The following is a 137,007-nucleotide window of genomic DNA, read 5'->3' as shown; positions in this document are numbered from 1 at the left end:
TTGCAAAATTAGGATCTAGAGAGAGAAAGACTAAATCTAGAGAGAGAGAAACTAAAAGCTTACACTTTCGGAGGTACCTCCACTTTGTGTAGAGACCCAAAAGGTCCCCCCACTTTGTGTAGAGACCCACCCCCCAATTTGTGTAGAGAACCAAAAGGTCCCCCCACTTTGTGTAGAGACCCAAAAGGTCCCCCCCAAAAGTGGAGGGACTCCTGTCCAAAAGGTCTCCTTTAAAAGAGGTCCCACCACGGAGGTACCTACAGATTGTGTAGAGACCAGCATTCTCAATGTAATGAAGCTCCCACTCTTTGGGGTTCAGTGTTCAAGCTTACTATTGTGTTCATGCGATTGATCTCCATTGTGTCCATGCTCTCTTACACTATCATGTTCTAGCATGCCCTTACCCTTGCACTCTCTACCCTTGTACTCCCTCCTCCTCCTCCTTCCTCCTCCTTCCTCCCTCCTCCTCCTCCTCCTCCCTCCTCCTCCTCCTCCATCTCCTCCTCCTCCTCCTCCTCCCTCCTCCTCCTCCTCCCTCACCCTTGTACTCCCTCCTCCTCCTCCTACCCTCCTCCTCCTCCTCCCTCCTCCTCCCTCCTCCTCTCTCCTCCTCCTCTCTCTCCTCCTCCTCCTCCTCCCTCCTCCTCTTTCTCCCTCACCCTTCTTCTCCATCTCCTCCTCCTCCCTCCTTCTACTCCTCCCTCCTTCTCCTCCTCCCATCTCTTTCTCCCTTCTCCTCCTCCTCCCTCCTTCTCCTCCTCCTCCCTTCTCCTCCCTTCTCTTCCTCCTCCTTCCTTGTCCCTCCTCCTCAACCCTTACCCCTCAAATCCATGAAGGAGACTAGCTCTCCACTCCTCAACCTTGGACTCCTCCTAAACCTTGCAACCCCCTTTGAACCCTGGAACTCCTAGTTAACTCTCTCAACCCTATCCCCCTTTCTAACCCTGAAATCCCCCTCTAAACCCTTGAACTCCCATGGAGGCAAGAGCCTCCATCAATCATTATAATCAAGCCGCCCTCTTTCTCATTCATGCGTGCGTGAGATCTACTTTCCATGCTTTAGCCTAAATGTTCATCTTCATTGTCAACACTTTTATCCAATATCGCTAGCCATTTCTAGCTATGTTTGACTTTTAGTTCTCTATAACTAGAGTCATTTGATGTTAAAGCGTATTACTTCATAAGAATTATTTTTATAATGAATCTTACATTCTTGAGGCACCTTGATTATGAAATGAGAGATAGATCAAGCGATATGTGTGTGTGTGTGTGTGTGTGTGTGTGTGTGCATATACATACATACATACATACATACATACATACATACATACATACATACATACATACATACATATATATATATATATATATATATACATATGTGTGTGTGTGTGTGTGAATGTGTGTGTGTGTGTATGGTAAGGTGGACAAAAATCCTATGTTCCAGACAATGGTAGGGCAAGCAGTTTGGGTGAGAAACAAACAAACATTTTGAATTGAAATTTCACGTAGTAATATGCCACTAACTGGCACTCAATGTACGACGTGGGAAAGAAACGGTTGCACAGGTGCCTCTCTCTCTCTCTCTCAATAGACTCCCGCTCACTCCTATGCTCTCACACTCTCTCAATAGACCACTGCTCACTCCTATGTGCTTGTGCTCTCTCTTGTTCAGATTGTCATGCTAGCATTAGAAAATAGTTATGCTTTAGAATAATGGTGGAAATGTTGCAAGCACTCTCATCGAGATGTTTCATGCACCATACATACATACATACATACCTACACACACACACACACACACACACACACACACGTGCGCACGTGCACGCACACACACACACACACACATACACACATGCACACACACACACACACACACACACACACACACACACACACACACACACACACACACACATCTATCTATCTCTCTCTCCCCTTCAAAAAGATACTAATTGTGATAGATTGAAATAGATCATAGCTAAATGTACCTAGCATTATCATGCATATGACTTAGGAGCTCTCACATTTTGGAACCTAAGAATCTGTAGGGAATAGATGGTCGTGTGAATCGATATGTGGTGTACGTCAACAGTCCAGAGACTGTGTGGTGTGCGGTGAGGTCAATACATAGCAGTGAGCGTCGAGCAAGGTGCGGGGGGTTAGCAAGGGAATCACAACTAGCCTAGTACTAGAGAGTATAGGCTACACTGTTGCAATAAGGCTTGGGACTCCGGGAGGCTTAGAGGCAAAGAGACAACATTTGGCATCACTCTGCCGGGGAGGTTAGCGCCTGAAGCGAAAGCGGAGCACGTGCTTGCATGTGTGAAAAATAACCCCCTTTGAAAAACCATTCAAGATACATCCCTTAAGGCAAAGGAGTGAAAAAATGCTTCCAAATGATGCAAAAGGATAATGTTGACTTATAAAATCACATTAATACACTAAACACCCAAAATTAACCCTTAATCCCCCCACATCCTATAAAAGCAACACCAACCCCCCTGATTTCTTTCCCCACACTTTTGCTAGCCACCTTTCTCCAAATTTCGTTAAGCCTCCATATTTTCCGTCAATCTCTATTTCCCATCCTCCAAATTCTGTCCACCATTTCCACTACCACCACCACCACTTTTTTCGTCAAACCCCCCTCCACCACCACTTTTTCGTCACTCCCCCTTCCATCTCCATCTCCACCTCCCATCATCTTCCTCCAAACCACCTCTACTTTTTTCATCCATCCCCCATCTCCCCCACTCAAGGTAACCATCCTTTTCCCCTTCACCATCTCTCTACCTCTCTCTACACCCCATCTCCCCTTTCCCCCCTCCCACCTCCACCCCCCATCTCCTCCACTCATCACCCTCCACTCCACCATCTCTCTACCTCTCTCTACACCCCATCTCCCCTTTTCCCCCTCCACCTCCACCCCGCATCTCCTCCACCCTCCACTCTACCATCTCTTTACCGCTCTCTACACCCCATCTCCCTTTTCCCCCTCCACCTCAACCCCCCATCTCCTCCAACCCCCCCATCTCCTCCACCCTCCCATCTCCATCACCCTCCACTCTACCATCTCTCTACCTCTCTATACACTCCATCTCCCCTTTTCCCCCTCCACCTCCACCCCCCATCTCCACCATCCCCCCCTCCACCCCCCATCCCCATCTCCACCACGTCTAGCCCCCACCTTCCCCCCCATCTCCACCACCCCATCTCCACCACCCCCCTTTCCTCTTCCCCCCCCTCCACCCCCACCTCCCATTCCCTCTCCCCCCCCCCCCCCCCCAAACCCCCCATCTCCACCACCCCCTTCCCTCCGCCCCCCCCCATCTCCACCTCCACCCCCCATTCCCTTCCTCCCCCCCTCTTCTCACTCTCTCTGTCTCTCTCTCTCCTCTTCCCCCCTCCCCTCTCTCTCTATCTCTCTCCCTCTCTCTCTTCCCCCCCTTTTTTCTTCTCTCTTTCCCCTCCCCCCCTTTCTCTCTCTCTCTCTCTCTCTCTCTCTCTCTCTCCCCCCCTTTTTTTCTCTCTCTTTCCTCTCCCCCCTCCTTCTCTCTCTCTCTCTCACCCATCTCTCTCTAACACTCACTACCTATAAGGCAAGGCTCCAAGGGACTTGGCCTTGGCTATGGCAACCAACCCATAGCGCCATGCAACAGCACCTGCCTGCTTGCTTGTGCCAGTGGTGGCGGCGCAAGCCCACTTGCAATAATAGCAACGCTTGGTCTGTGATGCCTGACACAATGTGGGAGAGCTTCAAGGGATGGATCGAATCTTCACAATACTTCCCCCCACCTGAAGAAGAGGAAAGGTAATTTCAGTAAAATTTGGTGCTAGGGATGACATAAAAAATGTAACCATCCCGTTGGAGCATAAAGCCTATGGTCAATACCTGGTAATAGTGGACGGCAGAGCTGGCGTAAACATTTTGGCAAGAGAGCTATATGAAGAATGGGGCCTACCTCCAATGCAGAAGGCCACATTTAACATCCGCCTAGCTGACCACACGAAAATGAAGCCATTGTGTATTGTTGACAATGTGTCAACAAAAATTGCTGGAGTAAGATTCACACTCCAGTTTACGATCTTGGATCTTCCCAAGGGTGCCACAGCATACCAGATATTGTTGGGAAGACCATGGCTTTGGGAAGCATTGGTACTCCATGATTGGGGCACCGATAGGATCATTATCCAAAATAGAGAGACCGCTGTCAAGATAAATCTGGGAACAGGGGAAATCAAACCCACTATTCCTAAAAATGTTGAAGACACTTCTTCCACTACCGCCATCAGCCATGCATCCCTTGTACCTACCAATGCACTAAAGCCCATAGAAGGGGATACACAAAGTGACATCAATAATTTGATACAGACATTGGCTATAATAGATAATTGTAAAACAACACATCTAATGTTGCCAAATGTGGATGCCTAAATGATACAACTAGAAGCACCAATCTGGGATGATGAATCAGAAGTCGTGGAAATGCCAGTCTTCATGACAGGAATTGAATGGGACAGTGACACTGAGTCCATAATATAAGGCTATGGGTGCCGACATAGATTGGGATTTGGAAACAGAAGCTGATAATGCAACCTTGGAAGGCCAAGTTTTAAACAATGACTTGGCAATCCTACAAGCACTCATGGCCATTGAATACCCCAAGATCAACCCTCCAGCAGAATCCAATAGTAATCGGTCCAAGAAAAAAAAGGAGGGTGTACAGCACCAAAAGACCAACATGTATAAATATCTCTCAATGGAATGAAGCTCCCACTCTTTGGGGTTCAGTGTTCAAGCTCACTATTGTGTTCATGCGATTGATCTCCATTGCATCCATGCTCTCTTACACTATCGTGTTCTAGCATGCCCTAACCCTTGCACTCTCTACCCTTGTACTCCCTCCTCCTCCTCCTTCTTCCTCCTTCCTCCCTCCTCCTCCTCCTCCTCCCTCATCCTTCTCCTCCATCTCCTCCTCCTCCCTCCTCCTCCTCCCTCATCCTTGTACTCCCTCCTCCTCCGCTTTCCTCCTCCTTCCTCCCTCCTGCTCCTCCTCTCTCCTCCTCTCTCCTCCCCCTCTCTCTCCTCCTCCTCTCTCTCCTCCTCCTCTTTCTCCCTCACACTTCTCCTCCATCTCCTCCTCTCCACATCCTTGCATTTAAGCTCTCTTGAGACTGTGCTAAAAACTTGATCGATATCCTCATGTGTATGCCCAACATACAAAAATCCACATTCGACCTCATTGAAGATTCGATGAGCAACTAGCATGGAGTAGAATGCAAACATGAGTACATTCTTATTTTCTGACCAGCAATTATCAGCTTGTATTCTCAAAGTCGGCGGTAGGCAACCTTTTTCTGCATGTACATTGCAAATTGCCTTTATAATAGATGTTACAACTTGATTTCTATCATGTAGATCCAAGGAATCAATCCATATATCTGCAAAGAACTTAATTCCATGCACTAACACTCCATATAAATGTGTCTTTAGAAAGTGCTTTCCTTGTAATTTAGGTGGAGTGGCAACAAAAGGAGGCAATGTTGTTGTATTTTGATCCATGCCATCTACAATAAGGCACATGTAGTCATTGGGATGCGAAATAGCTTGCTCCTTCCAAAATGCATATTTTTGTCTGGAATGTCGAATAAGATCCCTCCTACTCTTGCTCCCTCCTCCTCTTCCTCCCATCTCCTTCTCCCTTCTCCTCCTCCTCCCTCCTTCTCCTCCTCCTCCCTCTTCTTCCCTTCTCTTCCTCCTTCTTCCTTGTCCCTCCTCCTCAACCCTTACCCCTCAAATCTGCGAAGGAGACTAGCTCTCCACTCCTCGACCTTGGACTCCTCCTAATAAACCTCGCAACCCCCTCTAAACCCAGGAATTCCTAGTTAACTCTCTCAACCCTGTCCCCCTTTCTAATCTTGAAATCCCCTTCTACACACTTGAACTCCCGTGGAGGCGAGAGCCTCCATCAATCGTTATAATCAAGCTCTCTTTCTCATTCACGTGCGCATGAAATCTGCTTTCCATGATTTAGCCTACACCTCTCACCGAAAACGACCCGAGGACCTATGCTACACTTGTGAACACCTGTGCTACAATGAGCAATGACACGACTGTAGGTGACCAACACCCTCGGAACTTGCACTTGGGTAAAAAAGAGACAACAATGGGTGTTTCTGTTATTGCAATTGTTAGGTTTGGTACCATGAATTCCATGGGCATCACTGCTTCCAACCCAAATGCAAGGCTAAAAGTTGGTGGCAACCTTGTATGCAGTACGAGATACCCATAGTGCCGCCATGAGTTTATATTCCCAATCATTTTGACTAGCTTTCACTATGGGGTCATAGTGTTGCACAAGGTTTTATTCATGATCTCGGCTTAGATATTGGCTCTGGGATAATAGGGTGTGGATTTCCTATGGATGATTAGGAATTTTCTCGTTAGGATCATATTTTTTACATTGATGAAATGAGATCCTTGATCGCTAACAATTTCTAGAGGGAATCCAAACCATGATATGACGTTTTCTACATGAACTTAGTTGTTGTCCTAGCATTGCACTTTCTTGTTGGCTTTAGCTTGATAGCGTCGATAGAATTGATACCTCGATTTTCAAAGCGTTGATTGGTCAGAACACCAGTGAGAGGCATTCTATCCTTTTCCTATGGCATAGCTGCTCTCTGACAAGGATCACAAAGTTTAGTAAGATCAACCACATCTTTGGTAGCAAAGTGGCTATCGGCTATTTTGGAATGTGCTTCTTCAAGGATTTTTAGAAATTCATCTTCTTGCACATACCGTTTTGCATAAGGCTATCTTTTTCCATTCAGTAGAGTTGTTTGGCAATCAGCTAGCATGGCACTGCATCTTGATCAACTTTTGTGCCCCTTTTGTATTAGGTCCATCTCATGGAAATTCATTTGCCAAGAAGTGTCCAATCTCTTGTCCATTCTAATATCAAATCTAATAGAAATGATGGGGCATCTAGAAGATTGTAATCAATGCCATTGTGGCTTGCTGTTGGGAATTTGCAATGTGTGATCATCCAAGACATGGGTTTTATCCTTACCATGATGGTAAAATCAAACTCCAATAGAATTAACATCCAGCGCGCCAGTCGCCTAGTCATGCAAGTATTATTCACTAATAAAGATGTGCCTAATGGTCCACAAAAAACACAAAGTTGTTGGCTAATAAGTACTAATGAAACTTCTTAACGGCATAAACTAGTGCAAGAACTTCTATTTCCATGGACATATAGTTCAATTCTACTTCATTATGTTGGCAACTTGCAAAGTAGATTGGATAGTCCAAATCATGCTTGCCCGGTTGCACCAACTCACACCCTATGGAAAAGTTTGAGGAATGAATGTGAGCAAGGAATATTAGGTCCCAATCTCATGCCTTTAAGACTTTGTAATGCCAGTGCTGGTTTAAGGGTGTTAAAGGAAATTTGGCATTCTTCTATCTAGATGAATGTCACTAAAAGCTTGTATAAAGGGCGAGCAATGTCTGCATAAAAGAGTATAAATCTCCCATAATAGCTCGGATGCCTTGTAAAGTGTTGTAAACCTTTGGGATTCATTGGTGGTGGCAGCTCCAAAATAAGCTTAATTTTATTGTAGCCAATAGAGATTCCATTCTTAGACACAACATGTCCTAGAATCACTCCATGTTTCACCCAAAATTGGCATTTAAGGGGGTTAAAAGATATCCGATATGGTCGACACATCTCAAAAACCAATATGAGGGATCAAAGATGCTCATCCCATTTGGAATGAACACAGATCATCAAGGAAAACTTCCAAGAAGTCCCTTACACACTCCTTAAATGTTGTGCTCATTAAATTATTGGAACATGGTTGGAGCATTGGTAAGGCCAAAGAGCATCACCTGAGATGCAAATATTCTCCATTCAGTTGCAAAAGCTATTTTATGCTAATATTTGATAGCATTGAACACCTGTTGGTATCCAAAACATCCATCAAGGAAACTATATGCCTCCTTTCCAACCACTGTTTCTAAAACATGTTTTGTAAATGGATTGGGTAGAGACTGTGACGAGTGGCAACATTTACATTTTAAAGATCCACATAAACTGTAATCTTGCCATTCTTATTGATTACAATCACTATAGGCAATACCCAATCTATATGTTCGATCTCATATATGAATCCTATATCCATCAACTTTTGGGTTTCTTCTTTTACAACCATGGCATATTTAGGATTCACTAGATAAGGCCTTTGTTGATGGGTTTTGCATGTTCCACAATAGGTAAGGTGTGTTACATGACTTCGATGGCACACCCTTCACATCAGTGTACTTCCATGCAAAATAGTCCTTAAATTCCAAAGAAGTGAAATCAAAGCTCTTTCCTACCCTGGCATGATCTTGTTAGCAATGTAGACCGGTTTAAGGTCTTCACCTTACTATACTATATTTCCTCCCTCAATCTTAGCAAGACCACCAAAGCCCTAATGATTATCTTCCTCAGCCATTCTCTTAGCTATCTTTTGGTATTGGACCATATATGCCTTATAGTGGGGAGGGACGTGGTATAAATTAGCCGTATCATCATCATCACCCCCCAACAAATCTTTAGATGGCTATTTGTTCTTGTTCAAGGCCTCTTTACTCTTAGTCTTAGTAGTTTTAGTCTTTGGGGTTTTTCCTTTTCCACATTGGCAAACCTTACAAGTGTAGTAACTCGACTTAGTCATGAACCCTAATTTGATGAAAATTTGTAATAAGCTATGGTGGCTCAGACATACATAAGATAATACAGATTGGATTTTACCTTGACTTCGCCCTTCCTCACCTTAGAAGCCTTAAGCATGTTGATCATATTGAGTAGTAGAATCACATCTTAGTAATTATTGTGTCCCTCCTCTCTAGTATGTCTATGGTTGCAAGTATATGCATCTAATTGTGAGAGAATTTGGGTTTTGGAAATGAAGCATACCAATGATCATCTTGGTCCTCGCCTTATTTTCACTCGTTACATTGGAACACATTATTTGATGTCATACATTGAGCACTATTAGACTCTATGACTGTGAATAGGTTCCTAGACATAGAGTGAGACTTCCATGTTTGGAGATCCACCCTCAAATGTTGTTGGAGCACCAGTCATGGACTAATCCTACTATACACATGAATGGTCTCCTAATGTAATTTCATAGTAGTTGGGTTGGTTGCAAAAGTCATCAACCAAACCATATTGGATAGGTGAAACCAAATGTTTCAATTGTGGTGAGATTGTGGTTAGGCCTTTGATTTATTAGCCAATTTAACTACCAAGGAAGTACTCTCAAGTTTTGCTTTCCCCATTTCTCCCAACATTGTTTACTAATAATGCTTACACTAGCTCCTCTATCTATGGTTGTGTTAAATTTTTGATCATGCTAGGATATGGTAGCACTACACTCGTATCATTGCTCTTGATGTATTTGTTGATTGGTACCTTTGGAATATCTTGAGAGTCATTTGAAGATTCGGCCATCTCTGGATATAAGGGCTCATGTGCCATTATTTTCCCATTCATACAACCAGAAAGGGTCCCTCCAAAGGGTGGGATTACCTTGGAGAAATGCAGCAATGGGCATGTTCACCTCTATGGATAGAAATGAAGACAATGAAAATGTCTTGAGGCCTTGTGAATGGCTCAAAGCCGACTGATTTTGGCTCTTCAAAACCATAGAAGGACATGTCACTATCCTCTTTTAGTTGTTGTAACATAGGATCCTCATCGAACATCCAATGTATTAGTGTGGATCCCTCTATGGAAGAGCTTGAAGCATCTTCTTCGTCCACCTTTTTGGGCACATGCAAGGACTTAGAGGCTCAGGTGACCACATGGTGCCTTGGGATTGACCATATCGGTCCCCTTGCTTGCCTTGAGCCATTGCTCAAATTCTCTTAGCAGTCATGCACCAAGTTCTATGCTTTGACAAGATGTTATTTTTCTAACATGGGGTTGGGGTATCCACCATGTCCCTTGGGTGTTGTGACCCTACAATGGGTTGGGACTCTCCACATTTCCTCAACATCCTTGTGTGGGTGATTGTTCATGTCACCATTTGGGGAAATACCACCAGATGAGGATGATGTTGACAAGGTGGCCATGTCTTCATTTTAGCCACTCTAGATGATCACTTATTGTGTCCCTTCCCAATATTAGTAACTCCCTTGGTGTTTACTCACACATGTTTAGTTGCCTCTCCAAGTTGTGATACAATAGCCTTGTCCCTTTTGGCCTATTTGTGAACTTCTTTATTAAAGGCTTTAGCGAGAAATTTCTAATTGCATTCAAGGATACTGATAACACCTGGCCTACCTCAATACTTGGAAAATTAAGGCTTGTGGACTTACGATCAATGATAGGCATTGATGGTTTTCACATTGGACAATCCATATAAAAATGGTCAACTCCACACCCAGTGTGCAATGGTGCTACTATCTTAGCAGCTGAAGGCATAGATGGTGTAGGATTGTTGTCCTTGTAATAGTAGTCCTTCAAACAATGAGGTCCTTGACACTTATAAAAAGTGATTTAGTTGCTCCCTTGAATGGACCTGCGATGACCTTGATAGCGTAACATTGAATCAGTGGTTTCTTCTTCTCGCTTGCTTTTTGAGAAATAGGAGCCATGTAGTAGACTAGAATATATTGGTCATCTTGCATGACATAATGTCATAGGAAACCAGATAGGTTCACATTCTCATCATAATGTCAATAGTCATGTCCCACTGAGATCATGCTCATGGTTTTCCTAGTCATTGAGTAGCTCCTACCCCAACATTCATGGGAGTGATTCATGGTGGCAATGGTTGAGGTCCCAATAATAGCAGGGATAGTGAGATATTTTGTGCTCTATATTGCCCTTAATTGGTAGGCATAGTCCCTTGTATTGCTAATTGTTCTTGATTGGTTGGATTGGGTGGTGCTAGCAAGGTTGATTGTAGCCTTGGTTCATACATTGGTTGGGGAATCACCTTAGGATAATGGCAATGCAAAGTCCATGATTTCCCCAACATGTGCAACAAGCACAATAAAGTGCAGGTATTGCCCTAAGACAATGACAATCATTGGTGGGATGATTTTTGGTTTAGACCTTGTACCACGTAAAATGATGTGAGCATTCATGCTGTAGTAGTGGTCTTACTTCAAGGTAAAGTGCTAGTATCCTTTAAAATCAAGAATATTTATCCCCCTCAAAGAAATTGACTAAGACTTGGACACGAGTTGTTCATGATTCATGGTTTATAGTCTTATGTGGATGTTGACCATGATATTTTTGTAAATAATCAGACTTGAATGGCTACCAAGATTGGTGGAAAAAACTCATGTAAGTGTTCCAAATGAAATTTTGGTACCGGAGTGGGAAGGAAAATAAGAATGCTAATGCATTAAATGCACTATGCACAATATGAGTTTCACAGTGTCAGAAAAGTGAATCTCTAATGATTGAGATAGAGGAATCCCAAAAGGAGGATGAATGTGACCAAAACGTTTGGCCCAAGTCCATTGTGATTGAACTTAGGATAGTCAATGTCATGGTATCTAGAAAGGGCTAGAGCATGATATTGTTAAAAGAAATGGCAATGTTGCTATACCCTACTCATAATGATCTCAAAGAGAAGAAGATATTGACAAGCTGATTTTTTAAGGCCAAAGATGAACATGTTCATGAATTGTGGCATATTGTTTTTTTGTCACTTGAGAAAGGTAGTGCAGGTGAAGTTGGTTGGCCTTCTAAAACCATTAAAAGGTAGAGAAAGGTAGAGCAAGTCAAGTTGGTTGGACTTTTGAAACCACAATCAATTGGACAATAATACCATTTATTTCTTTTTTAATGCTTACTTTCGATGGTTTTGGACTCTTGAAAAGAAATATGAACAACATCAATATAAATGTCAAAATAAGGCTGGAACAAAATAACCTACAAACTTTGATGTGATACATTGTGATTTTTCATATTGTATTGCATGGACATTATGTGTAAAACCTAAAGTATACAAGAAGCTAGACTTAAAACACAATATAAGCCATGAATGCATGAACTTTTTTTGAAAGCCAAGTATAGCATAACAAATTTGGGTGCACAGTCAGCTATGTGAACTGTTAGATGAATCTTTTGCATGATTTTCTAGTAACATGTGACACCATTATGTTCAACATTTGTTAAGTCTTTGAAGTCCACATATCAAAGAATAGATCTCCCATATCTAAGTCTAAGTAATCATCCAATGATATTACCAATTTTTTATGGAGGTTGTATAGCCATTGGATCATAAGGTAGGGGTGGGCCATTTGAAGTTCTTGCTTCCATGTCATCTATAGTGACATTTACATCTCTTCCTTGTTGTCCTTATCCTCAAAGATAAGTCACTTCTTTGGATACCATCATTTTGCATCCAATCCATCTGATTGAGAGCAACTTATAGTATAACATGCATCAATAAATTTGCAAAGTCTATAGTCCAAAGCAATTAATTAGAACACTCCAACATAGTTAATAAGAACTAGTGGAAAACCCGTGGCAAGCCACATAGTAAAGATTTCTTATTTATTATTTGACCTTCAATGTAATAGCTATTGACCTTAAAGTATCAAACATAATAAATCTCATATTATTTAATTCATCTAAACTCATAAAATATTAAAGATAGGAATTGATTCCAACACTATTATTAAAAATTTTATTTAATTTTTCCTTAATAAATAGGAGTTAAAGCGTTTCTCTCATGGCACTCAAATAATAAACAAACAATAGAAATTTAAAGTACCTTTGGCTATTGAGTTGCAGTTGTTAGATATCAATGCTCCACTCTAGTGTAACTATGCGGGAACCAGCAAACTCTACTTGTAAGCCCCCCATATGAGGAGAAGGCATTTGCATAGCTCGGTTATCCGCCGATAGGTCCTGGTTTGGACACCAGATGGGGGCCATGTGTGGCCTGATGGTTGGACGGCTTCAGATAGAGTTGGCACACTGCCAACTAGGCTACATGTAAGTGCAAGAAGGCATCCCTTGAATGATCGCACTGAGGGTAGACGAAGCATTTCTCGGGGCAGCCCACTCTCAAGTTACGGGGCCCGTTTGGAGCCTAAGATGATCCCGGATGGCTCTGGGCCAAACGGAGACCGTAGGCTAGTTGCTTTGTTTTGCGCACCGATTCTATCATATGGTCGGTGGCCTATTTCGGGACCAACCCCCAGTCGACCGTTTTGGGCGAACTGGGTCGGTCACCCAATTGAGCCTAACCGACTACGACTGGTGGCTATATAAGAGCAAGCCCGTGAAGCCCATTTCATCACTGGCTACAGCAACCCTGATTCCTTAGCATCCAGCCTCAGTCTTCTACTGTTTCTAGCACACCATCGAAGTTTCTTTCACAGGAGCGCATGGTTGGGAGGCAGCGCCATCTATTGTATCAGTTCTACAGTAATCAAATTTTTGATTCTCCATACTATCTTGTTTTCTCTCTTGCGTATGAGATCTTGTTATTTGTTGAGCACAGACGTATTATTTTCTTACATGGTATCAGAGCCTAGACTCTAGCAAGAAGATTTGGTAGTGTGTTTTCTATTTGCGAGCAGATTGTGAGAGATGGCCCAGCCCGCAAGACTACGAATCCCACCGTTCGGTGAAAGCGGAAAGTTGGACGGCTCTAACTATCCACTCTGGAAGTTCAAGATGAAGACCATCCTAAGCACATACGAGCTTTGGGACACTGCTACTGGGGTGGACGTGAGGTTGCGAGACCGGATCTAGCCAATGCAAGACAACTGATAGTACCAATTGCGGATGAGATTCTCGTGTGGACAAGAAGAAATGCAGATGCGTTGTGTTCTATTGTCTGTAGTGTTAGTGATTCCGTCATGGCATTAATTCAACATGTCACCACAGCGGAGGAGGCATGGACGGTCTTGAAAAATCAGTACGAGACCACGAATCAGACGCGAATTCAGAATCTGGAGACTCAACTCGCGAACGAGAAGTTGTCTGAGTCTGAAGCGATAGAGAAGTTCATCACCAAGGTGAAGAATCTGCACGATTAGATGACTGCGATTGGCATCACCATCACCAGTGAGAATCTAGCACGAAGGTGCATACGGATTCTCCCACCAAAGCACGACGGTCTTGTTACGATGCTGAATACGCAGAACAAAAATCCGCCCCTCAACTTTGAGGATTTCAGCGCGATGCTTCTGGAGGAGGAGATGCATCAAAAGATGAGGATTGGAGAAGATTCGGCTTTCTGGACCCGATCAAAGAAAGGTAAGGGTAAGGACTCTGGTAACCCATCTTCTTCTAATGATAAAAAGAGAAAGAAGGAGATCAAGTGCTTCTATTGCAACAAGGCAGGGCACAAGCAGAATGAGTGCCGAAAGAAGATTGTAGATGAGATTGTAGATGAGAACGGAGTAAAGAAAGAGTCCAGCAACAGCACGCAGGCAGCACCAGTAGAGCTGTTCGTCGCAATTGAGGAGATTTGCATGGAGGCAGTTCATGTACCTACGGATGAACCGTGGATCATTGACAGTGGTGCATCACGCCACATGACCAATCGGAAGGACTGGTATACCTCTCTATAGTCGGTAGGGAATGACATCTTGGTAGCAATCGGCAATGATGCAAAATGTCTAGCAAAAGGAAAAGGTACGATTGCTCTCAAGTCAGATGGAGTTGTAAAATAGTTGTTCGATGTTCTTTATGTGCCAGATATCAAGAGGAACTTGTTGTCCGTTTCCGCGATCACGGATCAGGACCTCAAAGTTCAATTCGATAAGAATGGTGCACAGATTCTGAATCTTCAAGGGAAGGTCATTGGTAAAGGTACATGGTGCAACAACATTTATGAACTCTTAGCTTTCAGTGCTCGAGCGGATGTGAAGAACACTAAGCTATGGCATGAGAGGTTTGGTCATCTAAACCTTAGTTCTTTGAAGGAGATGCATAAAAGTGGAATGATTGCAGACCTACAAGAAATTTCAGATGTGCCCGATGTATGTGAAGCTTGCATGATGGGCAAGCAGCATTGGCAGCCCTTTCCTAAAGAGGCCAGTAGGGCAAAGGCTCCTCTAGAGCTCGTTCACACAGACCTCTGCAGAAAGATGGAGACGGAAGCTTTGGGTGGTTCCTACTTCTTCATGACGCTGATCGATGACTACAGTAGAAGGATATGGATATACTTCCTGAAGACTAAAGACGAGGCTTTTAGTAGGTTCAAGGAATGGCATGTAATGGTCGAGAAAGAAACGGGGAGGAAGGTGAAGAAGTTGAGATCAAACAGAGGTGGAGAGTTCACATCAACTGAATTTGAAAGTTACTGCAAAAGTCATGGAATCAAGAGGCAGAAACCCCTGCCACATACATCACAGCAAAATGGAGTAGAAGAACGCAAGATGCATGTCATCTACGAAATGGGCCGGAGTATGATGAAAGGGAAAGATTTGCCAAAGACTTTCTGGGCTGAAGCATGTAACACTGCAGTTGACATCCTGAATCGTAGCTACACGAAGGCTGTGAACGGGATTACTCCACTGCAAGCCTTTTCTGGTAAGAAACCTTCAGCTGCACATTTCAGAGTTTTTTGTGACTGTTTTGTGCATGTCCCTGATGCTACCAAGACCAAATGGGAACTAAAGAGCCGGAAGTGTATTTTCTTGGGCTACAATGAAGAGGCGAAGGATTACCATCTCTATAACCCTGTTACCAAGAAGGTAATTGTAAGTCGCGATGTGGTCTTCTCAGAATAGCCGCATCAATTGGAGGAGGATGCTTCCTTCCCAGACAACCAGGACCAGGATATCCATCCAATACCGCCACCAATAGCAGACCGAACTCCCCCAATGGTGCTTGAGAGGATTCAAGACAAAGAAGATGAAGAAGAGCCTGCAGAACCACAATGGCAATGGCCATTCCCGAAGTGGGTAAAGTAGCTTTTGGATGGTAGAGAACCTCCAGCCATTGAGGAGGAACCATCCGAACACCGCCGGTCCAAGAGATTAGAGGAGCAAAGAAGGGCACAGGAACACTTGGTCAACTATGCTTTGATGACAGAAGTGATCCGTGCTGATGAACCCAAGTGTCTTGAAGAGGCACAGGGCGATGATAGGTGGATGGAGGCTATGCAGTCGGAGTATGGCTCCATAATGAAGAACAACACTTGGGACCTTGTGGATCGACAACCAAAATGCAAGGTAATCGGAACCAAGTAGGTGTACAAGACCAAGTACAAGTCCGACGGCACGTTGGATAAATACAAGGCTCAGCTCATGGCAAAAGGATTTGCATAGGTGCATCGTTTTGATTATCAAGATACTTTTGCTCCCACAGCTCGACTAACCACAATTCATAGTGTTTTGGCTTTAGCTGCCTAGGGAAGTTGGCCCGTGTTTCAGATGGATGTGAAATCCACCTTTCTGAATGGAGATCTCAAGGAGGAGGTATACATGGAACAACCACCAGGTTTTTAGATCGCTGGTTCAGAAGGTAAAGTTTGCAAACTGAAGAAGGCACTTTATGGGCTGAAACAGGCCCCACGAGTGTGGTACCAGTGAATTGATGCATACTTTCTGCAAAATCGGTTCAAGAGGAGCCCATCTGATGCAAATTTGTATATCTTCAGAGAAGGAGACAGGTGTATGATCGTGGTCCTTTATGTGGACGACCTTGTCATAACAGGGAACCATGAAGAGAAGATCTCGCAGACGAAGCATTTGCTAGGAAGAGAGTTTGAAATGACAGACCTCGGACTGATGCATTTCTGTTTGGGGATTGAAGTTTGGCAGGAGCCGAAATAGATCTTCATTTCACAGCTGAAGTATGCTGGTGAGATACTGAAGGCATTTGGCATGGCTGAGTGCAAGAGAGTTGGTACCCCTATGGAGGTTGACGCGAAGCTCTCAAACGAGGATTCATCACCACTGGTGGATGAAGCGAAGTACAGAAGGCTTGTAGGCAGCTTGATTTACCTGTGCAACACACGGCCGGACACTAGTTTTGCGACTGGTGTACTAAGCAGGTTTTCCAATAAGCCCCGGGAGAATCATTGGAGGGCAGGGATGCGGGTGCTGAAATACATCAAAGGCATACTTGATTATGGCATCACCTATACCAAGGGCAACATCTTGATCGAATTTTGTGACTCAGATTGGGCAGGAGACATGGACAGTAGGAGATCAGTGATAGGGTACTATTTCTCACTTGGATCTGGAGTTGTGTCATGGGTTAGCAAGAAGAAACCCACAGTTGCTCTTTCTTCTACCGAGGCCGAGTACAAATCTGCATGCTTTGCTTCTTACAAGGCAGTGTGGTTGAGGAGGATTTTGGGGGACATGGGTGCAGTGCAGAACAAGCCTATGCAGTTATCATGTGATAATCAGAGTTGCATGGCAATTGCAAAGAACCCGGTGTTCCACGCTCGCACAAAACACATTGAGATTCAATATCACTTTGTACACGAGCTCATCATGGATGGAGAGGTCAACTTGGTGTATTGTCCGACTACAGAGAATGCTGCGGACATCTTCACGAAGGCTCTTGGAAGAGACTTGCTGGAGAGGCATCTTCATCGACTTGGCATTGGGCTGAAAAAGTAAGTTCACTTGCGGGTGGACATTGAGAGAGGGTGTTAGATATCAATGCTCCACTCTCGTGTAACTATGCGGGAACCAGCTAACTCTACTTGTAAGCCCCCCATATGAGGAGAAGGCGTTTAAGTAGCTCAGTTATCCGGTAGGTCCTAGTTTGGACACCAGATGGGGGCCATGTGTGGCCTGATGGCTGGATGGCTTCAGATAGAGTTGGCACACCACCAACTAGGCTACATGCAAGTGCGGGAGGGCGTCCCTTGACTGACCGCGCTAAGGGTAGACAGAGCATTTCCCGGGGCAACCCACTCTCGGGTTGCGAGGCCCGTTTGGAGCCTCAGATGATCCCGGATGGCTCTGAGCCGAACGGGAAACGTAGGTCAGTTGCTCTGTTTTGCACATTGGTTCTATCGTATGGTCGGTGGCCTATTTCGGGACCGACCCCCAGTCGACCGTTTTGGACGGACTGGGTCGGTCACCGAATTGAGCGTAACCGACTACGACTGGTGGCTATATAAGAGCAAGCCCGTGAAGACCATTTCATCACTGGCTACAACAACCCTGATTCCTTAGCATCCAGCCTCCATCTTCTACTGTTTCCAGCACGCCATCGAAGCTTCTTTCACAGGAGTGCACGGTTGGGAGGCAGCGCCATCTATTGTATCAGTTCTACAATAATCAAATTTTTGATTCTCCATACTATCTTGTTTTCTCTCTTGCATACGAGATCCTGTTATCTGTTGAGCACAGACATTGTATTATTTTCTTACAGCAGTATCAGGGCAGTACCCTATTGCCTTGGAGTTTTATGGAAATTCTTTCAATTGTTCTTTACAAAAGAAGTTAAAATTATTTCCTCAACATCAAATAAAAAATTATCGAGGTTCCTCTCGATTGTTCAATTTGATCTTCATTGATAATAATTTTGATATTATATTTGGAGATGATGCACGTGAAAGAGCAATATATAGTTGTCCATGAGAGAAGCCGGGATTCCGTAGATACAATCCTACTTTTTTTATTGTTTTTGATAATGAATCATATGTCCAATCCACAATGTCACAAACAATTGTAGAGTTGAGAATCATCTTAAATTTGAAATATATAGTAAAAATGCTATATTATTCTAATATAAAAGATAATTGAATTTCAAATAATTATATGTATTGGATGCTCTAATGATAAATTTGTACATCTCTTGTCTTTTTGTAGCCATGTATTTGAAAAAAGTACACATCGGTTAATACAATATTTTTAAAGAAACATGTTTGGTTTTCATACAATGTCAAGTATCTGTTTACATCGCACGTTTTACACCTAAGCTCATTTTGACCAGCTAGGTTATGAGGGGAATAGGATGAACATAGACTCAAGCTTGTTGCAATGTCCTCAAGGAGTCTTTGATCATTCTAGAGGTCTCGGAACGATTAATTAAGCACCCTTTGCCAAAAGGCATGCAATATTTTGATGGAAGGTGGTAGGTGCTGGCTGTATAGATAGAAAAATACACAGCTATATCAGGCAATGTTGGCTCCCTTCAAAGACTTTCGCCCGCTGTAGTTCTCAAAGGTATGCCCTTATACGTTGCAACACAATATGTCACGACACAATCTTCTGTAGTTTTCAATGAATTGCATCTTTTCTTTTGAACCTGATTTGTAGTCGCCGCATTTGCTTGAGATTCTTTATCACCATGTTGACCGAGGACGAATGCTACGACAGATTTGGACAACACAAATCAACATTCTCTTTTGCTATGCACTAATGGTTCAAATTGATGGACTTTCAAAAGGTTTGTTGACTTATACTTTTGCATTTGAGTTTTGTCATAATATGGAAAGAGTAAACGGCAAAGAGAAGACATGAAGGATGAATGGAATCCGGTGATCGTAAGGCAAGGAAGAAGACACGAAGGGTGAATGGAAACCGGTGATCGTAAGGCAAGGAAGTTGAGTAATTGCTGTTGCTTTGGACAAGAAGAGTGCAATGATGGCGTATGTGTAGAGTGAAAATGTGGTGAGGCGCATCTTCTTCTTCTTCTTCCCTTCACGGGCCTTCACTTCCTTCTTAGTTTTTGGCTCTGTCTTTTGCTCCCCTCAGCCTCTCCATCGACTTCCGGAGGAGCTCCTTTATCTTCCTCAGTTTTGCTTTCTAAATCAACTTTGCTTTCTTCCTCAGCTTCAACGTCCGGGATGCTGACGAATTCCTTGACGATCGTAAATGTTGTTCTCTGTAAAGCCAATGCAGCCTACTTCTCCTCATCAGTCAACTGCACGTGGAACTCCTTCTCGGTTTCCTATCGGTATTGGTAGCAGCCCCCTTCTCAAATTCTGTCCCTTCTTTGTATGTCCGGCATTCCCACCACGATAGCGCAGTCAGGGAGTGAAGGCCTCAAGTCTGATAGCCATCAAATTGACCCCCGAGTGAAGCATGGCAATCTAAGGGAATTCCAGGGTACGATGGATAAGATGCGACGTCACTGGCAGGCAAGGGAAGCGAGCTCCATCAGTTGAGGATGTAAGAGAGCAGGGGCTCACGGCGGTAGGAGGAGGAGGCGGAGGGGAGGGGGAGAGGGTAGTGAAAGCAGAAACAGAGTGCAGATCAGGTGGACTATGCTTACCTCTGATTTTTCCTTCTTTGACTGAAGAATCCGATGTCTGCCTACGCTCCTTGATCTTTCGAGTTGTAAGTGATTCAAGAAGAAGCCACTACACTCTCTGATCTTTGAGATCCAAAATTCAAGAATACAAGATTGAAGAAGTCCATGTGCGCCCCCAATCTAACTGAATCTAAGTGATCTTTTGATCGAATGCATTACATTCATCAAATCTAAGGGCCCACGATCTCTGAATGGTCCTAACTGATTAGCATGCTTAATATATTATAGATAGTATAAAAATGTATGCACCTGTCCACAATGATGACGTAGCATAAATGTATCATAAGTTCATCCCAAAGTTTGGATGATTCAATGGCATAAAATCGAATCGAACCTTTTCTCACGAGTGCTTGAGCACCTCTACATACAAGTTTGAACCACTTCACATCCAACATAAAAATGTTGAATGGAGTTTTTGTGATAGCTAGTGTCATTCCAAAATTTGAACCACTTCACATCCAACATAAACATGTTGAATCGTTGGTTTTGTGATAGCTAGTATCATTCCAAAATAATCCATCTCACTTTCTATTGTTTGGGTATCCCTTACACTAACTTGACATTCTTTGAAAAATTTCACCACACAAGTCCATGATCATATGTATTATGCTTCACCTTAACCTTCTCTACTCAAAAAATGACACCCATTTGATGATATTGCATTGACGAAAATATAATGGACATGAAATCAAAATAAGATAAACTATTTTATTTTGAATACCTAATCCCTCTATTATTTCTTCTAAAGCTTTTCATTCTTCTTTTTATCTCTTTGTATCTTCAATCCATTCCTCCATTCCCTCATAATCATGATAGAGACAAAATATGGCACCATTAACTCCAATGCAAATCGTATTTCTTTACATTCCTTTCCCTTGTGCCTCACTATCACCCCAAAGTTGAGGTATAGAGGGACTCCATTGTCGACAAACTCCATGACATAAAAGATTGATTTTATACGAATCAACCTTCTCCATGGTGCCTTTTGGCCCTTCCTTTTGCCTCACAAAAACTTTCAATACTTTCATGAAAAGAACATTCCATTGTCTATGTCATAGTCGCAGTCGCTTACTTCACACAGACCTGCGACATGCTGCTCCTCTACTACATGCAACTCCTCCTTCATCTTGGTTGCATCCCAATTATGTTTCTCTATATCTTCACGTTTCCAGTAGCAGTCGTCTTCATGATGGCTAGGTTTGCCACAATAACTGCATTGGAGCTCAGTAGTGGGCGGTTGTTCTTTTTCATTACTTTGTTTGTTCCAGTAGGTACCTTGGTGATGTAGGCACGTTCCATATTGTAGGGCTTGTCCATTTTCTGTCATCTCTCATCGTCCAGGAGGGTGGCGACCATTTCACTCAATGATAGCTCACAATTCACATGCAATATTTTGACCATGCTAGCATATGTAGGTGGAAGACTAGAAAGGAGAACCGCTTTGATATTGTCGTCATCAACCTTCACCTTTAGATCAAGCAGTTGGTTCAAGATCGCTCACATGTGACTCAAATGCTCACAGAGAGAAGAGGTGTCTCTCATCTTTAAATTGAAAAACTCTTGTTTTAGAATCACCTTTGAATTTTTGAGGTGTGACCCAAATAGTGTGTTGCAAGCCAATTTTTTGCTACGCTGGCTGTCAAGTCGAGATGATGATAGTACCTTGCACCTAGAGCTCGACCGATGATTCCAAGCACCTTTTCATTTTGATTGTCCCATGTTTCTTTTTGCTCATCAGATTCACTTGTCTCCTTCTCTGTTCCTGACACAATTGTCCATAAACCTTTTCCCTTTCTTTTTCCATCAGATAGAGTCTCGTTTCGAGTTGCCATGCAGGGAAGTTGTCACCATTAATGTCACCAGTTTCATAGACTCGTGTTTTGATTCCATCTTCGAAGCTGCTCTGATACAAACTAAAGATAATAAACGTTTAATCTATTGCATGCAAGTACAAATGATAATAAGAGAACCAAAAGAAACTAAGAGTTGCAAAGATAATGAGCAGAAGCTTTATTTCATCAACTAAGTGTAATACTACATCGTAGACCAAGTTGCCTTTCAATGGATAAGCAACGAGCCATATTTCACGAGGTGAAAGGTCACCAAGATGCAGAGATTCACTCCATGGATCACGAGGCATCTACCAAGCTAGAGGCGAAACAAGAGGGATGCTTATCTCCTCAAACAAGAGGGATGCTCATCTCCTCAAACATCTCCACCAAATCTCCCACGTTACAATGCAAAGTATGCTGCATGCAAGGTGACACTTGTCCCCCCCTATCTACTACACTTTGATATCCCCAACCTCTCCCCAACATGTGCTAGTTGATCTACCAACAACTAAATGCTGTTGAATATCTAGAATGTTGCCTTCTCTATCAAACATACTAATTTTCAATGGCTTATGGCTTCATTGATGACTTTGCAATATCCTTTGTTGATATCCATCTACAATAACTCTCAAGATATTCAAAAATGCTGCAACCACGTATATGAAAAGAAATGAATGTACCTGAATGGTAGATTGGATTCACATCTCACGAAAGAGCATAGCTTATTAATGACCCTAATCTTGACCTCCTTCATTACACAACGAGTACACAACCCTCGCTATTGAAAGCATGTACTAATGCAAAAAATGTGTCAATGTATGTGCAATGGATATCATTTAGATGTACATATGGCATGGAAACCAAAGTAGATTATAATTACCTATAATATGTTGTGTCAATGTATGTGCAATGGACATCATTTAGATGTACATATGGCATGAAAACCAAAATAGGAGCAAAATAGATTATAATTACCTATAATATGTTGTGCCAATCATGTAACTTTATAATCTATTTACCTATAATATGTTGTGTCAATGTATGTGCAATGGATATCATTTAGATGTACATATGGCATGAAAACCAAAATAGATTATAATTACCTATAATATGTTGTGCCAATCATGTAACTTTAGACCACGTAGGTTTATAATTGTCAATGGTAAAATCACTCTTCAAAGAATGGATGTACTTTGTTGGTTTTTTCATGCTAGGGTAATAATAATTTTGACACACCTATCTTCCATTGGAGTAAAAAGCTATGATGCTTTGGTAGCTTCACCTTCCCATTCACCTCTATTTCCAATGACCATGCCTTTGCTTTCTTATGCACACTTTGTATTCAACTAAGTCTGAGTGTAGCCTTCCTTCTCACTTTTGAGTTTGCTTACTCGTGGGGACACCAGAAAAGAAAAAGTTTATCACTTGTTAATTCCATTGCTTCTATTAACCCACATATGAGCCACAATTATCCTCTGTTCATAACACAATCCCTCTATTAAGCGTAATGTTGTGTTCACATTTATACATTGATTTATAATACAAATCTTGACTTTGTTAAGCTAAGTTGCATACAATTAGCATGATTTTCATGAGAGAGCTAGATATTAGCCCTTTATCTAGGGCATATCAGATCTTGCAATACTTGCCTCAAGAAATAAATTTCTTAATAGAAGCATCCACTCTTTTCACTAATACATTGATGACAATGGGATACACTTGGCATGTACATGCTACCAAATTAATGTACATTTAAACCCTGCACCCGCTTCAGCAATTGGAGGGGATGACCAAGCCAAAGTATTGTTTCTTGGTCTAAGCGCTCCCCCTTCCTTGTGTGTGAGTGTGATGTGGATGAGTGAGGAAAAAAACAAGTATCTTATGATCTTTCTTATTTTGGCACTTCCTTCTCCTTATTTCTAGTGATAGGACATAAAACCTCGTGAAGCTTTTTCTTAGCACTTCTTGAGTTGTAGCTAGATTTGTGGCGATTTGACGTCTACACTCACTCCACATAATTGGGGTTGAAATGCAAGGCTTCCTTAAAGATCAACTCCCTGATCTGTTCCTCTGTTAGTTTCTGCTCCTCAAAGTCAAAAGTGAATGGTGTAGGGCAGCTTGGTTCATCGGAGATATCATGGAGGCTGGAGAGGTAAGGGTGAGCCAGCGCATCTTCCACTGCAGAAAAGAGGAGAAGCACAACATCACAACATCATGAGTTACACAATACTTAATGATTGATCATTGAGTAGATGCTTTACTCAGTTAGACAGCAGACTGTTATACCTGTAATTCGTTTACTTGGATCGAATGTCAACATCTTTTCCACGAGATCAATCGCTAATGGTGACACTTTAGGAAACTTCTCTCCCAAGGGCTGCTTCTGATAGCTTGGCAGTCGTCGAAGATACTTTCTAGCATTTTCACTCTTGACGAAATCCATATCAGAATCGTTCGGCAGTCCGATCAACTGAGAGATCACATGCACAGTCCCGAAAAGTAATCAGGATGATCAATTACAACGACAACATCCACGCCACAGCTTGAAAAGGATTAATTATACCTCTGCAATGAAACGCAATTGATGCACATAATCTTTCCCAGGAAATAACGGTTCGTGATTTAAAAGTTCCATGTAAATGCAGCCGACCGACCAAACGTCAATGGCCCCGGTGTAGTCTGCCGAGTTCAGAAGCAATTCTGGGGCTCGATACCATCGAGTCACTACATACTCGGTCATGAAATTTAACTCCGCCGTTGACATCGTTCGCGCAAGCCCAAAATCGCAAATCTTCAAGTCGCAGTTTGCATTTATCAGGAGATTTCCCGGTTTCAGGTCTCGATGTAAAACATTTGCGGAGTGGATATACTTCAACCCTCGTAAGACTTGGTATAAGAAGTACTGCGCCACGATAGAAATCACAGTCAATCGCTAGCCAGACGGATTCAATCAATTAACTTCGTGCACCCAAGAACAACGATATCTTGTTGTAGAATGGTTGAAGTAGAGACCATAAGACCTGACAATGCTCCTCCGTCAAAGCTTGCCTTGACCGTATGATCTGGTTGAGATCTGTGTCCATAAGCTCGTATACCACATAGACATCATCGAAAGCATGCCTTTTCGGTGGAGGCATGATATCTTTGATTGAGATTACCTGCAGGAACAGGTACAATGATAATCCAACAATTCAGCCATGCGGTGAGGCGCGCCTACGTTATTTCAAAGATGGGCTACGAGTTTGGTCGCCAATCTATGATAGGAAGCGTGACATAGAAGAACAAAACAGCACAAACGTTCTCATGGTTCATGTGGCGTAGAAGCTTCAATTCTCTGTACGTCCGCTTAGCATCAATCTTGTTGTCGAAGACACTGGAGATTTTTTTAATCGCAACAAGTTCGTTTATCTCAGAATTGTGAGCCGAGCTGCGAGATGAAAAACCAGGCCGCAAATTAGGAAGTTTTGATGCTCATCTTCATTGTCGTCGACGAAGTAATTACAGCAAAACGTCGATACAATGCCAAAGCTTGTAACACGAGGTGATGGCCGTACCAAACAACACCATATGCACCTCGACCAATAGGTTGAAAAGGAGGCATATACTTTGGGAGGACCTCAAATACATTGCCACACACATTGTACTCCATAAACTTGCCTCCGTGGGTGGGCACTCCCTCAATATCGTCGTCGGGAAGGGGGCGCCCAAGTTTACGATGCTCTTCCGGCATTTTGAATCTAGCAATCGGTCGTAGATATGCGTTGTTGCAGCGGCTGGCTGTGTGAGCGAGAATGGCAAGCTTTATAGCGTGGGAAAGGCCGCATGGACCACTGAAGTTGAGCAGTCGCTAGTTCCTAAACAATTGTCTAAAAAAGAATGACCCAAGAGACTCGAAGGCGAAGAGCAAGGAATCTGTACAATCGATGCCTTTCGTGTTTAGCAATCGACGTGAAAACTGCTCTGGATTTAAGCGGAGGAACTACAAGTTGCCATCCCATTCCATGAATAATGATGTAGTGCTGCTTTCCTTACTATGAACTTTCAAGGGCTAAAGATGGGAGCTGAACGACTGGTCAAAAGGCCTGTCATGTGCTACATGCGTGGCCGTAGAGAGTGTGAAGAATTACGTAAAATAGCTCGTCGAAAACAAAGTCGTGCTAATGATAAGGCGTCGCCCAAGGGAGCAAGGAAAGGAAGGAGACGACTTTTCAACTACGACTTGTTCATTCTGGACTCGGTCAAATACACCGCCCAATTTGTGTTTAAGGAAAAACTAGTCTATAACCCGTGGCAAGCCACAAAATATTAAAGATATACGATAGCTCAAGTTTGGATCCCTGTCTCCAAATTGGTGAACCCCAGGGTAAGAAAATCCATGGAGAAATAACACATTCATTACAATCTTGCTTTGGAAAAACAGTTGAACAATCTTGCTTTGGAAAAAAGGGGCACGGTCTTTCAAGGAACCACCATCCAATGGCCATTTTTCATGGTAGAGGAAGTTGATCTTGATCATTGAAGAACTCGTCCACGATGCCAGAATCGGGATAAAAATCTTGATTTTTGATAGATTGCCAAGATGATGATCAAGAGCGAGCAATCCTTGGGATGCCATAGCCAAAAGTCTCAAAGAACACGAAGTAGCAAAACAATCAATTCCTCACTCATCTTTTCATGGTTTACTTAGATTTGAACACAACGGCAAACTCCTCCATTAAGCTTTTGTGATTGTGAGGTGATAGTGTGAAAAAAAAGCCTATCTTTCGTCCGTCTTCGTCCTTGATCTTTAAGTTCAAGCTTTGAGCATCTTCATCGTCATTTTGCCTCGCATGTGCATTGCGACACTTAAACGGTCAATCATGCTCTTTCATGATTTATCCCCTTTTCGATGCTTAAACCGTGCGAGAAGAATCGTGATTTTCTTGCTATAGATTCCTTGTTCTCGAAGATGGCGATGAAAGTCGGGCTCTTCAATAATCAACAGTAGCCACGGGAAGAAGCGATTTGGCTGGAGGGCAGAAGATAGGTTGAGACATGGCTTTAATTGACAACACAGAAAATGCATTCAAGTGTCCATATTGAGTAGATTTAATAGGATCATGGAATGTCCAATCTCGTAACTGTTAGAACAAAATGTGTGCACTGTTGTTCATCATCTCTTTCAAAGGAAAGGTGATCTAGAAAGGCCGCGAGATGAACAGATGGGAAGATCCAAAATGAAGAGGCGGGTAGTCAAAGAGGCCCGTAGTCAAAGTTAAACCCCCTAACTACCTGGATTGAACGTACAATATTCGATTTCAAAATCCAACAGTCCACCGCTCTCCAATAGTCCTCCTTCGCCATAAGAGAGAAAAAGATGGTCATAGATTTGGAGGCCTAGGAATGATGTTGCGTCTCACATGTCCAATTGCCAATAGACTTATGGTGGCATCTTCCAGTTGCTCTTGCGTACTATGCTCCTCGTTTCCCAGTTAGCTTAAGCTGACCATCCAAAGCATTTGTATTTTTCATTTCTAATAAAATTTTCTTTTTTAGAACACTGCCCCCTCTATGGTACATTTTATTTCTCCCACTATAACACTCTGCAAAGTGTGAAACATAACCATTCCTCTATGTAAGGCTTATGCTAGCATCTTTCACATCCGTAATTGTCTTGAATCATTGTGGGCTGCTTTATCACATATAACAACGGTATGTACCTCTATTCTCTATTGGATGTAAGCTTAAAGGAGATTCTTAAAACAAATATTTGAAACAAGGATGATTTGGAAAAGGGAGAAGAGACACAAAGCCTAATTTCAAGGAGACCCACAAGACTTGGAAAATAAGCATGAGAGAGAGAGAGAGAGAGAGAGACAAACATGGTTAAAATTCCTCTATGCATGGTAAATTAATTTTGAAGAGACTCCTAATTTAGCACACCATTAAGCCCAATTAAAATCTTTATTTGATGCTTGATGTGTGTCTCCCATAACGTATAGTATATGCCCTAAAGTGGAGGTCTAAAATATACTAGCTAAGTTTGCTTATCTATATTTCCCATCTACCTATTCTAAAGACCCTTAATCTCAATAAATTATTCCATACGCATAGCTTAACCTAATGATTAAGCAATTGAGAAACTCAATGAATTTCCTAGCTCTAAAGATGGAGTACCCCAATTAAGTAAGGTCAAAGGGATAGCTTCAAAATATCATGCAAAAGTGGGACTTGAACTCAAGAAATCATGAGGCCTTACCACTAGGCTACATGATGATGATGATGTATAAAAGGGTTTTTAACTCATATCCTCATAAATAAGAGGGGAGAGGAGGCCTCCCCTTATAAATAGAGGGATATATTCCTCATTAATCAGTCTCCTCTTTACCCCTCCCCTCGTTTTTCACTAATCAATACATGTTGGGGTGGATAAGAAGAGATGGGTATATGACGTGTTTTCTTAAATGCGATGATGAAATCACACTCCGATTCATTAGCCAGCGGCTTAGAAAATTCTAGCCATCGCCTTGCCTGATCTTTTTTCATCGGAATCAGGATCAAATGGGCCAACTCGCTATTTTAATTACATGCTCACATAAACCTGATGATGAATCAAATTGCAAATAGGCACGTTTAGAATATGGGAGACATTTGAGATGGCCAATGAGTTTGCATGCGAATGGTTATCATTACTTATGGATGATGCAGCTACGATCTACATGGGACATTGTAGTGGTTGAGGTGGGCCATAGCGGCGGCGGAGGACTTAGTCTACCTTGGTGAAGGACCAGCTACCATAGGGAAGGATGTGAGCCACCATGCTAGTTGTGACATTAATAATACTATGAAGGACTTAGTCTACCTTGGTGAAGGTCCAACTACAATGGTGAAAGATGTGAGCCACCATGCTAGTTGTGACGATGAATAATAGTATGGCTAGGGATACTTAGTTAGCTTGGAATATGTGAGTGTGCTGAATATGGCTCAAAATATGATGACGATAACAAGGGTTCCCTCACTTTAGTGCAATGACAAAGTCCACAAGAATTCTACACAGAGCACATGCATGAGCATAGGCCACAAGGATTTTACATGGATTGTATGCAAAACCCAAAGCCATCATGGATTTTACATGGCTTGCATGTAAATACCAAAGCCACCATGGTGCCCATCTTGGGCCAACTAGTGCCACTACAAAGCCTTTGCTGACTTGGGCCACATGTTTCAAAAAGAACTAATGTAGCCTAATAGGGCCCTCAATGGTGGCAATACTACAAGCAGTGGGAACTTCTACTTAATGAGGACTCTGCATGCAATTTTCAAAACACATTTCACCCACCCTCATGAGTCCTTCCTCTCTTTCCTCATCCTCCATCTCCACCCTCATCTTCCCCCTTGTGTCCACTTCCATCTACACCCTTGTCCTCCCTCTCCACCCTCATTGCAACAATGTAAGTACAAGCTAGAATTGTTCATTATTGCGTATTGGTGTTTTAAAGACATGGCTCTCCTCCCTATTTTATGCATTGTGTCCACCTAATCCATGTACTACCCCAAGTACTCAAAAGGTGATGGCTCTGCTTTATCACAATGTTGTATGTCAATTGTCGTATTCCACCTCCAATGGCATATAGATTGGGCATATTGCATCAAGGCATAAACTCATTCCTATTTTGCTCTCCTACCAATGTCGACAAAGGGGTGAGGATATATATGGAGAGATTCCTTGAAAGTTCCCATCGAGAATAATCCTCAAAAATGGCCCTTGAATCTTGTGCCATGCTTTTGTAGAAAACATACTAGCTCCAATTTGCATTCCTTAGATCTACCAAATAGGCCCTTGAATCCTTGTGCCATGCTCTTGCAAAATGGATCTATTGGCTCTAGTTGCATATTTTGGGACAAAGGCCCCTTTGATAATAGAATCATTTGTGTACATTGTTTTACACTTTTCATCACTTAAAATGAGAGGATCTTCACCAATGCGAGAGAGAGTACTATTGAGAAATACTAGCTAGACTCCAACTCATCTTTAAAGTAATTGCTAGAATTTTAGGTAACTAATTATAAAAGCCAACAAATCCATAGGTTTTAAGATGCTAAAATAGGTTCACATGAAGGTTGTCCTTATTAAAATGATTTGGTTAACTTGAAGATTGTCCTTATTTTTTTGATTGGTTGGAGTAAATTTAGAAATATCATAGCATTGCCATGGAATACCAACTAGCAAGGATTATAGAGATGGGTAGAGAGAGCTACTTGGCTACATGAACTACGCTATGATATGGTATATGTGAGTGGTACCTAAGTGCAAAATGCCACTTATCTAGCCTGAATTAGAAACATGTGTTAAACAATAGGACTAGCATCATGGTGCTAACATGGCTAATTTGAGCCATCGCAGTGGTGGATGTTGCTAGTCTAAGCCACCATTTGTGGCAAGTTTGAGACATCATGATGGTTGACATGGCTAGTTTGGTCTTTCTATGAGAACTCAATTTGTGCAAAGCAATATATAGAACCAAAGAAAAATGATGATTTATCTAGATCTTGCATACCTTCAACAAAAGCTCCATGCCTCTCTCAAAGAGAAAGATATCCTAGTAAAATAGCCTACTCCATCTCATCCTTGATGGGCTCTTGTTCATAATCATTTGTGTATAATTACGTTAAAATATATTAGTTTCAAATGAATATAAATGATTAAATCAAAGAAGAAACAAAACTTAAAAATTGAGCACCCTTCTCATTTGCCCAAGTGTGTCACTACTCCTACTTGCATTCTTCTATTTGTTTCATTCATTTGGATGCATTTTTTGGGTGTGACAAAAATCCAATGTCTAAGATGTGTGCAAATAATGTTAATTTGAACATACATGTATGATATATGAAAAAAAATAGTGAATCGGGTTAAATTAACCTTTTAGATCTTATTTCTTTTGGAAAGATACCCCATGAGGCCTTTGATTAATTAAAAGGTCTTGCGGGCTTCTCTATATGTGCTTTTCTCCCACATTTGATTATGACAAGAGACTGGTAAACTATATTAGAGAACTAAGAAGAATCAATTGCATATAAGGCATTCACATGTATAATAATCTGTTTTTTCTAATGTTTTTGACATTACAAAAAAATATAATATACAACAATAATTGAGTGAACATGACACTTTTAAGAGACTCACTACATGTCTCATCTCCCTTGTTATCGGTTTGAATTATGATTTTGAACCTATGTTGTGTGTAAAGTAGAAATGTGTAGATTTATGTCAAATAGGAGATGTATTTTGGGAGCAAGTCATTATGTATAGTATCACCACACGTGAGTATTTAATGACACTATCCACAAATCACCATCATAATCATCCAAGGATTCTCCATGAAATAGTCCGACATAGATTTGAGGATTCTCCATGAAATAGCCAGCATAGATTTGAGGAGGAGAGCACTTGTTAGTGTTCAGGTCACAAAGCCCTACTATAATATGAGTTTTTGATATGTCTCAAGCATGGGGATGACCCAATAGAACAAATAGGGGTACTAGCATTACCCCTAATTGTTTTACTCACCTTCTAATAGCATGAGATTTTTCATCGAAACTTTATTGGATATGTTCTATGTGGCAAGCATGAGTTGAAAATGTATATTTTTTGTATGATTTGCATGATAATATTTCCCATATAGGATTGGTTTTGAATTGCTAAAAAGTTTTTTAATTTCATGATCCTCAACATGAGTTTTTAAACTTATATTTCTCATGTGAATATTGTTGAATATGCCATTGCCAAAAATTTTCAGTTAAATATCTTATAGAGCCCTTGATGAGAATACTTCTTACTCATAACCATTATTTTCAATTGAATATCTTATTGAATCATTGATAAGCCAACGCTTATGATGAGCATTGTGATGAATATCTTATTGAATCGTTGATAAGCCAATATTTAAGATGAGCATTGTGATGAATGTGAAGGAGGCCAACTCTCCAACATTTAGATAAGTCAACCATGAGGAGATGATGTACACAAAAGTAAGCATGAGATGAATGATAATGACGATGAAAACAATATAAAAAATGACGATGACATTAAAAATGAGTTATGATGATATTAGTAAGGGTGATGATGAGATCATGTTAATAATGAGAGTGTGTTAACCGTTGTGGTGCCTAAAATGTTGTAAATCTTGAAAATCCTTGAATCTTTAATCTTGAGAATCTTGAAATTATATTAACAAGAGTTTAACAAGTTTAAATTCTTGAAATTTTATCAGATGAGGTTGAGGATTTTCATTTCCCAAATGTTCATCTTCATTGTCAACACTTTTATCCAATATCGCTAGCCATTTCTAGCTATGTTTGACTTTTAGTTCTCCATAACTAGAGTCGTTTGATGTTAAAGCGTATACATTTATTATTATTTACTTCATAAGAATTATTTTTATAATGAATCTTACATTCTTGAGGCACCTTGATTATGAAATGAGAGATAGATCAAGCGATATGTATGTGTGTGTGTGTGTGCGCGTGTGTGTGCACATACATACATACATACATACATACATACATACATACATATATATATATATATATATATATATATATATATACATATGTGTGTGTGTGTGTGCATGGTAAGGTGGATAAAAATCCTATGTCCCAGACAATGGTAGGGCAAGCGGTTTGGGTAAGAAACAAACAAACATTTTGAATTGAAATTTCACGTAGTAATATGCCACTGACTAGCATTCAATGTACATGGGAAAGAAACGGTTGCACAGGCGCCTCTCTCTCTCTCTCTCTCAATAGACTCCCGCTCACTCCTACGCTCTCACACTCTCTCAATAGACCACTGCTCACTCCTATGCGCTTGTGCTTTCTCTTGTTCAGCTTGTCGTGCTAGCATTAGAAAATAGTTATGCTTTAGAATAATGGTGGAAATGTTGCAAGCACTCCCATCGAGATGTTTCATGCACCATACATACATACATACCTACACACACACACACACACACGTGCGCACGTGCACGCATGCACACACACACACACACACATCTGTCTATCTATCTCTCTCTCCCCTTCAAAAAGATACTACTTGTGATAGATTGAAATAGATCGTAGCTAAATGTACCTCTAGAGCATTATCACGCATATGACTTAGGAGCTCTCACATTTTGGAACCTAAGAATCTGCAAGGAATAGATGGTCATGGGAATCGATATGTGGTGTACGTCAACAGTCCAGAGACTGTGTAGTGTGCGGTGAGGTCAGTACACAGCAGTGAGCGTCGAGCGAGGTGCAGGGGGTTAGCAAGGGCATCACAACTAGCCTAGTACTAGAGAGTATAGGCTACGCTGTTGCAATAAGGGTTGGGACTCCGAGAGGCTTAGAGGCAAAGAGCTACAGGATTAGGAGCAATCTATCATACATCGAACAGTAGAGGCAGGTAGTCAGTAATATGATGAGCGATTGGAGAGGTAGCCAGTAGTATGACGAGCAGGTGGAGGGGCTACGGGACTCCGTGGGTAGAGGATATTGTAGATAGTAGATTGTGGACAAAAGGGGTACGAGTAGGGGAGTAAATAGGGAGTGCGTGAAGGGTTTAAGTAGGAGGAGATAGGGGATAGTCGGGAGGATTAGGTCGAGAAGAGGCATGAGGCCCCCTGATATGAGAATGAAGATGGTAACATCCCAAGTGATGTTGTACTCAAGCATAGGGAGAAAAAAAGAATCAATAGAGGCCATAATCTCAACAAGCCGGTTTACGCCAAAGAGAAGAGCGATACATTATTGAAAGAAGATCTTACGGCTCATCATGACATGAACTGATATATATCAAGGAGTTTGAAGAGACTGATTGTCACTCCGCAAACTATCATTAGACACAGAGTCCTATAAATTTCAGTAGAGACATGATATCAAAGATTCAAACATATAGAGATGCGCCTTGAGATGGCCTTCACGCTGATATACATTTCGTAAGAAACAAAGAAGCGGCCACAAAGTTATGAATGATTTACTAGACGAAAATAAAAACTGTCGTGAAAACAGACTGTCAGATACAAAGACTCATAACTTTTTGCTGTAGTATCTGATTCAAGGTCTAATTACATAGACATGCATCTTGAATAGAGCTTCGCGCTGATATAAGTTTTATCGAAATCGAACTACCGAGCGAAAAGTTATTAGCAAAACACTAACGAGGTTAAACTGTCATAAAAACTATCCTCCATCCATGCTAATTTCGCTTGAGCAAAATGCTCCCTCAAGACTCCACCTTCATCAACGATCCACTACTCATAGATTTCGACTAGAAGAGGGTAAGTAACTCCCTTGGTGGCTCGGGAAACGGATGGACCATGTCCATGCAATGAGCGGCCGAATAGAAAGAACTTTTAAAGCTTTGAAAGAAAAAAAAGAGAAGAAAGACTCAAGAGAGGGAATACGAAGTGATCTTCATTGTCAATAGAGTAAGACTCCACTCCAATGCAACTCAAAATACTCCAAACACAAGGGAGAAGAAAAGGTTTCATACGTACTCATAGAGAGAGAATGAACTAGAGAGAGAGACTCAAAAGTCTACATAAGAGAATATCTACAAGAGGGAGAGAAGGCTCATGGAAGAGGCTTGAAGAGACTAGAGTTACAGCAACATGAGACCTAATGGTGAAAGAGATGATGAACAAGGAAAAGGAGGGCTCCTTTTATAGAGATTTTGTCACCCTCCTTCACATTTACAATTATTGCCTGTAGATTCCTTTCCCCATCGATCACATAAGCCCATATGTCACCATCTATGTCCTTTTTTACTACTCTTGCCATGTGTCCCATCAAAAGAGTCTCTCCACATGGAGCCCATAGGAACCCTCTCTTTTCCATATGTCCACATCCTCCTTGTTCCACGTAGGAATTCTAAAAGGATTCCTCTTGACTCCACACTCCTCCACAGCCTTCCACACGCTTAGCATGTGATCTCTCTTATATTATTGAAACACATGGACATAGGTCCACCTTTTTATATGACTCGCTCTTTCTATTTTCTAAAAATCCCATAATATCCCATACACAAATAACTCCCATCCCATACCAAGGTATTTATCATTCATACACATGGTATTTACAATGATCCATTCCACTCATTCTCTCAATCCCATACAATATCTTAGAAAATAAAAATAAGTAACAGCAGCTAGGCTATCACTTGATATTCGACCTCCTATTAAACATGGAGAAAAACAATGCCAATGCCAAATAAAGAATATCAATTTTTGGCATCACATCTTTCTTCCCCCAACAGATCCTCTCTAGTAACAGAGAGGGCCTGCTCATCCTCAAGGTGATCGAGCATAGAAGAATTTAAGACAATACTCATTGATGTGTCCGGATATCACCATGTCGTCAACATTCTCAAGCTGATAGATTCCATTGGTGAACTTCTTGACTCGATATGGTTCCTCTCATCGACCGATAAACTTTTTATCTAGACACTTATCCAGACGGCTATTAAATCTCATGACCAAATCTCCTTCTGCAATATCTTTCTTCATACATAATTTGGTGTTAAAACGGACCTTGCGCTTTTTTTGAAAGGCTTACAAGTTTTGTGAGATCTATAATCTGCATTCATCCAAGACTTCTAAATGTACCAAGCGTTGAGCATAAGCATCCTCATGTCCTATTCTTGCAACAGCAGTGCGAAAACTATGTATCTCCAATTCAATGAACAAAATGGCTTCTATTCCATACACTAGTTAGAATGATGTAAACCCAATAGCGAGCTTATGTATGGTTCTATAAGCCCATAAAACTTCTGCCAAGTGTCTATCCCAATGCCTTTTCTTGGTGTCTATAAGCTTTCCCATTGAATTACACAATAATCCAATTATTTTCTCAGCCAAGTCATTACATTAGGGATAGTATGGCGTGGACATACTATGATTTATCTTTAGCTTATGCACCACATCTTCGATTAGTTCATTTCTAAAAGAGGTCCCTCCATCAGTGAAAATTTTCAAAGGACAACCAAAGTGTGAACAAATTTGATCAAAGAGAAATTTTACAACTGTGCTTGCCTTGCTATTGACTGTGCCCTTGACCTCTGCCTACCGAGTCGCATAATCTGAGGCCACCAATAAGCTTTCCCATTGTATCCCACTGTCTTTTCTTAGTGTCTATAAGCTTTTCCATTGAATTGCACAATAATCCATTTATTTTCTTAGCCAAGCCATTACATTGAGGATAGTATGGCGTGGACATACTGTGATTTATCTTTAGCTTATGCACCACATCTTCAAGTAGTTCATTTCTAAATGAGGTTCCTCCGTCAGTGAGAATTTTCAAAGGACAACAAAAGCGTGAACAAATTTGATCAAAGAGAAATTTTACAACTATGCTTGCCTTACTATTGACTGTGGCCTTGACTTCTATCCATCGAGTCACATAATCTGTGACCACCAATAACTAATATCTGCCCTGAGATGAGCAAGGAAGTGATTCCACAAAGTCCAACCCTCATCTCTCAAATGGCCCATATGCTGGAATAGACTTTAAGGACCCTCAAATCAACTGTCGCCTTCTAAACTTTTGCATTACTTTACAACTTCAACACCATTCATATACATCCTTATGGAGGTGGTCAAAAGTAGCATGCATTAAGAATTCTCCTAAGGATGCTCGTTAAAGCAAAATGACCGGAGCATTCAAAATACATTTCTAAGATTCTCCTAGTCTTCATGGGATGGACCACCCGACGGGACACCTTATCTTTTTTCAATTTATAAAGAATGTTATCAATAATAGTATAGGGACAAGCCTTCCTTACCAATCTCTGCTTCTGTTGTGGAGTTAACCCTCGAGGAAACATGCCTTCTTTCACATATTGCTGAACATCTTGTAGTTCTGAACATCCAGTGCCTACCAAAGAAAACCCCCAATCTTATACTACAATGGCTTGACTAGTTAACTCATCTACCCTTTGATTTTCTTTTCTATTTATATGAACAAACTTGCAAAAATCAAACGGACTACATAGTGTCATAGCCTTTTGATTAAGCTCCTTCAAATGAGGACTTCTTATCTTGTAATGCCCTTGCATTTGCTTTATAATAAGCTGAGAATCTCCTTTTACTTTCAATTCTTAAACTTGACTTTGAAGACAATCCTCCAAACCAAGAATCAAAGCATTATACTCATCTACATTGTTAGTTGTGATACCTGGAAGCTCTTGTCCTCTTGCCCACACCTCTTGACCTTCAAAATTCATCAAAACTATCCCATCGGCTCCTTGTTGGTGTGAATGACTAAAAGCCCCATTAAAATACAAAACAAAAGCTGTTGGTGGTGTATCCCTTTTATCTTTAATGTTCTCCTTACATTTCTTTTCTTCTCCTAGATCCTCCCGTCCTGTAAGCAAATCTGCCATGGTGGATCTAGTATTATTTTTAATGACAAAAGAGAAAGAGAACTCTTGAAGCTCTAACAACCATTTTATAAATCTTCTCCCAAGATTAGGCTTGCAAACTAAATATGCTAATATAAACTGAGACATAAGGAAAAATTATGATCGAAGTAATATATAGGAGCGAAACTTTCTGACTGAAAATACCAAAGAGAGAGCTTGTTGCTCCATTTCTTCATACCTTGTTTCCACCTCTGTAAGTTGTCAGCTCGCATAATAGATATCCCAAATACTCGCACATTTGATAGATCCCTTGGAGATATAAATGTTTAAAAGCCTTTAAGCTAATCTTAATTTTATAGATTATGTTATAAGCATAGGAAGCCTAGAGACTAACTAGACCTAGTTTGAACCTTCAATCCACTATACCATTTGTTCAATTAGATTATAATAAAATACTAGATAGTCTCAATTATATGATTAAATTCTTTTCTCAAAGTATCATTTACTTTGTGTCTATTTATCAATTTCATGTAATTAATTAAGTGTACACAACTACTCTTAAGCATTGTGTGTAACCACTACTCTTAAACATTTCATAAATACTACGACATCACATGCAAGATGTTCAAATCTTCATTTCTTCTTCATTTTTCAATCTTTGAAAGCTCTGATCAACCTCAGCAACATCAACTTCCTCTAGAGAAGAAGGGTTCCACTTTGGATTCTGCAACCAAGAAATTCAAGTCGGATTAATCAAAACAATCTTTCCAAGGTGATCCTCCCACCCTCAAGGCTTTAATAATTATAACTTCTTACTTATACATTCATGTCTCATTTCCTTTGTGGAGATGCATCATGCTTATTTTGGAAGTTATGGGGAGCGAGAGAGAAGATAGAAAGAGCATCTTCAACTAAACAACCAATCCTGATATTGTACATTCCTCTCGACCTTTATTCCAAATCCCCACCCACACGTTACATGCGTGTACTCATGCGATACGCACACGCGCGCATCGGTGTGTGTGTGTGCACGTGCGCGCGTGTACCTCTCTCTCTCTCTCTCCACGTACAGACACATATGCACTTGTGAAGATACATACATACATGTGTCTGTACGTGTTTTAAAAGCAAACTAGATATTGCAGCTTTTAACTTCACGTCAATCATCGCTAAGCAAGCACTGGATTTCTTTATCCATGCCAACTGTACGAACATTCTGAGGAACTACCGGGGGATGCTCTTAGGGGTCATTTACACACATATATATGTATGCATGCATGCATGTATGTATGTGTACAAATGTGTATGTGTGTGTGTGTGTTTTTGTAAATTTCACCCCAAAAAAAGAGTGTGCATGCACGTGGTGAACCTTCTTCTGGTCACAAGACGTTTTGGCATGCTTTCTTCTGCTGTGAGCGGCATACCAAGCCTCTTCGTCGCCATCTGCTTCTATTTTACCTCGTCCTCAACATCCCTCTTCAGCTCTTCATAATTTCATTGCCTGTTTTCACTCCAGTCCCCCTCTGTGTGTGTGTGGGTTTGTGTGTGTGAGCGATGGGCTTTCCTGTCTTCTTTTCCCTATTAGTCTGAGTACTCTGCTTTCGCCTACCTTTTTCTTACCTGCTACAGTCGCTTGCTGTAGGTTTTCTTTTCTTTTCCTAGTTAACCGCTTAAAATATTTTGAAAATAAACTAAAACTAGTGTAATGGTTGTCGTCAATAATGATGCAGAAAAGATACAATCCTAACTCAAAATGATTTGGATAATTTGTTGATTCAATGGTTGAAATTTTGGTTCAAATTGGATTCGATCTTCCTTCCAATTCGATCTTCCTAAGAAATGGACGAGTTAGGGTCTCTGAAAAGTTGCGTACAAAATGCTTCATAAGAGTATCTCTGGCCTTCAGGGTTTTGGTATAAATGGTCTTGAAGTACCTTAGGGTTGACCTAATCAAGACCACAGCTCTAGTTACAATGATTGGAACTATCAGAGTCATTGTGATTGAACTAGAATAGTATAGCGATGGAGCTTACAGGTAGCTTGAGTTTCAATAAGTAGTCACAACAATCAGATCTAATGTGGTTAGTGTCAGCTCCAAGCTGCATGGTGCACATCTATCGCAAGAAAGTTGGAGCTGCAGCCTCTATCAACTGCTCTGCAACAGCCACCACTCTCTGCTACCTTCCTGTACCTAGGCTACGCTTTCTGGGAATCTAGGAGCTGCTTCTCTGCTGTATGACAGCTGATGAAGCATTTTGTGGGCTGACCTGCTACTGATTTCAGAGCTTCAGCTGCTTGGTAGCCTGTACCGTTGAAGCAACTGCTGGCCGCCTCAGATTCAGGCATTGCAACCTCATTTAGAGGTATTTTTCCTGCTGGTCGACTATCCGCCGAGCGAGAATTGCCCTCCTACTGAAATTGAAGGTTTGGCAGCCATACTTCAGAGCATCAGAGAATTCTGGCATCGTTCTTGACCAGCACGAGGTGCTTTTTGGGCCAGCTTCACTATTATCTTGGCATTCAGTTTGTGCATGTTGAGGGGGGGTGGTATGATGAGTCAGTCCAAAGACAGCTCCTACACTCTAAACCCGTTTCTACACCCGTGGAGTTTGGTTTCCGTTTCTCCTTGGATGATGCTACTCTCTCTCAGTAGGTCTTTTGGATGCTTGATATATTTGTGTCACCATGGCCAGATCTTCAATGCGTTGTTTCCTCATTGAGCATATTCATGCGTAGTCCCAGTACACAGCATTGGCAGGCTGTGAAGCATGTCTTTCGATACTTGAAAGCACCCAAGGATTGGAACTTCTCTATGGTCACAATTCTTCACTTCACTCTACATGCTTTTACAGATAGTGATTGGGCAGGATGCTATGACACTAGAGTGTCACATAGTGGCAACGTTTTTATGCTTGGAGCTTCATGCATCTTATGGTTCAGTAAAGAGCAGCCTACATTTGCTACTTCCAGCTCTGATGGAAAGTATCTAGCTACGGAAACTACTTATAGATCTTGATGTTGCTCAGACATCTCCCACCACTATCTACAACAGTCAAAGTGCTTTAGCCATTGCGCACAGTCCAATGTTTCATGCACGCACTAAGCACACTGAGGTTCATTATCATTATGTCAGAGAGAGACCGTTAGCAAGGGATATTCACTTAGACAATTTGGTTGATATCTTCACCAAGGCACTTCCACAACCCAAGTCGACACTTTTCGGAAAGCTTTACACTTGATTCGATTTGTTACGTGATCCTTCCATCCCTGTACTTCCATAGGTTTGCTATATCCTTTTGGATGAACACGTGCAGCCATGGCCTCAGTTCGAGTATCTCTGAGATATTTCCAGAGTAATTCGCCTACACCATGGAGGGGGTTTGTTAGGTTTAGCCTCTGTTATGGCCTTGTAGGCTAGTACTAGTTAGTTCCAGTCATTATCAGTTCATTTTCAACTAAGTCAACCCTTATAAAATGAGCTGACCAGAATAGGGTTTAGGGTTAGCCTTCATAGGCTTGTACCCTCGCTTCAGTTGTACTCTTTTTGCACTTGAGTGCTGCCGCAATACATCTTTCAGCTCAACTATCAGGCTGTCTAATTTGCTCCCTTCCCTACATTATTGACGGGATCCCTCCTCCCTATACTATATGCAGCAGAAATTGAGAAATTGGATAAAACACATTGAAAAAAATGAACGAAAAAAACAGTTTTCCGTGCATGGCATTACACTATGAAGCACCTAGAAATATCAATTGTTTAACTGAAGAAAGTAGGTAGCAAGATAGAGGCCTTTTTTCTGTTTTGTAGTTGTCAAGAAAGTATTTCAAAAAGGAGTGTGTGGAAGACAACACAAGCTCTTGGAGGTCCGATGGAGCAAAGGATAGCACTGATAAGATCATGAGGGCATCCAACTGCAAATGCCTCTGTCAAGCACACCCTTACAAGGAAAAGGAGGAACCATGCAAGGTAGTAAGTGATCATAAGCAGCACACAACCTATACTCCATGCACCCTGATCCGCAATATTTTGAGTATTGATGGAATCCAAGATGATGGTCTTAATATTACAAAGATACACATGCCCTTGAAGCTAAATAAATTCAAGAAAGAATTGATCATCTCAAAAGAAAGAGACAAACATTGTCCTTAGTTACATAATGTTGACATGAAGTAAAAAGCAACCTCTGAGTTTGGAGAAGTAAAATGAAGGGAAAAGGTAAGCTCATCCAAATATTTGAGAATGTCAGATACGTGGTGTGGCAACGAGCACTTGTGCACAGCATCCCTTCAAGTGAGCTTTGTTGGAATGCCTTTGGAGCTAAATTACACAAAGGCCTTTTCAAGTAGAAAGTCCCCAAAAAAAAGCTCCAGTAAGCCAATGATTCCATGGCATCTCTAGAGGATTGATATTGCCTTCATTGGGTCACATAGTAGATGAGTAAATGGAAGCACTTGCAAATTGATCTCTTGCAGATGGTATTTGCAAACTTGCTTCTCCCTATGAATCTATGGCATGTCTCAATGAAGAATTGACATGAGGAAAGCTAGAGCTCTCCCAAAGTGATATGTACATAGATTAGTCGCCAATACATATTCTGAGTTTCACCCAGGATCAGGCACGTCCCATACAAGAGCAATCTAAGGCTATTCGAGACCAGGCTTATCTTACTCAGAGGCTCAGACAAGAGATCTCGAAGCTCCGACAAGAGGTCACTGCTATACGCACAGTCTCAGGGAGCACCCCAGTTGTGGAGGCACAGATTGCGAGCATAGAATCTGCCATCGAGGAGACATCCAGATGGGTCAACATAGCCAAACGGGAACTTGCAAGGTCAACCGTTTCGGCTACCCTCCTCGAGCGGCAACAGAGAGCCAGTAAGGCTCTCAACATCAGAGTACGTGGGATCCCACGCACTAAGGCTACACCGATGGCAGATGCAATGGCCTTCGTGGCCACTACTCTAGAGACAACTGAACACAGGATTGAGAGAGCATGGCGGGTAGGCAGGGACCCCAACCGATAGCAGCCCCTTATCATACCGTTCCATGACGCTCAGGCACGACTTTCGGCTTTACATCGTAGGTCAACCTTACGAGACCAGCCAACGATCTCCATGGATGAGGACCTCACTCCACTACAAGTTGAGAAGAGGCGCTTCATGTTGCAGCAAAGGGATCGGCCCGCAAGGAGGGGAAGTGAGCAATAGTACGAGATGGACGACTCCCTATAGGCCCCCGTCGAGCGCTCACCTCCCCTCCCACATAGGGAGGCGGGGTCTATGAGACTCAGATATCCGAGACCCTATCCTGCACCATCTGGAACTGTAATGGCACCTTATGGTCGAGACCAGGGAATTTCTCAGAATCCTATACAGGTCACGACATAGTCTTTTATATAGAGACACATCATAGTCCAGAGCGCCCACTACCAGTAGTCAGCGGGTATACATGACTTTACCATAGCACCTCTTTCTCCAGGGGCTAATCATACCTATCTTTTCTTTAGCATTTCCACTCCCTGTCACGCAGCACTTTTCACCCCGCTGAGTTCTTACTCCATCGACCATGATATACTCTTTGACCGCGATCACTCACCTACCTACTCTGGCCATCTATATATACTTCTCGCCTACATTGACTTCATACTCCTATTAGAGGATCGTGCTGCCCTAGTCACCCGCTCACTACACGAGGCTACTCTTCACGCTTTTCCCCACACCACCCACTTTTCTTGTGTTTGGAGTCATTCTGGTCCCCACACGCTTAAGCAAGCACTCAGAAGCAAAGGGGAAAGGCCAGAGGACCAGTGTGTTGCATGCAAAAGCCTTGAGGCGCTTGAGCACAGTTTGCTAGTGGTTTGGATGCTTAATGCTTTTAGTTGGGTCAAGTCAGAAGTGGATGCCTAAGATTGCATTGCCAGTTGGATTCTAGCGGTGCACTGTGGAATAGATGCCTAGAAGATAGTCACAGGAGTTGCAGAGAGGAACAATACAGGGGTGAGCCCCTGGTGTAAAGCATTTCCATTCAGAAGCATTAAATAAATAACAAAAGGAGCGCCGAGGCATTTGGGGCTAGTGGGTGTATTGTGTACTGTTTTCACTTAGTAGGGGCATTCTAGCCTCTCCATTGTTGTTGTTGAAGTTTATTTCTAAGTATTGTTAAGGGGGAACTGAAATCACAAAGAAGGATTTGGAGAAGAGGCTGCCCGTGGCTCCTGTTTGCTCCGCCCGCTGCCCCCTCCTCCCTGCCTCGCCCTAGCCCTCGCCCTCGCTCCGCCTCACCCCTCCTCCCTCTCCGCTCTGCCCTGCCCTCCCCGCTCCACCTTCGCCCCCCGCCTTGCCTTCTCCCGCCCCACATCGCCTCCCCTTGCTGTGCCCTTGCCTTGCCTTCTCCCCCGCGCCGCTTCCCCTTGCTCCGCCCCCTGCCCTGCCTTCTCCCCTGCTCCACCCCTCCTTCCGCCTCCTTGCCTCCCACTCCCCTCCTTGCCACCCCGCACATCCTCCTGCCCTTCCGCTAGTGCACCCCCCTCGCCACTCCATCTCCCCCCTCCTCTTTCTCCTCTTCTCCTCCCTCTCCCGCCCTCCTTTCTCCTCTTCATTCCTTCCTCCTCCTCCTCTCCCTCCTTCCTCTCCTCCCCTCTACTTTCCCTGCCGCCCTCTCCTTCTCTCTCCTCCGCCTTTCCGCCTCGCCTCGTTGTTCTTTCTTTTTCCTTTTTCATTTGTTTCCCTGCAGCGGGAGCATTCGTGTTTGTTGCGGTGAAAGAAAATCTTGGTGGCGACCTTTGGTCTCGCCAGAGTGGCTCTATGGCAGCACCCTCGACTCCCATAGCCGTCAAGGTTCTTCTTTCCCCAACTGACAAGCAACAGGTACAGCAGGTCGTTCAATCCCTCCAAGACAAGGCGCTTGTGGGCAAAATTATGGGCCTCACGCCTACACGGAGACAGGTGCGAGAGTGGATCCAGGCGAGATTGACATTAGAGGGCGACCACATCTAGGAGGTCACCATCTATGGACGATGCGTTTTCCTCATCCAGCTGAGATCCCCTAACATCGCCTCGACACTTGTGGAGCAGAGCCCCATACTCCTTGGCTTGCACCTTGTCTACCTCTTTCCTTGGTATCATGGGTTCACAGAGGAGGACATGGATACAACACACCATGTTTCACGGTTTCCGGATACACTCCATTTCCCAGGGCTCCCCAAGGAGTATCAAGCCATCCTCCCTTCCATTGGTCGGACATTTGGCACGGTGCTTGAGTCCCCGCCAGAGACGACTGCCTCCGTTCTAGCAGATGATGGAGTCCCCAGGATCAGACTGGTGGTGGAGATCCCGGAGTCCCTCCCAGAGTTGATCCTTCTCGAGACCCTGGAAGGGGACACACTTCGCCAAAGGGTGGAGATCGCCGGGTTACCATGCCAGCGTCTTCGATGCAGACAGATGGGCCACCTCACCAAAGATTGCCCCCGTGGCCTCCCTTGTGCGCCTCCTCCCCCTCCTCCACAGAGTAGGCAGAGTCAGCAGGCCGGAGTTCAATGCCCTCTCAAGCAAGAACAGCAAGAGTCTCATACCCCATGGGTTACCCCCTCGAAAGAGAGATGGACACAGGTTAAAAAGAAAAAGAAAACAAGCAAGCAAGCCTGCAAACACCGCAGACAGAGAGCCAACCGTAGGGAGAGGGACAGGGTTGATCGAGAGGCCTCAAAAGAGGAACAGCAGGAGCCTCCCCCAGCAGCGGGGGCCTCTGCCCATCCAGCCGATCCTCCAGCTTCGAAAGTCCAGCCTCCGCACCCACCCTTGTAGCAGCACAGAGCCCCAGGAGCTCTAGATGCGGCGATGGCAGAAGCCGCAGTCGCTAACCTAAGGAGGGCCGTGGAGAAGCCGATCCAAAGCCCCGACGACTCTTCACTTCCCCCTCCCCCTCCAGGGTCGCCCCCCCCTCAGCCCCCTCTCCGATGGTTACTCTCACCACCTGCCTCCCGCCCTCTATCCCCCCCGTCTCGACCTCTCCCCTCTCCGCTTCAGTAGCAACTTCTTCCGCTTTGACATCCTTGCCATCAGGCAAGGGAATGACAACGCCCCCTTCTGCTTCCTCATCACAGCAGCAAGTCTGCTATGAGAGGGATCCTGAGGGACGAGGCTCGTCCTCTCGCCCAGCAGCTCCCAACCTCTAGCCTAGGCATCCCTTACCGTAGGACTTTTGGAGGTTAGGATCCTAGAACTATCTGGAGATTCCAGACTCATACCCTCTACCATTGGAGATCACGCTCATGGTCCTTCAGCCCCGAAATGGAGGTTTGGTTAGTGCAGTGAGATCTCAGACACACCCCGTTTGGAGGTTTTCGTTTGCCTCCACAGGGTTGGAGAAGTGGTCCCCTTCCAGGTAATCAACTTATGCTCATGATAGACGAGTGGATGGGACCACATGGACTAGATCTTTGGTACGCCCATGGCACGGAGGTGAACTTTCAGCTGAGCTTCATGCGCGAGGAGCCAATGTGTGGTTTAGCGGCGGGAGTTATCAAATTGATGATGGAGGCAAAGGTGGAGTAGGCACACATCTGGCCCCTCTAGACGTGTGCGGAGTTGTTCGGGGTGGAAGCCTCCTTCATGATGAAGTGGGCACGGAAGATCGGTATTGAGCTGGTATCCACCCTAGTACGACGCCGCACAAACACTGACTACTCGCCCTCCAAACCCCCGACAAAATCACACAAGTCTTATGATTCAGGAACACATGTTTTCAGCAGCAGACATCAGACGACGCCATCACCTTCTTCCAGGGAGAGGTCTAGAGGAGTGGTCTCCCGCAATAGGATGAAGCGGAGGGGTCTACATCTCAATCTCACAGACCTTGGCTCCAAAGGTATACGATCAGGGCGAGCTCATTCCACGACGGGCACTTTGGATGGGAGTTCGGACGAGAGAGTCCAGGATTGGAATCCTGAACGTGTATGCCCCAACGTGTAAACAGCATCGCCCGGCCTTTTGGAGGAGGCTGTCAGAGTGTCTTCCGGATGTTGACTCTTAGATTGTTAGAGGGGACTTCAACAACCTGGAGTTTGGGGAAGACAAACAGGGCGGTGCCTCGTTCTCTGAGATGCCAGCAGCCAGAGTCCAACAGGACTCCTGGCAGCCTTCTCTTCTCCTTTGGACAGAGGAGACACGATGGATTGCTCGAGCGATTAGACCGCTTCTATGTTGGGAACTGGGCATTACATAGAGGCGGCGCTACCGGGATTCTGGCACCACGATTTCCGACCACTCTCCAGTGGTACTTCACTTGGATAAGCCCCGCCGAGGTCTCCCCCAAAAGGGGGTCCACATTCCAGAGGACCTCTTGCAGGATCAGAAGATTCAGCAGGTTATGGCAAAGATCTGGGAGCACTCAGAGTGAGGGCTGGGCTGTGTGGGTTGCCAATGCGATTCAGAGGAGCAATGTGGAGCTGCAGGCTCACGCCCTCAAGCAGAGGAGGACCCTTCAGGAGCGCGAGCGGGCTTTGAGGAGAGACCTCGCCTCCATCGAGAGGCTTAGGGAGCAAGACCCAGTGTCTCAGTGGCTTAGTGATAGATTGGAGAGCGCTCGTCTCGAGCTTCAAGACACGGGGCTGAGTTCTCCTACCATTCCTCCCGAGCTCGATGGGTACAGCAGGGGGACAAAATGACGAAGCAATTCTTTCAGACCACTAGGTCCCAATCGACCAACACACACCTACAACATCTCTGGGACTCACAGGGCATCATACACATTGACCCGCAGGAGATTCTTGATATTACCACCAGTTTTTATAGCCAGCTCTTTCAGACAGAGAGGATGACCCCAGCCGGTCTTGTGGCTTGAGAGCTAGTTTGGGATCACATTCCAATAGTAGTCTCGCGGGACTTATGTAGCAGACTTGAGGAGCCTTTCACAAATGAGGAGCTCTGGCAAGCCCTCAAGGCTGGACTCCGGCCTTCTTCCGAAACTTCTGGGAGATTATCTCCACCCCTTTCCATTTAGCTTGCTAGGAGATTTTCGAAACAGGCCTTCTCCCTCAGTCCTTGCGCAAGGGGTGGATTTGTTTAATCCCGAAAGGAGGAGATAGGTCAGATATCCGACAGTGAAGGCCAATCACTCTGCTTGATACTGCATACAAGATCTTCGCCAAGGTCTTGAGTTTACGGTTACGGCCTCATCTTACCGACATCATCCATGACACACAGACTGGGTTTGTTTAGGAGCGCAACATCCTGGACAACATCATCACGTTTTGGGAGGCAGTGGATTGGTCCAGGGAGGAGTCACAGCCACTGGGGCCATCCTTCTCTTGGACTTCGAGAAGGCCTACGACATGGTGGAGTGGTCTTTTCTCGAGGGCACTATGAGGAGATTGGGTTTCTCAGACCGATGGGTCAGAGGAGTTTCAGCGCTATACGTGACTGAAGCTTGCATTGTGGCTATTTATGAGGTTTATGACTAAGTAGACGAGGATTACTGCCCTTTAGTTTCTTGAAGTCCGGTTACACAAGTTGTTTCATTGATGGGGCCACTTCTCCCTTATCTCATTTTCTGGAAGTGAATAATCTTAAGATGGAGGCTATACTGCTTGATCCTCCCCCTAATTAATGTATATTTTTTTACTTTTTGGTGATCTCTCGGAAGTTTTTCTCCCAAGAGTTTCACTTGTAATCTTTTTACTTTGTACTTCATGGTGGGTTTTCTCCTCTTATGAGGTTTCCCACACAAAAATATATGGTTTCACCCAAAAAAAAAAACAAGTGTGTGTGTGTTGTGTATTTTCACTAAAAAAAGGTGTGTGTGTGTGTGTGTGTGTGTTTGTGGTGTGTGTGTGAGAGAGAGAGAGAGGGGTGTGTGTGTGTGTGTATATCTAGCCTCCTTGGTTCTTCATGCAGGCCGTACTTCCCTCCTACAAGCCGTACAGCCTCTCGTCATCAACCGTACAGACCTCTCCTACACCTTTTTTTGGCTGTACAGTTTGTACGGATCATCCGTACGTTTGCTTACATCAAGTTGCCCCTCCGTACATTCCTCAACGCAGCCCTTCCGTTCAGTTTGTGTTTTGCTGTCATCAGTCGTACAGCCCCGTCACCTGCTGTTTTTTTGCCGTACAGTTTGTAAGGATCTTCCGTACTTTTGCTTTGCTTCATGTGGGCCCTCCCGTACATTCCCTGTGCAGTCTCTCCGTTCTGTTTGTGTTTTGCTGTCCACACAAGCATTCCTTATTTACAAGCAGGGACTCTGTACTCGCATTCAAGCACTCTGTACACGCAGGCAAAAATCCGTACAGGTAGAGAGCGTTACCGTACAGTTTTTGTCCTTCTTTTGCACCGTACAGCTTCCATACTGTAAGCCCCTTCCGTATAGTCTTCTATCCCGCAGCTTCAGCACTCATTCCTGCTCTTATCCTTAGTTCTGGGTTCCTTCTTCTACTCCTCCCTTTCGAGCTTCCTCTCACCTTCAAATGGCGGATTGTCCTTATGAAAAGACTTTTCAGAAAGACAGATCAGTGCAACACAAAAAACCAAAGCAGGTTATGGGTCAGGATGACCCTCTTCATGACTCTACAGAGGCTCAGCTTGTCTATGAGGTGATGCATGAGGGTTTTGAAGACACTCGAAAGAGTTGGAAGGATCCAGTTCCCAACAAGGGATCATGGTGGAGGTGGATGATATTTCTGACCCTGTTAAGGAATATGCCAAGCATGCTATTATTATCTTTTTTCCAAGACATATGCCTGCTGCTGCTGATGTTGGTAATTGGTTGACTAGAACCCTGGGTGGTTGCTATGTCAAAAAATTTAATTATGCAGCAAGGGGCTTTTTTGAAGTGATCATGGCAAATGAAGAGCATAGACAAATTTTATTGGAGCACTCTCCTCTCTTCTATGGGCAGCAGATGGTTCATGTGTTGCCCTGGTCACCTACCAAAGATTATCAGGCTTTAATCAGACACAGATGCCCTGTCTGGGTGGAAGTTGTGGATTTCCCCCAATGTCTAGCTTCTCTTTTGCCAAAAATTGCAGCCTCTCTTAGCAAAGTAGTTTGCCCACCACGGCCTAATGGCAATTCAAATAGATTTTGCATTTTGTGGGATACAGACAATCCAACCCCAGACTGTTATTCGGTCACATTGAGCAATGTTTTGATGGGCAATGCCTTTTATAAATTGAAATGGGATCTCTTTGTAGGTGCTTGCTTTGAATATAAGAAGTTCGGGCATATGGCTTCACAATGCCCTTCACATGCTCCCAAAATGCCATTGCAGGCTGAATTGTCATCACCTCCGAGCAAGAATTCTAATGCCTCCTCTCTGATGACGCCTAAGGGGGTAAAATAATTTTTTGCAAAGGGAAAGCACCGGTTACTTCAAATGGTGATGCTCCTCTTTCTATCCCTTCAACCTCTCATCCTCAAGCGAAGGAAAACAATTTGAATGATGCTTGGCAAACCCCAAGAAAAGTCATCTCACCTAGGAGACCTTTGCCCTCCCAGACTTGGAATGGTGCCTCCTCTCAGGGCAAAACACCAGCTGAAAACTCTGGCGTGGGTCTGACTTGGGCTGCACTGATTGTCAATCGTACCCTCTTTCCAGAAGAGGAAGTTGCTGCCTCATTGTCTTCTCCTCAGTCTGACTTTTCTTCTCACGGCTGAGGCCCGGATACTGAGGTGGAAATGCAGACATAGAAGGCTTTTTTGCTGTTGTACATATCTATCCTATATCTGTAAATATGCTTGATCATCTCAAATGTGTCACTTTGAATGTACAAGGTTTGTGTGATGGTCGAAAATGAAAATTGGTCTGGCTGTATATACGCCAATTGCTGCCTGATATAGTGTCTTTACAAGAGCATAATCAGCATATGTATGCTGGTAAATCTGGACATTTTGCTGGTTATGACATTTTCTATGCTCGAGATCACTCTTTCTCTTGGGCCTTTTCGGTTAAGCATGATCTTCACCCCATTGTGGCTTTCAATGATCACCATGGTCGATGGATGATCACACAATGCCTTGTCCAAGGCGATATTTTTAAATTTGCATCAGTATATGCTCCTCAATCTTCCGGGAATCGAGCTTTGATTTGGGATGCTATGCATAAATATCCCTGGCGGCATTATGCTTTTATCTGTGGCGATTTCAATAATGCCCCACAACCGGGCCACACTCACATGTCTGAAAAGCAGGCATGGTCTGATTTTTTGCTTCAGTTGTCTCTGGTTGATCTCTAGAAGGAATTGCAACCCATGCTTACGGGCTATACCTTTCAGCATAATGCTCAATCTTCATATCAGGCACGCTTGGACAGATGGTATCAAGTTGATCCGCAGTACTCTGATGCCTTCACTTGTCAGCTTTGGATTGACCATGCTTTCACATATTCTGATCATGCACCTCTTTGGTTGAGGCTCTCATTGCATGACTTTCAAAATGATGGATTGGCTTGCAAACACCTTTTGCTGATAAATAATGGTTACCTTCACCATGCTAATTTTAAAGCCATGGTTTCTGATGCCATTCAACCTCTTTCTCATCAAATGCACATTGATCTGGATTATGCATGGCAGGCTTTTGTTGCAAGAATGCAAGCAGCTAATCGGGATTATGATAAATCCTACATGCAAGCCACATGGGAGACCGTGAAGCATGCCAAATACACTTGCCAAAGTTTAGCTGAACTCAGTTATCTTTGGCCTTTGTCTTCAGAAGAAAGCATGCTATTATGTCAAGCCAAATTTTGTCTCCAATCGAATGACCGAAGAAAGCTTGCTAAATGGGAAACCCGATCTCGGCAAAGGACTTTTTTGGATAAAGGTTGCTCTTCCAAGCAATTCTTTCAAAGTTTGCATTACAAAAGACATGCTGCTAATATTTGTCGGATCAAGATGCCTCATGGTTCTTGGTCCTCATCTCGCTCATAGCTTGCTGCTTTTTGTGTGTAGCACTTTTCATCTCATTTTGGGCATGTGGACATTCTTTCTCCTCAGGTTGTGTCTACCCGCCACCTTCTTTTGCAGCATGTCCATCCCATTCTCTCTGACGCTCAAGCTCTGAAATTGGAAATTCCTTTCACTGCAAGAGAATTGTCAGATGCTCTTAAATCCTGTGGCAGATGGAAATCTCCAGGATGGGATGATCTCACTGTGGAATTTTTTATTGCCTTTTGGGATATCCTCAAGCCCACTTTGCTGCAAATGGTAAATTCAGCATGGGAAAATCAGCAAATGCCAAGGACTTGTTAAGCTCCTTCCCAAAAAGCAGCTATGTGATTCACAATTCATTGGAGACCAATAATGCTCATGCCAGTCATTTACAAGATCATAGCCACATATTAAAGGTTATTTGCATGATGGGCTGCATCCTTCGCAATATGGTTTCCTTCCCCGTAGGCATATCACAGATAATATTGACAATGCTTATATTGGGATTGAATATGCCAAATACACGCAACAGGATGTTCTGCTCTTATAGGTGGATATTGCAAAAGCCTTTGATACAGTTCAATGGGAATTAATCTCGCAAACAATGCGAGCTTTGGCGTTTTGAACAAAAATGCAGCAGATTATTTACTGGCTTTATAGGGACAGCAATGCAGCTTGCATTCTTTCTGGAGATCTCTCTGATGAGTAGACTCTTCATTGTTCGGTCCGTCAAGGATGTCCCCTTAGTGCTTTATTGTATGCCATTGCTACCCATCTCGTGGCTACACGCTCCCTTCACGGTTTGGAATTGGATGCAAATCGCAGCATGGTTGCTCAAGCCTATGCTGATGATTCTTTCTTTACCCCGAAGAATACACAGAATGATCTTTTGGCTTTGATGCAGGCTCTCTCTGTTTATGGTTTGGTAGCTGGTCTTCATGTAAATTTTCAAAAGTCTAAGCTACTCCCATTGCATTTTAAAGATTGGCATAGTCTTTTATGGCTTGGGAAAATCATTCCACCCACTCAGATTGTTCGTCATCTCGGTTACCCTTCGGGGTGGGGTCTCACACGTCGTCAACAAACTGATTGGGTGATGGTCAAGCTTCGAAAAAAGCTAGAGTACTGGAAATTGGCAACCTAGCCTTTGCATGTTCGGCTTCGTATAGTGCAATCCATCCTTGTGGCTTATATTCAATTTTATTTGCCATTGATCATGTTCACCAAGGTAGATCTTGCTTCTTTCATGTTTGCCATAATGGAAATCTTCTGGCGTTCCAAACATGGCAAAAAGAGTCTCAGGCTACTTTCAGTGCATCAACTTTGTTCTCCTAAGATGCATGGTGGTTTGAACATCACAAATATCCAGGTACACATCCTTGCTCACAGGGGGGAAATGTTGCTGCAATTTCTGCAAGGCGATCAGCCTTGGGCTCTTATGATTAGATCTCTAGTCACACATATCAATATTTCTGCCTTTGGTCACTTGCAAATCAATTACTCGGATTTCTTATTTGGTCACATCGATGGCACTTTGCCTGGCTGCCCTTTGGTCTCCAGTTTGCTTCTTGATTGGAAGCATGTCCTCTCTCATCTGGAATGGCATGGTCGACACTCTTTGCTGGGTATTTCTTTGCGAGCTGAAAGCATCACTGGTCGACAGTTTTTCAGTCTCCACTGGCTTTACAGGAACCTCGCCGTTCCTACTTTGCTTCTTTTAAGGGCATCACTTCTGTTCCTGATGTTATTCATGGTGATCGCTCTATGCTACCTTTTTCTCTGGCAGCTACACGATATGGCTTGGGCTCTCATTATCGTGCTTTGTGGCAATAAATTGCATATATGCTTTCACCTTTTGTTTGAACTTCCGGACAGGTTGGAGGATTGGACTTTGATTTCTCCAAGGACATTTTCTCGCCCTTTGAGGCTATCTCAAATTACGATGCCTACATTGTATAAAATCCTTTTACCTCAACCTTGGGTTTCAGAGAAAGGCAATTCTATTTGGCAAATGCATCGCCCAGCCAAGTGGAGGAGAAAGAGATTACAGCAGCTTTGGGCCTACAAAACTCCACTTCGGCAACAGGTTTTCTTCTCGCGAGTGCTTCAGGGCATTTTTCCATCTGGACAGATATAGCTCGTAGGCACATTGCTCCTGCTCGTTGCCACAGATGTTTGAGTTCTCAGGAGATTGTGCCTCATCTATTCTAGTTTTTGTCCATGTTCTCGTGAGTTCATTGATCTTCTTTGGCAGCGCTTGCAAGCGAGATTCCCGACTATTCCTTTTGGGAAGTCTTTCTGGCTCTTTGGTTTCCATCCACCCAGACCGGAGTTTCATCTTTTCTTTGTTTGGGTTCGCTATTGGGCACTCTGGACTTAAAGGACACACAGGAACTGTAAAGTCTTTAGTGATCCTATATTTTTCTTGTTTGGCTTTTTTAAGCGTTCTCTGCAGCAATCTTTCTTTGATTACTTGCAGACACACTCCATAGATCATGATGTGTATCTAGCAGACACTGAGATTTTCAGCTGATGTAATTTCGGCTGCCTCGTTTTGAGGTCGCTACTCTTGTAATATAATCAATCAAAAGTTTTCACTAAAAAAAAGTGTGTGTGTGTGTGTGGTAAGAGAGTGCGACCTCTACTGTTCAGCCTCGCCAAGGATTCCGTTCAACCTCCCTTTCTGTCCGTACACCTGTACAGTTGCCGTACAGTGTTCGTACGACCGTACAAACAGATAGGTTAGGTCTGACTTACATCCACGCAGCTCCAAGCGCAGTTCCGTGCCCGTCTGCATTGCCGTACTTTTTTCTGAAGACCACGTTCTGTACGTTCGTACAGCCCCGTTGACATCTCCGTACATGGTCATACAATGTAATGTCAATGGTGATATTCTTGAGTTTGCATCAGTCTATGCCTCCCAGACCTCTGCCATGAGGGCTTCTTTATGGGATTCTTTAAGCAAATATCCATGGAGATCTAATGCATTCATCTGTGGAGATTTTAATAATTCCCCTCTCCCAAGAGATTACACCACTTCAAGATCTCATATGCTATTATTGGAAAGGCAGAAATGGGATAGCATGCTTCTTTCTGTGCAGGCTGAAGATTTATGGCTGCTTCTCCAAGGGTCAGTGCCTGGATATACTTTTCATCATAATGCACTTACTACATACTAGGCAAGGCTTGACAGATGGTATTTGTTTTACCCACAACAATATGCAGATTTTAGCCCTCATCTCCTTATAGATTTCTCATTGGGCTTGTCAGATCATGCCCCATTATGGATGAATTTGCACCTTGGTATGCCACTGGATGATTTGCCACCCCTTTCCAATAGATTATTGCATGTTAATCAGGCTTATTTCCGACATCACTATTTCCAGCAAATGATCAGACTTGCAATTCATCCCTTGCCTTTGCATGCCCAGGAGGACATGGATTATGCCTGGGACAGTTTTGTCTCTCGTATACAGAATGTCATTAGGGAGTATGGAAACTGGCATATGACTAAATGGAGGAATGAGGTTAAATGGGCAAAAAGGACAGCACAACAATTGACTGAATTTTCACATTTAAGGCGCCTCTCTGAATCAAAAAATGATTCCCTTTCACATGCTCGGATTAAATTGATTGTTAATGATCGGAGGAAATTGCACAAATGGCAGATTAGGGCAAGAATGAAGCCCCTCATGGATAAGGCCTGCTCATCAAAAGCCTTTTTCCAGGACCTGCATGCTACTCGAAAGAAAAACTCATGTCTAAGGGTAAGGAAGCTAGATGGCTCTTGGACGCACTCTTTCTCTGATCTCCAAGATGAATGCCAAAATTATTTCCAGAAATTGATCTCTGCTCCTGGTTCCCCATCAAATCAAATGACTGATGCGAGGACTGAATTTCTCCAATATGTTTCTGAAATAGTGGAAATGGATCATGCTCTTACCTTGGAGAGACCTTTTACTAACACAGAACTTGATAATGCATTGTTCCACCTCAGCAAATACGAGTCCCCTGGCTGGGATGGCCTTATGGTGGAATTTTATATTTCTTTTTGGGATGATTTGAAAGATGTCCTCTTGCAAATGATCAATGTTGCCTGGCAAGAAAATCAGTTACCGCACTCTTGGAAGCATGGCATAGTCAAACTTGTGCCCAAAAAACATCTGTGTGACCATATGTCAAATTGGAGGCCTATTACTTGATGCTTGTAGTTTACAAACTCATTACCAAAATGATTGTGCATAGGCTTCACAGGATACTGGATGCAGGACTTCATCCTCATCAGTATGGATTTGTGCTGCAAAGACAAATCCATGATAATATTTCCAATGCCTTGACTGCAATTGAATATGCTAAGTATTCGCATCAAGATGTCCTTATATTGCAGGTGGATATTGCTAAGGCATTTGATACTCTTCAATGGGATTTTATCTCTCAAATCATGACAAAGTTAGGCTTTGGTCCCAAGATAGCAAATGCAGTTTACTGGCTTTATTCTGACTCTACTTCTTAGTGCATTCTTGGGGGTCATCTGTCTCGGTCATGGACATTGGGTCGATCAGTTAGGCAGGGCTGCCCTCTTAGTGCTCTCTTCTATGCCATTGCGACTCATCCCCTTTTGATGTATCTTGATCATCTTACAACTACAGGACAGATGACTGGTCTTAAAATCCCTGGGGCTGCATCCTTTTTGACACAAGCATATGCTGATGATTCCTTCTTTATGCCAAAGAATTCTCCCCCGGAAGTTCACATGCTTATGACCACTCTTTCATTGTATGGTTTGGCAACAAGATTGCATGTCAATTTTGACAAATCTAAATTACTTCCCCTGACACAATGTGATTGGCATTCTATTCTTTGGCCAGGTCAGGCGGTGCATTCCAAAGATGCAACATAAACTGGAATACTGGAAGATTTCTACTTGGCCTCTTCATGTCAGGCTTAGAATAGTACAGTTCATTGTAATGTCCTATGTCCAGTTCTATTTGCCTTTGATACATTGGTCCTCCAGGGATATTTCAGCCTTTATGTCTCAAGCTATGGAGATGTTATGGAGGACAAAAACTGCTGTGAAAGCATTGAGACTAATGAAGATGGAAATGGTGTGCTCTCCTAGGATGCATGGTGGACTTAATGTCCTCAATATAAGACATCGTGTGCTTGCAAGGAAGGCGAATATGCTGCATACTTTTTTCCGCCAACAACAACCATGGACTTGTATGCTAGCATCCATGTGTGTCAACATGAGGACTTGTGCTTATGGTCATTGGACTACTGATCATTGGGAGGTTGTCATTGGCAGATTTGTAGGGAAGATACCTAGCTGCCCTTTCTCTACTGCTCTGATACTTGACTGGAAACAAGTACTTTCTAAGGTCAAATGGGCTTCTGATAGTTGCTCGGGGACAAACTCAATCAGGAAAGAAAGTATTCATTGGAGTGCCATTTTTGCAATTCCGCTAGCTTTACAGGAACCTGTTCGGGCCTACAATCTCATGAAATTGAGAATTAGATACATACATGATGTGGTAGATGATCAGGGATATGTCTTATCTTTTCCTCAGGCCACTGCTTCCTATGCATTGGGAATGCATCATAGGTCTATATGGAAGAAAATTGCTGTTTATTACATCCTTTTCTACCTATTCCTCCTGTGGCTGACACCGACAGGCTTACGGATTGGCAATTGCAACCCTCTGCTACATGCACTCATCATGTTCCTCTTCCTGCCTTAACCTCCATCAAAGCCTATAGGCTTCTTCAGCCTGCTCCATGGATTCAGCAATATGCTAATTCTCTGTGGCATATAAGGAAGCCCCTCTCATGGTGGCGGAAGAATCTCAGGATGTTATGGAAGTGTAAAATGCCATTGAAACAAAGACTTTTTCTTTGGAGATGTATGACAGGTACATTGTCAGTGGGGGTCACACTTGCTAAACGTCGCATTGCACCATCCACATGTTTAAGATGTCAGGCTCCTTCAGAGACTGTTATTCATTTGCTTTGGCACTGCCCGTGTACTAAGATCCTCCTCAAGACAATTTCAGATTATCTTCGGATCCGTTTCCCGAGTCACAAATTTGGGAAACATTTCTGGCTCTTTGGTAGATTTATGAAGTCTTTGTCTCAATACTCACTATTTCTCTCTTGGGTGCGATATTGGGCTCTTTGGACAATCTGGAGTGAGCATAATTTGGCATACTTGGGTCGGCAGATTCACAAGTCATATGAATCTTTCCGAGCCTCATTGCGGCAATCCTTATATGATGCCTGCCATGAGGGTGATATGGATGCTTCTTGCATACAGCTTTTCTTTTTATGCTTTTGAACTTTGGGATACTCTCCATTTTGGAAACCTCCCATCATGTAAATTTATGATCATATAAATATATGCACTGGATATTACCAAAAAAAAAGTGTGTGTGCAAGCCAGTAAATAGACTGTGAACCAAGAGAGAGATGGAATCCACAAAAGGTATATTTCCGTCCAAAACCGGACACAATACAAAGAGAGATCCAAAGTCCCACCAAACCATCGTCCTGTGATCTTACCAAAAGTTCTTTTGCTATCACCTTGGCACCTCTAGATCCCAGAGCCCCTATGCCCTTCTGTAGACTCTCCGTCTGTGATCCCCGTACCTTACTGCCCTGGAAGACAGCCTAGGATCAGCCCCTTTCTGAGCTAAGTCTGCAGCTTCTTATTAGGCTGAAGGAAGGCTGTTACTCTACACCTTTCTGCTCGCTGAACTGCTGCACTCGTGGATACCAAATGAGGCCCAAGTGGCCTCCTTTTATAGGGCTGAATGCCCCTTGAACAGGGCAACCCAGTAGGAGTAAACTGACCGACCCAGCAGGCCCCTACTGGCCGACCCAGTAGTCTGTAAAACCCCCCTTGGTGGGGGCACTTATCTAGAGGCTTGGCTGGCCCTGCCTCGCCACATGGCAGGGCTGCCACTGGCCCTAGGCAGGCCTGCCCAAACCCGGCCAGATCCAGGCCTGTTTGGCTTCCAAAACCGCCTCCAAACAGTGCGCCTTTGTGCTGCACCTGTTCCACCTAGTTACCTAACCTGTTCCAGGCCCAAACCAGCCTCCATCATCTCCGTACACCCTGCTGTGTGCACCCGTCCAGGTCCGTACCAGTTCCATACATCTGTTGACGTCAGTGTCACATCATCGCAGCCTGCAAACCCTGCACAATCAGGTCCTCTCCACTTGCAGGACAGCCACGTGGCAAGTTCGTGCTGTTACTGTCCTCCATGTGCCAAGCATGTGCTTCTCTGGGCTGCTCACATGGCAGCCTGCCTGCTGTCCATGTGGGCAGCCCCAAATCTCTTTCTTTTGTTCTATGGTCCACCCCCCCCCCCCCCCCCCCCCCCCCCGATGCGCTCTTCATTTGGGGGCTCAAAGATGGGGAGGTGACCACCCCTATTTGGACACCCCCTCTCACCGACACATCTTGGCATGTTCCCAATCCATCGATGAAGATGCTCCACTAGCTCCCATATAGTAGCCCTATGGATCTTTGCGGTGTCGAAGTCACTTCCTAGCTTTTCATCCAGTGGCTCCTGCTCTGCCAGGTCCAGTTCCGCATAACCACACCTTCCTAGTACACATGTCCATCTTTGGTAGCATGTGATGGCACCACCTTCTTCAGTCATGTACCCGCCTTTGAGCTCAAGCACTCTAGGTACCACTATCCTCCAACAATCCCCTTCATGATGGGTGAACAGCCTAAGGTCTATATTTAAAAATTTAAAATATCATTTTATATACCACACTATGTATAAAATTCTCCCTTCTCATCCTCCCATACAAGAAACTTAAGTATTCACCATTACTATTCAACAAAATTCATAATACACATCATTTACAAAACCAAATTATATCTTCATTTCAAAATTAAAATTTTACATATATAATTGAAGTGACCTCTTTTTCTCACATTTCATTATAATCAATCAAAGATGTGCATATTAGTTCTCTCTATGTGAGAAGCAACTGATTCCTCTGCTTTTTGCATATCTTCCCCATCAATATATTTACAACTACAGAATACAAGTAGAATTGGAGATTCTTTCCTAAAATTCCTTTTGGTGATTTCTTATCACTCGTTCTTCCTCAGGCCGATATCTCCCATATGAACCCTACATCAAGATATTTCAGCAAGAAAGGATACTAGTTCTTCTCTACTTGAATATAAATTTCCATGCTCTCAGGGTCTATTTCAACCCGTCCATCTGGCAAGGTCTATAACTAAACAACACACTCTAGAAATCAAATCCCAAGCATAACTCCATATTACCTGAACCATAGGTATCCATGTGTAGTCTGTGGTATCCCTTCTAAGTCACAGCATCCATCTGACTCTGAGTCCTCAGGTCCTGTTGACTATGTCAACAACACCAACCAGGCACCCGGATGGTTCTAGGCACTCATCAGTATCTATCACCTTCACAAAAGTTTCTGACTCCTCTTCTGACCATTTCTCAATGTCAGACATCTTGACCGTAACACCGGAGTTTGCATAACTAATCTCAGCAACACCGGGAGATTCCACCAAAAAAATGTTCCTCTGTGACCATCAAACTGGCTTTTGACTCCTCTGACTCCAAGTTCGCCCCCTTCCTCTTTTGGTCAACAGCCTTCTTTCTGCAGTCCTTTGCAAAATGCCTTGGCTCATCACAATAGAAGCATTTCTTCTCTTTCTTCCTCTTCTTCTTGTTTTCTTCATTAGCAGAGTCCGCTCCTTCATCATATTTTGTCCTTCTTGGGCTTGCCTTTACCAAGCTTACCCTTACCCTTGCCTTTGCTCCTTTCCTGAGCTATAAGGGCTTTATCATTTGTTCCATCATATTCTTTTCCCGAGCTTCTTGTTGCAACAGTAATGGTACCAATTCCTCAAACGTTACTGGCATCGCTCTTTGCCCTGCAATCATCATAGTCACAAAACTACTATTGCTCCTGGAAAGCATTCCCAGCAATAGCCTTGCCATCCTGATCGAGCTCGTTCTTTGACCAACTACCCAGCTGACCCCGCACGACCTTCATCTGGGTGATGTGCTCTTGTACTGAATCTGCCTCATCCATGCTCATGTCGTAGAGCTCCATCTCGAGGTCCAAAATCCTCGCTTCGTTGTTGAGCTCATACATGTCCCTCAAAATGGTCTATGTCTCGAAGGAAGAGTCCACCGTCTATAGGTGAGGAAGTATAGCATCCCCCGTGGTGCCCACAATGATAGCTAATGCCTCCGCATCTCGTATTTGCCAGGCTCTCACCAACATAGGATCTGCTAGTGTAGTCACCATTGCTATAGTTGCTGTGGCTAGAGAAGTCGAGGCATCAACTCTCTCCCCGCCCACATGGCTCCTGACCTTCATCTTCCACGGGTAATTAGTCCCATCAAGCTTGCCCGTGTCACCAAAATTAGGAATCTGATATCTATTGGCCATGACAATGAAATGAAAAGGGATAAGTACGAGTGTCGTACACATGTCTAAACATGAGCCTCTCGGAGCAATCAATCAAGGTCGTCCTTCAGCAAGGTCCTTGCCTTCAAGCTCCACTTCCCGTTTACTTCCATCAGGGCTCTGATACCATGTTAGAAGTGAACCCATACAGAGGGTATCCCACAGCGGAAGATTTAAGAGCGTCCCAAGAATGCACGCAGGAGTGTTTAACTACAATCAATACTTCACAACCATGCATGCGTGCATGCGTGTGTGCGCGCGCATGTGCAAGCCAATAAATAGACATTGAAACAAAGAGGTATAGAATCCACAAAAGGTAAATTCCCATCCAAAGCCGGCCAAAATACAAAAGAGAGATCCAGAGTCTCACCAAACCATGGTCCTCTGATATTAACAAAATTTCTCTTAGCTTGCAAAAGCATAGGTGGCAACTAGAAACAGGCCATAGTAATGTCATATGCAAGTGCAGAACACAAAATCCGTTGATTAACTCATAACTTGGTAGATATTGCATTATAGCATACACATTTCAATTTCTTTCTTTTTAGTGCATATTGCATTATAACATGGACTTCAATTTCCATCTTTATTTAAAAATCGAATTGGAAGGGGAAACATCATGTATGGGATTACAGCATCCAACTGATGCCGTAGTCATCGTCATGAAACACCAATGCCATTGATGATTAAGATAGAAACAATGAAAGGGAGCAACAAAGGAGTTTTTAAGCTTTACCAAAGAGCTAGAAGATTATAAATGCCATTACAAAATACAAATGGGTAAAAATTTGCCAGTACTATGCCCCTAGAGATTAAAGTACCTCACCTGGTCTTTATCAATAAGTACTGCTCGTACACCCTCAATAAAATCTTTTCTGACACACATCCTTAGAGCCAAACGATATTCTGCCTTCATAACTCCTTCAATCTGCTGAGCAAAAAGGCAATCAGCAGTCTCAAGCATAAAAGCACCACAAAAAGACAATCAGCAGTCTTAAGCATAGCACACTCCATACAAAAATGCTCTACAGCCTCTCACAAAAGACAGGATAAGGTTGAAAAAACCATGTGCAGCAAGCAGTACTTGCCTTCCCCAACTCATCCTCAGGATGCGAAAGTGCAGCTGAAACAGAACTGAAGTGTTTCTGAGTAAGACAAAGACTATGCGGGGCACCCTTTGTTAATCCTGATAAAGCTCCCCTAGCCCAATCTGCAACTGAAGACAGTTACAGATACGTTCAGACTATCTTTAGTTAAACAAGAGCACTCTTGAAAATAAACAAAACATTTTTCTGTAGGCTGTATTTATCTCTAATAAAAATATACAAAGAGTGAAGACTTTTCAGTTTATCAGGTTCTGCAGATAGCCAGATCCTAATTTTTTCACTGCAAAGTTCCTTACCCACTCACAAAAATATATGTCTGTTTCACCACATATTTCATAATAATCAATTCACTAGTTGTTGGAATAGGACTGGTCACCTCCGCACCTGTGAGCCCCCATATGAGGAGTGCATTGGGGGGTGGACCATAGAATAGTAATAAATAGGCATGGGGCTGCCACATGGACAGCACATGGGCTGTCATGTGGACAGCAAAGAGAGTGTGGAAGTACCTGGCAGAGAAGATCCACCATGGAGGGTAAATCTGGCAAAGGAGGATCCAGATCCTGTCCGAACATGGAGAGGACAGGAATACACAGGGAAACCAGTACAGCAAACTTTTTGGGACCCTATGGGCAGTCTTGGGGCTAAGAAAGAAGGCTGAAACTGCCTGGGCCACTGGCTGGATGCCATGTGGCCAGGCAGGCCAGCAAAAGACCTACAAAGAGAACCTAGAGGGGATTTATAAGCCCCCAAACCCTCCAGTCAGTTTGCAGGCTGCTGAGTCGGCTGGTCGGGGGCAGCAAGTCGGCTAGTAGGGGGAGGAGTTTCAGTCCTATAGAAGGGAGGCCTTTGGGCCTCATTTCATCATCACTTGGAGCAGCCCTTAGACAGCAAACAGGAGCAGCAGCATTCAGGAGGAGAAGGTGACCCAGAAGAAGCTACAGACTAAGCTGGAGTGACAGCCCACCAAGGCTGACTTTCCGGACAGCAAGACGGAAGGGATCCTTTGGATAGAGAGTCTACATAAGCTCAGTGGAGCACGCGGCTCAGAGATCTAGAAGTGCCAGGCATGTAGTAGGAGAACATCTTGGTATTGTATTGTGTTTGTGGACAGACGAAAACATGTAAGTGTTGCTTCTATGTTTGTCTAGATGCGCAGTCTATCTGCTAGCACACATGAATGGTTGTGAAGTACACACATGTTGATGAAGCTTGATTCCATAGTGAAACACTTCCGCTTGTAATTCCTAGGCTCATCTATCGCTATGAGATACCCTCTATAGGGGCTTCATTTTCCAACATGGTATTAGAACCTTGATGGAAGTTCTCAAGAAGTGGAGCTTGAAGGCAAGGACGTTGCTGAAGCACGACCTTGATTTATTGCTTGGAGAAATCAGCTTTGGTGTCTGAAGGATTGTACCCAGATGAGAGGCTCTGGTTCACGTAGGCATCTAAAGGATTATACGCAAGGCGGGAGGCTCAGGGACAGGTGTACGACACTCTAAACTCCTTGTCTCTTTCAATTCATTGTCATGGCCAATAGATATCAGATCCCAAATTTTGGTGAGACAAGCAAGCTTGAGGGGACCAATTACCCGTTGTAGAAAATGAAGGTTTGGAGCCACTTAGTGTTGAGGGAGTCGTGGGGGATTGCCATGGGGTAGAGCTGATACCTCAGGCCATCATGACTACTCGAACCACATCAATTTCAGTAGTGGTGCTAACGCCAGAAGACCCTATATTAGTGAGAGCATGGCAGATCCGAGATGCAGAAGCCTTGGCTATCATTGTGGGTACCACAGCGATATGGTGCTGCCTTGTATTCGAATGGCGAACACTTCTTTCTAGGCCTGGGCGACATTGAGGGATATGTATGAGCTTGACAACGAGGCGAGAATCTTGGACCTCAAGATAGAATTGTACGGCATGAGGATGGATGAAGGGGAATCGCTACAAGAACACATCACCAAGATGAAGGTGGTGCAAGACTAGCTGGTGGTAGTTGGTCAAAGGACGAGCTTGACCAGGATGGCAAGGCTGTTGCTGGGAATGCTCCCCCGAAGCTATAGTGGTTTTGTGACTACGATGACTGTAGGGCATAGGGCGACGCCGGTGACTTTCGAGGAGTCGGTTCCATTGCTATTACTGCAAGAAAGTACTGGTATGAATAAGGATGACAAGGCCCTAATAGCTCAAGACAGGAGCAAAGGCAAGTGTAGGGTTAAGCTTGGCAAAGGTAAGTCCAAATCTAATGACGGAGCGTACTCTTCAGATCAAGACAACAAGAAAAAGAGAAACAAATAGAAGAAGTGTTAATACTACAATGAGCCAAGACATTTTGTGAAAGATTGCAAAAACAAGAAGGCTGATCAAAAGAAGGGTACCAGCTTGAAGTCAGAGGACCTCAGTTGGTGACAGAGGAACTTTTCTTAGAGGCATCTCTCAGTGCTGCTGAGATTAGGTACATGGACCGCGGTGTTGCTGTCAGAATGTCCGACATTGAGCATTGGTCAAAAGAGGAGTCAAGGTCCTTTATGAAGGTGATGGACAATGACAAGTGCTTGGAGACATCTGGGCGCTTGCCTGGCATTACTAAAGCAGAGGGGGATCCTTCAACAGGACCTAAGGACTTAGGATCAGATGGTGACTGTGAGGGGGATAACAATACAGAACCACAATTGGAGCTCGACGGTCCAGGTAATCTAGATTTATGCTTGCGATATGATGTCTCAGGTGTGATGTTTTGTTGCAGACCTAGCTAGACGGAGGACGGGTTGAAACAGATCCTGAGAGCTTGGTGCCTAAAGGACTTCAGGCTGTCCACCCATCATGAGGGGGACAGTTGGAGGATGATGGTACCTTGAGAGCTTGATTACAGAGGCCGGTTCAAGACTGAAGGTGGTGGTGCCATTAGGGATGGACCTGTGTACCAGACTGGTGTACGAAAGCAGAACCGGAACTAGCGGAGCACAAGCCACTGGTTGAGAAGACAAAGAAAGACTTAGACGACACCAGAGTGTTCTAGAGGGCTATGACACGGGAGCTACTGGAGCTTCTTCATCAACAGAATTAGATCTGGCCAATGTGGGTCCAGGAGAGTGGGTATTAAAATAGGATTGGTCACCTCCCCACCTGTAAGCCCCCATATGAGGAGTGCATCAGGGGGTGGACCATAGAATAGTAATAAATAGGCATGGGGCTGCCACATGGGCAGCACATGGGCTGTCATGTGGGCAGCACAGAGAGTGTAGAAGGACTTGGCAAAGGAGATCCACCATCGAGGGCAGATCTGGCAAAGGAGGATCCACATGCTGTCCATACATGGAGAGGACAGAAATACACAGGGAAACCAGTACAGCAAACTTTTTGGGACCCTATGGACAGGCTTGGGGCTATGAAAGAAGGCTGGAACCGCCTGGGCCAGTGGCTGGATGCCACATGGCCAGGCAGGCCAGCAAAAGACCTACAAAGAGAGCCCAAGGGGGCATTTCTAAGCCTCCAAACCCTCCAGTCAGTTTGCAGGCTGCTGAATCAGCTGGTAGGGGGCAGCAAGCAGGCCAGTAGGGGGAGGGGGCCTTTGGGGCTCATTTCATGATTTCTTGGAGCAGCCTTCAGACAGCAGACAGCAGCAGCAGAGGGACGTACCTTGGGCCAACATTCAGGAGGAAGGTAACCCAGAAGAAGCTGTAGACTAAGCTAGAGTGGCAGCCCACGAAGGTTTACTTTCCGGACAGCAAGGTGGAAGGGATCCTTTGGACAGAAAGTCTACATAAGCTCAGTGGAGCACGCGGGCTCAGAGATCTAAAGATGCCAGGCATGTAGTAGTAGAGCATTTTGGTATTGTATTGTGTCCAGTTTGTGGATGGACGGAAATATACAGTCTTGATATTTGTCTTGATACACTCTCTATTTGCTAGCTTCCACACACATGAATAGTTGTGAAGCACACACATGTTGATGAAGCTTGATTCCATAGTGAAACTTTCACTTCCGAGTGTAATTCCTGGGCCCATCTATTAGTCTTCCATTGCGGAATACCCTCCGTAGGGATTCATTTTCTAACACCAGGGTACCTCTTTGGACTTTCAAGCCCCAATAAAAGGAAGCGAGCTTCAGAGAACTCTCCTCGGATTGCTTTTATTAACAATAAACCGGATTAAAATACCAGACAATATGCAGTCTCGTACATTACCATTTACCATTTTCAAGCATGGGACACATTGATTTTCGTCTTGCATAGTTCTATAACGCATTCACGTTGTGAGAGTGGATCATACTTTCCCATTCTTTGATTGATTTATAGAAACATGTTCCTAGTGCAAACTTTAAAACTTTTAACCAGAGCACCCTTACTATGCTTGTCATCATGGGCCTCATTAATGGATACTTTAGGTGGACTTCAGAAGGAGATTTTCCACCCTTTCCATCTAAGTTGTTATATTTTCACTCTTGTTATGTAGGGAATCCTCTCCTAGCTTTCTAGGACATGCCTATTATTCAAGGGTTACAAAGGCATTACCAAATGCCTCGACCCCAGGAGAGATCATCACTCGTGTTTTATCTCAAACTTATGGATGATGCAATTGCAATTGGTTATGGTTTTGCAGGGACCTTTCCGCCATTTCAATACCTCGTGTAATGCCTTTATCCATTCTAGCAACTTGCCTTTATAATGTTATTATTCACCTAGGTCAATATATTAGCTCCCAAAGAAGATCAAGGCTATGCTCATAGCTTGGAATATACATTCTAGCCCAAGGTGTTATCCTCTTATAGTATATTGAAATTTACCTATAGAACTGGCCATAGCCACCTCCACCTCCACCTCCTCTTGCTCTTGCTCTTGATCCTGATCCTAATCTTGATCTTGCTCGTACACCTCTTGCTTCCTCTCTTCCTCCTCCTCGTCCTCACCAAGAGGAGAAAGAAAGTTTAGGTAGAAACATAGAAAGGAAATTTCACAGGATTAAGTTAAACCCCCAAATGAGCATGCATGCATGAATGTGTGCGTGCGTGCGAGCATGTGTCTTGTGGGGACAATTTACAGTACAAATGATTAAGGCAAGCCATCAAAAGATGATGTGATTCTTGCTAAAGGCTTGTGCATGGGAATACTTTTGTGGCACAATGCCTACTGATGGCGGGCTTTGCATAGAGCAAATATTAAAGGCATTGTAGACCTCTAGCCTCATAAGCATGATACAGGGATCGAGAGGAACTATTTAACACACACACACACTTTTGTTTTAGTGACAGCCATTTGCATTATATTACAAGAAATTGCAAAATTGTCCCCCAAAAAAGAGGGGAACAGGTAGTTACAACATCAAAAGATCCCATTATAGGACAAAAAAGCAGGATAATCTAGAGCTCGTAGTCAAAGAACGATTGCTGTAGAGAAGCAAGGAAGAAATTATACTTAGACACGGCAGGGTCACCAAAAGCTCTATGATTATGGTGTTTCCATAGAGTCCATATTGCCCAAAAACGAACCCAATGGAAGAAAATATCAAATCTCTACCTAACAGAATGAACACCGAAGATCCAGCATAGCTTGCCAAACTTAGTTCTAGAAAAATGCACCGTAAGCTGTTGTCGAAGTATCAACATGATTGACAGGCATGAGTGCGATGGGCCTCCAATCAGCAAACTTCTCAGATAACTATTTTTTAGGATTAAACCCTTCTTCCAACTGGCTGGCATATGTTGTGTTTCCCGCACATGATTAACCATATATAGTAGTGCAGGTGAAATGGCATCCCAATATTGCAGAAAGAAGTCCACCAAAAGACCATCCCAACCCAGAGCTTTCCATCTACCACATGATTTGATGGCATCCTTCAACTCTCTTCCCGTGAAAGGAGCTTCAATCTCCATGGCTTGTAGAGAAGATAGTATTGGATAAACATGTTGAAGAAGTTCATGCCGTGCAGCCCTCACTGCAAATGAGGAGGAAACAACATGCTCAAGCAAGTTGTGGTCGCGAATGAGTCCAGTAACCATTACCATCCGCACTTTTAACCAGGAAAATATTGTCACATTGCCTCTTTTAATGCAAACATTTAAAAAATTCCTTAGAAGAGCAGCCCTTGTCAGAGAAGGCCCTTTTCCTAGCCCTAGTTTCCCACTTCTCAACTTTCCTTTGATTATAACACTGCAGGAAATGCCTAGCCCGACATAGAAACGTAACCTCAGCATTAGACAAATCCCTAAGCTGGCTGAGTTCTGTCAAGGCTTGACAAATGTTTTTGGCATTAGCCACATCCTCCACAACTGGGAAATTTTACCCACTCATGGGCTTACATTTTGAGTCGAGACTATCATCCTTGGAGTCTGAATTAAAGGCTTCCAATACAGCCTATCCATTTGTGAATGGTGTAGGCCATACTTCCAAGTCTTCCGAAGGATTCCTGTTGTTCACTCATCGAGTAAATTTTGCATCAGGTCCAATGATCTCATCCTCGATCTCAATCAAGGAGAAGTAGAAGAAGTAGAATTTATTAGCGTCCCCGGGGGGCCAAAAATGACCCATGGGACCCGTCTCGATACAATGTAAAAAGAGTCTCCTCAAGGAGAGGGGTCAGGAGTCTATGAGTTCCTGACGACAGGTAAAAAGACGAGTGACAAAAGATCCCAATGCTACCGGAGAGGCAGTGGAGAGAACTGATGTCAACTGAGCGGAGTCCCCCAGTATCTGCTGGTAGTCCTTCCTGATATGTGCATATCGGGGGCACTGTAGAGCTACATGTGCATCCGTCTCAACTGTCTGCATGTCACAAAGGGTACAGACTCTAGCATGTCTAGGCTAGTGTATCCAGGCTCCCTGCTCAAAGGCAAATGTATGAGATCTGGTACGGAACCTGGCGATGTTTCTGCGATATAGAAGGGGGATAGGTGTGCTAATATAAGACTGAGCATGAGTCTCTATGGACATGTATGTAGACCAACATGTGGGATTTATGTTGTCTTGGTAATATTCCAGCTTTACCCTCTTTTCACTTGTCAACCAGTGATTCCGCAAAGTGCTCAGTAAAGACAGTTGAAACTCTTGCATGTTGACCTTTTCAGGCGGCATGGTCAAATATGCTTCCACTTTCCATCTGCTGAATCATTTTCTTATGTCGGTTGCCCATCCTGTGCAGATGACCTTACTTTTGTAGTTCTTTTGAAGCTTTGAAAGGAGTGAACCAATGAGGGATAGTATTGCTTCCACAAACTGCCTCCAGAAAGGAGTGTCCAAAGATCGCTGTTTCACGTGTGGAGAAGCTGAAATGGTTGGAGGCACTAACAAAAGAAATCATTTGATCAAAACCTCTTCAGAAGTAAGAAACGCTAGCTGAACTCCAAGCTCTTAGTTTGCTTCAGTTTGTATTTGATTTTTCTTGAGCTCTTGAGCTCATTAGCTTAGCATAGCTTTAGTACTCAGCAAAAGCCCTAGCATGCCCTTTGCTCCAGCTTATTGAGTTTTCTTCTTGGTGTACTTTGTCTTATAGGCCCGATTCTCTCTCTCTCTCTCTCCCCCATGTGCGTGCGTGCGTGTGTAAGAGAGAGATGATGATGATGATGCTTGTTTTAACATATGCTGGAGGTCGAATATGACTTATGGGACTGAAAAGAGCCAACAGAATGGGGGAGTGCATAAAGCATCTTTTATCCTATCTAACCTTATTCAAAGTCACATCAGCTATAGACTAACTGCCTTTAGATTTAATTTTGAAATAATTTATAGGTATTCTTCATCTCGATAAACTACCCACCCAATTACCTTCCTTTTTTTCTAATTTAATTGTTTTCTGCTTCAAATGAACTAAGATAACTTCTTCTCCTATCCACATTTTTGTACCTCTCAATTTGCTGCTTGTTTTAGAAAAGTGAGAAAGAAAGAAACTTGGTAGCCATTGCCCATATGACATCATAGGTAGTCAATGTAAACTGTCAAGGGTACACCAAGGTGACAAGTAAAGCGTGCAAAAACCCAAGAGAGTGTTTAGCTTTTTCATACATTTTTATGTTCGCAAATGTATCCCTTCCCCTCTCCCCCACCTGCCCCTCTCCTTTTTGTGACGCTTGGCTCAGGCAATAGAGAAAAAATTTTGTGAAGCCTTGTGGTATGCAAACATGTGAGCCAACTGATCCCAAAATTGCTCTTATATGATGGTGGAGAAGCACACATGTAGTGTCGAGGTTTGAATCCACAGGGATGCCTATTACACCTTCACAAGATAAGATATGGAGGACTTGTGAACGAGCTGTTATTATCTTACATATACACACCCTTGAAGCATAAAGACTGTACCTGTTTTGGTTTATAAAATAATCTTAACATCAAATTAAGACACCCACTTCAGATCCATCTGAGAACCTTTCAAGAAAGAAAGACGTGTCCTGAAATGATAAAGGAGGCAGTAAAATAGAACGGGCCACAAGACACATTTTACTACTTTTTTAAAGAGCTTTTACCCGCAGCATCGTCAGACATTTCCTCTTTTCTCAAAGCTTCTTTGGATTCCATCACTGTCTTGCCACCTCCAAAACAGAATGCAATTGATGGCAATAGTTTCTTTAATGGGGCCTCTGTTTCTGGTTCTTCAGAAAATTGCAATAACACAGACTGAACAGCTCGGTCTGCATCACGTGACCTTCAATTGCCAAAAACCATGACTTTCCATTGAGAAAAACAACATAATAGAGGTTTGCAAAACAAAATTTGGCAAAGTCTAAACATGTGCATCATACAAGGACACATGGAAGCAAGCAAAATAAGAGACTGATGAACTAGTATAAACTTCAAATCTTACAGATCTTGTTGAAGCAAGGCCTCTTTTAAAAATGGCAGTTTAGAGGATCGCACATAATGTGTACCAATGCCCACATACAATGCATCAGCGGGATTGTTAATTCTAGCACCAGTCAGTGCCAGATAAGCACCTGAAAATGCAATGCCCACATAAGATGCATTAGCAGGACTGTTTATTCTAGCACCATTCAATGACAGTTAAGCACTTGAAACACAGAACAAGACAGCCATACGATCATCATTTCAGGTTGTGCCTGATGAAATCTGTAGAGAAGGGGGAAGGGGCAGACTTGGAGATGGGGAGAGAATACCAGAAGGAAGGGAGGAGAAGAGAGGAGAAGGGAAGGAGAGAGGAAGAGAGAGAAGGATGAGGGGATAGAGAGATAGAGAGAGGGAGGAGAGAGATAGTGTGAGCGTAGGCAGCAGGTAGCGGGAAGGAGGAGGGAGAGTAGATAGGATTAGATGTCACATCAAAAGGTATTATACAAATCATAAGGGGCTGACTTCTATAGTCCCCCTTCCTATCTTACCACCAATTTCCCTTCTTTTTCCCCACCTAATTCCCTGCTATTTCCCACCTTCATTCCAGCCATCCCTCCCCAAGGAATTTTGCCCTCAAAATTTTATATGCGGGCTGTTAAATAGGTGCAGCAAACAGCAAATAATAATCAGCCCGGTAGGAGATAGGGGTTGTCCTGGACAAAGCTCTCTGGCTGCCATGAGTTCTCATCCTCAGGGAGTCCCTGCCACTTGATAAGATACTCAGTGTAGACTTTGTTTCAGAGTACGTGATCCCTAAAACCCATGATGCGCTCTGGAACCCGACATGTGGCTTCAGCAAGGACACATGGAAAACATTATGATTCCTAGAGGTCCTGGGTAGCTCCAACTCATACGCCACCTCGCCAACTTTGCGGATGATCCTGTAGGGACCGTAATACCTGTGAGCAAGCTTCGTGTTGGTATTACCTTTCAGTGAGGCATAACGGTTCTTATGGAGGCGTAAGTGCACATAATCCCCTTCTTCAAAAGACAGATACCTCCTGTGTTTATCCGCATACTTCTTCTGCTTGGCTTGGACATCCTACATATTCTTTTTAGCCAATTGTAGAAGGGCATCCATACTCTCCAAGTCCTTTCTTGCTTGACATCCATGTCTGCAACTAAAGATGGCATACCCACTGTGCATCCATACATAGCCTCAAACGGGCTCATGCCAATAGAGATGTGTTTGGTATTGTTGTATCAAAATTCAGCAATTGCCAACCACTTATCCCAAGACTTCTATGTGTCATGACCGAAATGCCTAAAATATTCCTCCAGCCATTTGTTCACCCTTTCTGACTGTCCATCCATCTCAGGGTGGTAAGCAGTGCAAGGTGTAAGAGAAGTACCCACTGCTGTAAATAACTCCTACAAAAAGTGACCCATAAATTTTGCATCTCTGTCGCTCACAATCTCCCGAGGGAAACCATGATGCTTAAAAACATGCTCGATGAACTGCCAAGCAACCTGTGATGCTGAATAACGGGTCTTAGTGGGTATGAAATGGGCCTGTTTTGTCATTCTGTCAACCACCACAAAAATGCTATCCCCTCCCCGCTCTGTGGAAGGCAACCCTATGATGAAATCCATAGCAATGTGAGTCCATTTGCCTTCTGGAATAGGTAATGGCTGACCCTTTCATATGTCTTAGTAATACCCACATGTCCTGCCATAGGAGATGAGTGCATTTCCTGTAAGACCAGCAGTCAGTACTTTGAATTTGGCACCAAATAAATTCTGTCCTTGCACCACAACAGCCCATTATGCAGCTTAAATTCAGCATGCCCCTAGCTCGATGACCTCTGTAACTCCACAAATATGGAAGCTGCCTTAGAATCCTGCATGTATTCTTCCTGAATACCATGAATCCACTCCTGGTAGATGGTAGAAATGGCAAACAAACTGCAAGCCTACATATGGGATAAGGCATCTGCAACCACGTTTTCTTTCCCTTTCCTGTACTCAATGTCGAAATCATAAGATTGAACCTTAGTCGGGCACCTCTTCTGCTTTCATTGACAAGTTGGGCTGCGTAAGGAAATACCTGAGTGTCCTATGATCTGTATTAACCTTGATTTTGCTCCCGTACAAGTAGTGCCATTTTTTGAAAGCATGGAGGATAGCCAACATCTCCTGATCATACACATGATAATCCGGTTCCTTGGCATCCAATTTCCTGCTTTCAAAAGCAATTACCCCGTGTTCCTGCCTTAGCACAGCCCCTAATCCTTTGCCACTGGCATCTGCCTCCAAAATGAAAGTACTTGAAAAATCAAGGCATATCAACACAGGAGCATGAGTGAGGACGAATTTCAGGTCTTCAAAGCTGCGTTGTGCATCTGTAGACCACATAAAAGCATCCTTCTTCAAAAGGTCTGTCAGAGGGGCTGCCCTCTTGGCAAACTTGCGAATAAAGTGCCTGTAGAAGGAAGCAAGACCTAGAAATCCCCTCAACTGAGTAGGGTTGCATGGCTGCGGCCAATCCTCAATGCATTTCACCTTAGCAGAATCCACACGAATGCCATCCTTGCTCACAATGTGACCAAGATACTCAACCTCTTGTGCCATAAAAGTGCATTTGCTAGCTTTAGCATAAAGCTTATGCAACCTCAAAATTTCTAGCACTTGCTTGACATGTCTGATGTGCTTCTGCTTATCCTTGCTGTAAATGAGGATGTCATCAAAAAATACCAGCACATATTTGAAATGGAGAGGCTGCAAAATCTTGTTCATGAGTGCCTGGAAGGTAGCTGGTGCATTGGTCAATCCAAAAGGCATCACCTTGAACTCATATAGTCCCCTGTTTGTGCGAAAGGCTGTCTTGTGCTCATCCCCAACTTTCATTCTAATCTGGTGATAGCCGGACCTCAAATGAATCTTAGTGAAAAACTGAGCACCCTTGAGTGCATCCAATAGGTCATCTATCCTAGGGATTGGAAACATGTTCTTGATGGTGACCTTATTCAAGTCTTTGTTGTCAATGCACATACGGTAAGAACCGACCTTCTTCTTCACCAGGAGCACCAGGGATGCAAAAGGAGAAGTGCTATGAGTGATGAAACTCTTTTGAAGTAAGTCCCTCACTTGAGTTGCCACTTCCTCCCATTCTACCTTAGAGAGTCGGTATGGGGCCTTATTGATTGGCTTACTGCTAGGTTCCAGGACTATGGCATGATCTACATCTCTTCTCGGAGGCAACTATGATGGCAAATCAGCAAACATCTGCAAACTCTGAGAGCAATCTCTGCATATCACAATCATCAACACGGGGAGTGCCACCCTCCTTAGTTACTGAAACATTTAATGCATATATGGCGCTGCCCATCTTGAGCTCTCTAGCCAACTGCCTTGCTGAAATGACCTGCAATTTAGGAGCTGCAATACCATGCAATGTAACCGATCCATCCTTGTGGACAAAGCTGAGTGTTAAGGCATTGAAATCCATGCTGATTTTGCCTAGTGATTGCAACCAATCACAGCCCAGGACAACATCTATCGGGCCCATGTCAAGTGCCAAGAGATCACCTGCAAATGTATAGTCATCAGAGTACTTAATCCTTGCATCTTGGCAACAAGATCTACTGATCATATGCTGTCCAGTGGCCACTTCTACTCTCAGCCCATGGTCTATCTCAATAGCAATCAATTCCACCCTCTGTAAGATCTTGCTGTTAACAAAACTCTGGGTGCTACCGCTTTCCACCAACACATGCACAATCCTGCCATTAATCATCCCTGTTAATCTATAGTATCAGCACTTTTGGCACCCATCAGGGCATGCATGGAAATAGTATAAAGTGTTGGCTCGGCATCCCAATAAACCTCCTCCTCGTTCACAGGAGCATTACCACCTGCATCTTCACGTGCATAAAAAGGCATCGCATCGTGATGCTCCACAGAAAAGAGTGTGGGCCTACGGCCTCTCATGCCACTAGTGGGCAGAATCTCATACGAATGCGAAGCATGAGTGTCATGCGCAGTAGCACCACCAGGATCAAAAGGAAAGTCGGTGCCCTACGTGGCTCTAGTGTCAGGAGCCTCATCTGCATCATGTGTTTTTGCCATCTCATCTTGAGATGTATCCAAAGAACCTGGGGCATCAAACAATTCCTCATCATCTGAGAGGTCAATGATCATGTTGAGCTTGGCAATACCACTGTTGCGCATCTTGCACACATTCCTGTGCTCAAGAGTCCATTTCTCGCCACATTTAAAACATAAGTTGGCCTTCTTTCTGCTGTCCATTATTGCCGTGTATGCTGTTTTATCTCAGCCTGCTCATTTCCAGCAGTAGGCTTGCCTCCAGGCTTGGCATCAGGATACCTGTAAGGCCTGGCATATGGCATCTTACAACCCGAGACAGTAGGAAAGCAAGGAAATGGTGCTGCTGCAGATTTCTTGTCAGTCCACTCAGCAAACTTAGGCTTCGACTCAGCGTCATACCCCGTAGCATGCGAGCTGCCCATGGCATTTCTGTGCTTGCCAACATATTTAGGCTTGAATACTTCTGCAAGCTCAGCTGCCCTCTCAATTGTTTGAGGGTTATGTGCCTTCACATCTGCAGTGAGAGAAGAACTTAACCCATGGATGAAACGCAGCAGCTTGCCCTTTTCAAATACGTCTTGCACAAACAAGGAAAGCCTCCAAAAGCGCTACAAGTACTCTTGGACCGTACCGGTCTGTGACAAGGCATAAAATTCAGCCAAGTATTGATCCAATACAAGTGGAGATACAAATGTAGTGACCATCAATTCTTTGAAACCCCTCCAAGTGGTTGGTCTCTGAGGCGAATCCCTCATGTATCGCCACCATGTGTGGGCATAGTCCTGCATACGCATACCTACAAAAATGATGCGCTCCTCCTCGGACTTGGGGTAGAAGCGGAAATAGTCTTCGAGCTTCGTGAGCCACTCCTCCAACTCATTGGGAGTGCAAGTGTCCCCTTTAAACTTATGCACTGTGAGTTTGTCCTTGATATCCTTGGCTGCATAATTCTTGTGTGTGTAACCTCCAGAAATGCAGGCATAGAGTCATGCAAGTTGCTTTCTGGCCCTACGTTTTGGTCGCCTACCTTGGGCACTAGGGGAGGCACTTCTATTTCAGTTTCACAGTCGGTTCTCCCCTTAGTTGTTGGACACGGAGTCGTTATCCCCTCTAGGGCTCAATGGATTATTCTCTTCATTGGAGGGCGTAAGGTTGGTTTCCTTAACTTGTATGCCTCCAACATTAGACGGAAACGTGTCATTATGTGGAAGGATTTGCTCTCCAAGGCCCCCATTGCGGATTCATGGGTGATTGGAGGTGACTTTAACATGGTTGAGTTACCGTCAGACAAAAAAGGGGGTAGAGAAGGAGGACTTTATTCTTTGGAGATAGCAACTTGGGATGCCTTCCTTTTTCACTACTGTGGAAGAGATACTTGGTTGGACGATGCCTTTCTTATTCAACCACAGTCCCTCCTGTTCTCTTGGTCGAACAAGAGGCAGCAGATGCCTATTCATGCACGCATTGACAGATTCTATGTAGATGATTGGGCACTAGACAGAGGTGGATCAGTATGCATTGTTGCTGGGGTTTCCACTTCACACCACTTTCTTGTTGTGCTGGCTATCTCAGAGCCTCACAGAAGAGGCCGGTCTGCCAGCATTAGGATTCTAGATGCCTTGTATACAGGAGGACCTTACAGAGGCAGCCCTGCAGATATGGGTTTCTCATGTCCAGGGTGGGCAGCCATCTCCATCACATGTAGCTGCTGCCTTTTCTGGTATTAGCGACTTCTACCACTCAATTGCTAGTACCAGGAGACGAGATATTCTCAAACGTGAGATTGGTGTTCGCCAGCAGTTGGTAGCTTTGCAGAGGGAAGAGCAGAAATGGCCTTCATATGCTTGGATTCACGAGCGCCTTGCTGCAACAAGGGCTCATCAGCAGACATTACTTGATCAGAGAGTAGAGTATGCCTTTCATGCATGGGAGTCCTTCTGGATTCATATGGGTGGCAGAGTCAATAAACACTTTTTCTCTACTCTTGGCCCTAGACATAGTAGAGAGAGCTTATTGACTCACATGGGGTTTTACAGATAGATCTAGATGACGTCATGCGCATAGCTTCAGATTTTTATGCCACCCTTCTTACTGCAGATCCTGACACACAGGATAGAGAGGATGCTAGACAAGTTATTTGGCAGAGCATCCCTTTGTTGGTCAAACCGGATATGCATGTTTTGCTTGATGCACCTTTCACCAACATAGAGTTCAGGACTGCACTTTTAGACCTTCACAAGGGCAAGTGCCCAGGTTTAGATGGCCTCACCCCTTCTTTCTTCATTGCATTTTGGGATATGATTGGAGACTACATTACATCGGCCCTGCAGGGCATTTGGGACTTAAGCGAGATGCCCGGGTCACTTACGGAGGATCTCATCCACCTTATCCCGAAAGAAGGTTGTAGAAATTTAGTGTCCCAATGGAGGCCTATCACACTTTTGGGGGCATGTTACAAGATTCTGGCCAAAGCCATCAGCCTCTGATTGCAGCCCCTTCTCCCAGATCTTATTCATGACACTCAAACGGGATTTGTGCATGGCAGAAGCATTTTTTATGCCATTTTCTTCTTTTGGGAAGCTTCAAAGTGGGCCACGCAGAGTGGCCAGAATCTAGCCAGTCTACTCTTGGATTTTGAGAAAGCTTATGATAGAGTAGATTGGGGGTTTTGGGAGGGCACCCTTCTACGTTTTGGCTTTACAAATGCTTGGATCAGAGGTGTTTTCTCTTTGTACAGATCAGCCCACATCCAAGTACTTATTGATGGGGTAAGGGGTGAGAGATTTCAGATTTCCGGATCAGTCCGTCAAGGATGCCCCCTCGCTCCTTTTCTTTTTTTGTTCGTAGTTGAAGCAATGAGTATCTATATTAGACCTCAAGCTGACATTTTTGGGCTGAGACTTCCCATCAGAAGGAAAGAGGAGCTACTTGACAGTGAGTTGGCAAATGACACATCAATTTACTTGGATACCACACCATAGACGCTCAATTCTTTCAGGACAGCATTGGATTTATTTTGCTTGGCGGCAGGGGCGGGGGCGCAAATAAATTGGCATAAATTCAATGGCTTTTGGATCAGTGACAAGGACACTCTAGATTGGGGGCTTGACATAGGATTCACTTGGGTTCACAGGGGTGTACCAGTCAGGTATTTGGGCTGCCAGGTCGGCTTGGGTATTTCTTCCACGTAGCAGTTTGCTCCCGTGTTGGAGAGCATCAGAAGGAGGAAGCTTTTTGGAGCTCAGCCAAGCTAAATCTTGCCTCTAGAGTTGTGGTGGTCAACGAGGTCCTCTTGGCCACGGCCTGGTTGGTTTGTTCATGCTAGGGCCATTCTAGGGATTGCATCATTCAACTCAGGACACCAATCAGAAATTTTCTTTGGAGTGGGCTTGATGGCACAGCACATGCTTTAGCCAGGGTGGCTTGGGAGACCCTCATCCTCCCTACACAGGAAGGGGGTCTCAATATTATTGATCCAGATTTACAGTGCAGAGCTTTACTCTGCAAGATGGTGGTGCGGGAACTTATGCCAGGGCAGGAGCCGTGGAAGGCATTTTTTATTAGCAGCATACAAATGTGCACACCTTCTTCAGGAGGAGACTGGATGGGGAGTATTAGGTGGATTTTCACCGCAGCACACCTCAGGTCTCCTTCGTCCCCTCTCATGGTTGCCATCCTGAAAGCATGGACCAGTTTCAAGAGCACTCTTTAGAGGATTCCCCCTTCCTCTTGTGAAGAGATTGATAGGCAACCGATCATGTGGAATGACAGTATATTGGATGATCTTGGCAGACCACTTGGTGCTTCACTCTACATGCAGTGGTCTAGATGGGAGAGGGGACCCGCCTCATCATTGAGGTCATGGAAAGCTTTTCGAAGGCTTCCAGAGGAGACCAAATCTTAGTTGACGGGACATCTCAGAGGGAGTGTAGGGAGGATCTTGCAGATTGAGGCAGCCCTTCCAACGGATTGGGTAGACACAGATGATATGCCACTCACTTGCTCCACTTGGGCAAGTGCTTTTACGAGAGGGGGTGTTCCTCTTCAGGTTTTGTCCTTTCGAGATGCACATGAGGATGCCTTGGTTTTTGGTGTGCATGATGGTGGCAGATTATTCAAGTCCACAGAGGACATCTTGCTTGAGTCTGTTTTTCAGCCCATCAAGGTTGTAGGTCTTCTGGTACAGGGATCAAATTCAAAGTGGTTCCTTGACCCAGACCCCCGGCTTCTCTCCACCGGATCTTAGAGACTTTGGCTCTACGAGAGAGTTCCCATTAGGTATTTGCAATGGGACCCTAGAGAGTGGGAGTGGATTGACGTAGGCATCGAGAGAAGAGCATCCCCTTCTTTCACTACACGGTCAGTAATGCTAAGAAATTCCAGCTCCGTAGTGAGGTTGGAGACCTTCCAAAGTTTCTCATTGGGAGGCATTTGATATCACTGTGGATTTGCAGAGGTGCTTCTGGAAGAGACTCTGGAAATCCCACAGGAATAGAAAGATCACTCTTTTCTTTTGGCTTTCTATCCATGGTGGGATTGCAGTGAACCTTTGGAGATCCAGATTCGGAGCCGACCCTACTTGCCCTCATTGCCTCTTTGCTTTGGAGACGATTCAGCATTGCTTATGGGATTGCAGGTAGGTGAGGATGATTTGGATGGGGGTAGCCAGAATTTTCAGTCACTTTGCCCACTCCCCATTCTTCATGACATGGGGCTTAGTGGCTTGGCTTTCTCTTATGGGGCCTCAGGTCTTCTATGAGAGACTTGACTCTTCTCGGGCCATTTCGGTTCGACGTCATCAGGTTAAGTGGTACCACACCTTCCTTTTGCAACTGTACATGCCTCTGTGGATACCTCTTGGGAGATTTTGACGAGCATAGCAGCCTGGCATATCTGGAGAGCCAGATGCACAGAGGCATTGGAGGAAACTCAGATTCATCCCTCATACACATTGGCTAGTATCTGGACAGACACCATACATACCTTGATGGCCGTATGGACGAGTATGCAGGAAGACTCCCGTGCAGCCTCAACTAGGAGGGCTTCCTTCTTCAGGGAATGGAAGGATTCTCCTTTCTTCTACAGGGTTGAGGTGACACTTTCAGCCTCAGCCTTGGTTGTTTTCCACCTCATTTTGAGGGGGTTTATTTATCCTCATGGTTTCATGATGTATTCCGCTTTGAGCTTGCTCTTGTGGGTTTTTTCTCTTAATAGAAGTCTCTTTCTTGCCCAAAAAAAAAAAAGTGCAGGCATCATCACGCTTGAGGTTCACATAATCGGAGAAGGGCATCTCAAGTTTGATGGCCTCGAGTAGGACCTTGTATGGACGCAAAGCCAACACGTCATCAAAAGTGGCTTGTTGCCCACCACCAACCCCCTGCTGCGTAGAAGTTGTTGCCATCTGATGCACTAGCTACGTCTGGCTATTTGTACTTGCTAGTAGAGCGATAGGTGCATGAACCCCGGGCTGGGTCTCTCTGCCAAATGCATCTCTCCGAAATGATGGCATACCAAAGGACTGAGAAGAGGACTGACCTCTCTCCCAAGGGTGTGGGCTGCCATATAAACCCAAGCCCGCTCTAGGCATACTAGTTGGTGCGGTGAAAGGAGCACTAGCCGGATGCACACCAACGGGTCAGCCCAAAAGAGACGGCTCAGCCTGCATAGATGCAAAAAGCTGAGAGCCAAAAGATGGCCTGACATCCTCCAAGAAGGTGCTATGTGGCACAGAAAATGCATCATCTAAGTCCAGATAATCCCCAAGCTGGGTACACGCAATGGTCCAGAAGACTGATGCTCATAGGCACAATGGGCATCTGCCATAAAACCTCTGAGTGGAGCAGACAAAACATCCTGACTATCTAAATGGTCCCCGTGCTAGGGTGCGGCCTGCTTACCCTTATCCTGCATAGCAATGGCAAATGTGATCGACTAACCAATCTGTTGTCCCCTCTGGACAAGAGCCATATCCTACATAGCCATGGCAGTGGTAAGCTACTGGCTGAACTCCTGTCCTATCTGGTGGAAAGCACCCTCGAGCATAGAGGAAAGGACATCCAGAAACTGCGTCTGCATTGCCTGCACTTCTCGAGATGCAGGAGAGAGACGCTGAGTGGAAGGAACCTCTGCACCACCAGTGGATGCAACCATTGTGGCAGGCACTTGCTCATACTGAGCAGTCTCATCAATGTCATGCAATATATCACGAGGGGCACGCTTCGGTGCCATGGTGACTTGCCCTGGAGAGAGGAGCTCAAATGTAGGCAAGGAGAAATGGATAGCAAAACCCTACGTAATATGAGCACCTAAGATAGTGTGTGGAAAAACACGAAATGTCGATGGAGAGGCTCATAAGAAAGGTCGTCGAAGAAGCTTTGAAATGGAGCTTGATTGAGCCAAAATAGGGTTGTGGAGAGCTCCTAAAACAGGCTGAAAATTTTTGAGTTTTTTTCTTTCTTTTTGGGGGGGGGGAGGGGAGTCCCTATGTCACCTAGTACAGTTAGTACACTAACCTAGGACTCCTAAGACACTTAGGACTCTAAGTTGGTTTAATCTAACCTAACTACCACTTGGACTAACCCTAGTTAGCTTAACCCCTACTAACCTAACCAACCCCAACTAACTAGACCTAACTGACTAACCCAAACCTAACCCAATCCACTAACCTAGCCAACCTAAACCCCAACTAGCCTAAACCTTAGCAATTGCTAAGGTCTCCAGTAGCGCAACGCCGACGAAAGGGGCGGCGTCAACGAGCACGGCTTGGGCGGAGAAGGCGTGGGCGAAGCGGGAAGGCACGGCGACAGGATGGCGACGGGTTGGAGAGGTACTGTTTTGACTATGGTGGCAACGGGTTGAGTGATGACGACGGGTGCAGGAATTGGCATAGTTGTTCGTCGACACAATGAAACTGGTCGGGTACCGGTTCAGTCGACGAGACTATAGGGCTGTTGTGGTTCAGTCGACGGGACTGGACAGCCAGGAGGTTCTTCAAAGCAGCCCGGAGGTTCTTCGAGGCAACGGACCAAGGTGCGCCAGGGCTAGGCGGTCCTTCAAAGCAGCCCAGAGGTTCTTCGAGGCAACGGACCAAGGTGCGCCAAGGCTAGGCGGTCCTTCAAAGCAGCCCGGAGGTTCTTCGAGGCAACGGACCAAGGTGCGCCAGGGCTAGGCGGTCAAGTAAGGCTTGGCAAGTTCATCCCTTCGTAAGCAGCAGTATCTTTGGCGCAAGTGTCTCTCTTTGTAGTCAGCTGGTTCGTCAGGGCGGTAGATGCAACATAAGCCTCCACGCAAGTGTTACCCCTAGGAAACACTGTTGGTCCCAAAGTGTGCCAGATTACGCCTCGAAGTGAAGGTGAGGGGGGGGGGAGCAAAAGGTGCCAGAGTCGGAGCTCTAATACCAATGTAGAGAAGGGGGAAGGGGCAGATTTGGAGATGGGGAGAGAATAGCAAAAGGAAGGGAAGAGAAGAGAGGAGAAGGGGAAGGAGAGAGGAAATGAGAGAAGGATGAGGGGATAAAGAGATAGAGAGAGGGAGGAGAGAGATAGTGTGAGCGTAGGCAGCAGGTAGCAGGAAGGAGGAGGGAGAGTAGATAGGATTAGATGTCACATCAAAAGGTATCATACAAATCATAAGGGGCTGACTTATATAGTCCCCCTTCTTAATCCTATCTTACCACCGATTTCCCTTCTTTTTCCCCACCTATTTCCCACCTTCATTACAAAATCTACCAGAAATAAATAAGCATAGGAAAACGCCAGCGAATCTCTATGCCCTTGGATAAAGTCCACTTGAATATATATCAGGACGAATCCAGAAACATGACCACAAACTCATCCTCTAAAAACAAAATAAACAGTGCAGTTTCAGCCTCATGACAGTCCCCCACAAGGTTGAAACCATCACACAAAGCAGGGTCTACGTACCATGACATCGCCACAGACATCTGCAGCACAGGATCAGCAGTGGCAAACAGTGGGTCTAGCCAATAGTCTAGACATATGCACTCACGCATACACACACAGGCACCCATTTATATGAGGTATTCATACTAAGTTTCTATCAAACTCATAAGATGAAGGGCAGACTCAACCTTAACAAAGGCTAGCACTGAAGGATAAGGCTAATCACACATTCAGCATTCTCTCCATCCAGGCTACAACTCCCTATAGTGATGAGAGTATGAGTATTTGTCTCTCCCTGATGAGCTTTTCTAAGCTAAAAAGTTCACCTATTTCAATTCAAGCAAAATCAATTGAGTATTAGCCAAAAAGAACTTCATACTGCAGTTGAAAAATCATTGTATCAAAGTGACATTTCTGAATATCTTTATATATATGTGTATATATCTGCATGTGTATAGGGACCTGACCAAAAAGTGTTGGTACTCAGAGTCTTTGTACTAAGATACGGAATTACAAGGTCTCTGGATAAGACTTTAGCATGGAAAGAGATATTGATGTGCTATTGAAGCATGCAGGTAACATAGCCCAAACAACTTATATCAGTACATAAGACAATTCTTGGCAGAGATGTGTTTCTAGCATGGCAACATAGAAACGTGCTGATGATGTAGCCCCAAGCAATATATGTCCAGTTTTAAAAAAACAGACTACATCAAAGGGAGAGGACTATCAAAAAGGACTGTTAATGGTAGTACCACTCTTTCTTTTGTTTTTGTTTTTTTTTCCTACAAAAAAGAACCTTCTTATAGGGCCTCTGAAGACCTCGGGTACCTTGCTTCTAGATCAAGCGCAAGGCGTAAATGATGTCAAGCCAAATGGCGGCAAGGCAAACAGCATGTCAAATCCAAGGATAATATCATAACGACATTGAGAATGCGCTGGGAAATTGGACAAAAAAAGTTTCAGAAATAGGGTTAATACCCTATTGTTGGCCCCCACCTGAGAATGCATCAGGGCTTGACCTAGATTCAGGCTTTGAGGATTGGTGCACATGCTCTCATGGGCTGTCCCTTATGGCCGCCTATTAAGTGGTAGCCAATGCCAGTACATACCTGCTTTATCAGTGTTGGAAAACTCCCCCTCAAAGGGCCCCGATAAGGCAGTCCTACCACTGACTGCTGAGCCCTAACATGGCCAGCACTTCGGTCCCTAGTAGCCTAAATGGGGGCTGCACAAGACCAAACTAGGAGACTGGAAAACAGTGTTACAGAAATTATATTTCTGATATATCTTGCTTAGGACATTATTATTTTAGTCAAGTGTGACTATGGCAAAGTACTCCATAGAAGTGGACCGGACGAGGCGGGGGTCCTAGTGGATACTTTGTGTGGTTAGTTGGGGACGTCTAGCTAGCTTGTGTTTTGCCATGCTAGATGATCGGGATTGTGGGTGATTCCATGTTAATACTAATGTCACTAGTGTTATTAGTGTTGTGCTTGATTATTGTGATTTGAGCACAGTTATGTTGGGATCGGTTGATTCGTTGATTCGTTCAATCGATTGTTAATAACTAATGTAATTGGCGGCTTGAGTACAGGTGATGGAACTCACAGCGAGGATTGGAGTTAGTGTGTGGGTACCGATCGAGGTGTCGCACAGTGCATCATTCATGGCCATGGGCCAATTTTGTATTTCTTTATCATTGCAAGTTTGAGCAATACATATTTTGGAGTGGACATAATTCAATTTTGGGCCCAAAGATGGCTATGTAAACTTTAAAGCAAATCCCTCATTTTGGAAGAGAGGGATAATTTTGACTCCTTGTGCTTTTATGAAATATCATAAATACTCTAGATGAGGAAACATGAGCCACTCATCTAAGGGGGGGAGATTGTACCCAATCTGCTGTTGCTTTCGTGGTGTGATTCGTGTTCTTCTTCTCCAATTGATTAAGTGGTGAATTTTTTGTGGAAGAGTCTACTTTTGGTTTCAGTGGTATCAGAGCTATGGTCACGCTCTTGTGAAAGAAGAAAAGAAAATTGAGTTAAAATCCCTTGTGAGAGAAGAAGCTGTTCTGAAGGTATTGTGGTCTACCTTGGTACAAAGGACATCAAGAAGGTTTCAAAGGAGCGCTCACCTTTTCGAGCAATAGCCCATAGGGGGCCACAGGGTCATGTTTTGCCAAGAGGTGGAAGGTGGGCCAGTCTACAGAGTCTTCTTTCTGTCGCGCGCGCCATGCAGTGCATAGTGTCCAAGTCTCCAAGAGAGAGTTGACTGTTGTACGCGCTATCGGCCGTGCTATTTTACTCTAGGAACTACAGGCTTTAGCGCCTCGACTAGCTCTCTCCTCTGGAGTCTGCACTGCGCGCCCGTCGTTCTGCACGCACTGCAGCTTGCCTGTCAACAGCCGCGCTTTCAGTTCGTGTGCCCATTAAGATCCCTTGGCTGTCGTGCCTCCACGGACTACTCACAGCTGTAGATCACACCGCAAGCAGCCCACTTTCGCCTTGCCACGGCCTCACAAATTTCGAAGCAGCCTCTCACATCTGGGGCCTGCAAGTCCACGTGCCTGCCTACAACCACCTGTTGATCCTGCTCATCAAAGCGGACCCAAATCATTATTGCAGGTCTTGTCGTCAGCACACTCAGCCTCTGACCACGCGCAAGTGACCATCACTATCAGGCTCTGCGGGTCTTTCTGCTACTCTCGCAAAGTCAAGACACGACAGCAAGCCTACCCGTACAAATGGAATCAAGTCAAAGGTTCTTTGACTGTTGACAATTAAACAGCGTGGTCAAGGTATAAGGCTCAAAGGCCTCTATTTAAAAAAAAAAGATAGAGAGAAAAAGGGGGGGGGGGGGAAAGGTTATACCTCTCTTAAGGGATCCAAAAGTTCACAAAAAGATCCTTAAAAGGAAAAATTTTAAAAGGGAACATTTCAGCAATCTGCAACACAAAGTGCAAGCCCACTCCACCGACCAGCAAAGGCGAACAAATAAACAAAAAAAAAAGAGAGCACAAAGCAAAATCTGAGGAAGCTTGAATCAATAAGGCGATTTGGAACCACGAAATCACCGTGCAATTAATTGGAGAGCAGTTGAGCACAAAGATGACTTTAAGCGACATCATCGATCACATATCTCCCACTCTAGTCTTTTCAACGTCCGATCAAAGAGCGAGATAAGTGATCTCTTTTGCTTTATATTTCATACACTTAGTATCATCCGCCATCCGTCTCTTATCTTACACTCAAAATCACACTTCTTCCGTTTAATTTCTCATACACTTAGTATCCTTATTTCCCTCCGCTCCGCTTTATTTGTGCTTATCGCATTATCATGGCGAAGCAACCACAACTACCCACGCTTCAAGAGCAATTAGATGCACTTCAGGCACAGTTGGCCGATGACCGTGAGCATAGGGAGAGATTGGAAAAGCAAATCAATGGTAAGAAAAGAAAGAGGCATTCATGTGACGATGAGTCATCTGACGATGATTCCGAAGATAATCCTATTATCAGGACAGTCAAAGTCACAGTAAGAGCACAGAATTCAAGAAAGGGAAGTAACATAAGTAGAAAAGCTTTCTCATTTCAAAATTTCGATGGAAAGAAAGATACACGCACTGTCTTGTCTTGGATCAGTCAGCTAAATGATTATTTTTCAGGGGAGAAATTCTATGAAAAAGATAAGATTAAATGTGTTGCAAATCATTTAGTTGAGAGTGCTGCACTTTGGTGGAACATCATTAAGCACAGTAATAGGCAACTAAAATCTTGAAAGTCTTTTCAATAGCTCATCAAGAGAGATTTCCTTCCCTCACACTTCAAAGCAAAAACCAGACAACAATGGGATACTTTCAGGCAATTCAATAAAGAAATGATCTCCACATGCACTGATAGGTTTTGGCAAACGTTGATCTAATTACAGTTCTTAGAGAAAGTGAGTGAGCGAGATCAACGAAGAAAGTATGTAGCAGGTCTAAAATCTAAGTTGAGAGCCGAGATTAACATGTTTCATCCTCGCTCACTGAAATCTGTGATTTCTATTGCAATGAATTGTGAGAGAAAGAATGGAATCCCGAAGGAAGGGAAAGATTTGGAACAGCCTTTACCCTTCCATGAGAAAATGAGGTTTGATAAAAAGCTCTTTCTTAAATCTAAATCTGGTTTTGTTCTACAAAAGACAGATTCTTCTTCAAAGCCGAACGGTGAAAATTTTCCGAAGAAAGAAATAAGGTGTTTCAGGTACAACAAGGTGGGACATATAGCAACTGAATGTCCCGAAAGAAAGAAGACCCCGATGGCAAAAGTGCACATAATCAAGAACAAAGCAGCCAAGCAAGAGGGAGGTAAGTATATTATCATGCTCTTTTGAAAATGAAAGGTTTCATTAATGGTAAAGAGGTTGTTATTCTACATGACGATGGTAGTACACATGATTTCATTTCGGAAAGAGCCTTAGCAAAGCTAAATCTAGAGTCATTCCCATCTAACTATAAAGTCAAAGCTGCTTTTACCAAGACAAGTTGATATCATCTTAGGAATGCCATGGAGACATCAATATAATCCTAAGATAGATTATGATTCACATCAGATGTAGATTGAGAAGGACAAACAAGAAATATGTCTGAAAAGTTCTATGAAACCTGAGATCACTCCTTTACTCAATCATACACAAGCCAAGAGAGCAATTAGGAAACGTGAGAAGACATATCTGATTTTGGTGAATACGGTAACGGCTACTCAACCAAACACTAAGCCTACACACCAAAGGTTTCTTTATCAATTTTCTGATTATTTCTTAGAGGATTTACCGCTTGGATTACCCTGTTCTCGACCTGAAGATCATAGGATAGAAATCCTACCAGGCATACTCCACCTTGCAAAGCTCCTTATAGAGGCAACGAACTAGAGCAAAAGGAAATTCAAAAGGAAGTGGAGGAATTGATAGAGAGAGGATTCATAAGACCCAGTAGTTCTCCTCATGGAGCACCTATCTTATTAGTCAAAAAGAAGAATGAAACCTATCGAATGTGCATAGACTAGGATAGATCTCAAATCCGGCTATCATCAAGTTCATATGGTAGAAGAGGATATATACAAGACTACCTTTAGAACTCAAACAGCACATTATGAATTCCTAGTTATGCCTTTGGACTAACTAATGCTCCAGCTACTTTCAGTAGAATGATGAATCAAATCTTTCTTAAACACCAAGATTGTGTGGTAGTATTTTTCAATGATATTATGGTGTTTAGCAAAGACATTGAGAAGCATAAGGAAAATCTAAAGCTAGTCTTTTCACTCTTGAAAGAAAATCAATTATACATAAATCCTGAAAAGAGTAGTTTCTTTCAAGATCAAATAGAGTATTTGGGTCACATAGTATCCGCCGATGGGATTCGAGTAGATCCAAAGAAAATTGAATGCATAGTCACATGGCCTAAACCCCAAGATATACACGAATTAAGATCATTCTTGGGATTGTGTAGCTTTTATAGAAAGTTTTTCAAGAATTTCGCATACATTGCACATCCATTGAAAGACCTTCTTAGAAAAGCTAAGCATTTCTTATGGACCGAGCGTCAACATAAATCTTTTGCAACTTTGAAAGAAGCTCTCACGCAAGCTCCTGTGTTGCAACTACCTCATCTCTCTAAACCATTTTTTGTAGTAGTGGATATGGAATTGGAGCCGTGCTTATGCAAGATGGACATCCTATAGCATATGAGAGCCGAAAATTAAAACCAACGGAATGCATTATCGTACATATGATAAAGAACTAGCCGCTGTTGTGCATGTAGTGGATATGGAATTGGAGCCGTGCTTATGCAAGATGGACATCCTATAGCATATGAGAGCCGAAAATTAAAACCAACGGAATGCAATTATCGTACATATGATAAAGAACTAACCGCTGTTGTGCATGTCCTACGAATGTGGAAACATTATTTGATGGGAGCTGAATTTCTTATCAAGACCGATCAACAAAGTATCAAGCATTTGTTGACTCAGCCACTGATATCCGATAGACACATCAAGTGGGCATCATTTATATAGAGTTTTCAACCCATGATTCAATATAATTCTGGAAAAGAAAATGTAGTTGTTGATGCTCTTAGCAGAAATCCAAGTATTAATCACATCACTGCTGTAGAGACTCAGCCTTTCGAAGATATGAAGAATTCTTATCAAGAAGATTCAAACTTTTCTGATATGGAACAAATTACAGAATAATAATTAGAATCCTATTTTGGATTATTCATGCAATGATGGATACCTCTTTTATCAAAAGAAATTATGCATCACTCGACCCTTTAGACAAATTGTAATGGAAAAAATGCCCCAACCACCATATATGGGACATAGGGAAGTGACTGTCACTTTACAAGTGATAGCAAGAGAATTTCATTGGCCTACTATAAGAAAATATGTGGTTGAGTCTGTAGCCGAATGTATCACTTGTCAGAAGTTCAAGAGTTATAAAGAAAAGACCCCTGGATGGCTAATGCCTTTGCCTATTCCTACGCTACCTTAGAAACAAATATCCATGGATTTCATAACAGGTTTTCCTACGACAACGAATCAAAATGATATGATATAAACGATAGTAGATCACTTTAGTAAGCAAGCTTATTTCATCCCATGCAAGAAAACTTTAACAGCTCAACAAGCTGCACATATATTCATCAAGCATATCTTTGTTCATCATGGCTTGCCAGAGATTATAGTGTCTTATCGAGATTCGAAGTTTTGCAGTAATTTTTGGACTGCATTATTTCATAATCTAGGCACTAAGTTAGATTTCTCATCAGTTTTTCATCTAGAATCGAATGGACAAACTATTCTGGTCACAAATAGTACTATTCTGGACATGTTAAGAGCTTATGTGTGAAGTCAACCGAAGACTTGGGACAAATATCTTCACCTCTTACAGTTTGCTTATAATAATACTCCTCATTATGCAACTGGAAGAGCACCCTTTGAGATCATCTATGGGAAAGTTGTACCTATTCCTATCACACGATTGGCCCATAGAGTGGAGGCAGCAGATGCATTTACCCATGACTATTCTCAAAGAGGTTCGAGAAGCCATTGCAATCGCTCAAGAGAAGTACACAAAACAAGCTAATAAGAAACGAAAACACATGCTCTTGATTACTGGCCATTTCTCAATGCTCTTTAAATCTTCTTTTCTCAATCTGAAAAAGTACATAATCACCTTCTTTGTCCCCTCGTTTTTATGGACCTTTCAAGGTGATTCAGAAAATCAATGATCTAGCTTATAAGCCTCTTAAAGCCCTTCAAGGGACCTTTACCTATACATCATCTTTATGAAGAGACTCCATTGATTGTTGATGAAAAAGAAATACTAGAACCTGAATGCATTATTGATCATTAACAAACCTCGACTTGAAAAGGAAATGTCTATACTAAATATTTGCTCAAATTTAAGAATCATCTGAGACATGATGCTCAGTGGAATCCTGGGCAGTTCTTTCGACCTTTTTCAGACCTCATCAGTTCCTATAATCAAACACGCAACTGAGGTCACTTACAATCCAAGCAAGGGGAATGTTACGGAAATTATATTTCTGATATATCTTGCTTAGGACATTATTATTTTAGTCAAGTGTGACTATGGTAAAGTACTCCATAAGAGCGCACCAAACGCGGCGGGGTTCCTAGTGGATACTTTCTGTGGTTAGTTAGGGACGCCTCGCTGTGTTTTGCCATGCTAGATGATCGGTATTGTGGGTGATTCCATGTTAATACTGATGTCGCTAGTGTTATTGGTGTTGTGCTTGATTATTGTGCTTTAAGCACGGTTATGTTGGGATCGGTTGATTTGTTGATTCGTTCAATTGATTGTTAATAACTAATGTAATTGGTGGCTTGAGTACAGGTGATGGAACTCACTGCGAGGATTGGAGTTAGTGTGAGGGTACCGATCAAGGTGTCGCACAATGCATCATTTATGGCCATGGGCCAATTTTGTATTTCTTTATCATTGCAAGTTTAAGCAATATATATTTTGGAGTGGACATAATTCAATTTTGGGCCCAAAGATGGCTATGTAAAGCAAATCCCTTATTTTGGAAGAGAGGGATAATTTTGGCTCCTTGTGCTTTTATGAAATATCATAAATACTCTAGATGAGGAAGCGTGAGCCATTCTGTAGTGAAGGGGGAAGGGACAAATTTGGAGATGGGGAGAGAATAGCAGAAGGAAGGGAGGAGAAGAGAGGAGAGGGGGAACGAGAGAGGAAGAGAGAGAAGGATGAGGGGATAGAGAGAGGAAGAGAGTGTGAGCGTAGGCAATAGGAAGCAAGAAGGAGGAGGGAGAGTAGATAGGATTAGATGTCACATCAAAAAGGTCCGTACAAAGGTGTGGAGGTGGACTTATATAGTCTCCCTCTACTATATCTCCTTTTTGCCCCCCCTCTAGGCCTAAAAATCCCCTAAGCCAAATCAGGCCTAACCCTCACTAACTTGGCCTAATCTTGGCCTTCATTACAACCATCCCCGCTCAATATAATTTTGCCCTCAAAATTGCAAGTGGTGGCTGGAAACAAAGGCTCCTTGCTGCTGCAAAAGGTGAAACATATGCCGAATCAAATGGAAAATTAAGATAGTCCTTGTCCCCATAAGTTGTGGCACCACCCGGGTCATGTAAGTGTTGATCCCACCTAGCATACTTGTCATGAAGAAGCTTCAAAAGCACATACAGATTGGCTCTCCCCAAGACAGCTATTTTGGGGACCTCTCTGTGCCTTGCTGCCCACTTTTCCCCACGTCGGAAGCATTCATTGTTTTGCCATATACCTTGTAAGGCAGCTTTGAGGAGTTGTTGTTGCATTGCATTTTGCAACTGCCCATATGCTAGGAACTGAAAATCATTCTCATTATAGCTGCTGTACTCAGGCTCTAACACTTCCAGCAGTGCTTGTGCTTCCTCAGCATTCCAAGGATTTTCAGTCCTCACCTGTAAGGCCTTCAGCTCTGGGCTGTATCGCTGTAATTTACTTCTAACCATGACACCCACGAGGTCTTTGAAAGCTGCCCATGTGTAGGGCTTCCAAGATGAAGCCCTCAACTTTAACCAAGTGTGGGCATGGTGCATGCCATCATGAGGAACCTTGGCCTCATCATCCATTGGATATAATCTGAAATATCCTTCCACAAAAAGCTGTCCAGGCTGCATTCGAGGTGGTCTAGACTGTATGTAGAGCCTCATGTCTGATTCAGATCGAGACCAAATCCTCTCATAGGCATTGGGCTGAAGCAAAGCTGAAAGATGAGGGCTAGAGGGACATGCTCTCCCAAAAACATCAACATGAGGTTGGGATGTGCCAAATGGCAGCAATGAAGATGGGCCTATATCCCCTGCACATAACTCAAGGATATCACCCCTTGGAAGAGTCGCTAGTGGAAGTCTCTGGCTGAAATTTCCCATGGGTGAGATCATAGTGGGCTGCTCACTAATACGCTTCCCAAAGATGGAAGGATTTGGCTGGTTGTGTACTAAATACTCTACCGCCTGCCCACCCTGCATCTTGTGTGGGGATGCAACAGAATCCACATGCATGAGTAACTGCGTGCTCTACGAACAAGGATGTAGCATCATCGTGTTGTATGAGATCACCCTTCTCAAAAAGAAGCTGATTGCCTTTGTCGTGTACGATACCCAACTTGTATTGTGGCAAGTTTGCCTCACCCCTAACTGTAGCTCTACCTTGGTCTCCTTCCATCGCACTTCCATGTGCATCTTTTCCATCATCTAACAAATCTGCATTATCATGCTGCTGTGCACCCATGTACTGTTGGAAACAGTAGCTGTTTAGACCAACATGGTTGTGCAAGGGTTGCTTGCCATCGTACACCTTCTCAAAAGTGTCATAACAGGCATCTTCCTTCTGCTGTCCATTGCTATAACAGCCATCTTCTTTGTGCTGTCCATCGTCTTCATAATTTGGGCTGTCATTTCGAGGTTGTACCATGTACTTGCAGCTTTTGTCTTTCCTACTAGTCATGAACGTATGCCATCTGGTAGTATCCCAGAAATCTGCATGCTTGGCCTGGTTTCCATTCCTACTATTAAGTTCAGTCCGAGATGAATGCATCTCTATTGTGTGCTTCATAAACATGTCATTTAAGTTGAGCAGCTCAAGTTTTGATTGCCCTTCGTAAACTTTGTTGTCAACTTTTGAAAGTGCCAATACATGGCAGCAATATTTATGACATGCTGCCCTTGCATTTACAGCACTCATGCGAAATACCTTCATTCCCATTATGGCTGCTAAGTATTGGAGGCAAAACTCCTAGGTATACTCATTTAGTGAGCAATAGTGAAGGGCATTATTCATGTGGCTATCTTTCCCACTGTACTGCTCCTGAATGTGTGGTGATGCAGCTTCAGGGATTAAACTGTCATGCATACCTTGCTCTTGCTGCACAATCTACTTCTTAGTAGATTTGCTTTGGCATCCTTTGTTATCATCACCGCGGTCTTCAATATTTTCTTCCTTAATGGAGACCATACAACACTGGATACTCACCTCCTCCTCAAAAGCTTTGTCCTCAAACTTTGCATGCCTAGACATGTCAAGTGCAAGTGCATCCACATCCTTACCTTGCTGGTCAACATCCGCATCTTGATTTCTATCACAGATTGCTCAACATTGCTTTTCTCATCATCTGTCTTTTCAACCATTTGGCCTGCTTCATTGTCACTGTTATGTAGGCTTCTGCCATCACCATGCATACATGTATTCCTTCCATTGGTATGCTGAACTGCTAGGGCATCGTCTAGAGCAATGTAGCGGTCCTGCAAACTGATGTAACTTCCCCCTTGCTGTCCATATTTGTTTCTATCATGTGGGCTGCTCTTTTTATCTGAGCGGCTATCCCCAAAAAATCCATTTGTATTTGCAGCTGTAATCGCCTTGAAATAATTAGATTTGTGTCCTGCATACAAAGACATGTTCACTGGCTTTGAAGCATGATTTGGCTGTGTACTAGTGGGAGGCATAGGATAACTTGGCTGCATTGGCTGCCTTACCCACATTTGCACATGTGCATTCTCCTCAAATGTTGAGTGGCTATTTTTATCGCCCTGCTTAGCATGTGTCATCACCCCTCTAGTAATCATAGCTCCAAAAACAGGTGGCTTCACTATGGCATTCGTATCTCCACATTTAGCATGGAATGATCCTAGGAATGACATCTTCGTCGGTTCTAACAGCTGAATGTGTAATGTACAGCCACCGGTTTCGTGCTTGCAATGCACTAGCATGTGTGGCATAGTGTAGTTCAGCTTGTAGACCACCTGAAATCTTATGCATGGCAATCTTCTCAATAAGCCCACAAGGGGAAAATACTTGATGTACCACATCCAATGTAATAGGGTACAAGAGGTTGTAGATGGTAATAGAAAGAGTTCACTTGGGCAAAAATCCTATTGTGCGTGCAACGTCTGCCATAAAACCTCAGCGTGGTGTAGAGAATGCATTCTGGCTGTCTGATTGCACCCCATGCTGGCGTTTCGGCTGCTTGCCTTTGTCAGGTAATGCATGTGCGACAACCTGGCCAATCTGCTGAGACTGCTGACTAATCATTTGCTGTCCCAACTGCAAAGATGTATCCTGCTGAAACAGGGGTGCCATGGTGAATTGCCACGGGAGAGAGGAAGCTTGACTGTATGGCTTTCCCTGCGAAGAAATTCCGAAACTGATATAGTGTGTAGAACCACGAAAAATGTCAATGGAGAAGCTCGAGAGAAAGGTCGATGAAGAAGCTGCAAAATGTGGCGCAAATAAGCCCGAGCGAGGCTAGGAAAGGCCCCGAAATTGCTGTGAGAAAGAGGCCCTAAACTAAGACTACTAGGACTGTTAGGACACTAACTTAGGCTAACCTAACCCAACCACGTAACCCTAGTTAGCACTACCTTAACCTAGCCTCGGTCCTAATTTAACTCAACCCGAGTTCAATTAACCAAGTAACCTAACTAAGCCTATCTAACCAAACTAACCCCAACTAACCCAAGTTATTGTAACCTGACAATTAATTAATGCAAGAGACTAAGGTTGGTGCAGGTGTGGCCACGGGTGGCGGCGTAGCAACAAGCCGCGCACCGGCGTCGGCGAGGGCGCCGAGCTTGGTGGGGCGGCGTCAAAGTGATGCCAGGGCAGCGGCGTGGTGGAGAGGACGAAAGGCAATGAGCATGCAAAAAATTTGTGACGGAAAGATTGGCGCGGCACGGCATGGCACGGCGAGACGAGCGACGTGATGAGCCACGAATAGTGCGGCGTGAGTGAATCGGTGGCTCACGGAGAGTTTTCTCTGACTACTCCCAGATCAGACAGTTGCTCGCAGACGGTGGAATAGCTCCCAGATCAGACGGCTGTTCACAGATGGGATAAACTCGATTTGCTCACGAAAGCTTGTGCAGGTCGTATTTTGGTGCTGCTATCTGGAATTCCCGGTTGCAAAGAGGCGTGGCAGAAGCCCTTGGCGATACTAGCATCGAATGCTTGCTGGCCTGATTCGTCAATCGCATGCTTGGCGTTACAACCATACCTTGTGCGCTGCACTTTTTGCTCACCAGTCTGTGTTTGCTGGCCTCACTCTTATTGGACAAAACTCTATCCTGCTTGAAAGGTATCAGTGGGCTGTGGCATAGCATCCGGAATTTAGAATAAAGGATGAAGGGGAAGCGAAGGTGCCAGAGATCGGAGCTCTGATACCAATGTAGTGAAGGGGGAAGGGACAGATTTGGAGATGGGGAGAGAATAGCAGAAGGAAGGGAGGAGAAGAGAGGAGAGGGGGAAAGAGAGAGGAAGAGAGAGAAGGATGAGGGGATAGAGAGATAGAGAGGGAGGAGAGAGAGTGTGAGCGTAGGCAGCAGGAAGCAAGAAGGAGGAGGGAGAGTAGATAGGATTAGATGTCACATCAAAAAGGTCCGTACAAAGGTGTGGAGGTGGACTTACATAGTCTCCCTCTACTATATCTCCTTTTTGCCCCCCCTCTAGACCTAAAAATCCCCTAAGCCAAATCAGGCCTAACCCTCACTAACTTGGCCTGATCTTGGCCTTCATTACACACTCATCTAGGGGGGGAGATTGTACCCCGTCTGCTGTTGCTTTCGTGGTGTGATTTGTGTTCTTCTTCTCCAATTGATTAAGTGGTGAATTTTGTGTGGAAGAGTCTACTTTTGGTTTCAAACAGCCACCTACATGTCAGCCCATGGATGAGGGGGGTCAGCCAAGACCTGGTAAGTCTTTGTAGGATGCTAATAAACCTGTTTGTAAGGCTAGTCAGCATATTTAAGGAGGAAGCCAGACAGCTCTCCCTCCCTCCCTGTAAAAGGAGAGCCATGCCCTCACCCATTAAAGCCCTTGAACAGGCATGCAGAAGGAGAAGGAGATTACAGCAGCAGTTTTAAGTACTTTTAAGCCTTCAGTTTTGCAGTCCATCGGCTGTAGACAGGAAGCCGCAATTGGCTGCATGTGTGAGCATCGTTTGTACTTGACGGTCCACATCTGTGAACCTTTATACTATCTGATTTTGGTTATTCTACATTGCTGTGCATTTCCAGATCTGATTTCATTGCATTACGCACCTGTGAGTTGTTAGATTGGAGGGACAAATGAGATCCTTTTACCACCCACCTTTCCACTGCGAGGGTTACATCATCCTCTGACAGGGCATCACAGCCCAAAGATTCTACGCTTGTGGTCTACATCAAATACTGAAGAACCCCTTTGCTTGATGGAAGGAGACTACATTTTCAGGTAAGAGTACAAGAATTCAGTTTGGTAGAGTGTGTTATTTCAGCTACAGTTTCCCTTCATCTCTCCCTTGCAATGGCCTCCTAGACACTATCCCCAACTTTGGTGAATGCAGAAAGTTGGATGGGAAGATATGGCAGGTTGAGTAGTAGGAAGGCAAAGATGGCAAACCACATTCAATAATCGTATGAAACACAGCAGAGTTGGTGCTCCTCATCCAGCCTGCCGAGACAAAACTCCAATGAATGGACCATTCTGAATGAGAAGTTCTCCTATCAGACTATCACCTCCTGAATACAAAAATTGAAGGTACAATACTGTGGTCTACCTACAACAGATGCTGCAACCTCATCCTCCTTCGATCCCTTCCATTCTCTCCTCACCCTTTCCCATTTGCAAGTGTATGTTCCCTCTCCTTCCCTTTCCCTCCCTCACATATAAACCTCAGCTCTGTGTGCCCACCCCCTAATTCCTTCTGGCCAGGAAAATGACCTCAACTCTACCCTCTTCTCTCACTTCATCCAGTTCTAGGCTTCACTATTTTGCATTCCCAATTAAGCTTATGCAACACTCTTACTTGGGCTGCACTGTATGATCTACTGTTTTGCTGTTTGCCTTCATGGCCTGCTCTCAGCAAAGTTTCAGCCGCTATCAAATGTTTACATGAATCCGGGAACATACACAAACACATCCTGTAAAAGAAAAACCAAAGTATTGGCCTTATAACAGTCACCTACAAGGTAAATACCATAAAGTTTACTCATGGCGCGTGGACAACTCACTGATGGCATCCCTACCAACATCATCACTGCCCAACGGTGACATGCTTTATATCTGTTTGCTTGAAGCTTTATTTGCAAGTATTTACTCAGGCAAGTGACAAAATACACAATATTTCCAAATGCAAATATCTCACAATGATTTCATTAAAAAATCAAAGCAAGAAAACCTACCCAAAGCCCCCTCCCCGGGACTTTTGGCTGCTATAGAAGCAAAACCAACATCTGGAAAAAGGCCAATTCCATTCTCGGGCATTGCAAGAACTGTTCGCTGCAATAACGGAAACCAATTGAAGAATCAAACAAGCTAGGGTTACTCATAGAAACTGATGAAAAGGGCAGAAAAAGCCTCAAAAACCACCACAAGCTTGACATACTTCTGTAACAATACGATATCTACCATGGCCTGACAGGCCAATACCGAAACCCATAGTGATGCCATCCATGAATGATATATAAGGCTTCTGGTACCCTGCAATTTTACAAACAAGAGTGTACTCTGCATCGAACACCTACATGCCCACAAAAGCATCAGCAGGATAAAGAAGGCAAACCTGTTGTATTCTACCAATGCTGTTTGGAACAGTCTTTCTACCGTATTGACTTTTCAGTTACATGTATAACACGAAAGTCAGCTAAAGTTGTCATTTACAGGAGAATAAAAAGACAAATGAGAAGCATTGAATGTGACTATCCATGCAAAAAACAACCTTCAATGCAACTGCATGCATTCCAAAACTTTTTGCAGCCGTCTGCATCCACTTCACATCACCACCTGCAGATTTGCACTATACTATTATTCCTAGCCGTGCATATATTTTCTAGTTGACAGGACGACCTACATGCTCCACGACCAATGCAGAATCTACGAATCAGGGACATCGCTGAGCTAAAAGCCTGCTCAAGAAACCACCTTTGACACAAGAGGGGTGTTTATGTCTTCTTGAACAGCAACGGCAAGGCTTTTTATGTCCATTCCTGCATCGATAATGTAGCATGAAATGGACATAGAAATAGAGAACCTGCACTTTTTATGGACAACGTCCAACGTCCATAAAAATGCAAAGTGGAAAAGCGTCAGCAAATAAATGTTGAACCTGCTGAAAACGCTCTTGGTGAGCTGCTTTCCACCAGCACGCTCTTTACTGCTGCATTGATCGCCCACTCGTCCAGGTAGTTTTTGTACGCTAAGTCCATCTCTGCCAATAGAAAATGGACAATTCTTCATACTTGAGCATTCGACGCTGCGGCTATTAAGATGCTACGTGTGCGGGCGACTGGCAATTGCTTAATCAAGTTGGCGTATATTTTTAAGCTACATCATGGATCTTACGAGTCGCTACGCACTGGAGTTGAACATGGGGATTCTTACCAAGATTCATGGCATTGAGAGCCTTAGGCCTGTCTAAAGTTAAGATCGCTAATCCATTGTCTCTCACTAGGCCTCGGACGAGCTGTGGCGTAAGGGTCGCCATTCTCAACAAAGCTGAGAACTAAACTAATGGCCGTTTCTTTTAAACAAGACTTGTATGGAATATACTTTAATTTAATTCATGGTTTGGAAAAAAGGGTATTGGTAAGGGGTAAGGGGTTTAGGGAGGCCATGCAAGAGACACGTGGCCATGCACGTGCCTAATTTGTGTGATGAAGGTGCGTGGAGGCTCTAGAGTATTCCAGTCGTGCGCATTAACAGAGATGAGGAGTTGCGAATCATATATGTGACAACCCACGATGGGTGTGGCGGTATATGTGACGATGTGGTGTTTGGCGTTGCGACGAGTGCATTTGGGCTTGCAGATGATGAAGGCGAAGAGGATGGCAAGAGTGCGTGGAGAGTTGTATGCACCGGACAAACAAGATGAAGAGCTTGATGGAGGAAGCAATGAGCTGGAACCAGTCGCTTGTGCAAAGGAGACGAGAGAGTATGTAGGAGCAGGTTGTTTGTTTGCAGTGTTGTTTTTCCATGAATTTTATTGATGTTGTGTGATGCAGGTTGAAGAAAAAGCGTGGGAGGCCTCCAAAGAATGGACGTTGAAAGAGCGAAGGGCCAAAAGTTTTGGAGCTAAGTGTAACGATAGGAGTTGGTGGTAGCGATGTGGACGTGGAGTCGATGCTCCCCAAGATGCGCAAGTTCGTGGATGAGGCATGCATTAGCGGTTTATGTGCTGTGGAAAGAGGAGGTGCGTTACATCACCTGCACTTCCAAATGGTGATACGGATTAGTGCTCATAGAATAAAGAGCGTGAACAGATTGATTCAAAAATACGTAGAATAGGATCTGAACTGACATGTTGGTGGCGTGATAATGTGCCGCGCTATAAAGCAAAAGAACATGCATACTTACCAGGGGATGTTGGGGTATTGTATGAAGGATTATGGGCAACCGCATTTTAAAAGCGTGTCCAAAGCTGACAAGGGATGACCTGCGAGCTAGTATCGAGTTGTATATCCGTTATGGTGCAGATGAAATGAAGGACCGTGTTTGTTTGATGAGTACGAATGTGTATATTCATTCTTTCATGTTCTGGAAATTTAAGTTTGGGTGCAAATATGCCGCCACGCTGAGTAAATGTCTTTGAAAAATTGTCAAGATTTAAAACACAAAATTAGGTTGTAGATGCAAAAAATCCCATGCAAATCTGATGTAAGATGGAGTAGTTATAGATTTTTGAACATTAGTAGACCCATTAGTGAGTAGCAATATAGAGTGGTGAGACCAGTAAGCGTAGTTGGTGCCATTATTAATGTTATTTGATGTGTTAGCATTGCCCCTAACAGGGGCAGAGCTCTAGCTACTACAAAGTTTCTATTTTAGAGGCCCTTTGAAAGCAGATCAACTAGAGTTATACTCCCCCCACTTGGGGCAGTGCTCTAAGCACGTGTTTAGCATTGCCCCACTAGGGGCAGACTATAGCAACGAGACAGCTTTGTTTCCTTTTTCGCCACTCCATACATTTCTGTCTTCTCTCTTCCTATTTTGGGTCTTTCTCTTCCTTGCGATGGTCTGCTGTCTCTTCTTGAGAACTGCCACGGTCCACATGTTTTCCTAGTCACCTTATTCTCAACTTTTCGTTTCTCTAATTGGCTGGTCGATTCTCTTTCCTAGAGCATAAATTCTGGTTGATTTCCGTCAAGCGGCCAAGAACCTAATAACAAAGCAAGAGGAGGCCAGTGAGGAGATTGTCTAATCAACCGTTATCGCGGGTTTGAAAATTTCAAGTATGCGTAACATGCGCTATATAGTGTGAGCTTGTAATTGATCAAACTGGAAAATCGTGGGCAATGCTTCTAACGCCCTGTGCCTCTTGTTGTTTGTCCATATGTGATTGATTGTTGACCCATATATTGTGGTTGGTTCTTTTATTATTTATTGAAGTTCTTTTAAGCACATGTATGTTTAATTGACCTACGATGTATGTCGCCGTGTATATGGAAATTCTTTGGAGAATGTAGTTTATTATTTTTGTCAATGATCTTGTATTGCATTTTGGGTGTTTATCTGTGTTTATAATTGCAATATTATGACAATTTGGTGTAGCCATTGAGAACCATCACCGTACATCCTTTTGGTGTTCATTACAGTGATACCATGTTTGAAGTATGTTGCGATGCCTACACCTGTTGAAATGGAAATGCATTCTAATGTTCAAAGTTGTACCTTCTCTGCTGGTTGCAGGTGCATCTCTTGAAGGCAAATGATTATTGCATTGAGTAAACTTGTACAAAACCATTAAATCTTTAGCATGAACTTTTGCTGACCTTGTGTTTAGGCTTTGTATGTTCAACGTTTTGTCATCTTGCTTTTCCAACTGTAGATGGCCCATGAGCTCACTGTATAGTTCTTGTTGTGGCAAGCTGTATGATAAATTGTTTTTGACATTTTTTGTTGAGGTGATTTATCCCTATTTGGAATTCTCTAGTAATTTGCAGGATTTGTGTCCCATGTTCTTTTGTTTCACTTCTATAGAGAATTCTATTATGTGATTGTGTGTACGACCACTTTTCTTGTCATGGAATTCTATCCACACAACACATGGTTCAGTTTCCATGTTTGAACCTCTGAATATTCCATCCGCTCCGTTGACAATCCCATCCAATATGTCCAAGTTATCAAAGCATATTTCAATGATCATTCCAAGCCAGCTGTGTTTTAAGGATTTGTGGGGATTCCTATAGTCTTATTACAAGTTCTATGTCGTATGTCATTGGCTCTAAGAATGTGTGGTTGTGTGTAGGTAGTGTGGAATACATAATTGTTATGGATGTCTTTCGATGCATTGCTGTAGAAGAGGTGTGGTATCGTGTGTTTGTTTTGTGGTTGATGCAAGTATAGATTATTTAGTATGCACAGCTCTTCATTCGTTTGGGCTCCAATTCTATTTTTCTTAAGCAAACCAATGAATTCTTTGTTTGCTTGTCGCATAGGCTCTTGTAGCTCATAGTACCTAACATAATTTTCCCAAAAATAATGAAATCATTATGGATGATATTGTTTGTTGTAAGATCCAGGAGTCTTTTGTGGGGCTTGCTTGGCATAGGGCGTCGCATAGAAGTACATCTACTCCAAATGGTTTGAGGTGATTATGTTTTATTTTGCACATGCACATATCCACATAAACGTATGTGTTTTAAGCCGATAAGTGAAACCTCATCTAAGACTATGAGCTCAGCATCCTTGTATAAGATGGAAAGTTCTTGCAATTTTTATGCTGGAAGGCTTGTGTATGTGGATGTCATTAGTGGTAGATGTAGAGCGGCATGGATTGTTGTACCTCTGATTTGGTGTGCCACTTTCCCAAGCTATGCTATCAATAGAACCCTTGGTGCATCTATGTTCTCGACGCTTCATGGTGGCAGTATGAGCATAGTAGGTGGCGGCTTAACCTTGCTTTTGATGATTACTTTTACGATGATATAGTAACCTGATTTCAGCACCTTTGCTCCTGCCGCTGCCCCCACAAACAAACCAACCAAACAAAACAAATTAAAAGATAATCTCTAAACGCATGCATGTTACCAATAATGAACGATATTTGTTTATAGTAGGGAGTCGTAGCCTCCTACTTTTGCCCATGGGGCACTCCTTTGAGCTGTATTTTGTACCTGCTTGAATGAGAAGCATTAGTGTGTAAGTCTTTCCTATGCCAACATTTTCAGATAAGAATAAATGTATTTTGGTGTTTGGTTGTATCTTTTTTTAAGCATTATGTCATCTACGATGATTCTTTGGTATTTTTTAAGTTGCCTCAATTTGGCATAGGATATATTAATAGAGATAATATCTATCTTGCACCGGGGAGCTTTGTTGGTTTGGCTTGGTTTATGATTAATATTCATATCAATAGGGAGGTCATATTTCTATGCTCTTCTTTCTTGATTTGCACTAGTTGATGTTATTGATGATATAGATCATGTTCTTGTTTGTATAATAGGACATGAAAGGATCTTGTTAAAGTTAGCATGATTTGTTGTAATTATGTCTTCATTTGCATTGTATAAGTCATGCCATGTTGGAATTTCATCTATTAGCATGTGTTCATTGCATAAGAACGGTAGGTACAAATAGGATAGCTGTCTATAATGGTTCTATATGTCCTTTGCTTTGTTTGTTGTAGTTATCGAATCGTATAATTCTTGCTCTTATCCTTTCTCACTTCCCTCTTTTGGAAATTGTATACTTGCTTGCGAATGCTGTGAGGCAAACATTTTGTAGCTCTGGTCTAAGTTTTATGTACTTGCATATTATGTCATCGAAGAATATGTTCACGATTGCAGGCTCCATTTTCTCTAACTCTCTCCGTCTTTTCAGAAGAAATGTGCATTTAGGAGGTGCGCTCGTGCTAATGTAAATAAATTCCCTGGTTGTATTGTTTAGTGGGAGTGATAGTGCCAGATAGACTACTTGTTGTGAACTTATATGTTGTGTATTCATGATTGTATTTCCTACTTTTCTTATATGTTTTGCTACAGGTGTTCTTGTATCAAAGCTTTGCTTCAGAGCTGATTGTAGTGCACCATTCATTTCTTTGTCTATTTTAATGATATAGGATGTGCAATATGATGTAGCTCCATGTGGGTTCATAATAAATTGGATGTCTGTATTTCCTCCCCATAGTTTGGACATAGTGGGATTGAAGTTGTTCATGTATACATCCTTGGGGTTCTTGCGTAGAAAGATCCTTGGTTTGACAAAGTACTTTGCAGGGTTAGTACACATTCTTCTTCTGTGCTTCCTAGTTTTTTGAAGAAGTCATCTATCAAAAGCTGCATCGTTGTTGGTTCCGACATAAACATGCGAATGTCTTTATATCTAGTTTTACATTATTTTGAATCGATAGAACCTGTTAAAGGTGTCGAGATCATAGTTCTCCTCACGGGTTGTCATGGGAAGTCAAATCTGCATGACTTGCTTCTTTTGGTGCATGCTTAATGATGCTTGTGGTTTTGTATGTCATGTTATGTTTCTTCCAATTTCAAACTGTCAGTCATTATGTAATTTTTGACGATGAATGCCTCGATGGCATTATCTGGTGACTGACCGTAGATAGGTGCGTCATCAACCCATAACAATCCATGGTTGTGTTGGTGGCAACCTCTATTCTAAAATTTTGTAACGAAGAAGTAGTCCTTTATATGGCCAAGTATATTGTGATCACGTCTTAGTAATGCTCGTGAGTTCGATGAATTCTGCATGAGAACATTAATTTCATGCTCTTGTAGTATTTTCCTTTGGAACTCTTTGTTTGATGTGATCACCATTTGCCATGTAGCTCTTTCTAAATGCATTGAAACAAGAATGTCATTATATAGTACTTCAAGAAATGAATCATAGTCATGATTTGGATACAACTCTTTCAAACACTTCAACACCTCAGTGTTTACTATATGTCGATTGTTGAAATCAATGTTCCCTTGCAAATTATAAGTTTTAAGTGCACTCTTTATGTCCATCTTGTATTTATTGAGGAGAATTTATTTATGGTGGAATGTTGATCAACAAAAGCACTACAGTTTTTAGGAATCCTTCACTAGAGAAGCTGAGCTACCGCAACTCCTACCAATTTTGTGAATGAGAATCAATTGTTGTACTTATGGACATCCCTTAATTTGATGGTCCCACTCTTAGGTGCATTAACAGCTCAACGACAATGCTATTGAAAAGATGAGGGCGATATTTATTTGATTTGAAGATTCATTAAAACAAGGACATTGATAGCATTGTTAAATATTATTTGAAGCGAACCCCCTAAACATTAATTACATGATCTGAGTTTGCAGACTTGTAAGAAGTAATCAAACCCCACAATTTTTTCTAAAGGCTATTCGCATCTATAGCAGGCCGGACAATGGCATTAGGAATTGGCTTCAGAGAATTCAACTTTGCATCTCTATTATGTCTTATGGTTTCTCGTTAAAGTAGCTCACTTCATGACAGGGGTCAAATTGTCACATATACAAAGCACATGAAAAAGTCGGGAAGATCACAATGCAATGTGCCTCGATCAAAGCATCCATGCTATGAAGGGTAGCATGTTAACATCAAAGATGAGCATTCACCATAATGTTTACAACACCTTTGCCCTTAGAATTTGTTTCTCAGCAACTTGATGCATCCACTAGCCTTTTCCCTTTCTTCCAAAGCGTGTTAATATTAAATTTATAGATGGGATACATATTTGGTCCCATCCAATTTGTCATTCATTGAAGCTCATGCCACTGCTTCTACGTACCACATGGTGTATATGTTAGACATATGTACCTACAAAGGTGTACATGTGTGTGCAAAGTCATAGGGTACCATAGCCCTCTCTGCCATAATATTCATTGTTGAGAGGTAAACTACAAAAGAATCCCTTTGGACTAAGTGTTCTTGGGGTAGAGACATGCATAGATGCACACTATAGCATTGCCTATGCAAAGCTAAGTGATTGATAATCTGAGAAATGTTCACAAAAAAACAAATTTCATTGAGTTTCATTAGTAACACTCATATCCTTTGTCACTATGCTCAAAGGCTAGCTAACATGATTGTGTATGTAGTTGAAAGGAGAGTTGTACCTCTTGCAGACAAAACAATCCTCCCACATGGTGAAACCCACTCATAAGATGTATGATAGTGTGTATGACCACTCACGAGGTGTACAAATGACACAACCTACTAAATGAACTCTTTGCACATATATTTTCCAATCCCTACAAAAAATAATGACTTGATGCTGGCCAAGTCAATGCTATTCAGCATTTGGTTGTAGGAAGGCCCATCTTGGTCAACTTTAATAACAACAAATGCAATGGTGTCCATCATAGAAGTAAAGGAACCGCATGCAGATTGGATCTGATTTGCTGCCCACAATACATAAGGACTAATTATCCTATTTGCTAGATGAAAGCATATTTGGCCATTGAATGGCTTTGCTTTTAGAATGCTCATTGTGGCATCAATACGTAAAGACACATTACAAGTGCCCCCTTGTACTTTCTTGCTAATTGTAGCAGGACCTTCTATCCTATAGAAACCATCAACCTCAATCATATCTCTCAGTTGCGCCACATACGCATGGGGAACATGAAGCGTGATTGTCTGACAGTAGTAGTCACTGTCAGTAAGATCCACTCTCATGTATACAGTGTACGATACATTGTTAGCATTGAATGTACTGTATTTACATAAAACTTTTTCCTTCAAATGCAAACCGGTAACTTATCTCGCATAAATTCTCAATTCAAAGCACAAGAAGTGCATTTGGATTTGAAGGCATAAAGTCTATAGGAACCAATGCTCTCAAATTCTCTAATATGTTAGCAAAATCTCCATCATTCTTTGCTGCGTGACTTGTACTTGTCAAAAACATGCTTATTTCATTCAATATAGGCAAGAGCCATTATTTCTAAAATCATCAATTACAATTCAAAACCATACATTAAAAATCAAAATCAATAGCTGTCTTCCCAACAGGGACATAATCCTCTCACAAATAATGGAAGCCTAGAACTATCTGTGTGACAACACGTAGTATAGACCCATTGAAACAAACCCATGCATAAAGAAGAGCATTTGTTGAATGCTGTGAGACACTATCAGAGAGAGCAAGATAGAGACAGAGAGAAAGCATGGAGAAATCCAGGGATAGAATCCTCTCAAAATACTGGAAGCATAGAAGGTAGAGAGAAAGGATGGAGAAATTCAAGAAAAGGCCCTGTTAGAACCACACCTTAAAAATCTAAATCAACAGCTCTCTTGCAGCAGCAAGGATAGAATCTTGTCATAAATAAGAAAAGCCCAGAACTATTTGTGTGAGAACACGCACTGCACACTCACTGAAATGAACCCATGCAAGAAGAACATCATGTGTGCGATGTTGGAGACACTAACATAGAGAGCATGAGACAAACATAGAGAAAGCATGGAGAAATTGAGGAAAACGCCCCTTTAGATCTACATCCAGTAACTACATCAATTATAGCAAAGCTAACCCCTATTAGAATATTAGTAGATGAACCTAAATTCTCTAATGAAACTTCAAGTTGGATTTTCAAGTAAAGATTGACACATATAGCACCCCAAAAATGGGGACAACCATTGTAAAGTAGACTAAATGGGATCGGTTGACCTTAAAAGCATCTACTATCAAGTAGTCAAGCCCAACACAATTCTGTGGTTAGTTGATTGTAACCATTCAACCCACAATTCTCTAGTTAGTCGATCGTAACCGTTCAACCCTCAATTCTCTGCTTAGTTGATTGTAACCATTCAACATATTGAATTATCACAACCCAAAGAATTTATCGTTAGCAACATGTAGGGAAACTAAGCGTAAGAAAAACGTAAGTGACTCTGTATCCTCACTGTTTAAAATGATTCAGTGATTACTTGGCTTGCATAGAATGTCTTCATTGACCATATTGAATACTCTGAACAGCGACACAAAGTTAATGCCATCTCATTTTGCAAACTAATATTTACGAGTGAGCTATTATAATGGGATTTCAAATTTCATTACAACTAATATTAGAATGAAAATGGAATTTGCCCTCTCTATCTATGTCACAATTCATGCAAATCAATCTTTATAAAACACAAAACATGGAGACACAACATCCATTCCAATCGGAGCATAGTTCCTCATTCGATTTTCTCACTTACAAAACCTGATATGAAAATATGGCCAGAATACTAAAACAAGTCAAGTACAGTAGAAACACAAAAATCTCTACATAACAACAGGAAACAAAATGCTCCTAAAATGCAACACACACTCCTCCTATAACAGAATCCACACCTAACAACTTTAACAACTATGACTTTCTAGAATAGGAGGACCAACTTTTATTGTCATGCTTGCAAAGAGGCTAGTTCCCCTTTTCCTTTCACATAAAATCTTTAGGAGTGGAAGATACAAAGCAAAGCCTCATGAGACAAATACCAAATCCAAGAAGAACCATAGCCAAATCATTATGAAACGTCAAACACAGCTCACCCTCTGCATGAGCTTCTTGAGCCACAGCCTTAAAGCCTTGCTTCAGAGATCTTTTCGAAGACTTTCGAATCGTCAAACGCATCTTCTCGACTATCGTTGCAATACTTGTGTGCCATGGCCTTGGCTATTGACCCCCACTATGTCTTTTTAGGTTCACAAGCTTTGTTTATGCTAGCATTGTTCAAACATTTCTCTACAAGGATATGTTGATTTAGATATGGCAGGAGATAAGATGGAAGAAGGAACACCACCGGGTATGTTTTCACTATAGATGGAACAATAGTAAGGTCAGTTTCAAAGTTGCAAGAGGTTGTTACAATTTCTAGAACAAAAGTAGAATATGTTGCAGTTACAGAGGCTAGTAAGGAGATGATTTCATTATAAAGATTTATGAAGGAACTTAGGAAGAAGTAAGAATATTGCAACTTATATAATGATAGCCAAAGAGCTATTCATCTCGCAAAGAACTAAAATATGGGAAATGCCATAAAATACCGATATTTACTGCAAAAATGTCAATCTAGTAATCATACTTCACATTAAATGCATATATAAGATCATTGATTTTTTGTGTGGTATTTGATGATTCTGACATCGCCAGCGCATCCGAAGCAGGCCAAAACCCCCAAATCGACCCTCGAGACACCAGAGGCTCGAAAAAGGGCAAAAATGCCCATAATGGGGGATTTGCACAAAAATGCGATTTGGCCAACTGGCATGGCAACTGGTCAAATCGCGTGTTTGCGCAAATCCCCCATTTCGAGCATTTTTGCCCTTTTTTGAGCCTCTGAGCATCAGTTTTTGGTGTCTCGAGGGACGATCTGGGGGTTTTGGCCCACTCTGGATGTGCTGGAGATGTCAAAATCATCAAATACTGCACAAAAAATCATCTTTTGAAGATCACGTATGTCAGACATAATAAAAGAAAAAGATTTTGAATATGACTTATTCTTATGTTCAACATATAGTTAGATAATTGCGGTCTTTCAAAAGGCCACAAGTTGGGCAGCTTAAGAATTACACTTATGAATAAGATCTTAGAGCATGCAAAGAATCAATAGATTAAGGAGGATTTTATAGTGGAATCAAAATAACACATTTGGTGGCTTACTACACTTGAAGTCCCTAAGGAGACCCATTCTTACTTGAAGGGGGTCTTTGAAAGATCTTCATTTCCAAGTGTTATAGATGGTCAAGACACGGATGGCTTTGGGTCTTTTACCATCAATTAGCATATGTGATGATACTTAAAAACATTGAAGTGCATGTTGGGAGTGGAGATAAGTGCAAATGCAACATACCCATGCATTTTTTGCATGCACTGATAAACGAGCGAATAGATGAGCAAGGACACAAACATAAGAAAACATAAAGAAAAAGAAACAAGAAACAAAAATGAAATGATTTTGATTAGCAAATAGGAAAAGACGAGGTTCAAAAACAAATATAAACCAAGGTGAATGGTGAGTTATGATCAAGAAGCTACATGTAGTTGAGATAAAATAGATAAGAAATGGAATGGAATTTTAAACATTCAATTACAGATATTGCATTTTCATGTATTGCATACCGAGATGCATCTTATTAATAAGTTGCTTTCTTTACACATATCATATGCATCGACCATGAAACCTAAAGAAGAGCCACATCATGTGTGGCAAAGATTGAAGCTCTTTTATCAAGCATGGGACTACGCGGAGGGCATGTGAAGCTTTGCAAATACACAACTCAAAAGAACCTTCCCAATAAAATGTCCATGGGTGGTGCCAAGGCATGAAGTTTTTATCCTAATAATGTTGAAAAGTGATTTAATATGGATTGGGATTTTTGGAAAGCATTATGTTAGTGTATCACAAATCTAGAAAAGGTAATCCTAATGTGAGAAATCTCTAAGCACATGTTTGCAAAGCACAAGATAAAGCCGATAAAGACCTTGAGAAGGCCTTCCATAAATAATGTAGACAAAATGCAAGTGCTGACCTAAGAGACCCTAGGACTAGACTTAACCTTAATCACCTAATCCATAGTAGAAGGCATTGTGGATGGAGACTTGACATTTATAAATATAGAGAATAGATAATGTGAGGGGACTCAATGCATGTATTGGAACTATGTCTAACCTTTTCACTCACGTAGATGTACATAGTGATGGGTGCATGTGAGCATTGTGCATTTCTCAGATCAAATAGTAGCAAATAAGTAAGAATGATGGAATGCTGCATACCTTGCTTACCAACCATGGTGCAAAAGGGTTGGATAGCCGAGCTGTTAACAATCACTGTGGATTGTGTGCCTTTGAATCATTGATGATGACCTTAGTTGGCACATCATCATTCTCCCTTGGTAAGAATATGGCATTGAGAAGTACTGACCCCTCTAACACAGTACGTTCTTGTAGTATTGCCCCATTTTTAAGGGTACTAGGTTGTTCTGTCTCTATTGATGGGGAAGTGGGCATGCTATTGATTTGTCACCGCTCTGCTGCAAGCACCCTGCTATATCTCAGGTGCATGTAGGTGTGGAAAAGTATATGTGAACATGTCAGACATGCACTGGCAATCAAAATATGCCCAAACTAATTCATCGTGGTGCTGAACTAGTTGCTAACCCTGCATGTTGTAATAAAAATTTAACATGATGAATTGGGACTTAATTAATGTATCGCTAAATTAGGACTTATTTCAGCATGATGTCCACTTGTTAGGTTTGGAAGTTTGCAAATCAATTTCTTCTAGGTTTGATGCTTAATTTTGTGCTTACATTGATCCTAGTATTTTAAAGAAGAACTTAAGTGCAAGATTCCTTTGAGTTTCAACAAATGAAATTTCACCCTCTATTTGATATTTGTGTAGCCTGCTTTTAGTGTTAGGTGCGAATATTTTAGCTGAATTAGGTCAATAGATGGTCAAAGATCCCACCCTTAGTTCCAGAATTACCCAAATCCTATTAACTTTCTAATTTAGTGTGGCACTAAATTATGTTGAATTGGATCCTAACCTAATGGTGTTGGGTTGGTTGCTATCCTTGTGGACTAAATTGCGTGCTAATTTGCATTCACTTTTGGAGTGCTGAGCTAGCGCACAATAAATGTGCCAGTTGTTGGGTCAAGATGTTAGCGGGTAGGTGTGTTGAACCTAATTCAGTGTGTTGAATTAGCCAATTTGGTGCTGTGTTGAATCTAACCTGTCGTTGTCTTCTTTGCATAGCAGTCTGACGATTGGTTTTTGATGATTTTTTGAGTTTTAATGTTTTTTGTGTAGGTTTTTTGGCCTAGGGGGATTCTACATACCTATTCTACCTAGGAAAGCAAAGAAACAATAAAAAGCAGCACATCTACAAGCATATTGGGAGGTGTTTCCAAAATGTGATAGTCTTGCCTCTTTAAACCACTTCAAAATACCATATTTTAATGTTTTTGATTGCATTTAACAACATCAATGCCTTAGAAATTACCTCTACTATCTTTTCCTATGATTTGACAACTAAAAGCACTTCAAAATCAAATTTGATCACTCAAAAACACTTCACCACTCCTCTTTTCACTCATAAGCATTGGGTAATGGGAAGATAATGAGAGGAACAATGAAAGAAAAAATGTACTTGGCATCATCCCCAACAAACATAGCCCAAAATGTGTGGTCTTTAGTGGTGACTCTAGTGTCATGGGGATCTAGTCGATATACGACGATGAGGTACTCCCTAGGTGAAGAGCAATGCATGCAAATATCATCCTTGCCGCACTGGTGTCACTCTAGCGAGTCTCGTCTTGTTGCAATCATGAGTCCATAAGAGAAGAGAAGGGAATGGGAGGGAGGGAAATGGAGAAGGGAGAGGTAGTATGTAATGAGAAGGGGAAGGGACAAAAGACATGGCATTCATGAAAGGCATGCAAAGGAAACAAGAGCGAACTTGCAAATTTCAAGAGAAGGAAGAAAGCTTGTATTCCAATATGAGTATACAACACGTGAACACCATAGTCTTCTTACAAAAAAAAAAAGTGAACACCACAGTCTACCATTTGGCCTTTTATACATGCCACCTTTTGAGGGGAGGGGCCAACCCTATTCTCTCTTCCTACTCTGCTACACTTCTCATCCTAGTTTTACAATCTTCTTGGGCCTATCTGGCTCTAAGGCAAAATCTTAATGCTGAGAATACCTCGGTGAGAATACCTCAAAAGGTACTAAAAGGTGGTGGTATCAACCAATGCGGTTAACATGGTGGTTTATTGATTGATTGATGAGAAATCAAGTATATGAGGCCTCCTTTTGTAGGAAAGAGTTGTCTTATGCTCCACTTACACATACCTCACTGATGTGGTCAGTGAGAAGATGTTACATAATCAAATCCAATCTAATATAGTCTATTGCCAAAGGCTAATGAGCTTTTAAACTCACATCACTCACAAACCCAAACCCCTTTCACATCCACATGTAAACTAGAGGCCTAGTTCTCACACTTAGCTCCAAAGTAACCCAAGCAATCCCCCCTCAGAGCAAACGTGGTGAGACCCAACACGCAAAGAGATAATCGATCTCCAAATCCACCATAATGTTGTCATGCCACAGTTATGCCCTCAATTAGCTTGTGATTAGTAGTTGAGACCATCAATCAGTCATCCCCCCTAGAGCTCCTAACTAGGTACAAAGTATATCTCAAAAGCCTAGAACTAAGTCTCTCACACAAAAACTTAAATGAAATCATTTTTGGGGGACTAGCGAGGGTAGAGTACACTTATTTACTCAATAAACATAGAGAGGATAATTGAAAAGCCCAATCCTTGGCTACCACCTTGAGATGGACTTGGGAAGTTAGTAGCAACGAGAGTGGATTCTTCCTCATGGTCCTCTACATCAACGTTCGCATGAGGTTTTCTTGCTGTTTTTCCAACATTTTGGAATAGTTAGCCTTTGTCTATTCCATCCTTTTACAATGCATGTACTGGTTTGTCTTCCATTTATTGGATGTGCTGGCAAAGGCTTGTTGATCAATTTCAAAAATGACCTTTGCATCCTTATTTATCTTCTCTTTCCCACCTTGGGGATGGAGAGTGCACTTTTGTCAATTCTTTTCTCTTTCGGGCATGTAGCTCATGATGATCGACTATTCTTTAACAAGTATTTCCAAATGAGGATAGCACCATTCTTCTCGATGTTCACAATGTGCAAACTATATCTATTGCTTATGCACTTATCATCTTCATCTGCTGTTATCCGTATGTTGCCTACCCACCCTTGTTATAGTGGGTAGCATAGAGAGGTATTTCATTGATGTTTCCACATTTTTGTTAATGTGTCATTCACGAACATCATGTTTGGCAATTGCATGATATTAACATCATGATGTTGGTAATTCAAATTTTTTTTGATAAAATAGGATAATATTGCTATTGGTAGTGGACTATTTCCAGTGGTAAGAGAGGGTTAGAGTGAGTTTCATTATGCTTGCAATAGTGGTCAACTATTGCAAATGTTGCACGTTGGGGTAAGCCTTTACCACAACTACAAGCTAATAAACGTGATTGTGAACACGGAGCGGTGGTTGAGGTTGCTAGGATTTGTTTTTATTACAAAGGTAGATTAATTTCTTTTGCTTAGTTTGATGATGCAACGGTTTTTGCATTGGATTCAATTTGATTGCTATGGATTTGATATTTGTGGTGAGATTTATGAGTAAGGTGCTAGAAATATTTTGAGAGGCTCGATTGCAACTTGTGCAATACATGACATTTTGGTTAATTTTCCTTAACAGTTTCCAATGTCTTGCTTGTTGGGGGTAAGGGTTTACAACAACTAGGACAATGATTGCAATTGTGCACATGGGGTGATGGGTTTGCACAATATTAAATATTTAAAAAGATGGATTCACTGAAATATACCTCTTGACTAAGCACTCTTTTTTATCAAAGTGTAGTGCTTGTGTGTGGTACATGTAAATAATTTGCACAGGATGAAGTTAGATGAAGATGCACACAGGCACGTGTGCATGCACACACGTATGCACACGCACACACACATGCATGCATGCATGCACGTGCGTGCGCGCATGCACACACACACAAAATACAAGTACTCTCAAATTAATTGAAATGTCATGTATTGCACAAGTTACAATCAAGCCTCTCAAAATATTTCTAGCACCTTACTCCTAAAGATCACCACAAATATCAAATCCATAACAATCCAGTTGACTCCGATGCAAAGAGCGTCACATCATCAAACTAAGCAAAAGAAACTAATCGATCTTTTTAACAAAAAGAATCCTAGCAACCTTAGCCACACCAGTACATGTTCACAATCACTTTTATTGGCTTTTAGTTGTGGTAAAGGCTACCCCAACATGCAACATACCGCAGAGCAGATGACCACTTCTGAAAGCATAAGGAAAACTCACTTTCTCATACCCTTCCTGAAGCACAATGATCACTCACTCTCTCACAATATTCTTCTCCTAGGTTCTAGTAATCCTAGGTATAGGAGCTATGGACTACAATTTCACCAAAAGAAGCCAATTTAGAAATGTTGGAAACTCAACCATTAGTCCATGTTCACAATCGCTTTACCTAGCTTTACCCTAACATGCAAATGTTGGAGCAATTGATCAGTTCTGCAACTATTTGGTAAGCATAATGAACACTCACTCTATCGAAGTCTTCTTATCTTAAATTCTTATGACGCAATTGTGGTCCTCTTTATCCCAACACACATGGGTGTAGGAGCTATGGGCTACAATCCTTTCAAAAGTAACCAATCTAACTTTTCAACAAAAACAAATGTTGGGAATTCTCATTGTATTAATTCAATTGTTTAATTCTTAGGCAAATGTCATGTTTGAATATTGCAATGATGCCATGTTTGTTTAAATGTTTCCTTGTGTGATGCATGGATTGCATTATAATTGAATTGCAAAATATACACTAATGCCTCATTGAATAATGTATTACGCCTCATTAATGATTCATGGATGCAATGGGCTGAATTTCGATCTTTTTGTGTTTCTTTGCATGAATATGCATGTACGTGCAACCATGCCTATGTGCATCTCCACCTATCTTGTAACTTCATCTTGTGCAAATTATCCACATCTACCACACACACAAAATTATGTGTTTCTTTAAAAAATGTTGTATTTAGTCAAGCACTATATTTCACTAAAGCCATGTTTTTCAATGTTTGATATTGTGCAAATGTTAATGTTTCATAGTATTAATGCAATTGCATAATGCTTAGTTGAATGTCAAGCTTAAATATTGCAACAATGCAAAATTTATAATGTTTGTTTGAATGTGTTTCCTTGTGTGAATGTGTAATGTTTGTTTGAATGTGTTTCCTTGTGTGATGAAAGGATTGCATTATAATTGTATTGTATAATGTACATAAATCCATGCATAATATGTTATGCCCTATTAAATAATGTGTTATGCCTCATTGAGTGATTCATAGATGCAAAGGAGCGAATTTTAATCTTCTTTTGTTTCTTTGAGTGATGCGTAGATACAAATGATTTTGTAAATACTTATTCATCATAGAGAAAGAAATTAATTCTTAAGGTAAAGTACATCATATGCTTAAATACATTGTGCTTATATTTTACACATAATACAATAATGGCCATCTAGATATAAATCCCTAAACCCCAAAACCTTATATATTCACATGTCATAGAGTAATAGATATTTAAATACTAATACCAAACATCCAAAGCCATATGCAACTTGTTATCATCCTCATGGATTACTGGCAATTGTGTGGTGACTACAATGGTAATTGGCATACTGCCAATGACAATAAGCCTACTACTACTAGTAATTAGGCTTTTATTAGTAGTCATTGTCCTGTTACCTATGGTGGTGCCCTAACTACCAATAGTAGTCAGGCCATTACTAGTGGTAGTTCATTCATTTCTAGGTAATTATAATCAAAAGGTTTTCATGCATGATTGTGCCCATCATTACATGATAATGTCATTCACATACTTAAATCATGGCAAAAGGACACATGATTATGTGAGTATTAATTAAATCCCTTTTGTGAGTCTTCATTAAGCCACATATTACAATTATATATGTTGATCTTCACAAAGCCTTAATGGTGTAAGTCCTAAGGATTTTTTGCTTTATTTTGGGATGTGTTTGTATTTGTAGCAAATTCTTTTTTATTTTGAGCTTCAAAATTTGATAGATATCAAACAATTTATTGAGCTTTGTATGTTAACACATCCTCCATCATGTCTCTTAAGATGTGAGAACCCATAAGAAGAGCTTGTGAGTTTCCAACCCTTTCTCTCCTTGACGAGTGTCTCGATCTCTTGGAATTTCTCCTCCTTCACAAGCCCAACACCTGCTTCTAGTAGACGCTAGGTATATTTCAATGCATGCTCATGTATTCTAGTTATGAAGTGCAAGGTCTCTATGATAGTTTGGTTTATCTCTAACTTGTGATTTCCAAGGTTTACTTTTCATGGGTTTCATCGATCCTCATTTTCTTTTATCATGGGTTCCATTGTTGGAATTTATGCGGCCCAAAACTACATCTCCAATATGCGAAGGGATCAACGGGGGACCTATAGTTGGAGGGCTTGTAGTGAATGGGCAAGGAGATAAATCATGAGGATGAAAGTGAAGCATTCAGAGGATTGGCTGAGGAAACTATGGTCCCATGGTAAACATTATTAAAGGTTGTGCATACACATCTCAACTTGAACACTTATTTTAGTTATACTTATCTTTGAAAATATGAGATACTTGAGAGTTACATTTGAAGATTCACTTAAAAGGACATTTCACATTGTCGAACTTTGAAGCAAATGCTCGAAGATCCCTAGTAAATTTCTTATCTTAGAAATAATGATATTATAACTACCTATTCATTAAAAAAAGATGAGATTAAAATTACTCATTCATGCTCGAAGGTCCCTAGTCAATTTGTTATCTTTAAAAAGTATGAGATTATAATTGCTTATTCATGATTAAATTATAAAAACTAGTTTTGATCTCTTATATTCGTGAGAGTTATAATTTTATCATAGAAAGATTAAGGTAATTGAATCTTACATTTTCAAGAAAGAAAGCTTTGCATTTTAAGGTGTCTTTATTTAATAACCACACATTCTAAATAAGGTATGATGAAACATAATGAAATGGGATGTTTCTTTCTGTCTTTTCAAAATTGAATTTGCAAAGGATTTTCAAACATTGAAGTTGTATTAGTATTCCACTCTTGAGAGATCCTATCAAAGATCCAAGAGACATCTTATATCAAATTGGCAACTTTTTCTCCCTCACCTAGCTAGTTCAAAATAACAGGGCTTATAATTTGACGCTTGATTTAGTTCGTTTGGACTAGTTGCACCAAACTTGCAAGCCTTTTCTCGTGGAAAACTTGCAGCAAAAAGAATATTGAATATCATTGATCGAAGGCCTATAATATGCTCGTTGAATTTGCAAGGTCGCACTATCACATCTATCAGTGGAAACATTGACTTTCATAAAGTCTACATCCATTAACCATCATGACCAAACATTCCACTTTTCAAGAGTCTCTCTTCAAAGATCTCTATGGTACAAAGATGGCACTTGTTGGGGCAAGTGACTCAGGGAAGAGCATGGTTATATAATTTAATGAGTCCTTCTATGACCTCACATTCGGTATAAAGAGGTATAAAGAGCAATGTTCATGCATTTTTATGTTCAGAACCTCATTGAAACATTCTACCTTCTCTTGCATGTATAGGTAAATTTTGTTTGATGATAAAGATATCTAGAGTTTACAAATAAGATGGTATAGGATGCAACTAAGCTCGGTTATTGAGGAGCCTGTTTTAATTGCAACTAGTATTCAAGAGAACATTCTTTATGGTAGGCTAGACACTAGTAAAATGAAGAGATAGAAGTTGCAACAACAATATCAAGTGCTCATACTTTTATTAGCATGTGCCCACATGCTAATATTTAATAAGGATTGTTACTGATAATTCAAGTTTGATATATAAAAAATAACGATTATGATTTTTTACATACAATTAGTCTCACCTTTTGCTTCAAACTATCTTTTGACAAAAAATGGTTGGTATGATGGTGTATCCAGAGGTAACTTGCCAATACTCTATATCTTGGCTCTAATTTCACCCCAAAAAAATATAAAGGGTCAAACTGAGAATCAAGAGTTATCCTTGATAGACATGACCTGCATGACATTTAGGGTATTGAACTTTTTGTAGGTTACATTTGAGATTGAGAGAGTTTATTCAATCGTTACACAACTGATATTTCAAAAAACCTTGGTATCAATTACAATTGGTGGCTTTACTTACCTAGACTAAGATAACTTAGGGAGAAATTATTTGTGGCATTCATTCCTTTAGTACTTTTAACTTCTAATGAGTTCCATAAAACAAGACATTTCATATACCTTATAATCCCATGCGTACATACCAACAACCCTCTTGTTTAACCACTACACAATAGTCATCTTTATTGGAATAGAAAATGTTTGGACTATGCTATATCTAGCATAGGGCACTGATTGAACAACATTGTAGTTCTCTACTTCAACTCTTGCCTTTTAAGCCTAAATGTGTGATGTTGATATTACAAAGCAAAGCCTGTAGCGTATGGTGGTGAGATAGAGAGTATAGAGCTGGTTAGCTCCAATTGGCCGAAGAGTCCATCTTCTTTAAAGTTTTGATATTGATGGGTACAATCCACTTGACACAAATGCTACAGCTCATAACATAAAGAAACGTCCACCCCATAGTGGCAAATTAAAACACTTAATTACATTTGAAAGTAAGACAACTTTCAAAGAGAGATCAATTAATTACCTTGAAAGTATGTGTTCCTTCTTGTGAAGTTGATCCTCTATTAGTACATGGATAAAATACGCAAGCTAACATTCAAATTTTTAATCTAGAATATAAATCCGAGATAGTTATGGAGGTATGACAAGACACCACCTGTCAGGTGTAACTCATAGGTTTGTAATTTGTCTTTTAAAGATCAGATCTATGCAAGATCAGAGAGGGATATGTATGCTATAAAGAGAGATTTATGTTTTGATTATTATGCAATTATTACTTTACTTACCTTTTTTGGCTATTATGTATTGCATCTTTAGTTCTCTTTTTACGACAAATGACCATTTCAATTCTATATTTTGTTATTTGATTATGGTGTATTCATTTTTTGGCTTAATATAATCTAAGGAATCAATGATGAACACGTTGAGATACCTTTTGCATAGCAATCACAATATGGAACATGAAAAACATATCTGTTTATTTCATATGTTTAGTAGTTGAATCAGACTATGACTTGTGTTCAAAATATCAGAGTCGTAAAACCGCGTAACATTAGTGATCTTGTGGGTTTAGATACTCCATCAAATTCATTAATGGTGTGGCCTTTAAAGGCTAGTCACATGGATAGAAGACGTAGTTTGTGCCGGAGTAAAAGAGTCTATGGTTTATTAATATGTTATGATGAAGTCACTGTCTCCACCAAAGACAAGAGGTTAACAATCAAGAAAACTTGATGATTGGACATACTGATGCTATTTGTTTAGTGATCAAGAAATGGTCCTAGACCTAGAATAGAAGCGTGTTTGAAATAGGGCTTCTACAATTATGATGGTAAGATGGCCGATGTTTCGAATCTTGATGAGGTAAAGCATCAATTTAGGTGATCATGGCATGGATGGTAAATGGAAAGAGCCCACATGTCAGACGGCCCAGATGATTCGGATTTCATATCCTAAGGAACACAATTTCAAGCCCGAACCTGACAGGACAAAACTAAAGTCATGCATTATTAGTAGTAACTATCGGAATTAAATTTGACAATCGATGGACCACAATGTTGCGACGGAGGATACCTGTAGTGAGGGATCCAAACTTGAAAGCCCTTATTGGAACGTTTGCTCTACAGAAATGGAGGGCCAATCACTAGTTATGCTTTGATTTGGTTCAAATGGGGGCAGCCGAACAAAGACCACTGCCATTGATTTTGAATGAATGGGACTTGGGAGGATAATGGAAAAGTCATACTCAAACCTCTCAAAACAATACCAAAAAATCCTAAACATGAGTGTGACAAAGATGGTCTATAGTAGCACACATAGCAGTCCATGATTGGTAAATCCGATCCAACAAAGAAGGTTTGAGATTCTGGCGATACTACGAAAGTCCTCTTACAATATAAAAAACCCCAAATGTCATAGTTGGTTAGGCCTGGAGGATCACAAGGAGTGCAAAACCCACCCATTGGTCCACCAAATCCACTTCTGTAACAAAATCCATTTCTACCACAAAACTTGTTATCAGTGCAAATTCGATACTAGTGGAAAATTATGTACCTCGTCCTCTAATGAATCCCAATGCAACAAGCATAAAGTTCAAGTTTGTGAGCTCAAGGGTTGCAAAAAGAAGACCCAGACAACCACATAGCCCAAGTGAGACACATTGGCAAGCAAGTGGATTTTAGATGATGTTCAAGGATGCAAAGAAAACGCGGCAATTTGCAAGTACGTTGTGTTGTACCATTACAGAATCTAATACTTGTATAGAATCTAATTATTGGTATAGAGTCCACAACTAGCATAAATTCTAGTTTTAACACCAAATCCCGTACCACCACAACCCATCACGCTTGCACCTCTGATGAACCCCAATGTAGCAAGGTTAAAGTGCAAGTTTTTTGAGGTCAAGGGTTGCAAAAAAGAAGATTCGGATAACCACATAGCCCAATTTGAGACACATTGGTAGGCAAGTGGATTTAAAATGATGTTCGGGGATGCAGAGAAAATGTGGCAATTTGGAGGTATGATGTATGGTAGGGCCATGAGTTGGTTCATCCCTTATGGTGTTGCACATTTTATAAATAATGATGCCTTAAAAATAGCACTTTTGACACATTTCTCAAAAGAGAAAACACACAATAACATTCATAAGAAATTAAGAGAATTGCAACAAAAGAAGATGGTAGAGGATTATGCCCAAGAATTATAGAATTTGAATACAAGCTTGGATCCAATTGAGAGGCTGACAAGCAAGACACTATTAGAGTATTTCTATAAAGGGATTAGACCCAAAATACACCTAGGGTGAGTGGATTTAAAATCCCAGTCAAGGTGAATGGATTTAATTATCTAATTCATGCTACAAAGTGAGCAAAAAGAAGATGTGAAATCTCTCAATGAAAATCAAGAGAGCAGGAGGATTTTGATTCAGACAATGATTCAAACTCGGATACAAAGGAATTGATAGTGAATCCAAAGAGGAATTTGAGACGAAGTAACACATCCGGCAATGACTCGGATGATGAAGACAAGCAAAAGAAAAAGGAGAAGTGTAGGAAAAAGCAAAAGCAATTGAAGAAAGAACACAAGAAGTCCAAGAAAGGAAAATGAAAACCAAAGAAAAGTCAAAAAACTAGTAGAAGAAAAATTGAAGTCTTTTGGTGTTGCTAAAACCAATTCCAAGTTGGGTTGCCAAATTTGCCAAAAAAGCCATCCAATAGAAGTTTGTTGGTACAATCTGAGTGCGCAGATGAACCCATCATAACAAGCTCCCTGTGCTCCAAGAACTAGCGCAAACCAAGTAGCTCTTGAAGTGGTTGTAGTACAACAAGTGGCCAAAATTCAACAAAGAAAAAAGTGGAATCAACAAAGGACCGATTGGAACTAGCAACGTAATTGGATCCAACATTGACCACCCTAGACACAGGCGGATAAGGGTTGTACTTACTACTTGAAAAATGGGCATCGACAAGGTCTAGATTGCCCTTTGTGGTGTAAGAATTGCATGGAACAAGGATTTTTTATTGTTCACTTTAGTAACAATGCTCAAATAAAACAACCACTCATTCAGGCACAACAACTGTTCACAAGCGAATGTGGTGTGGTAAATGAGGATCTACTAAGCATAACTGGTAAGAATCTGTCTTGATTGTTCAAATTGCATAGAGATTAAGGAAGTTCTAGAGAGTTGGGATTCTCGTAGTCACCTGCTCCAACGGACCAGTTCCGATTCCAATGGTGACAAAGGCCATTAAGAAGACCAAACTTGTCAGTTGGAGAGAGCTAGAATAAGTTACTGGGGCTTTATGAGAAATCCAAAAGTTGTAGGGGGAGGAAACGACCAACAATGTATGGTAGCCCATAATGGCAATTCAACAAAGCCAGATGTCGTGCAAAAGGGAAACTCCATGTATGTCAAAGATACCATCTGGTAAAATCAAGAAAATACCATTCAGTGAAGTTTGGGAAATTCTAGACGAGAAGATCCAAGCAATACCATCGAAAGTTATGGATCCAGAACTAGAGAGTTTATCCCCACTAATCTATTCAAAGCACTAAAACAAGCATGAGCTCACGATTGACCAATTGATTTGCATGGTGTTGAAAGTTAGGACAAAGCTGATGTAGGAGAAAGTGATACGAAGATGGTCAATGCACCCATGGAGGAATCAATTCATATAGCTGAGCTAAATGAGCCACATACCATGTTGAACCACAGGATGTTGACAATAGAGTGCCCACCTTAAAGATCCAATTCCATGGCTAGGATTTGAACAAGCTACTATTACATGATAATTCTGGGGTTAACATCTTACCCCAATTTAGTATAAGAAAATGGGCCTATCCAAATTAGATCTGCATTGCAGGTCAAAGGAGAATGTAACAATAGGGGATTATCCAAAACCAATTAATCCGCATTCAAGGACTACTCTTCCATATTAATTTTATCGTCTTGGAAATGGAGGAGATTGAATTATCCCATGCTTTTAGGAAAATTGTGGTTCAAGGTAGCTCTAGTAAATCAAACTGGAGTGCTTTGAAAATCACTATGCATGGCAGGAAAAAGAAATTAAAATTGGAATGATCCCAAAGGTAGTCTTGAAAAAGATAGTTTAGCTAGTGATTGCTCATGGAGTTAACATGGGAATGGAGTTAAATGATGAAGAGTGTCAGTTTCTTGATGCAAATCCATTGGTGGTACCAACCTTTGAAGTTGACATAAGTGAGAGTCTCCATCGATATTTGCAAAGAGAGGATACATAACCAGATGTAGCAGTCAGAAGAAGACAAGGATAAGACTTCTTTCATGATAAAATGGGGGTATTTGGTAGCAATGTGATGAGCTTTAGGTTGAAGAATGCACTACCAACATTACAATCCTAGATTCAAAAGGTATTTGTGCCATACTTGACAATATTCATGAGAGTATTTTAGTGTATTTGAAAAGATAACGGATCGTATAGAGCACATCTGAATTTGCTTTAAAAAGTATCAATCTTCCAGGCTCAATCTTAATCTATTCAATTGCACATTCGATGTGCAATGAGAAGTGTTGTTGGGAAACATTATATCAGAAGAAAGGTATGGCAATCGATCCGCAAAAGGTGGAAGGAATATAGAAGTGCTAAAGTCCCATCCCATTTCAAAATTGATGAGATTTGTTGGCGATGTGAAATGGCATAATCAACTTTAAAGATATCATATGTATGTTGACCACATAGCTCACTATAAAAGATGCTTAGTTTGTGTGGGAAGCACAACAAGAGATAGTGTTCCTATTACAGAAGAAAATGTTGGTGGTAGCTCTAATATTGTAGCCACGGGATTGGAATCTTGACTTCCACATATTTGTTGATGCATCTGACATTGCCATTAGAGCCATATTAATGTAGAAAAGAGAAAGCATGGTACCAACTTGTGTATTATACAAGCCCCATGCTGACATGAGCAAAGCGAAACTACTCAACTATAGAAAGAAAATGCCTAGGGATGATTTATTCCATTGGTAAGTTCCGACACTAGCTGCTAGGTAATACAATTTTTTTTCACGTTAATCATCAGGCACTGTTTTCATGTTGATCATCAGGCACTAGTGTATTTAGTCAACAAGTTGCAGCCAATGAGGAGGTTGGCAAGGTGGATCCTTTTGCTACAAGAATTTGACTACACTATCATTCACATGCAAGGTAATCAACATTTGGTAGTTTGATCTAGTGGGAGTTTGAAAACGAACCAGCAGTTGGCATATTGGATGAGTTTTGGATCAATTTTACTAGATGCAAACCTATTTGATGTATAATTGATTTGTGGTACGTATTGGTACGACCATATGATACAATTGCTAACAAATGAAGTGTTTCCTCTAAATATGACAAAACAGATGAACAATGAAGGCGGACACTTCAAGCCAAACCCTTCTTTGTAATATTTGAAGCACTATACCAGAGGGGTATTGCCCAAGTTCTATGTAGATGCATGCTAAAGCATGAACAAAATGTAGTGTTGTCAGAGGTGCACCGAGGAGTATCCAGTGGCCATTTTTCAAGCAATGTTATGTCAAAGAAGATCTTTCAAGCGGATATGTGGTGGTCGTGAGATGAATGATTTGCATGAGTATGTGTGACATTGTTGGAGAGAGATGGACATCCGATGGACATAGGTTGAATGCCTTAAAATCCAATTTTTCCTTTGAAACCCTTTTGGAAGTGGGGTTGGATTTTATGGGTCTGTTTAAACTTGTAGCTAGATTTATTAGAAATAAATACATATTATTGGCCACAAATTACTGTACCAAATGGGTGGAGGGACAAACATTTACAACAAATAGTATGGCAAAGTTTATTTCCCATAACATCATGACCTAATTAGGATATCCAATAAAATTAGTTTCGGAGCAAGGAGGCCATTATTTGAACAAAACAATAAAAAGAATTGATAAGGTTCATATGGTATCACACAAAGTGTCAACGACATATCACTCGCACGGAAACGAACAAACAAGAAGTAGCAACAAGGTCATGAATCATATCTTGAAGATACCATATACGAAACTTTTGACTCTGCCCTTTGGGCATTTCACACAGTGTATAAGGTGAGTATGGAAATGATCCCATTCCAATTGGTATACGAATTGGAAGCCATAGTTCCAATGGAGTTCAGCTCTTCCAGTTTGTGCATAGTGGCATAGAAGCTCCATCCACAAGAATCCATGAAAATCTACCAATATCAACTCCTATAGCTGGATGAGGATAGGATCAAAAGCTTTGGTACACTACGCAGGTTGTATAGAAAAGACAGAAGGCTTGAAACAATCTTAATATAAAGTTTAAGTTTTCCAAGAAAGAAGAGTTGGTTCTAATGTACAATTCTAGGTTGGAAAGATTTTCGAACAAGCCAAATCTTTGGTATGAAGGACCATTTTGGATTGTACATGATCTAAGAGAGGGAACTTTCCAGATTGTAGATTCGCATGGCAATATTTTCTTTATTACAATGAAAGGATTCCAGATGAAACCATATGCCGGATCACGGAAACAATGAGTAATCAATTGGAAGGAGTTAATAGTCAATTGGATGACAATTGAAAAAGTCATGGTAGAGGAAGCACTACAGATAACCTCTAGATTCCTTGTAGTTGCATGAATGACACGTTGCACGTGTGGGAGCCTATTTAGACACTTGAGTTTGAAATATTCTCAAACAATTTGAAATATTCTTGGCACATAGCACAGTCTACATCCTCTTGTGTGAAGAATCCTTTACAAGTTCTCAACATGTGAGGTGTAATTAGAGCTCCTTAAATAAAGATTGAAAAGGTTCCCATATAAGTCAACAGCTCAACATCAATAGCCAATACAATTTCTAGCACAATCTCAGCATCCATGGCCGGAAAACAAAGAGTTTCTTTTTCCAACTCATATAACTTACAATCAAGAGCCAGTAAAGCATCAAAAAGTGCAAAAAAAATAGAGGAAGCAAGAGAATCAAAGCTGAGTCAAGCCCAACTGGTAGCTTCATGGCTACTTACAGATATATTACATTTCTTTGGATTTTAAATTCTATTTAGAAGATGAGGTACAGTAGAACTGAGTCCGGTTACGGTAGTTTAGCTCAACAAATATCATGTAGTAGATTGGTGGACGAGGGGAGGAAAGCCCGATGCAGATGAATAGTTTAAATTTTGCATTAAAAAGAAAGGATACCTACCTAAGGAATATTGTGCTTCTTTGGAGTTGGTTGCTAAGATATTTCATTTAGCTCTCATTCCATCTGCACCTATGAGGGCCACAACAAAGTGCACAGTTGATATGCTTGTTAAAGAATTTGCAAAATGCAAAATAGCAAGGGGATACTATTTGGTTAAAAACTGAAAGATGTGATTATGAGGAAGCAAATCTCTGGTTTATGGAATTTTAAGAAAATATGATAACATGTTAGATGATTATTATTCTTAGAGTGTTCAGATAAACTGGGCAAGGATAGTGCATGATAGAATCATAGGGAAAGTCTTGGGCAAAGAGACGAGGAGAAGTGTGAGGCATTCTAAGTTGAGATCTATTCCGTTTTCTCTTTTTCAACATGCTAGGGAAAATGCAGCAATTGGAGGACCTTGAGAACCAAGGGGAGAGGGATCAGGTCAGTAGACCTTCTAGATTAGCAAGGTGCAAGGGATTTGCATAAACCAGGTTACACAAAGGATTATCTTGTTTTTGTAGGATATGCATTAGTGACTGATTGTGCAAATGTTTCTCAATTTCTCTGCATGTTTCTTCACTGTAGCTTTTAAACAGCTTCATGTGGCTTGCTAGTTGAAAAACATTCATCTCACATAAGTTTTAGATAGTTTCTCATTAACCAACAACAATTTGAGTTTTATATAATCTGTTGTAATCACATTACTAATAAAGAACTTAAAAATTCCAGTGTTTTTGAACACAACAATCTCAACTATGCTTTTTAACGCATCACTTTTTAAATCCAATATTTTATTTTGGGCACTTGATTTTCTTACGTATTTTTGCTGGGATGAAAAAACACCTATGTTTGGAAATGGTTTGGATCTTGGTATTGTACCAAGCACTTCATTCCATCTTCTAGCATACTCTCCAATTGGTGAGATTTTGCACCATGAAAATAGTTTTTTGATTTCCACTAGAATAGTACAAGGAAAATGCGGTGTGTTTTTTCTTGCTTTAAAAAAAACGGTGGGTTCATGTCAAGAATTTTTAACACATTCCTAGCCATCAGATGTGCTAGTGGTACATGGATGGAATATGCAAGCTAATATTTGAATTTTAATATGGAATATAAATTCGGGATAGTTATGGATATAAGGAGACACCATCTGCCAGGTATAACTCCTAGTTTTGTAATACATCTTTTGAAGATTTGATCTATGCAAGATGAGAGAGAGAGATAGAGATAGATAGATAGAGAGAGAGAGAGAGAGAGAGAGAGAGAGAGAGAGAGAGAGAGAGAGAGAGCATGTAAAAATTGTCCTTGATATTCTAAGTTGGGATAAATTATATGTGATGAACTGTAGCCAATCTTCTTGCCCTCCTTGCAAGAGAAAGCTTGTTCTCCTTCTACAGTAGAGATGTACGTTTTGAAGAGAGATTTGCCTTATGGTTATTATGCGATGATTACTATAGCTAACATTTTTTACTATCCTTTATTGCATGTTTAGTTCTCTTTTTATGATAGATGACCATTCTGATTCTGTATTCTAATATTTGAATTTGGTATATTCACTATTTGGCTTAATATAATCTTGTGATTGAGAGATATTTTACACAACAATCACAATATGAAACATGAACAACCTGTGTGTTTATTCCGTATGTTATTTGAACTGGGCTGTTCAAAGTACTGGAGTCCTAGAAAACCGTAAACATCCACACTCCAATAAGATAGAGAAAGGTGTGGAATGATAACATGCCCATTTAATTACTCCTTCCAAGCAAAGTCAGGTCACACCCTTGGTTTGAGAGAGAGAGAGAGAGAGAGAGAGAGAGAGAGAGAATGAATGGAAGTAATAGAAAATAAAGAGAGAAGAGGGACGAATAGAGCCTGGATATAATTTTTCTCTAAGAGATTTTTGTAGATGGAAAAAAGAAGTGAACAAAGAGGAGGAAAAATGGTTAATCAAAAGTGGAATGAAGATAGTTTGAAACAAGGTACTAGATGGTGGCAGGAATGCATTTTTTGAGTGCATGGAAGAGGTAAAATGCTTTGGAAGAGAGAGAATAGTGAGAGTGTTGGTTTGGAAGTCAAAGTTCTTGGCCAATGGTTGAACCAAAAGGAAAATGTCAGCATAATTCTAGTTAGGGGATAATTTGGATGGGAGGAAAACAAGGAGGTATGACATGGTTGGGCTAGGCCTGCTAAAGGAAAATTTTAATTGTAAATCACCAATGAGGTTTTTAAAGGTATTTTGAGATAAAAGTGGAATTTCCCCTAGAATTGAGAAGCTTCTATTACAAAGAAGTCCACATGGCATAGTCTCCTTGATGGATTGCATATTCCTTATCCAGACCTCTAATATTTTGGTAATCGTGTAAAGGGCCCTTTTTTCAATCCAAATTTTTTGTAAGGATTTTTTCCATGATTAGCCTATAAACATTACTAGCTGTCAACTTCCTCAACATAACAAGGAGGATCCATTATAGCATTTTCATAACCAAGACAACCTCCTAGGAGTGAGACGAATGCACCCACGAACTAACCCTATGGGGGGTTTGAGAAGATAGGTGAGCCTCTCCATTCTTTGAAGAAGGAAATCCTCTCGATAGAGGCTACACGTGAAGACCCATGCATGCTCCCCCAAATGGTCATCGAGGTGTGTATCGTATTGTCCAAATATTGGCCAAGGTGTGTGTCAGATGGACTTGGGAACCATCTATAGCCTCTGTGCATCTAAGGTGTGTGTCGGATGGACTTGGGAACCATCTATAGCTTCTGTGCATCTAGATCTCCAAATATACCACACTACAATGCTCACCAAAATCTCCCATGAAATGTCTATAGAGGCATGCAGTTCCTCCACTTTCTTCCAATCGGCTCATTGATTATCTCACAAATGCATCCACAATCATAGACCTTTCTGCTACAAAAGATCGTAGACCCTTTTGCTACAAACTGCTAGCACTCACTAGGTTGATGAGGCCCTACTCCACCAGATATTCTCCTCTCAGGTGCCCCCCCAAGTTAGAAAAATACAAATGGTTTCCTTGGCCCTGATCAACTGGGAGAAAATATCAAAACATATGACTTTAGGGTTAACGATGAGCACAACCTATCATATCACTGGAGGTGCCACCATCAATCAACTTAACCCAAACAACTTAGACATTCAAACAACTTAGACATTCAATTGCTAAGCAACGCGACATTCCTAACATAGACATCTGCTAGTCCCTTGTAATTTGGGATCTTCTTGGCCCCCATGGAATGCAATGAAGCTACCTTCGATTACCATCCCCAACCAATAGGAACCTTCTTAGCATTTTCCCACTCCCATCCAAAGGCCTTACCTAAAGTTGATAGAAAAGCTATATAAATTGGTGGGTAAAAGAATATGTTGGAATATCAATATTCTTGCATTCCATCTAGCATAAATACCCTGCCGACCTCTAAATTTCTCCATGAGTTTGTCATGAAACCATTCAAAATGCTACTTCAGGGTAAGGTTGAGCCCCAATGGGGCACCCAAGTATCTAATAACATTGCCTATACCCACCCGATTAACCTGCAACTCATTTGTCTAGTCTGATCTTGAACCCGGGTCTATTCTTCACACAAAGAGTTTACGCTAGTGATAAACCAACCCAAACACTTTGTAGAATCTCCATAGAGCCTTGAACAAGCAATCCACCCTCTATTTGAGATAGAGCCACAATGTCATCAGCAAAGAGTTGAGAGCAAAATTGTTTCTTTGAGGATAACACCAATCCCTGAATCATTCCGTCCTGCATACTTTCTTTAGAAGCTCTAAGAGTAGAATGCCCTTAGAGTTGAATTGTACTTAGGGTGAACAAGAGGCGATCCAAGAGGGACACCTGTCGAATGGACCTACAATATGTCTCCAATATGTCAAATCTACACCACTCCACCATTCAAATAGAGGATGGTTGAAGCATTACCAAATAGGTCTTCAGCATCTTTCAAACTTCCTACCGAAACCCTTGTTCCAACGCATGGCATGTGTAATCCCATCAAATTTTGTCATAGTTGTTATCCCAAAAAAGAATTCTTTTTTAAAGATGCACCAGCATAGTCCAAATTAGTAGCAACATCTATAACATTTTCAAAAATATCTCTTCCCTTAAAACCATTATGTTCTTTGTCAACCACTGGTGAGATGAATATGTCCTGCATGTGGAGGGATGATACTTTTTCCATCGCTTTATAAGAGGTGTTTACCATCATGATAGGCCTCAATCTCCCACTTTGAAACTATTTTTCCATTAAATTAAGAAATAGTTTCATAAGCCTAGCATTCGTATCCTGTAAGAGTGAGCCTTTCATTATCTATGCATTTGCCATGTCTACTAGTTCCTTTCTCAATACATAATGCCCACTAATGGCTCCTCTTATTTAAAAAATTTGTATCTGCTAATCTGCACATCATTTTGATCTCGCATCAATTGTATCGCAATCGTAATTTTTCAAAGAAAATTTATGAATGCTCAGATGGGTGGGAGGCTGAGAGGTGAGAGAGAGGAGTGCAAATGGGTGGGAGTGACAAAGTGAGGATCCTACTCTCCTAGTTACTAAGACTACATCCTAATGCAACACTAATCTACGGAGGATGCAACCTAAGTGAAAGCATGATGAAGAGAGTGCTCATGACATGTATCTCAAGTCAATTAGGTTCCAAGATAGATTAACTTGGACTCATAAAGAGAATCTTGAGATAGTGCAAAGTGCTTGATTGATATTCCTTCAAATGAACCTCCCTTTTATAGGTGAGGGTACTTACATCCATTTGCTTGCTCACATGTGGGATATCTCCTCCATGCCATGTGGCAGCTTATCCTTTGCTCATACCTTTGCTCTACAAGTGCTCATGGCACCACAACTCTCAACACCTCCCCTTGGTGCCATAATCCTTTGGCTACTGCAAGGTGGTCAGATGTGAGTTACATTCCATCACCTCCCCTTAGTGCATACATTGCTACTTAAGGTGGTCAAGTGTGGCTTCTACATGTCAATACCTCCCCTGGGTGCTTTCATAGCTACTCTCAGGTGGTCAGGCTTGATTACAAAACATAGGCAAGGTTGGCAAGGTTTTTTGCTTTTCAATACATTCCATTGATGTCACCTTTTGGCTCATGGCTTGATGATGACTCCGCGTAGTTGACTTGTTGATTCTTCAATCTGCAATCTTCTTCCTTGTGTCCGAGCTTCTTGCAATGGTGACACTTTGGTTTGTTCTTCAATCTGCAGTCACTTTGATAGTGACCCATCCTTCCGCAATGGTAGCATTTCACTGATGTTTTACTGAATAGTGCTTGTTCTTCATTATAGCTGTTGTATGTTGATGTCGATGTTGATGTCGATGTCGATGCCTTTAACTCTCTTTCTTTTTCGAGAAGAGAGGATACACATTCTTCAAACTTTGGATCTGGCAAATTCTTCAAAGTGGTTGTCAATGCACTATACTCTGCAGGCATGCTTTTAAGGAGAATTGCAAGTGCATCTTTCTCTCCTACTTTTGCATTTATGCCCTCTAGTTGAGTCATAATGCTTTTGATTTTGTTGACAAATTGTGCCATGGATTCATTGAAGCCCATGTGCATACCATAGAATTCAATTTTAAGATGGATTTCTTGGTTTTTGGCTTTTGCACCAAACACTGTGTTCAACTCATCCCATGCATCCTTGGCATGATCTTTAGAGTCTATATGATGAATTATGTTTGGACCTAAGTGCAATCCAATGAGTGATAGTGCTGCTTCATCTTGTTCCTTCCAAGCATCATTTTGTGCAATGGGTATGTCTTCTTTTACAATCTTCCAAAGCTTTTGGTGCATCAGGAGATATCTCATTTGTGTAGACCATGTGTGAAATCCTTCCCCGGTGAACTTCTCAACAGTTGGAGTGCGGATTGCCATTGCAAAGGTCTTACCAGTTTGATGATACTTTCAAATCTGGCAGTGTCTAATTGCATACAATGATTTTGAACAGACAGGCGCGTAGAGCTCGAAAAGACGATCACTTTTCCTTTTTGGAGCGTGTGCAAATTTTTCCTGGATTGCAAGTTATGGCTTGTTGAAGCTTTTGTGAAGAAAAGGGGGCCTTGATGATGTGGCACAGGGATTCACATGCTGCTTACAAACTGTGCTTAACAGGGGCTGTGTGCTTAGGTAGCCTTGTGCCATGTGGCAACCTTCTAACCCAAGTTAGTTAACCCAAGTCTAGATTAACTTAACCATGGTCCACGCAACTAAACCTAACCATGGTGATCATTAAGGTAACCACAGTTAAGTCTTATCTTGACACGTGTCAATCAATGAAACTTTGGAGAAAGAAAGAGATCTCTGAAGATTTTGCGACGACGGCGACGGAAAAGACTCAGAAGCTGCGAGCTGCGGACGGAGTGAGCTGCGTGTGCATTGCGACGCTGAAGATGGCTATGGCGACGCTTGGCAGCTATGGCAGAAGCTCGTCGTGCTGATGGTGTAGTTCGGCCGTGGCTGTGTTGGCGACTGGCTGCAGGGAGCTTCTGGAGATCGATGCAGAGGTTTCGTCGGTGGAGGTCGTTGGTCGACCAACACGAGAGAGGCCGCGCTGCTGCAGAAACGTTTGTTGCAAGGCATATGAAGCTTTGAGCATTCGTTTGGTTGCTCGAGGTGCGCTGTTGAAGACTATGGAGCGTGAGCATGGGCTGCTCGTGTAGTCGTTGTAGGCATAGCTTAGAAGGTCGTTTCGTCAAGGTACTGCTCTCCTTGATTGAATCCTCTAAAGCCTACCTTTCTCTCAAAAATCAGATTGCTAATCTTCTCTCCCTATCTTTTTCTCATAAGAACAATGGGGATGGAAAATCTCTCTCAATGACGGAATTCCTTAAATGCCATGGAAGGAATCAATGGACGGAAATTTGCTCTCAATCTAAAAAACTAAAACTAACCTAGGAGAAAACTTGTGCTCCTAATGCAACCTACAACTAATCTAGGAGACTAGACCTAAGCTCTGATACCATGACAAAGTGAGGATCCTACTCTCCTAGTTACTAAGACTACATCCTAATGCAACACTAATCTACGGAGGATGCAACCTAAGTGAAAGCATGATGAAGAGAGTGCTCATGACATGTATCTCAAGTCAATTAGGTTCCAAGATAGATTAACTTGGACTCATAAAGAGAATCTTGAGATAGTGCAAAGTGCTTGATTGATATTCCTTCAAATGAACCTCCCTTTTATAGGTGAGGGTACTTACATCCATTTGCTTGCTCACATGTGGGATATCTCCTCCATGCCATGTGGCAGCTTATCCTTTGCTCATACCTTTGCTCTACAAGTGCTCATGGCACCACAACTCTCAACAGGGAGGCTGAGGGGCGAGAGAGAGGAAGCTGGAAGATGAGAGAAGGGAGAGGCGAGAAGCGCGAGAAGAGGTGAGGAATAACAGTCGTTGAGGTAGAGGCCAATTTATAAGTGAGGAAATGCGGTGTGGAAAATTCGAGAAGGGTGGACACGTGCCTCCTCCATTTATCCCTCCTTTTTCCCCTCCCCTTGAGGGCATCCCCTAAACTAATTAATTAAATTTCTTTTTGAAAATGTTAGGGGCCTCTATTAGTTCCTTTCTCAAAAAAATGATTGAATCCTATGGGTTACCCAAGTAGGCATGGAGACTTACACTTATCCATGGACTTTAAGGCATCACATAGCTAAACTTCCAAAAATGGCTTGGCTAGTACCCTTGGCTCTCCTACTAAGACTCTGCACCCAATCTCTCTGAGGATCTCATGCATTTCTTCCACCCAAGCATAATTGCTATTGCCAACTACGATTGCTACCAATTCTTTTATGTAGACTTTGACACTTTTTTAGAAGTCATTTAACATTTGCCATCCTTTTTCATCATTGTATCCACTGTCTCCCTCATGATCTCTCTTCAGCCTCCATAGCTCCCACCACTTGAGGAGATCCTCTACTTGAACTAATAGGGTGGCCAGGGTTGAGTCCTTCAAGGATTCCATGGATGCTAAATTTTTTAAGTGTGTCAATCCTATGAGATCTGCATTATTTATGTGTGTCAATCCTATGAGATCTGCATTTCATACCAAGGTCTTCATTATCTCAAGGGTTTTCAAGCTCGAGGGATTCACTCTTCATTAAAGGGGGACATCACTTGCGTGCATGAACTTCAAGAAAACCCCCTATTTAAGATCCATGTAGGATGATAAAACACCCCTATTTAAGCTTATAAGATACCACCAAAATTCTATTGTGTCCCCCCCTTTCCTTAAATCTATGATTTTTCTCAAGCATTTAGATTACACAATAAGAAAATTTAGATTACTTTCCCTATGACTATTTAAAACCATACACAAAACCAAACTTGTTCGGACTAGTTACCCAAGGTAGCCTATACTATTTCCCCCCCTCTTAAATATGGCATAACTCCCCTAACTTAAATTCAATATTGGGAAAAATTAAAAGGGCCCCCACCCCTAATGTATAAGCTTATGCCTCATTTCAAAAAACCCCCCTATTGTACACTCACATGAATCATAAGTTTCCCCTTGTGAATCCCCTAGGTTTTCAAGCCACATCCTCTCCACTAACTTATGAAACTTGTTACGATTCAAATGCTTTTTGTTAAACTTGAAAGTGATATCCCATGATCTACAACCAGCCAACAAAAGCGAGAACCACCAAACTAATTGAACATGATTAGATATTCTAGAGTGAAGGAGGTATTTCCCTCCTAGTAGAGCTCTCATCCACTACCCCTCACCAGAAACCAAAAAATAATCGGGCTGCCCAACCCTAAACTTGGCTAGCTTTCTTCTATTAGTCCAAGTGAACCCATTCAAAACCCCTTGCTCCAACTCTTAAAGCTCATCCCATAATTCCAACTTAGAGAAGACAAGCCTCTATGGTTATATGATCTATCTACAGCTCTTTCTAACATATTCCAATTCCCCCCCAAAGTTCACCTAGACCCAAACATATTTCTTTAAAAAATGACCAACAATCCCTCCGCTCCTTCAAACCATTAGTGGCATAATTACATAGCTTACTAAAGAAAACCTATGACGGATACTTCTAATACAATTAAGTGACCCTCACTGCCTCTAATACTTAAGTGACCCTCACTGCCTCTAATACTTGGAATCCTAAGTTGTAAGTCCTTTCTAGAAAAGAGTCGGTCGCCTTTATAAACTTGCAAGTTTCCAGTCTTGTAAGAAGTGGATGAAACTTTGGGGCTTAGGTGCTCTCTTAGTCACATTTCTAATCCTATTTCATCGAATTTATATTTGGGATGGTTGTCTTGGAGGAATGGAGGATGGACAAGAAGGGAGAATAGACAAAAGGGGGATGAGAGTCGAGGGAAACTTATATCATGTCATTATACTTTAGCAAATTACATGGTCTATTGTACATCAAAAGTTGCAATGTCTTTGGAGAGAGAGAGAGAGAGAGAGAGAGAGATTATGTCAAACTAATCATCGCATGCAAAAAAATGATGTACCTGTTTGATTAATTTAGCCTACAATATCACTCATGATTTTTGAGATTCATCGGAATAGTCAAATTGTATTTAACAACTAGAATGCTTGGGCAGTTGCTAATTATATTATAAGTAGCTAATAATAGGCCAATTGATGTAACGGCTTAGAATGTGCCACATGGCTTCGTAGGATTTTAAAGTTTCATAAAACGTTCTAGTGCTGGCCCAAGTAATCATGTAGTTTGCAATATTTTTGCGGAAAGAAATCAAGACTCGTCACAAGGTGCCACAAAACCTCCAGGATCATCTTGTACGTGAAAACTCGTTGAAAACTTTTTAACTCCGATTAGATCATCATCATCTAATCTGAGCTCCCAAAAGAAAACATATCCTTGGCTGTTGCCATCGTCGCAAGATTTATTAATTGAAGCAGATATCCGATCGCTAGATTCAATTGGTTTCAGCTGCCATTGGATATGTTCTGTGTCATATTTATATTGCTCGTGCACAAACATTCGATTTGAGAGAACCCACAATCACTCTTCCAAATTTTCAAACATCAATCTACATAATTAATGTTTCTTGCCTTTTTGTTGTTTTCTTTTATCTTGTATACTTCAGGCATTATGACATAGTGGATGCCAACACGTGAGCACTTAAGGGATGAAAATGACATAAAATCCACGTTTTTACAAATAATTATGACATTCAACGTAGGAAATTTGTTTTTCCAACTTTTGCTCCTTTTTATGCTTTTTTACTTGGGCCAGCACTAGAACGTTTTATGAAACTTTAAAATCCTACGAAGCCATGTGGCACATTTTAAGCCGTTACATCAATTGGCCTATTATTAGCTACTTATAATATAATTAGCAACTGCCCAAGCATTCTAGTTGTTAAATACAATTTGACTATTCCGATGAATCTAAAAAATCATGAGTGATATTGTAGGCTAAATTAATGAAACAGGTACATCATTTTTTTGCATGCGATGATTAGTTTGACATAATCTCTCTCTCTCTCTCTCTCTCTCTCTCTCTCTCTCCAAAGACATTGCAACTTTTGATGTACAATAGACCATGATTTCTCATTTGATCTGGTTCTTGCAAGCACTACCTTCTCTACAATCTTATCGCCCAATGGACGGCTACATCCAATCCAATATATATATATAATTACTGCTGCACAAGTGATTAAGAACATGGCTGCATCTACATATAAGATTCCACTTCACCTAAAACTTCGTTCCACCCGTTGCCGCCCAGCAGCTGGAGCCCAAATTCGACATCAATTTCATTGTCATTGGGGTGTTTCTTTGCCGATTACCAACGTTCTTTGTCGATTACCAACGTCCAGAAAGTCTGGATGTCAAAATGAAAAAGAGAAATCAAATGGGGAAATGAAAAGCTTGTCTGAAATGACAATGTGAATTGCAGGCACTGCGTCCTTCCAGAGCGCTACTATTTTATAGCTACGTATATTTTGTAACGCTTTTAGCCGGCCCTGCATCTTTGCACAGGATGCACTCCGATGCAAAACCACACCCAACTGCACTTCCCTCATCGGATTCGCCTTTTCTCATATGAAATTTACCCCTTGTGATAGTATAAGAGCCGCCATTTCCATACGGTTTCCCAAGTTCTCTTCTCATCAGTAATACGTGATAAGCAACTCGCAGCAATTAGAAGCCCGCTCAAGCTCTTACTTGACTTGATCATGC

The 137,007-nt window shown here is 42.1% G+C and overlaps 2 protein-coding genes across 4 annotated transcripts; both read right to left on the bottom strand.

Moving 5' to 3' along the window:
* Positions 1-23,788: 23,788 nt before the first annotated feature.
* On the bottom strand, positions 23,789-26,158 carry LOC147898945 (mitogen-activated protein kinase homolog MMK1-like). Its single transcript, XM_087378410.1, has 6 exons — positions 25,660-26,158; positions 25,403-25,532; positions 25,126-25,263; positions 24,669-25,007; positions 24,392-24,575; positions 23,789-24,283 (listed from the first exon to the last, which is right to left on the bottom strand). The coding sequence occupies exons 1-6, from the start codon at positions 25,833-25,835 to the stop codon at positions 24,111-24,113; spliced, it is 1,140 nt and encodes a 379-aa protein (XP_087234536.1). The 5' UTR covers positions 25,836-26,158; the 3' UTR covers positions 23,789-24,110.
* An 11,612-nt stretch (positions 26,159-37,770) lies between these two features.
* On the bottom strand, positions 37,771-98,855 carry LOC147898944 (3-hydroxyisobutyryl-CoA hydrolase-like protein 3, mitochondrial). 3 transcript variants are annotated; one of them, XM_087377988.1, is made up of 10 exons: positions 98,706-98,855; positions 98,431-98,532; positions 98,044-98,108; positions 97,711-97,845; positions 97,508-97,604; positions 70,775-70,904; positions 70,437-70,615; positions 61,959-62,086; positions 61,697-61,798; positions 37,771-38,205 (listed from the first exon to the last, which is right to left on the bottom strand). In XM_087377988.1, the coding sequence occupies exons 1-10, from the start codon at positions 98,806-98,808 to the stop codon at positions 38,107-38,109; spliced, it is 1,140 nt and encodes a 379-aa protein (XP_087234114.1). In that variant the 5' UTR covers positions 98,809-98,855; the 3' UTR covers positions 37,771-38,106. The 3 variants fall into 3 exon arrangements, with proteins under 3 accessions (XP_087234114.1, XP_087234115.1, XP_087234113.1); XM_087377987.1 differs by lacking the exon at positions 98,044-98,108 and adding an exon at positions 98,247-98,311 and having other exon boundaries at positions 37,775-38,205; XM_087377989.1 differs by lacking the exons at positions 98,431-98,532; positions 98,706-98,855 and adding an exon at positions 98,247-98,296 and having other exon boundaries at positions 37,773-38,205.
* Positions 98,856-137,007: the final 38,152 nt, after the last annotated feature.

The sequence above is a fragment of the Dipteris shenzhenensis genome, chromosome 8 (assembly GCF_047967505.1).
Source record: "Dipteris shenzhenensis isolate YYH24624 ecotype China chromosome 8, Dip_SZ_1.0, whole genome shotgun sequence".
Taxonomy (NCBI): domain Eukaryota; kingdom Viridiplantae; phylum Streptophyta; class Polypodiopsida; order Gleicheniales; family Dipteridaceae; genus Dipteris; species Dipteris shenzhenensis.
This window is presented reverse-complemented; position numbering and strand designations above follow the sequence as displayed.

What these genes read in the sequence shown, in the direction of transcription:
- LOC147898945 (XM_087378410.1), bottom strand. Translation starts at nt 25,835, where the DNA reads ATGCCGGAAGAGCATCGTAAACTTGGGCGCCCCCTTCCCGACGACGAT. An exon ending in GGTGCATATGGTGTTGTTTG is followed by an intron (nt 25,533 to 25,659) that starts GTACGGCCATCA and finishes TTCATCTCGCAG; the next exon opens with CTCGGCTCACAATTCTGAGA. An exon ending in TCCAAGTAAACGAATTACAG is followed by an intron (nt 24,284 to 24,391) that starts GTATAACAGTCT and finishes TCTTTTCTGCAG; the next exon opens with TGGAAGATGCGCTGGCTCAC.
- LOC147898944 (XM_087377988.1), bottom strand. Translation starts at nt 98,808, where the DNA reads ATGGCGACCCTTACGCCACAGCTCGTCCGAGGCCTAGTGAGAGACAAT. An exon ending in ACCAAGAGCGTTTTCAGCAG is followed by an intron (nt 98,109 to 98,430) that starts GTTCAACATTTA and finishes GCAAATCTGCAG; the next exon opens with GTGGTGATGTGAAGTGGATG. An exon ending in CTGAGGATGAGTTGGGGAAG is followed by an intron (nt 61,799 to 61,958) that starts GCAAGTACTGCT and finishes TTTGCTCAGCAG; the next exon opens with ATTGAAGGAGTTATGAAGGC.